Here is a 144179-nt window from a genome sequence, read left to right as displayed (position 1 = left end):
TGCAACGGCAGTTGAATTTTATCTGTGGGCACAGATTAGATTGCAAGGGAATTTCTGAACGAGCACAGCGTTTCTTCACAATGTCTGCACCGACCTCACTGATACACCGGCCTCACAACTCGGTCACTAACGGAAGGAGTTCAAAGAGCGCGCACACAGACCTGGAAACATTTGTTCACCTATGTTCTTACCAGGAACACCAATAACGGCAATGATCATGTAATATATCTTTTTCACACGGTAAAACGTTTCAAGCATGTTGTGTGAGTTTCCGCCTGTCTTCCAGCTGCCCGCGATCTGGCCCAAGAAACTCTGAGCTGATGAATCTCCACTGTCACTCCAGCACACTGACTCTTCAATTCTACACAAGGATGACGTGTCTTCAACAGCAGGGGTAAAAATAAAGATGATGCAATTCAATTAAAATCCCATTATGGAGAGGTTGACACGAAATTGCAACATCTCAAAGATGAAGAAAGGACGATTGGAGAAGTCAATGAATGTTGTTGTGAAACACTCTCCGGCTCGACTCTCGGTTCTATGATTGCGATTGTTGATCTTGTCCATTCCTCGGGTCCACTAATGCGATACGTCATTGGGCTGCTCTGCTTCTCTCCGGGAATTTTCTCGATTGTTGATCACAACAATGGAAATTTAACAACGAAAAAGTTCTTCGTACCTTTTTATAATACAGTGCAGAGTCTTAAACTAAGATAGTGTCCAGGTTTACGATGATACTGAACGGATGCAGATTAATGAAATTAATAAACGCTCTGTAGTGCGACTCACGTCCATCGACAAAAAGCGGGTATTCCCAGTGGCCAAGCTATTCCGTTCCACTTCCCAGTCCTTCTGTGACATGTCGGTCCATGGCCTCATCTTCCACCCTAATGAGTCCACTTTCAGTTCGGATGTGCTACACCTCGTATTCCATCCAGACAGTCTCCAATTCCGTTCCACTTCGCAGTCCTTCTGTGACATGTCGGTCCAGGGCCTCATCTTCCGCCCTGACGAGTCCACTTTCAGTTCGGATGTGCGACACACCGTATTCCATCCAGCAAGGCTCCAATCGGTTTCTCCAGCCAGATATTTTTCTGTTCCTCCTTCCTCCTTGTTTATGTCTCCACTCAGGCCTCTAACCTCAGTTCCTGGCCTGCCTACCTCCGCCCCCGGTAACTCTGCCCCTTTACTGCCTCCTATGGTCAATTTTCTCAGTGAGAGTGATTACCGCGTTACCCATCGCCTACAGTCTGTCACTCTGGGCAAACAGTGGAGTTCGCCCCTCTCCGCCTCTGTCCAGCGACGAAGTTCAATGCAAATTTACTTCCAGTGTTTTCATGTCTGCGTCTCCTCTTCGACTCCCCGTTTCTCACCCACACAAAAGGTCAGGTTTGGCTCGCTCCTTTCAAATTCTGCAACTACCCTTCTGACCGGGGCTCGTTCACTCCCTGTCAAGCGATCCGATCGTATTCCTTCTTCTCCAGCCATTTCCACTCATCAACTCCCAGCCTCTTATTTCATTCCCCTACCTCACCAAAGTGGATTCATCTCTCACATTCTAGCATGCCCGCCTTCTCTTCCTACCACATCTTCCTTTCTCTTGTACCTTTCCCTTTCTTTTCCAGTGCTTATGAAGGGCCCCGGCCCGTAAAGTCGACTGTTCATTCATTTTCACACATTTTGCTTCACCTGCTAAGAAACAAATGTTATTCGACCCCCATCACACACCAGATAATTCCGTGTTTTAACCCGTCCCTCCCTCTATTCAAACATTAATATCCCAGCCTGATACAGACCTTCCCTCCATCTACTCAATGATTATTGCACCATTATTTCAAACCCATTCTGTCCTCCCTCCACACTCCGATTAATATCCCCCGTACCCCTAACAGTCCCTCCCTCTACACAACGATTATTGCACCATTATTTCAAACCCATTCTGACCTTCCTCCTCTCTCCGATTGATATTCCCCCCCAACATTTCCTCCCTCTAAACAACAGATAAAACACAATTATTGCAAACTCATTCTGTCCTCCGATTAATATCCCCGGTACTCCTAACATCCCTTACCTCCATACACCCATTAATCCGCCATTAAGTATCGTTATTCTGTCCTCCGATTAATATCCCCGGTACTCCTAACATCCCTTACCTCCATACACCCATTAATCCGCCATTAAGTATCGTTATTCTGTCCTCCGATTAATATCCCCGGTACTCCTAACATCCCTTACCTCCATACACCCATTAATCCGCCATTAAGTATCGTCATTCTGTCCACCGATTAATATCCCCGGTACTCCTAACATCCCTTACCTCCATACACCCATTAATCCGCCATTAAGTATCGTTATTCTGTCCTCCGATTAATATCCCCGGTACTCCTAACATCCCTTACCTCCATACACCCATTAATCCGCCATTAAGTATAGTTATTCTGTCCTCCGATTAATATCCCCGGTACTCCTAACATCCCTTACCTCCATACACCCATTAATCCGCCATTAAGTATCGTTATTCTGTCCTCCGATTAATATCCCCGGTACTCCTAACATCCCTTACCTCCACACACCCATTAATCCGCCATTAAGTATCGTTATTCTGTCCTCCGATTAATATCCCCGGTACTCCTAACATCCCTTACCTCCATACACCCATTAATCCGCCATTAAGTATCGTTATTCTGTCCTCCGATTAATATCCCCGGTACTCCTAACATCCCTTACCTCCACACACCCATTAATCCGCCATTAAGTATCGTTATTCTGTCCTCCGATTAATATCCCCGGTACTCCTAACATCCCTCACCTCCATACACCCATTAATCCGCCATTAAGTATCGTTATTCTGTCCTCCGATTAATATCCCCGGTACTCCTAACATCCCTTACCTCCATACACCCATTAATCCGCCATTAAGTATCGTTATTCTGTCCTCCGATTAATATCCCCGGTACTCCTAACATACCTTACCTCCATACACCCATTAATTCGCCATTAAGTATCGTTATTCTGTCCTCCGATTAATATCCCCGGTACTCCTAACATCCCTTACCTCCATACACCCATTAATCCGCCATTAAGTATCGTTATTCTGTCCTCCGATTAATATCCCCGGTACTCCTAACATCCCTTACCTCCATACACCCATTAATCCGCCATTAAGTATCGTTATTCTGTCCTCCGATTAATATCCCCGGTACTCCTAACATCCCTTACCTCCATACACCCATTAATCCGCCATTAAGTATCGTTATTCTGTCCTCCGATTAATATCCCCGGTACTCCTAACATCCCTCACCTCCATACACCCATTAGTCCGCCATTAAGTATCGTTATTCTGTCCTCCGATTAATATCCCCGGTACTCCTAACATCCCTCACCTCCATACACCCATTAATCCGCCATTAAGTATCGTTATTCTGTCCTCCGATTAATATCCCCGGTACTCCTAACATCCCTTACCTCCATACACCCATTAATCCGCCATTAAGTATCGTTATTCTGTCCTCCGATTAATATCCCCGGTACTCCTAACATCCCTTACCTCCATACACCCATTAATCCGCCATTAAGTATCGTTATTCTGTCCTCCGATTAATATCCCCGGTACTCCTAACATCCCTTACCTCCATACACCCATTAATCCGCCATTAAGTATCGTTATTCTGTCCTCCGATTAATATCCCCGGTACTCCTAACATCCCTTACCTCCATACACCCATTAATCCGCCATTAAGTATCGTTATTCTGTCCTCCGATTAATATCCCCGGTACTCCTAACATCCCTTACCTCCATACACCCATTAATCCGCCATTAAGTATCGTTATTCTGTCCTCCGATTAATATCCCCGGTACTCCTAACATCCCTTACCTCCATACACCCATTAATCCGCCATTAAGTATCGTTATTCTGTCCTCCGATTAATATCCCCGGTACTCCTAACATCCCTCACCTCCATACACCCATTAATCCGCCATTAAGTATCGTTATTCTGTCCTCCGATTAATATCCCCGGTACTCCTAACATCCCTCACCTCCATACACCCATTAATCCGCCATTAAGTATCGTTATTCTGTCCTCCGATTAATATCCCCGGTACTCCTAACATCCCTTACCTCCATACACCCATTAATCCGCCATTAAGTATCGTTATTCTGTCCTCCGATTAATATCCCCGGTACTCCTAACATCCCTTACCTCCATACACCCATTAATCCGCCATTAAGTATCGTTATTCTGTCCTCCGATTAATATCCCCGGTACTCCTAACATCCCTTACCTCCATACACCCATTAATCCGCCATTAAGTATCGTTATTCTGTCCTCCGATTAATATCCCCGGTACTCCTAACATCCCTCACCTCCACACACCCATTAATCCGCCATTAAGTATCGTTATTCTGTCCTCCGATTAATATCCCCGGTACTCCTAACATCCCTTACCTCCATACACCCATTAATCCGCCATTAAGTATCGTTATTCTGTCCTCCGATTAATATCCCCGGTACTCCTAACATCCCTTACCTCCATACACCCATTAATCCGCCATTAAGTATCGTTATTCTGTCCTCCGATTAATATCCCCGGTACTCCTAACATCCCTTACCTCCATACACCCATTAATCCGCCATTAAGTATCGTTATTCTGTCCTCCGATTAATATCCCCGGTACTCCTAACATCCCTTACCTCCATACACCCATTAATCCGCCATTAAGTATCGTTATTCTGTCCTCCGATTAATATCCCCGGTACTCCTAACATCCCTCACCTCCATACACCCATTGATCCGCCATTAAGTATCGTTATTCTGTCCTCCGATTAATATCCCCGGTACTCCTAATATCCCTCACCTCCATACACCCATTAATCCGCCATTAAGTATCGTTATTCTGTCCTCCGATTAATATCCCCGGTACTCCTAACATCCCTTACCTCCATACACCCATTAATCCGCCATTAAGTATCGTTATTCTGTCCTCCGATTAATATCCCCGGTACTCCTAACATCCCTTACCTCCATACACCCATTAATCCGCCATTAAGTATCGTTATTCTGTCCTCCGATTAATATCCCCGGTACTCCTAACATCCCTTACCTCCACACACCCATTAATCCGCCATTAAGTATCGTTATTCTGTCCTCCGATTAATATCCCCGGTACTCCTAACATCCCTTACCTCCACACACCCATTAATCCGCCATTAAGTATCGTTATTCTGTCCTCCGATTAATATCCCCGGTACTCCTAACATCCCTTACCTCCACACACCCATTAATCCGCCATTAAGTATCGTTATTCTGTCCTCCGATTAATATCCCCGGTACTCCTAACATCCCTTACCTCCATACACCCATTAATCCGCCATTAAGTATCGTTATTCTGTCCTCCGATTAATATCCCCGGTACTCCTAACATCCCTTACCTCCATACACCAATTAATCCGCCATTAAGTATCGTTATTCTGTCCTCCGATTAATATCCCCGGTACTCCTAACATCCCTTACCTCCATACACCCATTAATCCGCCATTAAGTATCGTTATTCTGTCCTCCGATTAATATCCCCGGTACTCCTAACATCCCTCACCTCCATACACCCATTAATCCGAAATTAAGTATCGTTATTCTGTCCTCCGATTAATATCCCCGGTACTCCTAACATCCCTTACCTCCATACACCCATTAATCCGCCATTATGTATCGTTATTCTGTCCTCCGATTAATATCCCCGGTACTCCTAACATCCCTTACCTCCATACACCCATTAATCCGCCATTAAGTATCGTTATTCTGTCCTCCGATTAATATCCCCGGTGCTCCTAACATCCCTTACCTCCACACACCCATTAATCCGCCATTAAGTATCGTTATTCTGTCCTCCGATTAATATCCCCGGTACTCCTAACATCCCTTACCTCCATACACCCATTAATCCGCCATTAAGTATCGTTATTCTGTCCTCCGATTAATATCCCCGGTACTCCTAACATCCCTTACCTCCATACACCCATTAATCCGCCATTAAGTATCGTTATTCTGTCCTCCGATTAATATCCCCGGTACTCCTAACATCCCTCACCTCCATACACCCATTAATTCGCCATTAAGTATCGTTATTCTGTCCTCCGATTAATATCCCCGGTACTCCTAACATCCCTTACCTCCACACACCCATTAATCCGCCATTAAGTATCGTTATTCTGTCCTCCGATTAATATCCCCGGTACTCCTAACATCCCTTACCTCCACACACCCATTAATCCGCCATTAAGTATCGTTATTCTGTCCTCCGATTAATATCCCCGGTACTCCTAACATCCCTTACCTCCACACACCCATTAATCCGCCATTAAGTATCGTTATTCTGTCCTCCGATTAATATCCCCGGTACTCCTAACATCCCTTACCTCCATACACCCATTAATCCGCCATTAAGTATCGTTATTCTGTCCTCCGATTAATATCCCCGGTACTCCTAACATCCCTTACCTCCATACACCCATTAATCCGCCATTAAGTATCGTTATTCTGTCCTCCGATTAATATCCCCGGTACTCCTAACATCCCTTACCTCCACACACCCATTAATCCGCCATTAAGTATCGTTATTCTGTCCTCCGATTAATATCCCCGGTACTCCTAACATCCCTTACCTCCATACACCCATTAATCCGCCATTAAGTATCGTTATTCTGTCCTCCGATTAATATCCCCGGTACTCCTAACATCCCTTACCTCCATACACCCATTAATCCGCCATTAAGTATCGTTATTCTGTCCTCCGATTAATATCCCCGGTACTCCTAACATCCCTTACCTCCATACACCCATTAATCCGCCATTAAGTATCGTTATTCTGTCCTCCGATTAATATCCCCGGTACTCCTAACATCCCTTACCTCCATACACCCATTAATCCGCCATTAAGTATCGTTATTCTGTCCTCCGATTAATATCCCCGGTACTCCTAACATCCCTCACCTCCATACACCCATTAATCCGCCATTAGGTATCGTTATTCTGTCCTCCGATTAATATCCCCGGTACTCCTAACATCCCTTACCTCCACACACCCATTAATCCGCCATTAAGTATCGTTATTCTGTCCTCCGATTAATATCCCCGGTACTCCTAACATCCCTTACCTCCACACACCCATTAATCCGCCATTAAGTATCGTTATTCTGTCCTCCGATTAATATCCCCGGTACTCCTAACATCCCTTACCTCCACACACCCATTAATCCGCCATTAAGTATCGTTATTCTGTCCTCCGATTAATATCCCCGGTACTCCTAACATCCCTTACCTCCATACACCCATTAATCCGCCATTAAGTATCGTTATTCTGTCCTCCGATTAATATCCCCGGTACTCCTAACATCCCTTACCTCCACACACCCATTAATCCGCCATTAAGTATCGTTATTCTGTCCTCCGATTAATATCCCCGGTACTCCTAACATCCCTTACCTCCATACACCCATTAATCCGCCATTAAGTATCGTTATTCTGTCCTCCGATTAATATCCCCGGTACTCCTAACATCCCTTACCTCCATACACCCATTAATCCGCCATTAAGTATCGTTATTCTGTCCTCCGATTAATATCCCCGGTACTCCTAACATCCCTTACCTCCATACACCCATTAATCCGCCATTAAGTATCGTTATTCTGTCCTCCGATTAATATCCCCGGTACTCCTAACATCCCTTACCTCCACACACCCATTAATCCGCCATTAAGTATCGTTATTCTGTCCTCCGATTAATATCCCCGGTACTCCTCACATCCCTTACCTCCATACACCCATTAATCCGCCATTAAGTATCGTTATTCTGTCCTCCGATTAATATCCCCGGTACTCCTAACATCCCTTACCTCCATACACCCATTAATCCGCCATTAAGTATCGTTATTCTGTCCTCCGATTAATATCCCCGGTACTCCTAACATCCCTTACCTCCATACACCCATTAATCCGCCATTAAGTATCGTTATTCTGTCCTCCGATTAATATCCCCGGTACTCCTAACATCCCTTACCTCCATACACCCATTAATCCGCCATTAAGTATCGTTATTCTGTCCTCCGATTAATATCCCCGGTACTCCTAACATCCCTTACCTCCATACACCCATTAATCCGCCATTAAGTATCGTTATTCTGTCCTCCGATTAATATCCCCGGTACTCCTAACATCCCTTACCTCCATACACCCATTAATCCGCCATTAAGTATCGTTATTCTGTCCTCCGATTAATATCCCCGGTACTCCTAACATCCCTTACCTCCATACACCCATTAATCCGCCATTAAGTATCGTTATTCTGTCCTCCGATTAATATCCCCGGTACTCCTAACATCCCTGACCTCCATACACCCATTAATCCGCCATTAAGTATCGTTATTCTGTCCTCCGATTAATATCCCCGGTACTCCTAACATCCCTCACCTCCACACACCCATTAATCCGCCATTAAGTATCGTTATTCTGTCCTCCGATTAATATCCCCGGTACTCCTAACATCCCTTACCTCCATACACCCATTAATCCGCCATTAAGTATCGTTATTCTGTCCTCCGATTAATATCCCCGGTACTCCTAACATCCCTTACCTCCATACACCCATTAATCCGCCATTAAGTATCGTTATTCTGTCCTCCGATTAATATCCCCGGTACTCCTAACATCCCTTACCTCCACACACCCATTAATCCGCCATTAAGTATCGTTATTCTGTCCTCCGATTAATATCCCCGGTACTCCTAACATCCCTCACCTCCACACACCCATTAATCCGCCATTCAGTATCGTTACGCTCGGCTCTCTTTTCGAAAAAAATAATTAATTTCACCATCAATTCCCACCCTCATCTCCCCCCGTGCACCCATTGTGGAAGAAAATTTGAATTGAATTTTGTCGTCAAGCTTCGCTTGTCATGAGGGTGACAGGATAAGACAGATTCTGAATTGCCTGTGCGAGCTAATCATGGGTCATGCGAATATTGAGGTATTGCTGACCTTTGTTCGAGAAACAAAGCGACGTACAGACTGTCTGTCTCAGGCCAGCAAAAGGGTATTATTAACCGTTGTCCGAGTCTGTCTGGCTAATAGTCGAGCAGAGTGCGGACAGGCCGTTCTAATCTTGTGTACTGCGCGGAGATTTTCTCCACTGGCTAATACCGAACACGCGCTTCTTGAAATTGCTGACCACCGGATAGTAAAAATAACGTGTAAGAATTGTAAATATTGCCTATGAAGAATATTGAAATTTATGCAGTTAAAGGATAGTCTTATCAGTAACTGGAGGAGGAAAATATCGAGTCATCTCTGCAGTCGAGACTCACAGATTCTCGGACAAAGGCGCCGATGAATGAGAATACACGGAAGACGGTCGGAAGGTATTTGGTTGGTTTCCCTGCGGTCCCAATCGGAGAAGGTTTCTTTGCAAATGGGAGACAGCAGGTACTCTGTGACCATGTCGTGTGATCTCAGTGGGTTGAGTTGTGGAGCTTGTCTCTATAGCGGATACGTTGATGGCGAAAGATTCAGCACTGGCGAAGTGAAACATAATCTGGGGGTGGAGATCCTACCTGGGATTTAGAGTATATGATGAGCTGTTTTACAAATGGGAAGAAGTGGATAACCGAAACCAGTCTCCGAAGATTAAAGCTAAAAAACAGAACAATTTACGCAGAAGGCAGAGGAGCCCTCATTAGGACCCCGTTCCGTAAAGGCCTCAGACACTGGAATATATCCTCCAATAACAAACCACACTCCTCCCCCACTTAATATGGAACTTCCGGAGAAGACAGAAATGCCAGTTTGGGTGTCCCGGCATTGTGCCCGCCTACAGTATCGGCAACAACAGCTACAGCTGAGGAGGGGCCGACGCATAGCTCACTGTTCCAAGGTCCTTGTGTTATGGTATGGGATGTCCTGATACTTAAAACCTGGAAGCCGACTGAGGTACAACGCGAATAGTGAATCAAACCGGTAGCCTTCCACAACTGGTTGGTCCAGACTTGCCGAAGGTTTAATCCATTGCCTGGAGATTTCTAGACATTTCTCATTGAGTCAATGGAACCTCCTGATCAGGAGTTAGAACAGGATGTCCCAATGCGCCCCAAGGACCACAAGGGGACTGGGCCCTTCCACCGGGGAAGGGTGGGATGGGAGTCCTACTGACGGAATGTATGATTGGCTGAGCAGAGCAAAAGATGCCACTCTCGGAGGACCCGGGGAACTCAGTGACGCCGGAGAAGTAACTAAATGTCAGTAAACGAAGGCGTAGACTATTAGTTTTGTGTCTGTTGTAAATATACTTTGGAATCTAGCGCAGGGATACTCCTGGCAGGAAACAATCCACAGCAAGTGCAAACATTTATTAATTGTCTCAGAGCAGAGGCGGAACGCACTTTTAAACTGACCATTCTGAAGTGGCATTACCGACAGACAACAGAAGTATTAAGTCTTCAGATATAGTCAGAGACCCTATGGAAGAACCACTGTCGGAGTCGGTTGAAATACAGAGAGGGGACATTTTGATTAGAAACATAGAAAGCCTATAGCACAATACGAGCCCTTCGGCCCACATAGCTGTGCCAAACATGTTCTAACTCTAGAAGTTAGCTAGGGTTACCTTTAGCCCTCAATTTTTGTATCAGCCATGTACCTATCTGGGAGCGTTTTGAAAGAACCGATCGTATTCGCCTCCGCCACCGTTGCTGGCAGCCCATTCCACGCACTCAACACTCTCTCCATAAAAAAGTTAGCCCAACTACCTATACTGTATCTACTCCCAGTCACCTTAAAACTGTGTCCTCCTGTGTTAGCATTTTCAGCACCGGGTAAAACCTCTGACTATCCTCACGACCAATGCCTCTTATCATGTTTTACACCTCTATCAGGTCTCCTCTCATCCTCCGTCGCTCCAAGGAGAAAAGGTCGGATTCACTGAGCCTATTTTTCAGAAGGCATGCTCATCAGTCCAGACAACATCCTTGTAAGTCTCCTCTGCACTCTTTCTATGGTCTCCACATCCTTCCTGTAGTGACCAGAACGGAGCACGGTACTCCAAGTGGGGTCTGTCAGGGTCCTATTTAACTACAACATGACCTCTCGGCCCACTAATTCAATCTCATGGTTGATGGAGGACAATGCACCGTGTATCTTCTTAACCACAGAGGCAAACTGCGTAGCAGCTTTCAGTGTCCTATGGACTCGGTCCCAAAGATCCCTCTGATCTTCTCCACTGCCAATAGTAAATTCTGCCATCATATTTAACCTATCAAAATGAACCGCTTCACACTCGTCTGGGTTGAACTCCACCTGCCATTTTTCATCCCAGTTTTCCATCCCATCAATGTCCGGCTGTAGCTTCTGACAGCCGTCCACACTGTCAACAACACCTCCAACCTTTGTGACATCGGCAAATTTACTCACCCATCCCTCCACTTCCTCATCCAGGTCATTTATAAAAATCATGAAGAGCAAGTGTCCCAGAACAGATCCCTGAGGCACACCACTGGTCACCGATTGAATGCAGAATATGACCCGTCTATAAACATTCTTTGCCTTCTGTGGGCAAGCCAGTTCTGGATCCACAAAGCAATGTCCCCTTGGATCCCATTCCTCCTTAACTTCTCAACAAGACATGCACGGGGTACCTTATCGAATGCCTTGCAAAAATCCAGATACACTACATCTACGGCTCTACCTTCATCAACGTGTTTAGTCTCACTGTGTTTAGCGGGGGCGAGGTAGAGGGATAACTGTATGACAGAGCTAGTGTAGAGAGATGAAAGGACTGGGGGTACAGTCTGAGAGAGAGACCGGTGAGGTAGAGAGTGATCGAGGGTTTAGAGAAAGACGAGGGGAAGTCGAGAGATCTGGGGAGAGGAGAGATCTTTGCGAATCGGTATCAGATGGCGTCCTCGAGACGGGAGTGTGAGATGGGGAGGGAAGGAGTGACGGCGGATAGGGAGAGAAATTCGTGCGAGGGAGAGTTGCGAGGGAGAGTTGGGAGGGAGAGACGTAGAATGGGGAGTGAATGGAGGGAGGGAGGGAGAGAGAGAAGGAGGCAGGTTTAGCTACTGTTAGCCGGAGGATTTGGGGAGACTGATGAATACAGAGAGACGGAAATGTATGACTTGAGGAGGGAAATAGACACTGGCGGTTGAGAGAGAGAGAGAGAGAGAGAGAGAGAGAGAGAGAGAGAGAGAGAGAGAGAGAGAGAGAGAGAGAGAGACTGCGAGAAGGTAGGGAGTATGAGTCAGATAATTGTGTCCATCGATGCACTGAGCGTTTAGAGGACTTTCCTCCTTGAGGGGAATTCTGGGATTACAGTGCTTACATTCTATAGTCCCTCTGAAACAACCAACCCGTGCCATCACGCTGACCTCCCCACCCCACCTGCTTGACCCCACTCCTTCACACACTGTATCCGTGATCACTCTTTCCTCATCCGGTCTTCGCGATCTTAATCCCCTGCCGCCCCCTTCCCTGTGACCATACTCGTTGGCTGCTGTTGCAAACACGGAAAGTAGGATGATGTAACGCTTATAGTGAGTCATGTTACAAATGGCACATTGGGCAATTTACAGTGTGGGACCGAACGGAACCCACCCGAGACGAAACACACGGACACTGGAAAACCCGCGCGGAGACGGCGGCTCATACGCGCAGGAGGTCCAATTCGTACACCACGAGCTATCAAACAGCGCATGCGCACCTGACACATTGTCGCAATCGATCTTTCCCCTGCACTTCATCCCATCTCCACGACACCTTCTCTTCCCTCCGACCTGACCCTCTCTCCACCGGCATCACCCTCCCTGCATCCGAACCCTGCGCTTCACGGACAGCCTATCGGCGGGAGGTGAAGGTTGCTCTGGAAGATCAAGCCGGGGACATAACCAGCCTCCTGTCCAGTCTGGGGTTGCAGATGTTGCTCATTACATCCTGCAGTCGACACGGACTGGAGCTCGGGTAAAGTCCTGGAGGCAGCTTCTCCCTTGCCGAGGATCTGGCCTGGGTCGTGGTCGCTTATACCCTGGAACACCCTAACTCCGGTTTCCATCTAACTCTCTTCGATAGGGAGGCCCGCCGTTGCTTAGACTCATTTCCAGGCCCAAAACACTCCGACCTCTTGCGTGAACTTTCTGAGCTACCGCTGGCTGTCTCAGGCGCTAAGGGAGCTGAGGATGTGTGAGGAGAGGGCATGTCACAGGACCGTGTACAGAGAGGCTTTGCACCCCTTACGGGCCCGAGGGGTAGGCGGCGAGTTTCGTGTATTCATCTCGACATCAGCTTCCCCAGAGGTGACGGAGGCTTTTACCGGAGGGAGTGCGGGCATCCAGGCAGCCGGAGGAGTCATGGAAGACTCTTGCTCCCGCTACCCCGGCGGGAGGGAGGATCTGATACCCCCGTCCGAGGCGTTCCGGGTGTTATGTTTGTGAGACCGAAGGTATCGAACAGAGGAGATGAAAGGTTGGAGATTTATCTAAACTCCGTGGGGCTGATGAATGGAGACACCGGCAGCAGGGAAAGTGGGGGTGGGATGGAAAGTCCGGATTCCCGGCACTTGTGGGATTGGCGGTGCCCCTGGGATCAGGACTCCGTGGTCCTGAAGTCAACAAATGTGGAGTGAGAGCGTGTAATGCGGCGGTGGACCTTAAGGGGGAGCTCCTCGATAAAGAGAGAGTTCGTGGTATAGTTTTCAGTTAGCTCGATAATAACTATTTATGGAACAACACAAACAGAAGATTCGTGCAAAATACAATAATTGTGATTCATTCTGTTCCAGCAGTCTCCATTCATAAACAGGGAGCAGACACTAAACCCGCAGTCCTGTGTCAATACCCAAACTATTCCCACAGACGCACGTCTGTCGCAAAGGAATCCCACTGCAGCGCGATTTATACCACAGACTCGTGTCGGTCTCCAAACTAACACCACAGCACTGTTGATTGCCCACAGACCCGTATCAGTCCTCAAACTAACATCACAGCCGTGTTCATTGCCCACAGACCCGTATCAGTCCTCAAACTAACATCACAGCCGTGCTCATTGCCCACAGACCCGTATCAGTCCTCAAACTAACATCACAGCCCTGTTCATTGCCCACAGACCCGTATCAGTCTTCAAACTAATATCACAGCCCTGCGCATTGCCCACATATCCGTATCAGTCCTCAAACTAACACCACAGCCCTGTTCATTGCCCACAGACCCGTATCAGTCCTCAAACTAACACCACAGTCGTGTTCATTGCCCACAGACCCGTACCGATCCTCAAACTAACACCACAGCTCTGCTCATTGCCCACAGACCCGTATCAGTCCTCAAACTAACACCACAGACCTGCTCATTGCCCACAGACGCGTACCAATCCTCAAACTAACTCCACAGCCCTGCTCAATGCCCACAGACGCGTACCAATCCTCAAACTAACACCACAGACCTGCTCATTGCCCACAGACCCGTATCAGTCCTCAAACTAATACCACAGCCCTGCTCATTGCCCTCAGACCCGTACCAGTCCACAAACTAACATACTATCCCACTCTCTTCCCACATCCCGTATTAATGCCCGGACTAATCGCATTGTCAAACTCTCTCCCTACAGCCCTTGTCAGTCCCCGGACTAATCGCACTCTCCACTCTCTCCCCATAGACCCTGTCATTCCCCGGACTAATCACACTGTCCCACTCTCTTCTCAGAGCCCTTGTCAGTACTGGAACTACTCACACTGTTCCACTCTCTCCCCACAGCCCTAGTCTGTTCCTAAATACAATCACACTTTCCCGCTCTCCCCAAAACCGCATTGGTCCCCAATTCTCGTGCCGTTCTGCCCTCTTCTCACATCCCGTGTCAGTCTCCAAACTAATCACAATGTCACACTTCCTCCTCACAGCCCGTGTCAGTCTCCAAACTAATCACAATGTCACACTTCCTCCTCACAGCCCGTGTCAGTCTCCAAACTAATCACAATGTCACACTTCTTCCTCACAGCCCGTGTCAGTCTCCAAACTAATCATAATGTCACACTTCCTCCTCACAGCCCGTGTCAGTCTCCAAACTAATCACAATGTCACACTTCCTCCTCACAGCCCGTGTCAACTGCCCTGTTCTCTTCCCACAGGCCCACGTCCGTCCCCAAACTAACTCCACTGCTCCTCTCCGGCTCCCACAGCCCGTGTCAGTTTCCAAACTGATCACACTGTCCCAATCTCTCCCGACAGACACAGTCCCCAAACTAATTACACTGTCCCAATCTCTCTCGACAGCCCTTGTCAGTTTCCAAACTGATCACACTGTCCCAATCTCTCTCTACAGCCCTTGTCAGTTTCCAAACTGATCACACTGTCCCAATCTCTCCCGACAGACACAGTCCCCAAACTAATTACACTGTCCCAATCTCTCTCTACAGCCCTTGTCAGTTTCCAAACTGATCACACTGTCCCAATCTCTCCCGACAGACACAGTCCCCAAACTAATTACACTGTCCCAATCTCTCCCGATAGACACAGTCCCCAAACTAATTACACTGTCCCAATCTCTCTCGACAGCCCTTGTCAGTTTCCAAACTGATCACACTGTCCCACGACCTCGCCACAGCCCGGGTCAGTACTCGAATCTTACGATCTTTCTATCAGTCTCCTGATTAAAGGTTTCAGAAGCAAGGATCAGACGGTTTCAAATTAGACAGAGTCGAACAGAAGAATGGAAATAAGAGAGTTAGGAAGTTCTTTAGAAAGGTTTAGCAATAAGGATCAAGGAAGGCCCCAATGTGTTTTAGATTTATGTGAAGAAGAGGCTGACCAGAGTAAGGGTAGGACCGGTCAGGGATAGAAGATGAAACATGCACCTGGAATCGGCGAGGTAGGGCAAGTCCTGAATGAAGACTTTACTTCACTATTCACCGGTAAGAGGGATATTGATGTTTCTGAGGGTGTTAAATGGGCTGATGTGCTGCAACATGTCGAGGTGAAGTGCGAGAATGTGCTGGAATTGCTGAAATACATAAGGATAGATAAGTCTACTTGTGTGCTGAGGATATCCCCCAGGTTACTGCGCGAAGCGAAGGAAGAGACTGCAGCTCTCTTGTCGATGATCGTTGCATTATCACTGGCCACAAAGGGAGTGCCAGTGTACAGGAGGGTGGCAAATATTACTTCTTTCCTCAGAATTGGATTGAGGATAACTCTGAAAATGATAGTCCAGTGAGTCTTACTTCAGCGGTGGGAAACCATTGGAGAAGATTCTTAGAGACAGGATTCACAAGAATAGGGAGATGTATATCCTGGTTAGAGAGAGTCTTTGTGAGGGTCAAGTCATGTCTCAGGAGCCCGCTTGAATTCTGTGATGCGACAAAGCAGATGATACAAATAGCCAGGGTGGTATGGTGTTTATGGCGATATTTAGTAAGATATTTAGCCATATAACAATTACAGCAGGGAAACAGGCCTTCTCGGCCCTTCCAGTCCGTGCCGAACACTTGCTCTCACCTCGTCCCACTGGCCCGCACTCAGCCCATAACCCTCCATTCCTTTCCTGTCCATATACTTATCCAATTTTACTTTAAATGACAATACCGAACCTGGCTCTGCCACTTCTACAGGAAGCTCATTCCATACAGCTATCACTCTCTGAGTAAAGAAATTCCCTCTCGTGTTACCTTTAAACTTTTGCCCCCTAACTCTCAAATCATGCCCTCTTGTTTGAATCTCCCCTACACCCAATGGCAAAAAGCCTATCCACGTCAACTCGATCTATCCCCCTCATAATTTTAAATACCTCTATCTTCCGCCTCAACCTTCAACGCTCCAAACAATAAAGACCTAACTTGTTCAACCTTTCCCTGTAACTTAGGTGCTGAAAGCCAGATAACATTGTAGTAAATCTTCTCTGTACTCTCTCTATTTTGCTGACATCTTTCCTATAATTCGGTGTCCAGAATTGTAAACAATACTCCAAATTCGGCCTTAACAATGCCATGTGCAATGTTAACATTACATCACAACTCCTATGCTCAATGCTCCGATTTATGAAGGCCAGCAAACCAAAAGCAATTTGGTAATGTTTGTTTTGGTTGCGTTCTTCATAAAGTCAGTAGCCATGGGCTTCCAGGAATGGTGGCTCTGGATTCAGAATTAGATTTTGCCCATATAAAGCAGAGGATAATTATGCACAGGGTGTTCCTTCCTGGGGGTGGGTGGTCAGTTGTATTCTGCAGAGATCTGTTATGAGACCTCTACTTTATGTGATTGTTATATATGATTTGAATGAGAATGTGGAAGGGTGGAATGTGCAAGGCTGAGAAGTGGCAGATGGAGTTCAGTCTGGGAAGCTGTGGACTGGTTTACCTTGGAAGGATAAATTCCAAGGCAGAATACAGAATTAAAGACGGGACCGTTGAGGGTTGTAATGAAACCAGAAGATAACGTAGAAAGGGAATTAGGAAAGCTTAGAGGGGCCACGAAAAGTCCTTGGTCCGGAACATTGAAGAGAAACCCAAGGCATTATGCACATATATCAGGAGCAAGACGATAACACGCAGCGGGGGCGACCACACAAGGATAAATTGGGAGGGTGGGGTTTGGGGTAAGCAACTGCTTGGGTACAAAGGATGTGGGTAAGGTCCATAACGAGTACTTCACATCAATATTTACCGAAGAGAAGGACGTGGAGGATGCGGAGGTCGGTGCCAAGTGTATTAAAATGCTCAGGTATTTTGAAGTGCAGGAGGAAGTGGTGCCGGGTATCTTAAATAGCAATGTTTGGATTACTCGCTGTTGCCTGATTGGAGCTGGAAGTGAAGAGTTTGCTGAGGCCTTGGCCAATATCTTTGTGTCACCCATAGGTGGGGTCCTGCAGGACTGGTGAGAAGCTTATCTTGTCCCATTATTCAAGAAAGAAACCCGGGATAATCTGGGAAAACGTAAACCGGTAAGTCTCTCGTCCGTAGCACGGAAGGATACTGAGGAGAATTCTGAGAGATAGGATTAATGATTATCTGAAAAACCATAGCCTAATTAGAGAGAGCCAGCATGGCCTTATGGGTAAATTGTGCCTTACTACATTGATTGATTTCGTGACGAGGATGATTGATGGAAACAGAGCTATGGTTGTCATTTCAACATGTTTCGGAAAGGCATTTCACAAGGTCCCCCATGTGAGTCTCATCCAGAAGATTAGGAGCAATGGTGAATTGGCCGCTTTGTATTCAGAACTGTCCCGCCCATTGCAGACAGAGGGTAGTGGGTGAAGGGACCAGTTGTAGCTGGAGCTCTGTGATTAGTGATGCTCCACCGGAATCAGTTCTGCGACCCCTGCCGTTTGTGATGTACATAACCGATCTGGCTGAAAATAAACATGGCTGTTAGCACCGGTGACTGGCGGAGAATACACAGGTCTCTGGAATATCGTTGTGGATCTTTTAAATTGTTTGGAGGAATATAAGTGCAGTGTATTTTATTGAAACACATGTCAGCTGTCACTGTGATTTCCATCACTCAAACCGCCCTCGCTAATATCCCGAAGAGACGCTCCCTTTTTGATCACAGGTCTCTGCAATATCGCTGTGGATCTTTCAAATTGTTTCTTGGAATATAAGCGCAGAGTTTTTTTTATTGTAACACATGTCAGATTTTCATCACTCACACCGCCCGGAATGACTGGAACGAACGGAAGAAAAGAATGAACAAATATCCCCCTTTAACAAAGAAGTGTTCTCCATTCCCCCTGCCAGAACAAACTCCTTCGCTCAATTTCAGAAGCGAATGTGCTCCGTCAAATGTTACAAAATAAATCGACTTCATTATGAACGCCTCCATAAACACTGATACAAAAATGTCCAGTTTAAATAGCTGAGGTCAGTTGCCATGGAACATAATTTGGCAAATTCACGTCATATTTTGTTTTAAAGTAAATAGATTACAATATCCCTTGAGGAGTCAAATTCAAGGCACGGTGACAGAGTGAGTAAAAATAGTTTAACGTAAGTGTTTGTGCAGTTAGTTGTCACTTATGTCCCTGACGTGACAGCCACCCTAATTGCCTCCGTGGAATTGCTCTCACCTCAATAAAAGACTGCATGGCCTTCTGTGGGGAAACTTGTATCTTACTACCTTGATTGATTTTATTGATAACGTGACGAGCATGATTAATGAAGGTTAGAGCTATGGTTCTCATTTCAACATGTTTCGGAAGGGGTTTTCACAAGGTCCCACATGGGATAGCACAGATAATGAGCAATCAATACAAAGAGACCTACTGTAAATCAAATGGGACAGACTTGGCTTGTTTACTCTGGAGAATGAGGGAAAAATATGATTGTTTTTAAGATTAGGAGAGATATAGATAGAGTAGACAGACAGTATCTCGTCTGAGGGGTTAAAAGGTCTAAAACCAGATGGCATGCATTCAGTGTGAGAGGGGGTAAGTTCAAAGGAGAAAGGCGACCTCTGTATGAAAGGCAAGTTCCTTTACGCAGATTTGCTGGTGCCTAGAATGAGCACCTGGGTTTTTGTAGAGACAGGTACATTACAGACTATTAAGAGACTTCCAAACAGGGACAGGAAAGTGAAGAAAATGGAAGGATATGGAAATTGTCGGTGAATAATGCGTTAATATAGATGTCCATTGGATTACTAATTTTCTTGGCCATCTCCTTGGGGCTATGAAAATTGTGGGCCGTGGGGGCTGTTCCTGTGTTGTACTAATCTCACTTCTATATCAGCGTTACATTGAAACCTAGTGGATAAATCTCCTGGTCCTGACAGGATATTCCCTTGAGGGAAGTTAATACAGAAATAGCAGGGGCTCTGACGGAAATAATTCAAACGTCATTGGAGACGGGGGTGGTGCCGAAGGTTTGGCGTAGTGCTCATGGTGCTCCTTTGTTTAAAAAGCGTTCTAAGAATAGGGGAGATTCAAACAAGAGGACATGAGTTGAGAGTTAGGGGGCAAAAAGTTAGGGGTAACACGAGTGGGAACTTCTTTACTCAGAGAGTGGTAGCTCTGTGGAACGAGCTTCCAGTAGAAGTGGTAGAGGCAGGTTCAATTTTGTTATTTATAGAAAAATTGGATAGGTGTATAGACAGGAAAGGAATGGAGGGTTATGGGCTGAATGCAGCTAGGTGGGACTAGGTGAGAGTAAGCATTCGGCACGGACTATAAGGGCCAAGATGGCCTGCTTCCGTGCTGTAATTGTTATATGTTATATAGTGTTATGTACCCCTAGGGCTCATATTTTCTGTGGACAGTCACTTTAAAACGCCGGGATATTTGAGACAGCCTTTTGCACTATTGGACTTCTGCTGACTGCAGAATTGCTGAGCAGCGATTGTTTATACAAGTGGCAGCTTGTTTTGAGTAACCAAGGCCAGATGATTTTCTTACAGACACACAGTTAGAGCCAAGATGGATTCGGCCAATGAAAGACACCGGTGAGTCGGTATCTGATTTAAACATTTAGGAGCCCAGAAGGGGTGAGTTGAGATCGACCATGAGTATTGATAAATGACTCGCACAAGTTTTCTGCAACTAGAACAAGTGTGCAGGAAGGTAAGGGAGGAGAGGAAGGTTTGAAACAGAAGAAACCTAGTGACAAATAGATCACTGTTTGTACTCTCTCTCTAAGTAGCCCTTGAGGGTGAGTTTGTTTCCATTCGGCTACGGAAGTGTGATTAACACTTCGTTAATCTACAGGACTGGGTTCTCTGGTGAGGGGGAAAACCATTATGAATGCCACGTGTAGTTCACTGAAGAAAGGCACCCCTGTGGCAAATCACTGTTGGAGTTATTTCGTATGTCGTGTAACTGGATAAGTGGCTATCACGTTGTGTGATCGGGGTAACCTTGTGGAATCTACCGTGGTGTCGACCCTTACCTGGGTGGTGGTTCCGTTGAAGATGGTCCCCTTTGTGATAAGCTACTGTTGGTGATAATCCCTACACGGATTCTGTTTGAGTATCCTGTGACCACCACTTTTGGATGTCCCGTAGCTGAATTCGGGTTGCTACCACTTGTGTTGAAAGGATATTCGTTGAAGATCACTGTCGGTGATACTTCGTGTGTGGAGTGGAACAACTTTGGAGATTAAGCCTACTGCTATTGTTATTTTGTATTGCTGTCGTGGAAATTGTGGAATATCAGCGTAATTGCCTTGTCACAGCATACGCCTTTTGGATTACAAATCTCTCTCTCTTACCAACAGCAGCAACCTCGTTCATTGAACTGAAGTTTCTCACATGCCATCATAAGACTGGATCATTTCACCTCCTAAGCTTGAAGAAGTTTGGGAACATTACTTACTCACCTATATATACGGATGTACTCCGCTAGCCTGTTTGATTTGTTTGGTTTTATATTACTTTATTTCGTAAATACGAATATAATAGTGTGTGTAACTGAAGATTCAGACTCCAGGTGTGTTCCATTTCTGCTGGTGCTTTTAACCCGTTACGGGGTACATAACACCTGGAAAAATAGAACGCCTAAAGCACAATACAGGCCCTTAAGCCCACAAAGCTGTACTGCACGTGTCCTTACTTTAGAATTTACCGAGGGTTACCCATAGCCCTGTATTCTTCAAAGTTCTATTTATCAATCCAGAAGTCCCATAAACGATTCTATCGTATCCGCCTCCACCACCGCGTTCAACGTACTCACCACTCTTTGCGTAAAAATACCCCTGACATCTCCTCCGTACCTACTTCCAAGCACCTTAAACCTGTGTTCTCTCGTGTTAGACATTTCAGCCCTGGGAAAGACTCTCTGACTACCCACAATATCAAAGCTTCTCATCATCAAATACACCTCTGTTATGTCACCTCTCATTCTTCGTCGCTCCAATGAGAAAAGGCCGAGTCCACTCAATCTATTCTCATAAGGCATGCCCACCCAAACCAGGTAACATCCTTGCAAATATTCTCGGCACCCTTTCTATAGCTTCCACACCCTTCCTGTAGTGAGGCAGCCAGAATTGAGCACAGTACTCCAAGTGGGGTCTGACCGGTGTCCTATATATCTGCAACGCTTTGAGCGTCCGATAGTCTCGGACCTCGAGAACCCACTGATCCTCCACACAGCCAAGAGTCTTACCATTAATACTCTATTCTGCCATCATATTTGACTAACGAAAAATAAACCGCTTCACACGTATCTGGGTTGAACACCATCTGCCACTTCTCAGCCCTGTTTTGCATCCTATCAATATCCCGCTATAACCTCGGACAGCCCTCCACATTATCCGCAACACGTACAACATTTGTGTCATCAGAAAACTTACTTACCCATCCCTCCGCTTCCACTTTCTGGATCTTTGGGACCTCTCCTGGCGCAGGTGTGACATGTACCAAACGGACAGGTTGCACTTAAATCCGAAGGGAACCGATATCATGGCGGGAATGTTTGCTAAGGCTATTGGGGGGAGTTTAATCCAGAATTTCTGCGGCGTGGGAACCCAGCTGAAGTGACGGAGGAATGGGAGGTTGGCTGACAAATAGTGAAAGCTTGGAGACACTGCGAATGAGAGGATAGGCAGGTGATAGAGAAGGAACGCGCATATACCGATGGTTTGAGATGTGTCTATTTTAACGCGAGGAGTATTATGAATAAAGCGGATGAACTTAGAGCGTGGATCAGCACTTTGAGTTATTATGTTGCGGCCATTGCAGAGACTTGGGTGGTGCAGGTGCAGGGATGGCTACTTCAATTACCAGGTTTTAATTGTTTCAGAAAGAATAGGGAGGGAGGCATGAGGCGAGGGCGTAGCATTGCTGATCAGAGATAGTGTCATGGCTGCAGAAAGTGAGGAAGTCATGGAGTAGTTGTCTACGGCGTCTCTGTGAGTGGAAGTTAGGAATAGAAAGAGGTCAATAACTCTATTGGATGTATTTATAGACCATCCAATAGTAATAGGGCCATCGAGGAGCAGTTAGGGAACAGATTCTGGAAAGGAGTAATAATAACAGGTTTGTTGTGGTGGGGGTTCTTAATTTCAAAAATATTGGTTGGCTTCCCCCTAGAGCGAGCGGTTTAGATGGGGTACAGTTTGTTAGGTGTGTTCTGAAAGTTTCATATCTCGATATGGACTTGATCTGATATTCGAAAACGAACCTGATCAGGTGTCAGGTCTCAGTGTGGGAGAGCATTGTGAAGATAGTGATCACAATTCTATCTCTTTTGCTATGGCATTGGAGAGGGTTAGGAACAAACAAGTTAGGGAAGCTTTTAATTGAACGTAAGGGGATATATGAAGCTATCAGGCTGGAACTGGTAAGTATAAATTGCACACTGATGTTCTCAGGGAAACGTACGGAAGAAATGAAGCAAATGTTCAGAGGAAATTTGCGTGGGGTTCTGAGTAGGTACGTTCCAATGAGACATGGAAAGGATGGTAGGGTACAAGATCCGTGATGTACAAAAGCCGTTGTAAATCTAGTCAAGAAGAAAAGAAGAGCTTACGAAAGGTTCCAAAAACTGGATAATGATAGGAATCTAGAAAATTATAAGGAGAGCAGGAAGGAGCTTGAATGAAATTAGGAGAGCTAGAAGGAGCCACAAGAAGGCCTTGGCTGACACGATTAAGTAAAACCCCACGATGCTCTACAGGTATGTGAAGACACCGATGATAACACGTGAAAGAATAGGACCTACCAAGTGTGCAGTGGGAGAGTGTGTATGGAACTGGAGGAAATAGCGGAGGTATTTAATGAATTCTTTACTTCAGCATTCACTATGTAAAAGGATCCTGGCGACTGTAGGAACGACTTGCAGTGGACTGAAAAGGTTGAGCGTGTAGATATTAAGGAAAAGGAAGTGCTGGAGCTTTTCGACAGCATCAAGTTGTTGAAGTCACTGGGGCCGGACGGGATGTACCCAGCCTACTGTGGGAAGCTAGACAAGAGACTACTGAGCCTCTGGCAATGATCTTTGCATCATAAATGAGGATGGGAGAGGTTCTGGAGGCTTGGAAGTTTCCGGATGTTGTTCCCTTATTCAAGAAAGGGAGAGATAGTCCAGGAGACAATGGGCCAGTGAGTCTTACTTCAGTGCTTGGTGAGTTGGTGGAGATGATCCTGAGAGGCAGGTTTTATGAACATTTGGAGAGGCATAATATAATTGGGAATCGGCAGCATGGCTTTGTCAAAGACCATTTTTTGAGGATGTGACTAAACACATTGATGAAGGAAGGAAGAAGATGCAGTGAATATTGATTTTAGCAAGGCATTTGATAAGGTACCCCATGCAAGGCTTATTGAGAAAGTAAGGAGGCATGGGATCCAAGGGGACATTGCTTTGTTGATCCAGAACTGGTTTGCTCACCAAAGACAAAGAGTGGTTGTAGACGGATCGTATTCTACATAGAAGCCCAGTAGTGTTCGACTACTACCAGTGGTGTGCCTCAGGTATCTGTTCTAGGAACCCCTACGCTTTGTGATTTTTATAAATAACCTAGATGGGGAAGTGGCGGGATGGGTTAGCAAATCTGCTGATGACACAATGATTGGGTTGTTGTGGATAGTGTGAAGGACTATCAGAGGTTAAAACGGGACATCGATAGGATGCAAAACTGAGCTGAGAAGTGACACATGCAGTTCAACACAGATAAGTGTGAGGTGGCTCATTTTGGTTGATCAAATATGTTGGCAGAAAATAGCATTAATGGTAAGACTCTTGGCAGTGTGGAGGATCAGAGGGATCTTGGGGTCTGAGTCCAAAGGACACTCAAAGCTGCTATGCAGGTTGACTTTGTAGTTAAGAAGGCATACGGTGTATTGGACTTCGTCAGTCATGGGATTCAGTTTAAGAGCCGAGAGGTAATGTTGCAGCTATATAGGACCCTGGTCAGACGCCTCTTGGAGTACTGAGCTCAGTCCTGGTCGCCTCACTACAGGAAGGACTTGGAAACAATAGAAACGATGGAAAGGAGATTTGCAAGGATGTTGCCTGGATTGGGGAGCATGCCTTATGAGAATAGGTTGAATGAACTCAGCCTTTTCCCCCTGGAACGATAGAGGATGACAGGTGACCTGATAGAGGTGTACAAGATAATGAGACGAAATTAATCGTGTGGATAGTCAGGGGCTTTTTCCCAGGGCTGAAAAGGCTAAGGTGCTTGGAAGCAGGTACAGGGATAACTTTTTTACGCAGAGTGTGGTGAGTGAGTAGAATGGTCTGTCAGCGGCGGTGGTCTTTTAAGAGACTCCTGGATGTCTACATAGAGCTCAGAAAAATAGAGGCTATGGGTAAAGCCTTGGTAGTTTTCAGGTAGGGACATGTTCAGCATAGGTTTGTGGGCACACATTTTGCTGTAGCGTTTCTATATTCTAAGTTCTGTTATATGTTATTGCATCATGACCTTTCCCGGCAGTGTGTCAGGTCTTCGGAATGTATTGAAAATCAAGTTATCAATCTGCATTGCCACCTCCATTAATGTCTGATCTTCCATGTGTTTTCTACATTAGCACTCTCGAGATCCCTGTCACTCATTATGAATATCCCAGCCCTGCTCATCCACGGAATGTAATCAGCAGGGAGTTTATTATTGACCCATGTCTGCCCTTCGCTGTCGATCTGTCAAACTGATCAATTTCATCCCATAACCAATAGCACATGTGCTTATTACTTCACCGAGTGTCTAGACACAGTGAAAACTCTTCTTGTGAGCTATTCAGTTCAGACCACACGTACATCGATGTAGCACGTCAGCGCAAAAAGTAAATAAAACAGATTATACAATGTTTTGATATATTTAAAGTGAAAATGAAGTTTAAAATGTCGAATATGTAAGTACAACGATCTATCTCTCTATTAACAACTCTACCAATTGTCTTTGCTGGTAAAAATGTGATGAATGCAGATGCCCTGTCGGTATGATTCGGGGGTCATGTGCACGTGATTGAATTACTTTGCTTCATACCGGTGCGCCACATGATGGGAGCCGGTTTACCATGTGATAGAGTGCGATCTGATGCACAGACAACATTCCGGAGGAACTCAGCAGGTCAGGCAGCATCTGTGGAAATGAATAAACAGTTAACGTTTCAGGCCGCACTGTAGAAAAGTGGGAGAGTCCCGATGGACGGGGGTTTGGGGAGACAAACTAGAAGGTTGTAGGTGAAGCTATATGATTGAGGTTGGGGCACGAAGTGTAGCTGGACGGTAATAGGTGGAAAAGACAAAGGCCTGGAGACGTAGGAACCTGATCGGAGTGGAGAGTGGATGGGCATCAGCGGGATGTGATCCGCCACAGAGGAGAAGGGTAAAAGGCCAGAGTGGAAAAATTAAGTGGACGGAAATACTGGAAGATGGAGATATCCAACTTCATGCTGTAAGATTGGACGTTACGCAAACGGAATATAAGGTGTCAGACCTCCAGCCTGAGAGGCCCTCATCGTGGCAGAAGAAGAAGAAGATGTGTTGTGACATGTCGAACCGGGAATGGGGATAAGTATTGAAATGGATGGCCACTGATACATTCGGCTTTCTGTTGACGGAGCTGCTGTACTCGACGGAGCGTTAATGAACTTGAAGGAGGGTCTCGGCCAGGACGTGAACTGTGATTTCATTTCCAGAGATGTTGCCTGATCTGTTGAGATCATCCAGCATTTTGTGTGTGTTGCAATTAATATGATTTAATGGTTTGCATGTGTTCATTATCTTTGTAGGCATCGATATTATATTAGTTTAAGAGTTTTCGCTATATTCCTGTATTGTACAATCAACATATACATATTATGCATTAAAACATATTCTTATTGGATGATCTATAAGAAAGACACTTCCCAGGGTCAAACAGAGCAGCCCAATGACAGTACGACATTGGTCTTTGATGGCAAAGTCTATAGAGGCTAGGAATGGACAAGATCAACAATACGAGCTTGAACCCCAGAGCTGAGCATGGGAGTGTTACACAATAACATGCACGGACTTCTCGCACCGTCAGTTCTTCATCTTTCAGATTTTGCAATTTCATGTCAAGTTATGCATTCCTCATCACGATTGGGATTTTACTTAAATTACATCATGTTTATTTTTACCCCAGCTGTTGGAAGACACGTCAGCCCTGTGTAGTATTGAACATTCAGTGTGCTGGAGCGAGTATAAATGAATGACCGTGGAGATTCATCACCTCAGAGTTTCTTCAGCGAGATCGCGGGCAGCTGGAAGAGAGGCTGAATCTCATAGAGCATGCTTGAAACATTTTACATCGTGCGAAAGATATGGTACATGATCATTGCCGTTATCGGTGTTCCTGGTAAGAACAGAGGCGAACTAACATTTGCGGTTCTGTTTGCGTGGTCCTCGGACTCGTTCAGTTACCGATAGTGTTGTGATGCCGGTGTATCGGTGAATGTGGTGCAGACTTTGTGACAAAATTCTGTCCTCATTCAGAAGTTCCCTTGCAGTTTAATCCGCGGTCTCGTCCGAAACTAAATCGGCAGTTGAAACAGATGTAGAGTGAAAGACCAGGGAGATGGATTCATGTTGTAACGCTGCAGTCAAAGTAAACTCCAGTCATTTACTGTGCTCGGCACATTTACGGGTTTGTTGGTGTTATTCGTTTCAATGAAGCAACATGTTTGAATTCAAATTTAAGGGTATCCCTCTCTGTGTTAGTGATTGTTGCAGGTTTGAAGGCGAACGCAGGAAGCGAAACCCTGATGAAATTTCGAGGAAAGCGCTAGATATAATTTCCGTTCTGACGAAGGGTCTCGGCCCGAAACGTCGACAGTGCTTTTGCTTATAGATTCTGCCTGGCCTACTGTGATCCACCATCATTTTGTGTTTGCTGTTTGAATTTCTAGCATCTACAGATTTCTTCTTGTCTGAGATATGATTTCTGATTTGAACTCCGAACTATCGTGAGTCTGGAAAGTTCAATTAAGGGTCTGTGTGGTTTGACAGTACCAGGGTTTGTTTCCACGCCCTATGAATCGTGTAGTGAAGAGGCATTTAAGAGCTAACCCAGCAGTGCCCGTTACAGTTCAGACGGGGTAAGGTTCATGCGACACTCCGCCCAGGAAGAAAAAAAATACTTCGAAGTATTTAGAATAACGCTGCAGTAGTCTGGAGCAACCCCTGAAGGAGGCAGATGCTTTGAAGTATCCATATTGTTATTCGATTGGATGGTTTAAGCATTAACGTGCAAGCTATCTGAAAGTTCAGAAGTCAGGTAAAATCTTCCAAAGCGAAAATTTAAGCTTTCTGACATTGACAAATTCTGAAGGAATTGCAGAATATTAAACAAGCGAGACTGAGGTATGCAGACGGATGAAATAAACCTGCTTTCCGCATCGTGCCTTGGACATGGAGAGAGTCCGAGAGGCCGGGTGTCCACTGTATGGGGAGAGTGTCAGAACATGGGTGACGGGAACGGGACAGTCCTCCACAAACACTGCTCCTCTTCCAGTACCGAGCACCGCACCCGTTCGCCCAGCACGCATCCGTGTGGGCATCTCCGGAAACCGCCTTACACCTTTTAAACCTCCAGAAATGAGTAGCACGAACAGTTTGATAGTTCTGTATTTCCGGATTGGCTGTGCCACGAGACCCACGGAATAGCGGGACACTAACTCACTCATTATTTTTGCTGCTTCCCCAGTGAATTTAGTGGCGATTGTGATCCTGTCCCGTGGCAAATGCGGCATTTCCACCTGCACAACTCGCTACCTGATGGCCATGGCAATGGCGGATCTACTAACCATCTGCTTTGAACTCATATTATGGCGGGTCAGTTATTACTACTTCCCCGGGACCTTACTGGATATCACCCCCGTGTGCAGTGTGATCTCTGCCTTGGGATTTGCAGCCATGGACTGTTCTGTCTGGTTCACCGTCATGTTTACATTTGATCGGTTTGTCGCCATCTGTTGTCAGAAACGGAAAGCAAAGTATTGCACGGGGAAAACTGCGGTTGTGGTTCTGACAACAACCGGCATTCTGTTCTGTTTTAAAAATTTGCCCGACTTCTTTAGATATCGTCCTATGAAAGTGGTTGGCAATATACCCTGGGATTGTATTCCAAAGCCAGGATACTATACGGATCCCGGGTGGGTGGGATATAACTGGTTTTCTACCGTTCTAACGCCATTACTTCCATTCATGTTGATACTACTGTTAAACGCTCTGACAGTCAGACACATTTTAGTGACGAGTCGCGTCCGTAAGGGGCTGAGGTGTCAGAGCAAGTCGGAGAACCGCAGTGACCCGGAGATGGAGAGCAGGAGGAGGTCTGTGATCTTACTTCTCTCCATCTCCGGAAGTTTCATCATCCTGTGGTTGGTGGATGTTACCGAATTCCTTTATTACATAATTGCTGGATTGGATCCAAATAATTACAACGATTCGCAAAACATATTTGAACAGTTCGGATACATGCTGATGATATTAAGTTGCTGCACAAACACATTTATTTATGGGGTAACTCAGTCCAAGTTCAAAGAGCAGTTCATCAGCGCAGCGAAATATCCACTCATGTCAGTTATTCAAATAATTAATAAACAAAATATCTAAGTGTTTCTCAGAAGCTGTGGCCATGTTTTCCATCTTAACACCACAGAAATGGCATGATCGGAGAACGTGGCAGCGGGGAGAATGAATCTGGTTTAGAGCCCGAGAGACACAGCATGGGATCAGACACCTAGGGCTCAGCAACCTGCGACCTCCAACTCGTACCAATGATTAAACTAATCCTTCCTTTTATTTTTATTTTTTTCAACTTATTCCCGGTATCCTCACCGCCACACCCCTTTCAATAATGATAGAGGGTGTTAGGATCTGAAGACATCGGCAGAAATGCATCTCACTCGATTGTCTGTCTTTTGCATAAGAAGGCAATGGGAAGAGAAGGTCAACAGTCCACACGAGCTTACAGAAAACCTTACACTTGTCCTTCGCATTAAATAAACCTGTCCCGGAGAAATCCTCTACACGACAGAACACATGAATTCTGTTCACAATGGAGGAAAATTCGGTACAAATTCTCAACGTCTACTCTGCTAAGTCATCTTACCGCCTGATGTCTGATAAATATCCACCCGAATAATCTGCATGCTGAATTCCCTCTGGATTCACTCCACTACAACCGCACGTCTATTAATATTTTTATTGTTTTCAGCTAAAACCAGTAAAACTTGAAATGCGGAGATGGGCAAGCACACTCGTTTCTCTATTGCTGAGAACTTTGCGACTATTCTCGTGGTGTTTAGTATTTGCATAAAGATAACCTTTTTGGCCGATCTGTTTAATATTGTTCTGTGCTGACTTTGGGATGAAACTAGTTATAGATATTACAATTGGGACAATGTATACATTGTTCTTGTGCCCGAGACTTTCTATTTCCTCTATGAAGTCAGTATATATTTGGTGTTTTTCACTAATTGATTTTTGTAAGTTAGAAACAGAGAATGCATACAAAACCTATAGCAGAGCTGTAGGACAAAGCTGAGCCGAGCACGTCCTTACGTTAGAAATCACCTAGGGTTGCCTTAACCATCTATTATTCTCAGCTCCATGGACTGTTTAGGACTGTCTTAAAAGGCCCTATCATATTTGCTCCCACCATCGCAGTTGGCAGCCTATTCCACGCACTCACCACACTCTGCGTAAAATACTTACCCCGGACATCTCCTCTGTACCTTCTATCAAGCACATTAAAACTGTACTCTCGTGTTAGCCATTCCAGCCTATTCTCATAAGGCATGCTCCCCAATTCAGGCAACATCCTTGTAAATCTCCTGTGCACCCTTTCTATGGTTTCGACATCCTTCCTGCAGTGAGGCTATCAGAACTGAGTACAATACTCCAAGTGGGGTCTGGCCAGAGTCCAATATAGCTGAAACGTTACCTGTGGGCCCCTAAATTCAATTCCACGATTGATGGAGGCCAATTGCACCGCATGTTTTCTTAACCACAGAATCAACCTGCGCAGCAGCTTTGAGTGTCCTATTGAGTGACAAGTTTTTTTTTAATTGAATGTGTTGGGCGTTCATTCTGTACTTTTGATTTTTTTTGTTTGTGTAAGCCACCTGGTCCTGTGTCTCCAAAAGGAGCCAATCTATTTCTGAGAAGTGTTCTCCGACTTTAAGCCAGATGTTGGACACCAGGTCTGCTCCGATCGAGTGGATTCCTCATGTTCATCCACTGGTTAAAGTTTTCTTCAAAGATGATAACATCTTCGTATTCATGGGTTGAGCTTCCATTTCAGTTCAGTGGCGTGTACTTCCTACCGGAATATTCGCACGGAGTGTTGAATCCTGCTTTCCTTGATGAAAATATATCCTTAGAAGGTTTACTGCGAGTGGGAAAGAGGGAATTGAACACCCTGTCTGAGTGTGCGCAGCTCCCTCCAGATTTTGTACCCTGCCGCCCTCCCACAGTGAGCTCACCTTCTCCGTCTTCCCCTTTCTCCACACGCCTCGACATCCTCCCACTCCTCCCTCTGTTCGCTTCGTTTCTCCTCCCACCCTAATGCTCCCCCTCCTTCCTCATCTCCCTCTCTATCATCTCACCCCCGCATTCTCACACTCTATCACTTCCTTTCTCCCATTTCTGTCTACATGAACCACCACCACCCCGACCTTTACAGACTGACTCAGAAATTCTCCCCGCGTTCATTCCAGGATAGCATCTCGTCTATTTAAATGTGCGACGGTGAAAGAGGCACGATTGTCAATAAGATAAATAAATCAGAACTTGCAGGCTTTCAGAGCTAGATTGGGAAGACAGAGCGGCATTGAGAAAATCAGAGAGAAACGTGCTTACAGAGGACAGAGGGACCAGAGAGGCAGGCAGGGTGGTTGTTGGGTGGGTGGATGGGTGAGAGAGAAAAGGGTGAGAGACAGACAGAGAGACAGTGAGAGGTTGAGAGAGCCAGAGAGAGAGAGAGAGAGAGAGAGAGAGAGAGGAAGAGGGTGCATGTATAAGAGAGAGAGAGAGAGAGAGAGAGACAAGCGGAGATTGTGCAAAACATCGGGACCGAGAGACAGAATCGGAGGAAGAGAAGTTGGGGAGAGAAAGACGGATACCGGGGGAGAGGGATAAGGAAAGTAGGAGGGTTGAAGATATGGGAGCAAGAAACTGGGGTGGATAAAAGACTGAAGGAAAGAGAGAGACTGGAAAGAGAGCCGCAGAATGAACTGAGAGAGACTGGGAAGAAAGAGACCGTGGGAGAGAAAGATTGGGGAAGCCAGACTAAGGGGAAAAGTACTGGAGGAGAGAGACTGCGGGGAAAGAAAGCGCGGGGAGAGAGACGGCGGAGGTTGATACTGATGAGACAGAGTGGGCAACAGAGACAGGGGAGAGAGAAACTTGGGAAAGAGAGTCTCCTAGAGTGACTGGTAAAAGCGGGGCTGGGTTAATGACACTGGAGGAGAGTGACAGGTGGAGAGAGAGAGATTGTGGCGAGAGACTGGGGAGAAAGTGTGGAAGAGAGACTATGGGTACTATAGACTGACAGGAAAGAGACTGCGTGCAGAGAGACCAGATGGGAGAAGGAGGAGATAGGGACTGGAGGAGTGAGACTGCGAGGGAAATTGGGGAATGGGGGACATGGGGAATGAAAGATACAGAGTTGAGAGAGGAAGCGAGTGGTTGAGAGAGAGAGAGAGACAATGGAATGAGATAGAATGGCGTAACGAGGGACTGGGGCAGATAGAAACTTGAGAGCGAGGGAGAAAGACGAGGGTGAAAAAAGAAAGACAGGAAGGGACACCGGGGAGCATGAAAGGGGGAAGAAAAGATGGGGCGAGACAGATTCGCTGATGATAAACTGCAGGGAGAGAACGAGAAGTAGGGTGAGAGAAAGTGACGGGTGTGTCTGATGTGTCTCATTTCTTACGACTAGGAACAAAAATTTCATCATAGGCGCATAAGTATGGGGGATGGTGTCACAGAGACGGGGAGGAAGGATCATAGTGAATTAAAGTGAAGGTGATGTAATCGGTGAGAGAGGCTGAAAGAGTGTACGGGGCAGAGAGACATGGAGGGAATGAGAAAAGACAGAGAGAGCTGGAGGAAGAAGGGTGAAGGGTGGGAATCTGGGAGAGAGGGGGAAGGAGGAGGAGAGCGATGGGGACAGAGACCGATGTGGAATACAGAGGAGGAGACCAGGGGAAGGGAGTCGGGAAAATAGAGAAACCTGGTGTGAGGATAGAAATTTGGGATCAGGAGAGATATCGCAGAGAAGAAGGGATTGGTAGAGACCCGAAAGGAGAGAGACCGTGGTGTAGAGGGATAACAAGCTGGTAGCAATACGGGGAGAGGGAAGGATAACTGAGAAATACAGACTGTAGAGAGAGATACAGAGATCCTAGCGAGGGACTGGAGGGAGAGAAAGGACTGGGGGAGGGGGAGTCTCGAAGGAGAGTGTGACGGGGTTAAGGAGTGAGACTAATGGGAGGGTGACGAACCGGTGTTAGAAATTGAATGGGGGGGGGACAGTAACTCGACGGAGAGATGTGGGATATAGAGAGCCGGGAGATTAAAAAAAAAGAACTAGGGGAGGGAAATAGACACTGGGGGTTGAGAGGGAGAGATTAGGGTGAGCTGGATAATTGTGAGTAAGAAAAAAAGACTGAGCACAAGTACAGTGAGGTGTTAGAGTTATTTCCTTTTCGCGGAGCTTTCTAGGAATGCTGCGCCTCCATCTGAAGTCCCTCTGAAACAACCAACCCTCCCCATCTCGCTGACCCCTCACAAACCCGACTGCTTGACGCCATCCTTCCCACAGCGTACACGCAATCTCCCTTTCCGCACCCGGTCTTCGCTACCTTCACCGTCACTTCAGCTCTCTATGATTCCTTCCTTCCTCCCCGTCTCTGTGACACCATCCCCCACCTCCTGTTACGTTTGCGCGTATAATGAAATTTCTGTACCTAGTCGTAAGAAATGAGACATATCAGGCAATTTACAGTGCGGGAGCTGCGGACTGAATCCACCCGCAAAACAGGGCCTTCGAGTACCCGCGCCGAGAGAGCGCCTCATGGCGCAAGATGTCCAATCGGTACTCCTCCCGCTATCAAAATGCTACATTGTCGCAATTGATCTGATAGAGACGTTCATATACTTCCCGTCCACTTCTTCCCAACTTCACGACTCCTTCCCGTTCTTCCCCCGAGCTGAAACACGCTCCGTCTCTCCACCGGAATCACCATCCTTGCAGCCGACCCTGCGCTTCTCGGACGGCATGGTCTCCTTGCCTGTCGGTGGGAGAGCGAATGGAAGGTTGGAGATTGATCTGAAAACTGTGTGACTGATCCATGGAGCCAGCCGCGGCCGGAAAACTGGAAGATGGGGAGGGTAGTCCCGGATTCCCTCCGTCGTGGAGTCGGCGGTGTTCCTGAGCTCACGCATTCCGTGGTCCTGATGTCCTGAGAGCGCGGTAATGCAGCGCTGGGTCACTAGGGGGAGCTCCACGACGGCGAGGAGTGAGTTCGCTGCATGGTCTTAAAATAGCTCGATCGATCACTTTAACTATTTATGGAATCACAAACAGAAGACTTGTGCAAAATATAATAATATTAATATTTTATTGTGATCCACTCTGTTCCAGCAGCCTCCTTTAATAAACAGGGAACGCATACTAATCCCGCTGCACTTTCTCAGTTCCCAACCTAATCTGACAGAACCGTATCATTTTGAAAATAATCTCACTGCACCATTGCCCCACAGACAGCTGTCAGTCTCCAAAGTAATACCACTGTCCTCTGATTGCCCACAGACCCGTTAGAGTCCTCAAATTAATCACACTATCCTGCTCCCACCATAACCTGTGTCAGTCCCCAAACATCACATATAACCATATAACAATTACAGCATGTGAACAGGCCATCTCGTCCCTTCTAGTCCGTATGGACGCTTACATTCACCTAGTCCCACCAACCCGCAGTCAACCCATAACCATCTATTCCATTCCTGTCCATATATCTATCCAATTTTACTTTAAATGACAATAACAAAATTGCCTCTACCACTTCTACTGGAAGCTCATTCCACTCAGCTACCACTCTATGAATAAAGAAATTCCCTCTCGTGTTACCCTTAAACTTTTGCCCCCTAACTCTCAAATCATGTCCTCTTGTTTGAATCACATTGTCCCACTCTCTCCCCACGGCCCGTGTCAGTTCACACAATAAATACAATGTCCGTTTCCGTCTCCACAGGCCGTGTCAATCTCCAAACTAAACACTCTGTCACACTCGCTCCTCAGAGTTCGCGTCAATCGCCGAACTAATCACACTGTCAGAGCCTTTCCCCACAGCCCGTGTCAGTTTCCGAACTAATCACGCTGTGCCACTCTCTTTCCACAGACCGTGTCAGTCCCTAAATTAAATATACTGTCCCACTCTCTCCCAACAGCCCGTGTAAATCCTTAAGTTAATCCCACGGCCCCGTTCTCTTCCCACAGGCCACTGTCAGTATCGAAACTGATTCCACTGCCCCTCTCTCGCCCCATAGTCCGCGTCAGTCTCCGAACTAATCACACTGTCCCCCTCTCTCCCCACTGCACGTGTCGGTCTCCGAACTAATCACGCTGTCCACTACCACACTACAGACTGTGTCATTTCTCGAATCATACGGTTGCACGATCTCCCCATTGCTCTGTTTCAGTTCAGAAAGTAATTCGTTGTAGGAATTGGAACTATGATGCGATGTGGCTGGAAATCTGGAACGGATGTGCTCTGGGAAATGCAGAACGGAAATGTGGAGGTATTTCCTACTGCACTTGCATGTGGTTCTGGATAGGTTTGTGGCTTTGAGGCAGGGAAAGGACAGAAGGGCGATGGAACAACGGTTGACAAGAGATGTGGATCATCTCGTCAAGAAGATGAAAGAGGCTAAACGTGTCGGAAGCAAGACTCCGATAGGACTGTAGAGAGTTGCGAGTTAGCCAGTGACGAACGAAGAATGGAATTATGAGAGCTAGAAAGGTCTTTAGAAGGATTTACAAAGGAGGAACAAGGAAAGCCCCAGGGCATTTTAGATCTATGCGAAGAGACGATGACTAGATTCAATGTAGGAACTGATCTGGGATAGAAGATGACACATGCGTTGGCATCGGGGAAGGTATGGCTGTTCCTGAAAGAACACTTTACTTCACTCTTCACTAATAAGGGGGATCTGGATGTTTCTGAGCGTGTTAAATGGGCTGATGTGCTGCAACATGTCGGGGTGAAGAGAAAGAATGTTCTGGAAATTTTGAAAAAAACATTAGGATAGATAAGTTATCTTGTGTGGTCAGGATATCACTCCTGTTTCTGTGCTGAGTGATCCACCACTCCGGACATGCAAGGCATTGACTTCAAAACTCCTCACCCCTCTGCATACGAAAATAAACCAGATGGTACCGTTTTGTTTCCACTGCAATTATCTGCTTTTATCAAGGTTACATAAAGACTGGAGCAAGAAGGCTGCGAGTGAACGGCTGACGTTTCGGAGCGAAGGCACGCTTTACTAATCGGGGTAAAAAAGAGGCGAGGCTGCGGCGTGACGACAGGCAGTAGAGGGCGAAATGTTTAAAAAGAAGGCCACTATATCCAGCGGGCTGCGTTCGGAGCGGGCAGAAGAGTCATAGGGCTTTGGCTCAACGGGCTTAGGCGGGAATGGGACCAGGCGAGGTAGGTTTACCGGTGTAATCTGTGGAAAGGAGGAAGTATGTGCGTGAGGCTAGTTTTCTGTGCTCGCTGTCAGATGCAGGGCGTCCTGGCGTTTCCCAGCCTCACGGACACCATATCTGAACCAGGTGCGCCGAACTGCAGCTCCTAAGGGACCGCGTTAGGGAACTGGAGTTGCAGCTCGATGACCTTCGTCTGGTCAGGGAGAGCGAGGAGGTGACCGCGAGGAGTTACAGGCAGGTGGTCACACCGGGGCCACGGGTCACAGTCAAGAGGGGGAAAGAGAAGGGTAATATACTAGAGGATACTCCTGCGGCTGTACTTGACAATAACTACCCCCTGTTTGCGTACTGTTCGGGAGGAGTGGAAGCGACAGTGGCCGTGCCTCTGGCGCAGTGTCTAGCCCTGTGGCTCAGAAGGGTAGAGAAAGGAAGAGGAAGGCAGTAGTGATAGGATATTCTATAGTTAGGTGGTCACACGGGCGATTGTTTGGATGCAGGAAAGAAACACGGATGGTAGATTCCAACCCAGATACCAGGGTTCGGGATGTTTCAGACCGCTTTCCAGATATCCTGCAGTGGAATGGAGAACCGCCAGAAGTCGTGGCACACATTGGTACCAATGACACAGGTCGCAAAAGGGAAGAAATCCAGAAGAAAAAAAACTACAGGGAGTAAGGAAGGAAGTTCAGAAGCAGGAACGCAAAGTTAGTAATCTCGGGATTACGGCCTGCGACAGTGAGAATAGGAATAGAATGAAGTGGAGGATAAATGCGCTGCTGAGGGATTGGAGCAGGGTGCAGGGATTCCTATTTCTGGATCATTGGGATCTCTTTTGGGGATGCTGTGACCTGTACAAATAAGACAGGATGTACTTGAATATCAGGGGGAAGAATATAATGTCGTGGAGTTTGCTAAGGCTACTGGGGAGAGATTAAACTCGATTTGTTAGGGGGTGGGAACTGGACTGAAGAGACTGGTGAAGAGAAGGTTGGCTCTCAAATACAGAAAGCTTGTAGACAGTGCGAGAGGGAGGATAGCCAGGTGATAGAGAAGGGACTTGCTCAGACCGAAGGCTTCAGATGCTTCTATTTTAACATAAGGAGTGTTGTGAACAAAGCGGATGAGCTTTAGAGCGTGGATCAGTATTTGGAGATATGATGTGGTAGCCATTCCAGAGAATTGGATGTCTCTAGCACAGGAATAGTTACTTCAAGTGTATGATTTTAGATGTTTCAGAAAGGAAAAGGAGGGAGCCAAAAGTGGTTGGGGCGTGGCACTGTTGATCAGAGATAGTGTCATGGCTGCAGAAAAGATGGACGCCATGGAGGGATTGTCTACCGAGTCTCTGTGGGTGGAGCTTAGTAACAGGAAAGCTATCAATAATTCTACTGGGTGTTTATTATAGGCCGCCCTCTAGTAACAGGGATATCGAGGGATCAGATAGGGAAACGGATCCTGGAAAGGTGTAATAATAGCAGAGTTGTCGTAATTGGAGATTTTAATTTCCCAACTATCGATTGGCATCTCCTCAGAGCAAGGGATTTAGATGGGGCGGAATTTGTGAGGTATGTTCAGGAAGGTTTATTGACACAATATGTAGATAGGCGTACAAGAAGAGAGACTTACTTGATTTGGTATTGGGAAGTGAACCTGGTCAGGTGTCAGATCTCTCAGTGGGAGAGCATTTTGGAGATAGTGTTCATAATCCTGTGTCCTTTACAATAGCATTGGAGAGAGATAGAATCGGACAAGTTAGAAAAGCGTTTAATTGGAGTGAGGGGAATAATGAGTTCATCAGGAACGAAGTTGGAAGCCTAAATTAGGAACAGATGTTCTCAGGGAAAAGAACGGAAGAAATGTGGCAAACGTTCAGGGGATATTTGTGTGGAGTTCTGCATAGAAACGTTCCAATTAGACAGGGAACTTATGGAAGTGTATAGCCGTGGTGTACAAAGGCTGTAATAAATCTAGTCAAGAAGAAAGGAAAAAGATTTCAAAAGTTTCAGAGACCTCGGTAATTTAGAGATCTAGAATATTAGAAGCGAACAGGAAGGAGGTTAAGAAGGAAGCCAAAAGGGGCCATCAGAAGGCCTTGGCGGGTAGGATTAAGGAGAACCCCTAGGCATTTTACAAGTATGTGACGAGCAAGAGGGTAAGATGTGAAAGTATAGAAACTATCAAGTATGACAGCGGGAGAGTGTGCATGGAACCGGAGGAAATAGCAGAGGCACTTAATGAATACGACTTCAGTATTCACTATCGAAAAGGACCTTGTTGATTTTAATGATGACCTGAAGAAGCTTAAAAAACTTGAACATGTGATACTAAGAAAGAAGATGTGCTGGAGCTTTTGGAAAGCATAAAGTTGGATAACTCACCGGGACCGGATGAGATGTACCCCAGACTGATGTGGGAGGCGAGGGAGGAGATTGCTGAGCCTTTGACAATGATCTTTGAATCATCAGTGGGGACAGAAGAGGTTCTGGAGGACTGCAGGGTTGCAGATGTTGTTACTTTATTCAAGAAAATGAGTAGAGATTGGCCAGGAAATTATAGACCAGCGAGTCTTAATTCAGTGATTGTTAAGTTGCTGGAGAAGATCCTGAGAGGCAGGATTTATGAACATTTAGGGAGATGTAATATGTTGGGTAATAGCCAGAATGGCTTTGTCAAGGGCAGGTCGTACCCTACGTGCCTGACTGGATTTTTTGAGGATGTGACTAAACAAATTGATGAAGAAGAGCAGTAGATATAGTGTCTATCTATTTCAGCAAGGCATTTGATGTGGCATCCCATCAAAGGCTTACTGAGAAAGTAAGGGACATGGAATTCAAGGGGACATTACCTTGTGGATCCAGAACTGACTTGCCCACAGAAGGCAAAGAGTAGTTGTACGCGGGTTATATTCTTCATGGAAGTTGGTGACCAGTGACATGCCTCAGGAATCTGTTCTGGGACACTTACTCTTCGTAATTTTTGTAAATTACCGGGATGAGGAAGTGGAGGGATGTGTTAGTAAGTTTGTTGATGACACAAAGGCTGGAGATGTTGTGGATAGTATGGAGGGGTGTCAGAGGTTACAACGAGACATTGATAGAATGCAAAACAGGGCTGAGAAGTGGCAGGTGGAGTTCTACGCAGGTAAGTGTGAAGTGGCTCATTTTGGTAGGTCAAATATGAAGGCAGAATATAGTATTAATGGTAAGACTCTTGGCAGCCTGGTGGATCAGAGGGATCTTTGGCGTCCGAGTTCATAGGACGTTCAAAGCAGCTGCGAATGTTGACTCTGTGGTTAAGAATACATATGGGGTATTGGCCTTCACTCATTGTGAAATAAATTTAGGAGTAGAAAGTTAACGTTGCAGCTATATTGAACCCTGGTCAGACCCCACTTGGAGTAGTGCACTCTGTTCTATTCACCGCACTACTGGAAGGATATGGAAGCCATAGAAAGGGTGCAAAGGAGATTTACAAGGATGTTGCCTGTTTTGGGGAGCATGCCGTATGAAAACAGGTTGAGTGAACACGACCTTTTTCTCCTTAGACAGAAGGAGGATGAGAGGTGACCTGATAGATGTGTAAAAGATGACGAGAGACATTGAACGTGTGGATAGTCAAAGGCTTTTTGCTGGCGCTGAAATGAGCAACAGAAGACGAGAGAGGATTATGGTGCTGGGCAGTATGTGCAGAGGAGATGTCACGGGTAAGTATTTTTTAAGCAGAGAGTGAAGAGTACGTGGAATGGGTTGCCGGCAACGGTGGTGGAGGCATATACGATAGGGTCTTTCAAGAGACATTTGGGTCGGTACATGGGATTTAGAAAAATAAAGGGCTATGGTTAAGCCTGGTGATTTCAAAGGTAGGGACACGTTCAGCACAACTTCTGTGCCGAAAGGCCTGTATTGTACTGTAGGTTTAATAAAGAACCAAACAGTTCGCCTGCACCTCCACCCTCTTTCGTCAAACAGAACTGGGCTTCACAATCAATTTTTTTTTTCATTCCTCTCTTCCCACTTGCATCGGCCTCTGGGTCGCCACGGACGTCTGTATGGTTCCCAGCCCTGCTTGCCTCTTCGTTGGATAGGTCGAACAATCCATGTCCCATGCCTTCCCCGAAAATACTTCTCAACTCCTCCTCCGCCACTTTGACGACAGCACTGTTGGTTCATCATACACCCATGTAGAGCCCGTCAGTTTCAGTAATATTGCCTCTAACTTCAACCCTGTCTTTAAATTCACAGTCTATTTCTGACACCTCATCCCCTTTCTCGATCTCTTTGTCTCCATTTCCTGGACAGACTGTCGAACAACATCGTTGCCAAATCCATCCATTTTCATGCTATCATGGGGGTCCCAACGTGTCTCCTGTAAAAATGCTATTCCCTTTCCTCAGATCCAACGTCTCCTCTATATTTGTTCCCAAGATGTAGCCTTTCTGTCCAGTCATTCAGAGAATCCCTCCTTCATCAAAAAGCGGGTCTTCCCTTCCGCCACCATTGATGCTGCCCTATCACGTTTCTCCATCGTTTCCGAAACATCCCTGTTCACCATGTATTACCTCCTTATTAACAGTGATATAGTTCCTTTAGTCTTTACTTACCACCCAGTGCATCTCTGTATTAGTACGTCGTCTTCCACAACATCCAGCATCTCCAAATGGACCCTAAAACCAAAGATATTCTTACTTCCTCTCTCCGCTTTCGGCATGGATCTCTCCCTCCGTGTTACCCTTGTCCATTTGTTCCTCCCCAGAAATCTCCATCCCGGAGCCTACTGCTGTAAGAGGACAAAATGTTACTCTGGCCATTCACCAGCTCCCTCAACTCCAGTCCGGGCCCTAAAGAGTCTATCTAGGTGATGTAAAGGTTCATCTGCGAATCTGCCGGTGTGTCTATTGTGTGCGCCATATGTACAAAGGGAATGCCAGGAGTAAGTTTATTACGCAGAGAACGGTGAGTGCTTCGAATGGATTGCCGGCGGCGGTGGTGGAGGCGGAAACGATAGGGTCTTTAAAGAGGTTTCTGGATGGCTACATGAAGCTTAGAAAAATAGAGAGCTATAGGTAAAGCGTGGGTAGCTCTAAGGTAGGGACATGTTCGGCACAGGGGCCTGTATTGTGGTATAGCTTTTCTATGTTTCTATGCTTCTATGACTCCGAAATCCCATTGCATCTCAGATTTTTGGGATTTCTCCCCGTTTAGAAAATAGTCTGCACATTTATGCCTACTAGCAAAGTGCATGACCATGCATTTCCCAACATTGTATTTTATTTTCCACTTGCTTGCCCATTCTGCTGATCTGTCTACGTCCTTCTGCATCCTACCTGTTTCCTGAACAATACCTGCCCCTCCACCTATCTTTGTATTATTTACAAACTTGTCAACAAAGCCATCAGTTTCGTCATCTGAATCATTTATATACAGTTTAAAAAGAACTGGTCCCAACAATGACCCCTGCGGAATACCACAAGGCACCGATAGCCAACCAGAAAAAGGATCCTGTTATGCACATAGGTGCCTCCTACCAATCACAAATGCTCTAACCATGTTAGTAATGTTCCTATAATATCATGGGCTTCTAATGTGATAAACAGTCTTCTGTGTGGCACCTTGGCAAAGGCCTTCTGAAAGCCTTAATATACAACAGCTACCACGCCCCCTTTATCTACCCTACTTGTAATCTCCACAAAGAATTTCAACAGGATCGTTAGGCAGGATTGTCCCTGAAGGAAACCATGCTACCTTTCTACTATCTTGTCCTGCGTCACAAAGTACTCCATCACCTCTAACTTAACAATTGAATTTAACATCTTCTATAATTTCTATAATCGTCTATAATTTCCTTTCTAAAGAGTAAACACGAGGAAATCTGCAGATGCTAGAAATTCAAACAACACACACAAAATGCTGGTGGAACACGGCAGGCCAGGCAGCATCTATAGGGAGAAGCGCTGTCGACGTTTCGGGCCGAGACCCTTCGTCAGGCCTGCCATGTTCCACCAGCATTTTGCATAATTACCTTTCTGCTGGTTTCCTCTTTTCTTAGAGTCGAGTGATATTTTACCAGGCCACTGGCACCGTGCCAGAGTCCAATGATTTCTGTAAGATTATCTTTAATGCCACCACAATCTCTAGTACTACCTCTTTCAGAACTCTAGTGTGTAATTTATCTGCTCCTGGTGACTATTGCACCATTAGATCTTCTAGCCTTTTGAGCACCTTCTCTCCTGTAGTAGTAACTGCACCCACTTCTCTTCCTTCACACACTAGAATATCAGACCCACTGCTAGTGTCTCCCACGGTAAAGACTGATGCAACATACTCACTTAGTTCATCAGCTATCAGCTTGAGCCCGTTATTTTTCTCCTGCTTCATTTTCTAGCGCTGCCAAACCAACTCTCATTTATCTTTTATTTTAAACATCTTAGAAAAGAAGATTTACTATCCTCTTTGATATTATTTCCTAGCTTGCTTTCGTATTTCATCTTTTCCCTTCTAATGATTTTAGTTGTTCTCTGTAGGTTGAAAATAAACACTTCGCAATCCTTTACCTTCCCACTAATTTTTGCTTCGTTATATACCCTCTCTTTTGATTTTACAAAAGATTTGATTTCCCTTGTCAGCTGTGGTTATACTATTTTTCCATTTGAGGATTTCTTTTCCTTTGGAATACACGTGTCTTGCACCTCCTTCATTTTTCACAGAATCGCACGCCATTGCTGCTCTGGTGGCATCCCTGCCAGAAGCTCTTTCCAATTTATTTCCTCTCTCATACCACTGTAATTTCCCTCACTCCACTGAAATATTGCTACATCAGACTTTTCTTCCTCCCTATCAAATTTCTATCATGGTCCTGTCCGAAATCCGCATTCCTGTTCACGGTCCGGTCCGTTGACTCCAGACTCCAGGCCCTTCGACTGTCCCTCATTTCGGCTTTCACTCAAGCACCACCACCTGATGAGCATCTGGTTGACTGTGAATATAAATAGCTCGGGGATTGAGGGTAGCGGGGGATCAATGATGTCTTTACAAAGGTACCAATGAATATAGGTAGGTCTCTGTTTGTGGATGATGGGGCCTTGTGGAAAACAGGAAGGAACACGGAGCATATAATCAGGAAATTACAAGAGCAATTGATGAAGTGGTAGAGTGGGGTTATGATTGGGGATGTAGATCTTCAGTGGAAAAATCTCAAACTGTATTTTTCACTAGGAGAAGAATTGAAGTAGGGAAGAAGTTAAGGATGTATGGGATTGAATTAGAAATGGTTAGATCATTTAAATTTCTGGGAGTTATATTTGAGTCACAATTAACGCGGGCAGACCATATCAGGAAAGTTGAGGAGAAATGTAAAAAAGTAATAAACGTGATGAGATGTTTGACTGGTAGGGAATGGGGAGCAAGTTGTTCAGCATTAAAGAGAATGTATGTGGCTTTAGTAAGATCTGTGATGGATTATGGAAGTGTAGCATATGGACCAGCAGCTCGGTCTCTTATAAGGAAATTGGATGTGATTCAGGCTCAGGTCTTGAGAGTGTGCAGTGGGACTTTTAAAACAGCACCAGTATCAGCCCTGCAGGTAGAAATGGGAATAATGCCTTTGGAATTAGCAAGGATGGAATTGATGGCAAACTACTCGGTTAATTTGCAGGGACAAAATGTTCCTCACCCTGCTAAAGGAGTGTTGCAGGAGTCCTGGGAAAATAGGAGGTTTCAGTGGGAAAAGTTTAGTCGGGTAGGGAGTAATATTGCTAGAACATGTGGAGTGTTTGATCTAAGGATAAGTCCTTCAGTAATGTATCAGGTTGTAGCTCCATGGAAGCTGGTATGGCCTGACGTAGACTGGCATGTGTTGTAGTTAAAAAGGAAAGGAAAGTATAAAACTGATTTGGTAATTGCATTTAACTGCCATGTGATGAAAAAGTATAGTGATTATACTCAGGTCTATACCGATGGTGCCAAGGAACCTGAGACAGCAGTGACAGGGTGTGGGGTGGCTATACCAGCAAAAGCAATTGCAATCAGCAGAAGAACATCTGATAAGTTAGCGGTGTATACAGTGGAGATGATGGCAGAGTTGGCTGCGTTACGTTGGGTGGAGAAAGCTAAACCAGTCAAAGCGTTGATATGCTCAGATTCATCTTCAGTAGTAGCAAGTTTAAGATCTTCTCACTCAAACAGCCGGCAAGATGTACTTCATGAAGTCCTTCAGTCAGTCACAAGAGTTGCAAATCAGGGAGGTCAGGTAAAATTTCTATGGGTTCCAGCTCATGTAGGGGTGAAGTGCAATGAAAGGGTGGATGAGTTGGCAAAGAGGGCAAGAAAGAAAGAAAATATAGAAATGCACATTATTATCAGTAAAGCAGAATTTAAGTGTATAATCTGTGAATAAATTAACCAAATGTGGCAAGAAAGATAGGACAGGGAGGGGAAAGGGAGGCATTTACATCAAATACAACAAAGTGTTGCAGGTACTAGGGTAGGAAGTAGATACAGAAGAGAGGAAATTGTGCGGAATTGTGCGGACCAGTTTAAGGTTGGGGCACTGTGCACTAAACCAAACATTGAAATTGATAGGGAAACACCAGACAGGACGGTGTGAGGAAAGTCAGGAAGTGGATTCAGTAGAGCATGTAGTTCTGAGTTGCAGGAAGTATGGGATACAGAGAGAGACGATGAGAATTAATCTGAATTTGGGGTGCAGGAATTCACAGGGTTTTGTTTTATAGGATATGATGGATAAACAGAAATAGGGTACTAGGATGGGGAGGATAAAGTGTAGGTTAGGGTATGTGTATGTGTGCGATTGGGTGAAGGGATTTAGAATGTGAGTCCATCGCATACTCTGGAGCAGAAGGAGGCGGGAATGCACCATTAAGCTGGGTGCCAACCGCCGTAATACGATAGAGAGAGAGAGAGAGAGAGAGAGAGAGAGAGAGAGCGAGCGCGTAGCGGGGGCTCGTCCCATCAGTCTCCGCTTGGAGTAACCCACCGGTGAAAGGCGAGTACACCCCGAGATTGTGTGATGGGATGGTGTGGAGGGAGGTTCAGTCTTTGTCTGATCCTGGGATTGTGTGATGAGACGGTGTGGAGGGAGCTGTACTCTGTTTGACTCCGGGAGGGTGTGATGGGACGGTCTGGATGGACCTTCAGTCTCTATATGAACCCGTGAGTATGCGGTCGGTCGCTGTTGAGCGATACTGACTCTGTGTCTGACCCTGAGATTGTATGACAGGCAGGTTTGGCGGGAGCCTCCCTTTGTGTCTGTCCCTGTGTGCGTGTGATGGGACGATGCGTGGGCAGCTTCAGTCTGTGTCAGATCCCAAGATTATCTGATGGGACTGTGTGTACGAAACGTCTTTCTGTGTCTGACCACGGGAGAGTGTCATGGGCGGTATGGAGAGAGCTTTACATTGTTTTGATCACGTGATTGTGCTGTGGCAAGAGGCAGAGAGAGTTTGACCCTGGGAGTGTGTGATGGGAAGGTGCGTTGGGAGCTTCACCGCTGCTCTATTGTCCATGCCTCTCCTGTTCGGGGCCTTTGTGGACGCAGGTCAGATTTAATACAATATATGGGCTTTTGTCGTTTTGTCTGCGAGAGCGAGAAGGGTGCGCGGATCTGGGCAGCGACCGAGTTCCTGGGCACCAGACTGTGAGACCGACCTACCTCAGCCTGCAGTTTGAGGCACTATGGACCACTGTTTCTTTGCACTGTTCCGCGGAGCAGCAGTAACCTCAGACCCGTTTCTCTCCTCGAATAAAACTCAAGACCGACACCAAGAAAGGAATTTACATCGGTTTAATGATTGCATCGTGGCAAATGTAAATTCAACAACGTCTGACCTCCATGAATATATGTTGCTCATTATTTTTTTAAACAAAACTATAAAAGTTTATTTGCGCAACGTATACAGAAGACAGGGAGTACACTCAGATTAAAATATGATTACTACCGTCCATTAAACAGTCAGATGCCTGCGGGCCACCGCTCCCGATGATCCCCCAATGTACCTATTGCGATCGGATACTCCCTGTCCAAAGACAGCCGGTCACGAACGTATCGTCGGAAGAGGGGCAAGCAGGCAGATCAGGTAGAATCCTCCATTTTCTGACTGCGAGATCGGTAAATGAGTATCACTGCCAGGCACAGGAGCAAGCGCACCAGGAGCTCCTCCTAGGGTCCCACCCCGTTGTGTACTGGGTGTCCGTATATGAGGAGCGCCGAGCTAAGATGCTGCCAGAACCTAAGCAGTAGTCCCATCAGATACTCAAAGAGGGGCTGCAACCTCCCTGTCAGTCACACATAATTGACTGACCGGCGACAACGAGTGACCGGTTGAATAATCAGTCCCGTTTCTCACCGTCATTCTGGTCGGGGGACCGATGAGTATAAAATCACACTTCACGGAGGTGTCCGAGATCGCTGCAGATCCAGGGTCACTGCCGAGGGATTTGTCAATTTAACATCATTATATCGGCTACACTGTGGAATGTACCGTTTTCAGCCCGAAGTGAGCATAAGGATTCTCTCCCTGGATAATCCATCCCAGGAACACTGAGGTCCCAGACTGTGTAAGTCCCTGGCGCTTCACTTGGAGGAGCTCCCGAAACCAGTCACCAGGAGATAGCAGCGCCGCTGGGCAGGACACGTAATTACGCCAGACCTCTTGTGACGTCACAGGACACTCGGCTGGAGCGTGGTCCGTTGGAAACATTGGTTATTAAATAGGGAAGGCAGCTCTTAAAAGGGAGTACGGGGAAATTCGGCAAAAAATGTCCCAATTCCGTGGGCGCGAATGTTCACACGGATACTCTCAGACCGGGTCTGGTTTCATCCAAAGAACTCAGTTCCTTCCTCCCGGTCTCACTGAACTTATTCACAATCAGCCTGAAACAGATGGGAGAATAAAGATGAAATAAACAGATTACACAATAGTGTCAGTAACAGGGGACCGGGGTTAATGTTTCAACGACACGCACAGACAACTATCACCAGAATACCCGCGGATCCGCTAATATTTTATCAATTGAACATTCACACAAACACTCACTCGATCCGCTGCAGATTCGGGAGGGTCTGTATGAGGCGGCGAAGAGCAGTCACAGATTGGTCTGTGAGAAAATTGTAACTTAAGTACAGCCCCGTCAGTGATGGGTTTGTACTGAACGCGAAGACAAGGTGGTCGACACCAGCGCTTGTGAGACAGACACGGCACAAACTGGAGATGAGAGAAAGTGAGAGTGAAGGACACAGAGAGACAGGAGACGGTACAAATCCCCAGTGTTTATCTGTAACACAATTACTGATCACATTAATGTTCAGTGTCAGATAGCCAGTGACTGTAAACACAATCTCCCACAGTCTGGTACTTACCACAGTTTCTGTATTTTACACTCTGACTTCCTCAGAGCCGCAGACACCAGTTTCACCCCTGAATCTCCCAGTATATTATCTCTCAGATCCAGTACCGTCAGTGATGAGTTTGTACTGAGAGCGGAGGCGAGGTCCTCGGCACCAGAATCTGTGAGACCGACGTCAATCAACCTGCAAATACAAGACAGGGGGTAACGCGCAAGTACACAGGAGACGGTACAAATCCCCAGTGTTTATCAGTAACACAGTTTCTGATCACATTAATGTTCAGTGTCAGACATCTAGTGACTGTAAACACAATCTCCCACAATATGGTACTTACTCCAGTTTCTGTATTTTACCCTTCCACTTCTTCAGAGCCACAGACACCAGTTTCACTCCTGAATCTCCCAATATATTATCACTCAGGTTCAGCTCTGCCAGTGATCGGTTTGTACTGAGAGCGGAGGCGAGATACACGGCACCCGAATCTGTGAGACCGACACGGGTCAACTTGGAGATGAGAGAGAGTGAGGGTGGACGCAGAGAAACAGGAGACGGTACAAATCCCCAATGTTTATCAGTGACACAATTACTGATCACATTAATGTTCAGTGACAGACACCCAGTGACTGTAAACACTATCTCCCACAGTCCAGTACTTACCGTAGTTTCTGTATTTCACACCCCGGGTTCTTCAGAGCCGCAGACACCAGTTTCACTCCTGAATCTCCCAGCTTATTGTGACCAAGGCTAAGCACAAACAGAAAAAATGATGAACAAAGTGATTCAAACCGTGGGTCTGAGGGAATTTCTCTCACTCGGATATTTCAGGAAACATTAAACCCTCCAGAAAATCACTGATCAGAGTTCCCATCACTGTCAATGTCCGTCACTGCCCAGCTCAAGGGGATTCACCGAATGTCAGTAATTTAGTCAGTCAATGTGACCCTGCAAACTCCACATATTCTGTCTCATACTCTGAATGATAGAAAAGTGTTCCAGACGTGAAAAGGTGTGGAAGGAGCCCGGGTCAAAAGTGGGAGAGAGTGCCACAGTGAGGAAGATTTGTGAATGGGAAAGTGTCAGTGAGACCCACCTGAGAAAAAGGGATAGGCAGAAAGAATCTGCAGGAGGAAGTGGAATGGGGTGTAGAAGGAAGAAGGAGAGATGGCACAGAATGTATGGGAAATGGGGAGCAGAGAGATCCCCATGAGAAAATGGGATGGGGATGAGCGGTCCCACAGGAGGATATCAATGGGAAAAAAAGAATCTGGCAGACGAGGGGATGGCCTAAAGACATGGCACAGGCGGTGTGGGTTTTCAATGAAGCCCACAATCGGGACAGGTGATGCGCCTATGGTTGTGGGCAGGGGTGGAAAATCTCACAATGTTATTTCTTTCTTTCTCACTGGGACAGTGTGATGACGGTCTCTTGTCTCTCACCTGGAAGGTGGTGTGAATCTCTGACCCACCTGCTGCAGTCAGTATCGGTCTGGGTGTCAGTAACAGTGAGAAGGAACATTGTCAATGGACGTGTCACAGGCAGCGAGAAACACGGACATTCCTGTGATTTACTCCCATTAAACCAATGGCCGTTGTTCACTGATCTGATGAAGTCTCCAACATCCCTTCACAAGGAACCACAGAACCCTCCCGTCCTTGGGGAATTACTGACCGATACCCTGGGCATTTGTCACAATTCTTCTCAATCTGATTTACTACAGTTTTACCCAAATCCCTATGGAACAGTTTCACAGATCAGAGTAAAAGATAAATCAAGTTACCTCAAATCCTGGCACTTGTGCAGCCCGGGTCCCAGCCGCTGTATTCCTTCACACTGAATGTGGCAGTTCCCCAGGTCGAGGTGTTTTATTGTATCACAGAGTCCGATGACCTGAGACAGGACCGCGCAGTCAATCGGGGTCAGTGTCATTCCACTGAATGAAAGTGTTTCCACAGATCCCAGTGCGGCCTGAGCCAGTCCACGATTCTGAGACTCAAGCAGATTGTACAATGTGTTCAGGAGGCTCCTTTTACCAGCTTCACTCTTCGTGTTTCCACTCTGGCGTTTAACCTCCTCCTTCACCCAGTCAATAACCCGGCAGGTTGTTTGATGAGGAAATGGACCCAGAAACTCCTCCAGGCCCGCAACGGTCATTGGGGAGGAGAGACCAGCAACAAAACGGAGAAATAACTCAAACCGCCCATCTGTCGTGTTGTGGGCTTCAGTGAGGAATTTCAAGATATCCCCGGGATGTGGATTCAGGAATTGTGCGACTGCAGCTACAAACTCTTGGATGGTGAGGTGTGGGAATGTGTACACCACGCTCCGGTCATAATTCTCTCTTTCCAAAAGCTCTATGAGGAACCCGGACAGGAACTGGGAAGGCTGCAGTTTGTAGTTGATCAAATCCCCATCTGTAAACACAATTTTCCTCTCGAACACTCCTCTGAAGGCCATCTGACCAACCCTGAGTAACACATCACGGGGGTTCTCAATCTCACGGCCGTGATTTCTCAGGATGTTGTAAATATAGTAAGAGTACAGTTGGGTGATGGTCTTGGGAACTTGTTGCGGGTCCCTGACTGTTTGTGTGAAGAAGGTGCCCAGTGCCAGAGCGAGGATCCAGCAGTAGGAGGGGTTGTAGCTCATGGTGTACAGGATCTCGTTCTGCTTCACGTGTTTGAAGACAGCTTCTGCCACCGTCTGATCTTCAAAATGCCTGTGGAAATATTTCTCCTGTTCCTCACCAACAAATCCCAGGATTTCAGCACAGAGATTTATCTCCGACTTTTTCAATAATTGTAACGTAGTGGGGCGTGTTGTCACCAGCACCGAACACCCTGGGAGCAGCCTGTGCTGGGTTAAACCGACCACAATATCAGACACCTTACACCAGGATTCAGGATCTATGCATGTGTGCTGAGGATCTGTATCTCTCTGACAGTCAGCAAAACCAATTATGTCATTGAATTCATCCAAACCATCGAATATAAACAGCAATCCCTCTGGGTTCTTCAAGACCTCCCTCAGGATATTCCGGAAGTAAGGATACTGATCAAGAATCAATTCCCTCAGGTTTATTCGACAGTTGATAGAGTTTAAATACCGGAATTTAAAACTGAAGACGAACTTGAATTGTTTGTATATTTTCCCTGTGGCCCAGTCATAAACAATCTTTTGTACCATTGTTGTTTTCCCGATCCCAGCGACTCCGGTTACTGCTGCCGAAATCCCAGATTTTGATTTACTCCTGGAAAAGCTGCTCTGGAACAACTGATCGAACCGGAATTTTTCTGTGCAGTCCTCATGGTCTCTGCCTCTTGCCAGCAGCTCATGTTCCACCAGTCTCCGATTTCCAACAGTAGAAATGACCGTGAGCTCAGCGTATCGATCAACCAGCTGGAAAACCTTCACCTTCTCCCTCATCAGGATCGTGTTCACTCTCAGTGTTTCAGTTTGTGCCCGCAGAGTCTCCTTGTGTTTCTGTTGAACATCTTCCATGGGAACAGACAGTGGACAAACTGTTAGATGCCTCAACTCAGAACTCAATATTTAAGCACATAAGTGTTAGCTCAAAGCTATTGCATTAATTGGATTCATCAATGGATGTTCGTGCAGTAAAGTAAATTCAATTAACAGACTGCCGACTGGACAGAGTGACTTAGTCCAGATAAAAACCAGATCATCACATTTTCATATTAACTGTGCTGTGAAGGTGAGTATTTCCCTGGTAGTTTACTGACCCCCAACTGTCCGGTACTGGACATCCTCCCATTAATGCCAGAGATGTCATTGTTCCTGTGGAAGAACTTTGAAAGTCCAGTATTGACGTGGCGTATGGAGATAGAGAAGAGTGTAGTGGGTATTCAAACAAAGGAGCAGATCGGGAATCACAGCTATCCCTCCCCTCTCCCCGTCATTGATTCAAGTACTGTCTTTGATCAGTATGTCCACTGTGTGGGATGTGATGGGGGGGGGGGAGAAAATGTCATTGTCTTTTCAGGAGATTGAGACAGTCAGCATTTTGACATTAAAAAGCAAACAATCCCCCCCCCCCCATCATCACAGATGCTGATCAGCTCACTGAGTTCTTCCAGAAAATAGTTGAGCCGACTACACAATTTGGATAGCGGAGGATGAGAGGTGACCTGATAGAGGTGTGTAAGATGATGAGAGGCATTGATCGTGTGGATAGTCAGAGGCTTTTTCCCCAGGGCAGAAATGGTTGCCACAAAAGGACACAGGTTGAAGGTGCTGGGGAGTCGGTACAGAGGAGATGTCAGGGTTAAGTTTTTATTTTACTCAGAGAGTGGTGAGTGCAAGGAATGAGCTGCCGGCAACGGTGGTGGAGGCTGATACGATAGGGTCCTTTAAAATACTTTCAGATAGTACATGGAGCTTAGAAAGATGGAGAGCTATGGGTAAGCCGAGTAATTTCTAAGGTGCGGGCATGTTCCGCGCAAATCTGTGGGTCGAAGTGCTTGTATTGTGCTCTGGCTTTACTATGTTCCTATTTTTTCTGTGTTTCTATGGTCTATGACTTTAAATACAAGTTTGGAGACCACGGCGATTTCAAATCGGGTGCTGCAGAAAGCAACTGAGACCGGGAAGTTTCGTTAGCAGGTGGTTCAGGTTTTCAGCTGCTCCAGGACCTGCATGGAACATAGAACAGCACGGGAATGCGAACCTCTGCCAATAACGTTTTAGTGCCAGACTGATGGCACATTAAACTCTGCCTTCCTCAATTTAGCTGCAGACCTGTCCGTATTCACAGCCATATTACAACAGAATTTGTGTTCACTGCTCCCAACGGCTCTCCCAGGCAATATGGGGAGTGCTCAAGGTTAAGACAGATGCGATCATCCCCAGTAGAGATAGAGGATTTGATATGCAGGTAAATTCTGGAAAGATGCAATAGCAGCTAGTTTACTGCAGAAGGTAATTTTAACATTCCATGTGTTGCTGATGACCCAGCATATTCTGTCCCGTCTTTCCTTACTGCAAGTGTATTTCAGGAATCATCTCCGATGGTGGGATGTGTTCTGGGAATAATGTGTGTAATATCTGAACTAATGAAGAGGCCATATTGCAGCTGGTATCTCTACTGGGGATGATCGCATCTGCCTTAACCTTGAGCACTCCCCATATTGCCTTAGTGCTTGAACTCGCCAGAATTTCCTCTCAGTGCAGCTGCCAAATTTCCAAGATCAGTAAATAATGCTCCCCAATCACTTTAACCTCGCCCTCAAATCTGAAATATCAGAACTCTAGAAAATTGGGCTGCCAATTCCGTCTCTCTCAATCAAATAAGATCAACAAATTTTACTACCAAAACTGCACACAATACTGCAGATTCGGCCTCACCGATGCCTTATACAACCTCACCATAACATTCCAACTCTTATACTTAATACGTTGATTTATAAAGGCCAATGTGCCTAAAGCTCTTTTTACGAACCTATCTACCTGTTGAAATTGCTGGGGCCATGGCAGATATATTTAAAAACGTCAGTATCTATGGGTGATGTGCCGGTGGATTGGAGGATAGCTCATGTTGTTCCGTTGTTTAAAAAAGGTTCTAAAATTAAACCGGGAAATTATAAACCGGTAAATTTGCGGTCGGTAGTAGGTAAATTATTGGAAGGAGTATTTGCATAGGCAGGAGCTTATAAGGGAGATTCAACATGTTAGGTCATGCCTACCAAATCTATTCGAGTTTTTCGAGGAGTTCACAAGGAATGTGGATGAAGGGAAGGCAGTGGATGTTGTCTACATGGGCTTCAGTAAAGCCTTTGACAAGGTCCCGCATGGGAGGTTAGTTAGGAAGATTCAGTCGGTAGGAGTACATGGAGAGGTAGTAAATTGGATTACACCTTGGCTTAATGCGAGATGCCAGAATGTGGTAGAGGAGGATTGCTTCTCTGCGTGGAGGCCTGTGACTAGTGGTATGCCACAGGGATCAGTACTGGGTCCATTGTGACTTATCATCTATATCAATGATCTATATGATAATGTAAATTGGATCAGCAATTTTGCTGATGATACAAAGATTGGAGGTGTAGTGGACAGTGAGGAAGGTTTTCGAAGCCTTCAGTGGGATTTCGACCAGCTAGAAAGATGGGCTGAGAAACGGCAATTGGAGTTTAATACAGACGAGTGTCAGGCAAGGCACTTTGGAGGGACAAATCATAGTGGAACATACAAGGTAAATGGTCGGGCACTGAGTAGTGCAGTAGAACAGAGAGATGTGGGAATACAGATACAAAGTTCACTAAAAGTGTCGTCTCAGGTAGATTGGGTCATAAAGAGAGCTTTTGGAACGTTGGACTTTATAAATCAAAGTATTGAGTATAAGAGTTGCAATGTTATGGTGAAGTTGTGTAAGGCATTAGTGAGGCCGAACTTGGAGTACTGTGTGCGGTTACGATCAGCAAAATACAGGAAGGATATTACTAAGGTTGAAGGAATACAGAGAAGGTTTACAAGGATGTTGCTGGGACGTGTGAAACTGAGTTAAAGAGAAAGGATCAATAGGTTAGGACTTTATTTCCTGGAGCGTAGACAAATGAAGGGAGATTTGACAGAGGTGTATGAAATTATGATGGGTACAGATAGAGTGAATGCAAGCGGGCTTTTTCCACTGAAAGCTAGGGAATAAAACCAGAGGACATGGGTTAAGAGTGAAGGGGGAAAAGTTTAAAGGGAACATGGGGAGGGGGCTTCTTCACACAGAGAGTGTTAGGAGTGTGGAATGAGCTACCAGTTAAAGTGGTAAATTTGGGCTCACTTTTAACATTTAAGAAAAGCTTGGACAGGTACATGGATGAGAGGGGTATGAAGCGAGATGGTCTAGGTGCAGGTCAGTGGGACTAGGCAGAGAAATGGTTCGGTACAACCAAGAAGGGCCAATGTGCTGTAATGTTCTATGTTTCTATGGTTCTAACATCACACTTCCATGTGCTGATAAACACTCAAAATCCCACTACCTAACCCACAGCTCTTTCCGCTGAACTAACTAGTTCAGACCAAACAATTCCATCATGTTAGTTTTCCTGCCATTGCCGGCCTTACAATAAGTTTTATTAGAATAACCTGTATCTACTAGGCAGGAGATAATGTATCTGGACAAGTGCTTGGAGTGGCGGTGGAGAGCATTGTGTCTCTGTTATGGAAAGGAATGGCGATGCCCTGAATTGAGGACCTGAATTAGGAGAAGGCAGATGTCAATGTAATACATGGTCTGGATGAGGTGTAGGGACAGTTAGTTGCAGCTAAACTACAGATGAGAACAGATTTATATAAGGATGTCGGAAACATGCCAAGTGTGTACAGGAATTCACTGAGATTGCAGAGCCTTTCAGGAGTGTGCAGGATCACAATATGTCAGGACCCTGCCAGGGGTGTGTGGTGTCTCATAGTGTGTCAGGACGCTGTCGGTTGTATGTGGGATCTCACACTGACTCAGTACCCTACTAGGGATGTGTGTGATCTCAGGAACCTGCCGGGGGTTTGTGTGGTCGCAAGAGTGTTCGGAACCAGCCAGGTATGTGTGATCTGATAGTGTCTTAGGACCCTGTCAGGATGTGTGGGGTCTCACAGTGTCTCAGGACCGTACTAGGGGTGTGGGGGTCTCATGGTGTGTCCGGATCAATTCAGGGGTGTGTTGGGTCACGAAGACAGTCAAGACCCTGCCAGAGGTGTGTGGGGGTCTCACAGTGTTTAGGGTGCTGAAAAAATACACGGAGTTACAAAGGAAGGAAGCTGATAGGTAGGACTGCAAGTGTAGTAATCTCCTAATTCCTACCTGTGCCACCCGACAGTAAGGACAGGTAAACAGTGAGGTATGCATGTCTGAAGAATTGGAGCTGGAAGGAGGGAATCAGATTTCTGAATAATCGGGACAAAAGGGACGTGTTGCACTTAAATTCCGGGAGTGTCAATATTCTTGAAGGCAGATTTACTGAAGCTATTGAAGCAGTATAAACTGATATGGCAGGGGGATTGGAACCAGAATGATAGAGCTGGGGATCAGCCATCAGCTTTACAAGTAGCTGATAGGTGTAACATGAATGGAAGGAAGGACAATCGCATGACTGGCTACAAATGCAGTCAGAGCAAAGAATGAAATTGTATCAACGTTGCAAATTTCAAAAGGACAAAGGATGCAGAATGGAAGGTGCAGTATATAAATGTACGTAGCATTCAGTATAAGGTGGATGAACTTGTTGCACAATTAGAAATCGGTCGGTATGAGATGAAAGGCATTACTGAGTCGTAGGTGAAAGAAGACGACAGTTGGGAGCTTAACGTCAAAAGCTATACTTTCGATCGAAAGGGCCGGCAGGAAGGCTTATAAGGGCTCTGTTGGTAAGTGATAGAATTAAGTCTTTGAAAAGAAGTATTATAGGGTCGGAGAATGTTGATTTTATAGTTGTTGTTAAGAAGTTGCAATAGTTAAGAAAATATTAATGGAAACTTAAATCGGCCTTCAAATATTATCCACACTGGAAAGGCATGCTATAGGGTAATGACAAAATTGCAATGGGGTCTTAAATATGCAAGAGGATTGTGAAACTCAGGTTGGTATTGGATGACAAGAGAGGTAATTTGTTGCACGCCTACGAGATGGCTTTAGAGCAGCTAGTGATTGACACTGCTCTGGAAAGTCTGTCTTCGAGTTGGTACTGTGTAATTAGCCAGATGCTATTAGGAAGCTTAACGTGAAGGAACCCTGAGGAAGCAGTGATCATAATATGATTGAATTCATAGTGCAATTTGAGACCGAGAAGCATAGCTGACTTGTATCTGTATAGCAATGGAATTACAGAGACATGAGAGAGGAGCTTGCAGCGGAGGATTGAAGAAGGATACTTGCGCGGAGCAGAGACGGCGGGAGTTTCTGGGAATAGTTCACAGGGCGCAGGATATGTATGTCCCACAGAGGAATAAGTTCTCAAATGGCAAGGGTAGACAACCGTGGCTAACAAAGGATGTTAAGGACTGCTAAAAGGCTGGGGAAGGGCATATGCTAGCAAAAGTGAGTAAAAGTCGGGTAATTGGCAAGCTTTTAAAATTTAACAAGGCAACTTAAAAACAGCTGTAATAAGTGATCAAGGCTATAGAAAGGAAATTATATTCTGGTTAGATTAACCTCAGTGATTGGCCAAGTGTTGGAGGCTCTTATTAAGGATGAGGTACTTGGAGCCTAATGATAAAATAAGTCAAAGTCAGTGTGAAACCTTGCCAAGGGAAATCTTGCCTGAAAAATCTGTTAAGAGTTAAGAGTTGTTATAGGAATTAGCAAGAAAGGTGGGAAAAAAAGAGGCCATGGATTTCATTTACTTGGATTTTGAAAAGACGTTTGATAAAGTGCCATACAAGAGGCTGCCTACCAAGATAAAATTGGAAGAAAGGGAAAAAATTGGCAGATAGAATACAGTGCTGTAAAATATATGATAATGCATTTTTGGTAAAAAAGAACAACAGAGCCGACATTTATCAAAATGTGGAGAAGGTTCAAACACAAGAGGTGCAGCCTCGTGTAGGACTCTCGGAAGATTAATTTACAGGTTGAGTCTGTGGTAAGGAAGGCAAGTGCAAACGCAATGTGTCAGAATCCTGGAGGGAGTGTGTGCTGTCTCACAGTGTGTCAGCAATCTGACAGCGGGGTCTCAGAGAGTGTCAGGACCCTGTCAGCAGTGTGTGGGGTTTGAAAGTGTGTCAAAACCCTGTTACGGTGTGGGTGTCTGACAGTGTGTCAGGATCCTGTCAGGGGTGTGTGGGATCTCCCTGTGTGTCAGGACCCTGCTGAGAATGTGTGGGTTCTCCATTCAACAGATTTCGGCGAGATGGGGAGCGTGGGAAAACGATGTTTGTTGAAATACAACACGAGTGAATCTGCAGATGCTGGAAATAAATAAAAACACAACATGCTGACAGAACTCAGCGGGCCAGACAGCATCCATGGGAGAAGGTAGTGACGACGTTTCGGGCTGAAGCCCTTCATCAGGAGTCAAAGAACCCTCTCTTCTGTTAAATGTAGCGTTCTGTGATCCAACTCCTTCTGTGATTATGAAGCCTCACAATCTCTTGATCCAATCCTCGGGCTCCACTTTCACCGACACATTGTATTTACGGATGCAGTGAGCTTCTTATACAGACGTTCAGAATTTACATAATCTCAATATTAATTATGATTGTTTTCAGTCCTCTGCACCTTCCTTGCCACAATCCACAACCCTCGGTTTCCCTGTCCTAATTCCCATCTCTCATCCTTCCACAGTGTCCATCACACAACACCGGCAGACAGGAATTTCAGCTTCTGTGTACTGAGCTGTGGAATCTGTCCCCCAGTCTCACCCTCTCTAACACTGTAGCAGTGTTTGCACTAGGGAGTGTAGATGTGAACACAGCGGGTTCATCTGCTGCTCTGTGGTTGAACAGACCAGTTGGGATGTTCCCTGCTTTTCTAATTAAAGTGATGCTATTATTACTATTCTGTGACTGGAACTTCAGTGGACGCCCAACTCTGAGAAAATATAATTTGCGGGAACTGGGGGAGTTTGGAAAATGGTTCAGGGTGAGGCTGTTCAGGAGGGGCAGTGCCTGGCAAGGGAAGGTTTTCACTATTTGCTGTGAAGAAATATAAGTTTATTTTCCATTCTCCAGATCGCCCCTTCTCCACTCACTCCGGTGGGGATCTGCAGTTGCAGGCCCCAGAGCGGTGTGACCACTTTCCTCAAACTCGCCAGCTCTCTGCCTCTTTCCACAAAATGTCCTTTGAAAACTCTCCCTCTAGCAAACACGTTTCCCTGTGTCTCACTGTGTTCTCTGTCTCAGTTCCAATATTTACCTGGTCAGATCCTTGGGGCTCAAAAACTGAACCGCCCGACGCAAATTACAACTGTTGGTGGAAACAGAGGCCAAGTTTCAACTTGATGAACTCCGCCTCAGCCTCATCTGGGCCACTGCGTACCGTTCTGATCACCCCACTACCGGAGGGATGTTGAGGCTTTAGAGAGGGAGCAGAAGAAGTTCACCGGGATTCTGCCTGGTTTAGAGGGCATGTGCTATCATGAGAGGCTGGATAAAATTAGCTTGTTTTCTCTGGATCATCGGAGGACGAGGGGGGCTCTGACACAGGTTTACAAGATTATGAGAGGAATAGATCGAGTGGATAGAGAAAATCGGTTTGTCACGGTTGAAATGTCTATTACCAGAGGGAATTCATTGAACGTGAGAGAGTATATAAATGAAGGGGGATGTGAGGGATAGTTTTTTTTTAATCAGTGTCATAGATGCCTGGAAAGCACTGCCTGCTAATTCTTTGAAGTTTTCAAGAGACGTTTGGACAGGCCTATGGATGGAAGGAAGATGGAGGCACATGGACATGGTGCAGGAAGGAAAGACTAGAGTTTGAGTGCATTTGATTTACATCTTAGCTGATTCGGTACAATATTATTTGCCTAATGGCCTATTCCAGTGTATAACCCTTCAATGTTCGATGCATGTTCACTTACCTTTCAGCTCACTGAGAACGTTAAGTAAATCTTGAGCGGGGTTTGATCGATGGGAGGGATCACAGCCTGTATGAATTTGAAGAAATTGAGGGAATAATGTGTAAAATTGTTAAGTGTTCTGTGTTTCAATCCAAATTTAAATTAATCTCTGATATCATCTCACCATATCCCTGTATTTCCTTCAGTATTTTGTCGAACTTTGGGACTGCATTCCGCATTTTGACAAAGGTTTCCCACATCACCCTCCGGGCGCGGGAGCCTTTCTCCATCACCAGGCTCAGGAGGAGTTTAGAACTGTCCGCCCGCTCTCCCTTATCAGCGAGATCAGTGATTTTCTGTGAAGAGTAACGGTGAACATATTGGGGACTGACATCACACAGAGAATAAGAAGTAAATGATGTGCTCTGTAACGGGATCACACTGGGCCGTCACCCTTTTCACCCTTTTCTATCACTGGTTCAGATTCACATGTTTGAGGTTGTATGAACAGTATTTATGTCCTCGCTGTTCTTTTATCTAATTTCATATGCGATGAGACAGATTTCCGACACGTGATGCGCGAGAAGTCAAACCCATTCTCCCTTCCACTCACCCGATGTTCCTCTCCGCTGAACTGATTCTCGACCGTTAACGCCTGGCTCACTTCGTGTACCCCTCCTTCCATCGCCTGCTCCAGCCTGTCCCCGTAGAAGTTCGTCAGCTGCAGCAGCTGGAAATCGTTCCAGCTTGCCAAGAGCTCGGTGATCACTGAACTCGGACCTGTGAAGGAAAATGGGGAGGATTAAGGAAATTACTGAGGCCTGACACCATATCGGGCAGTAACTTTCTCTCTGGTAGCTGAAGATGGTGCGCAGCAGGTCACAAAACATATTCTGAAGTATCTGGGGCAATGGGCGCGGTCCCGGAATGTGTGGTTGGTGGGGTGTGGATTGTGGGGTGTTGGGATGTATAGTTACATCTGCTGAAAGAAGATCTTTCTTGTCCCCGAGAATAAACGTCGACTCTGGAAAGGACACTGCTTATTCCTAAGAATACAGAGACCATTGGACATAACTATCTTCGTACTGCCCATTAGAACTGCTTTGCTCTGGTCAGATTCCGGTGCTCTGCCTGCCTATTCAATCCCTTCCTTGGCAAATCTCTGGGATATTTCACAAAATGTTGGAGGAACTCAGCGGGTCAGGCAGCATCCATGGAGGAGAATAAGCAATTGATATTTCGGGCCAAGGTCATTCATTGGGACTGGAAATGAGGGGACAGAAATTCTAGATTTTGCCACATTACATTCTATTCCTTGTGGTCATGATCTGAAACGTCAACTGTTTATTCCTCACCATGGATGCTTCCTGACCTGTTAAGTTCTGTCAGTATTCAGTGTGTCTTTGTGTTACTTGAAACTTCTAGCATCTGCAGAATGACTTGTGTTCTGGAATACCTCACTGTGTTAATGTGCATCACAGACTGCTAATAAGAACAGCATGTAGACAGTAATTGTACTCCTAAGTTCGCGCAGAGATGTTTCTCTCTCTCTCATCTCTCAGATCAGTCCCTTCACAAATAGTTTGTAAATTGCCGATATTAAATTAAACCCAGACACAGAGTCAAGGCAATATTTATAAATTAAAATAATTCGCCAGCATACCCGTGACCTTTCCCGATATCGTTCTGTTACTCTTGAAAGGGAGCAGTGGAAGACCAGGAAATTATAGACCAGTGAGTCTTACCTCAGTGGTTCATAATTTATAAATATATAACCATATAACAATTACAGCACGGAAACAGGCCATCCCGGCCTTTCTAGTCCGTGCCGAACGCTTAATCTCACCTAAACGGCGCTCAGCCCGTAACCCTCCAATCCTTTCCTGTCCATATACCTATCTAATTTTACTTTAAATGACAATACCGAACCAGCATCTACCACTTCGACTGGAAGCTCGTTCCAGTCAGCTACCACTCTCTGAGTAAAGAAATTCCTCCTCCTGTTACCCTCAAGCTTTTGCCCCCTAAATCTTAACTCATGTTCTCTTGTTCGAATCCCCCTAATCTCGACGGAAAAAAAAGCTTATCCACGTCAACTCTATCTATCTCACTCTTAATTTTAAATGCCTCTATCAAGTTCTCCCTCAACCTTCTACGCTCCAAAGAATAAAGACCTAACTTGTTCAACCTTTCCCTGTAACTTAGGTGCTGAATCCTAGGTAACATTCTAGTAAATGTTCTCAGCACTCTCTCTACTTTGTTGATATAATTCCTATAATTCGGTGACCGCAACTGTACACAATACTCCAAATTCGGCCTTACCAATGACTTGTACAATTTTAACATTACATCCAAACTCCTATATTCAATGCTCTGATTTATAAAGGCCAGCATACAAAAAGCTTTCTTCAACACCCTATCCACATGAGATTCCACCTTAAGGGAACAATTCATTATTATTCCTAGATCACTCTGTTCTGCTGAATTCTTCAATGCTCTACCATTTAATATGTATGTCCTATTTGGATTATTCCTACCAAAATGTAGCACCTCACACTTATCAGCATTAAACTCCATCTGCCATCGTTCAGCCTACGCTTCTAACTGGCCTAAATCTCTCTGAAAGCTTTGAAAACCTACTTCATTATCCACAACGCCACCGACCTTTGTATCATCTGCATACTTACTGGTACAATTTATCACCCCATCATCCAGATCATTAATGTATATGACAAACAACTTTGGACCCAATACAGACCACTGTGGCACACCAGTATTCACCTGCCTCCAACCTGACAAACCATTATCCAGAGCTACTCTCTGATATCTCCCATCCAGCCACGGTTGAATCCATTTTACTACTTCAATATTAATACCTAACGATTGAACCTTCCTAACTACCCTTCCGTTCGGAACCATGTTACAGGTCTCACTGGTCCATATAGTCAACATCCGCTGTTTTACCCTGGTCAACTTTCCTCGTAACCTCTTCAAAAATTCAGGTAGTTTGTCAAACTTGACCATCCACGCACAAATCCATGTTGACTGTTCCTAATCAGCACTGTCTATCCAAATAATTATATATAGCATCTCTAATAATATTTTCCATTAATTTACCCACCACTGACGTCAAACTGACAGGACTGTAATTGCAAGGTTTACTCTTAAAACCCTTCTTAAACAATGGAACCACATGAGCAATACGCCAATCCTCTGGCACCGTCTCCGTTTCTAATGACATTTGAAATATTTCTGTCAGAGCCCCTGCTATTTCTACACTAACTTCCCTCAAGGTGCTAGGGATTATCCTGTCAGGATCTGGAGATTTATCCACTTTTATATTCCTTAAAAGCACCAGTACTTCCTCCTCTTTAATAATTATAGTTTCCATAACTTTCCTACTTGTTTCCTTTACTTTATACAATTCAATATCCTGCTCCTCAGTGAATACGAAGAAAATATTTTTTTCAAAATATATCCCATCTCTTTCGGCTCCTCACATAGCTGCCCACTCTGATTCTCTAAGGGACCAATGTTATACCTCACTATCCTGTTGTTATTAATATAACTGTAGAAACCCTTTGGATTTATTTTCACCTTATTTGCCAAAGCAACCTCGTATCTTCTTTTAGCTTTTCTAATCTCTTTCATAGGATTCTTCTTACATTCTTTATAATCCTCGAACACCTCACTTACTCCATGCTGCTGATGTTAATTGTAGATATCTCTCTTTTTACTAAACAAACTTCTAATATGCCTTGAAACCATGTCTCTCTCAAATTTTAACCTTTCCTTTTAACCAAACAGGAACATAAGGATTCTGTACCCTCAAAATTTCAACTTTAAAAGACCTCCAGTTTTCTTTTACATCCTTCCCACAAAACAAATTGTCCCAGTCCACTCCTTTTAAATCCTTTCTCGTCTCCTCAAAGTTGGCCTTTCTCCAATCAAGGATCTCAACCCTGGGTCTATTCCTATCCTTCTCCATTATTATATTGAAACTAATGGTATTGTGATCACTGGACACGAAGTTCTCCCCAATACATACCTCCGTCACCGGACCTATTTCATTCCCTCACAGGAGATCCAACACTGCCCCTTCACTAGTCGGTATCTCTATGTATTGCTGCAAAAAAAAACTATCCTGCGTACTTTTTAGAAACTCCAACCCGGTCTATGTGTGGAAAATTAAGATCTCCGACAATCACCGCCCTGTGCCTACTACAAATATCTGCTACCTCTTGCAAATTTGCTCCTCCGATTCTCGCTCCCCATTAGGTGGTCTATAATGCACCCCTATAAGTGTTACTAGACCTTTCCCATTCCTCAATTCCATCTAAATAGCCTCCCTAGACGACCCTCTCATCTATCCCATCGGAGCACTGCTGTAATATTTTCTCTGACAAGCAACGCAACACCTCCCCCACCGCCTTGTCCCTCCGATTCTATCACACCTGAAGCAACGAAATCCAGGAATATTTAGTTCCCAATCAAACCCCTCCTGCAACCATGTTTCACTAATAGCTACAACATCATATTTCCAGATATAATTCCATGCTCTCTCATCCACCTTTCTTACAATGCTCCTAGCATTAATATAAATGCATTTAAGAAATTCCCCACTTCTTCCGCTCTGTTTATCTCTAACAGTACAAAGAACGTTACTGTCTTCTTATTTTCGCTTCTCCCGTACATCTTTTCCCAAACGCCGGTTCCCCTCCCCCCATCTGATCTAGCTTAAATCCACTGGAGCCTCCCTAGAAAACCTACCTGCAAGAATATTTGTTCCTCTCCAGTTCAGATGTAAATCGTCCCGGCGGAACAGGTTCCACCTTCCCTGGAAAATTGCCCAATTATCTATAAATCTTATAAATATTATCTATAAATCTGAAGCCCTCCCTCCTTCAACATGTCTTCAGCCACGAGTTGATCTGCACTATCTTACTATTTCTAAACCCACCTGCACGTGACACTGGTAGCAATCCTGAGATTGCTATCCTGAAATCGATAGAGAAGATCCTCAGAGGAAGATTTATGGAAATTTGGAAATTAGTCAGCATGGCTTTGTCAAGGGCACGTTGTGCCTTATGAGTCTGATTGTACTTTTTGAGTATGTGTCTGAATACATTGATGAAGGAAGAGCTGTACATGTAGTGTTTATGCATTTCAGCAAGGCATTTGATAAGGTAACCCATGCAAGTCTTATTGAGAAACTAAGGCGGCATGGGATCCAAGGGGACATTGCCTTGTGGATCCAGAACTGGCTTGCCCACAGAAGGCAAAGTGTGGCTGCAGAGGGGTCATACACTGCATGGAGTTTGGTGAATACTGGAGTGCCGTAGGAATCTGTTCTGGGAAACTTACTCTACGTGATTTTTATAAATGACCTGGATGAGGAAATGGAGAGATGACTTAGTAAGTTTGCTGATGACACTAAGGTTGGAAGTGCTCTGGATAGTGTGGAGGGCTGACAGAGGTTAGAGAGGAGCATTGATAGGATGCAAAACTGGGCTCAGAAGTGGCAGATGGAGTTCAACCCAGATAAGTGTTCAGTGGTTCATTTTGGTAAGTCGAATATGATGGCAAAATATAGTATTAATGATAAAACTCTTGGCAGTCTGGAGGATCGGAGGGATCTTGGGGTCCGAGTCCATAGGACGCTCAAAGCAGCTGCGAAGGTTGACTCTGTGGTTAAGAAGGCATATGGTGCATTGGCCTTCATCAATCGTGGAACTGAGTTTAGGCGCAGAGAGGTAATGTGGCAGCTATGTAGGACCCTGGTCAGACCCCACTTGGTGTACTGTGTTCAGCTCTGGTCGACTCACTACAGGAAGGATGTGGAAGCCATAGGAATGATGCAGAGGAGATTTACAAAGATGTTGCCTGGATTGTGGAGCATGCCTTATGAGAATAGTTTGAGTGAACTCGGCCTTTTCACCTTGGCGCGACGGAGGATGAGAGGTGAGTTGACCTGATAGAGGTGTATAAGATGATGAGAGGCATTGATCGTGTGGGTAGTCAGAGGCCTTTTCCCAGGGCAGAAATGGTTGCCACAAGAGGGCACAGGTGTAAGGTGCTTGGGAGTAGGTGCAGAGGAGATATCAGGGCCATTATTTGTACGCAGAGTGTGGTGAGTACATGGAATGGGCTGCCGGCAATAGTGGTGGAGGAGAATACGAAAGGGCCTTTTAAGAGAATTTTGGATAGGTACATGGAGCTTCAAAATAGAGGGCTACGGTAGTCCTAGTAATAGCTAGTGTAGGGTCAGTTTCACCACAACTATAGGTTTTCTAAGTTTCTATGTATTTCGGAGTGGTCTCAGCGAGTTGGCTCAGAGATGACCATGACAAACTGGATTCATTCATCTCCCCAGCTACCAGGGTGGACAATCGTCCAATAGAACGCCATAGTCTTTCTCCTCCTGCCATTCCCACCGCCCCGGCAGAGGAACTCATGCTGCTGGGACGGAACCGCCTTTCTCCCGCTGAGCGGCTCCGGAGACTGAGAGCAGGTGAGTGTCTACATTGCAGCCAGTCCGGCCATTTCCGTGCTACCTATCCCCTTCGGCCCATGAAACTCGCCCCTCTCTTCCTAGGACCTTTCGCGATTGAGCGTATTATAAACCCCATGTCAGTTCGACTCAAACTGCCCAGACCTATGCACATCCATCCTACATTCCATGTTTACCAATTGAAACCGGTCTCTGTCTGCCCTTTGTACCCTCCTGCCCAACACCCTCCATCCGGGCGGATCATTGACGACCACCCACCATACACCGTCTGGCGAATACTGCATGTGGGCCGCCGAGGAAGGGGCATCCGGTACCTGTTCGATTGGGAGGGATACAGCTGGAGCAACGTTTCTGGATTGCCTTCTCCTTCATCTTGTTTGTAGTGAGCTGCTGAAGATGTTCTATCGGTCAGTTGTGGAGAGCGCCCTCTTCTTTGTGGTGGCGTGCTGGGGAGGCAGCATTAAGCAGAGGGACGCCTCACGTCTTAATCAGCTGGTAAGGAAGGCGGGCTCTGTCGTGGGCACAGAACTGGAGAGTATGACATCGGTGGCAGAGAAGAGGGCGCTGAGTAGGCGACGGTCAATCATGGAAAACCCTGAACATCCTCTGCACAGCACCATCCAGAGACAGAGAAGCAGCTTCAGCAGCAGGTTGCTGTCAATGCAATGCTCCTCAGACAGGATGAAGAGATCATTACTCCCCAACGCCATTCGGCTCGACAATTCAACCACCAGGGGCAAGACATGTTAAAGTGCCGGGGTTAGGACTGAGATTAAGTTACCACTCAATGCACTTTAGTAAACTATTTAAGAACTTTTTAAAAGCTATTTATTAATGATTTTTGGGAGGGTGATTTTAGATGCATTTATTTATACTGAGTTAAATACTGTATATAATTAGTTTTGCTACAATATGTGTATGGGACACTGGAAAAATGTTGAATTGCCCCTTGGGGATGAATAAAGTATCTATCTATCTATCTATCTATCTATCTATCTATCTATCTATCTATCTATCTATCTATCTATCTATCTATCTATCTTGGACCCTTCCCTCATTCGTGATTTCCATCCGGCCCATCTGAACAAGCCTGCTGGTTCGCATGGAGGATCCCGTTGAGGGCGGAGGCATTGTCCTGGTCCCGATCGTTAATCCCCTATTCTGCTCCTAATCCCCTTTGATTATGCCTTAATTCCGATTGTTAATTTCCCATTTACTGCTAATTCGTTTTGATGACAGAACACCTGGTCTCCACCAAGAACTGCAGTACAAGAACCTCGGCGTCACAACCACTAGTCTCCAGTCCGTTGGTCTTTTTTCCTATGATGTAACTACGTTCCCTGACCGCTTAGAACCGTTTGTTCTGTCTAGCTCCTTTTTCCGGGTTTACCTCTCAGACTCCACTTCTCTGAGTCAAGGCTCCGCGTCAGGATTTCGTGTCAAGGCTCTAAATCAAGGCTCCATGTCAAGGCTCCATATCAGAGCTCTATTTGCTGTTCGGCGTTTACACCCGTGTAAGAATTTAGACTCAATCTCCGGCCCGTGTCCTGTCCTTGGGTTCGCTCCCTACACTCTTGTAACACTTGGTTTAGTTAAAATTCACCGCTATATTCTCAACAGAAGTTTCTGAATCTGCCGATTATTTCAAATATTCTGAGTTACTTAATGAATACTTTGCTTCAGTATTCACCACGAAATGTGGGGATGACTTACAGTGGACTGAAATCTTGAGTGTATAGCCATTAGGAAAGAGGATGCACTAGAACTTTGGAAAGGTATTAAATTAGATAACCGCCGGGACGAGATATAGCCCAAGCTATTGAGAGAAGCGAGTAGGGAGATTGCTGAGCCTCTGGCGATGATCATTGCATCATCAATAAGGACGGGAGAGGTTCCATCGGATTGGAAGGTTGCAAACATTGTTCCCCTGTTCAAGAAATGGAGTAGAGATAACACAGTAAACTAAAGATCAATGAGACTTACTTCAGTGATAAGCAAAATATTGGAGAAGATACCGAGAGAGCATTTGGAGAGACATAATCTGTTTCGGGATAGCCAGCATGGCTTTGTGAAGGGCCAGTCATGCCTGATGAACCTGACCGAATTTTTGAGGATGTAACAAAACACGTTGATGAAGAGCGTTGATGTAGAGTATATGGATCTCAGCAAGGCATTTGATAAAGTACCCCATGTAAGGATTATTGAGAAAGTAAGGAGGCATGGGATCCAAGGTGGAAGTTCTAAGCCGTTTCTAGAGTAGGTTACATGGTCATCATAACATTGTGGAACTCTAATATGCTGGAGATTTAATGTGGCTTTTTAACACTGATCAACATAAAAATAATTTTGTGTTCAAAGTAAAAACAGCTCTCTTGAAATGTCATCGGAATTAATAACATATATAAAACACAAAATATTTGATTGCATCGGCATTCATCCTATTTTAACATGAGACACAAAATCAGCACTGGGGCAGCCAATTGGCTTTAGATCTCACATAATTAGTTTAATGGATATCTGTTTTTGGAGTCCTATATATAGTCTAGGTGTTGTAATTGATTGTAGTAAAAATTCAGCTGTATCTGGAAGGCCCAGCTTTCGGTGAGTCAGTATCCTGGCAGAAAATACACCCTAAAGACAAAGGAACACTCAAAGCAACTCCATGAAAAGGTTAGAAGATCGATAAAAGAACATTAACAAGTCAGTAAGTCTCCCTTGGAGTACAGTTAAGTTAATCATGGAGAAATGGAAAGAAAATGACACAGCTGTAAATCTGCCCAGAGCAGATGTTCTCAAAACCTGAGTGCCCGTGCAAGGGCACCAGTGAGGCAGGCCACCAACAGACCTATGACAATGGAGGACTAACAAGCGTCAGTCCCTGAAATGGTGGAGACTGCACAGGCAAGAACTGTTCCTGGGTGCTTCACAAGTCGCAGCTTTATGGGAGAGTGTCAAAGAGAAAGGCACTGTTAAAAACAAAAAAAAAAACTCACATTAAATCTCAGCTAGAGTTTGCCAGAAGGCATATGGGAGTCTCTGAAGTCAAGGAGGAGTAGGTTTTAAGGTCTGATAAAAGCAAAATTGAGATTTCTTGACATCAGACTAAATGCTATATTTGAGGGAGGTTAACGGGGTCAGGTCGTGTTCCTTGAGTGGGTTATATGTACAAATTTGGTGCTGAAAATTATGGACGTTGGCTGTTCACCACTGATTTATGCTATCATATCACTATTCCAGACACTGTAGTGAGTTCTGAACCTGTATCCTGCCCAACGTTGATAGAACTGCAGAGTTACGGCAATGCTACCATATCGGCTATTTAAAACTCCACACAGTTCTCTCCTCCTTTCAGCTGCCAGTTTAATTCTTTGACGTGCGATTCTCCCTGGTTCTGCTGTGCAAGGGATTGTATGGGATATCAGGAAGGGGTAGCGCCTCTGGTGGGGAACATGTCGCGTCCTTTTCAGAGAGGTTTGTCCACCTTTGATCCCCACTCTCATTTGTGGTTACCCGCAGCTGTTTGCTTGCGACAGCGGCCACACCCCGGACAACGGGTTCGACAAGCCGGCTAAACCAGGTGAGGGTAGCCGACGGGTATCAAACCCTCGGTGAGATAGGGAGTTGTCTATCCCAGCATGTGAAGGCAGACTCCGGCGGACAGAGCGGACGAGACCAATGGCAGGTCCAACGGTCAAGAAGGCGATCTCTTCAAGCGTCGTGGAACAAGACACAGAAGTTGTCCTGGTCATGCACTGCGCCCAGTCCCATCTCCAGCCGTCTCGACTCTTGTGCTGCCACCGGAACCAGATGGGAATTGGGAAGAGAGTTTGAGGCTGACGTTGTGCAACTCTCCCTCACTTAAATCCAAATTAGGCCCTAGTCTCGACACCATCATCAAATAGTGTCGAGGTCTTCATCGACGACGATGGAAGAGCAGAAGTGTACCCAGGTATCAAAATGGTTGCCAGTCTTCGGATGAAATTTGCCTGATGTTTCTCAACATAAGTAGAACTGTATCAACAGTAAAGGCAAAATTGCGTATTTTAAATCTAACCTGTCAGAAAACGTGTCCACCACTTCCTCAGCCCCTTTCAAGCCCCTTTAAGACCATCCAGCACTGTCTGTTGCAGACTCGGATTCTGCCCTCCGGATAGTGGACCATTGGTCCCCATAAAGGATTTGCTTAAGAAGTTCGGCGGGTAGAGGCAAAGAATATCGTTTGACTTAAGGGTAAGTTTCCTCCTTTTTATTGCACAATCAGAGAGTGAGGATGCCAACACAGTGGAATACACTTCTTGTGGGATGTGAGAATGAAAGACCTCCAGTGTCTTTGCCGACTACATCTGCAAGAAGTTCATCCAGCTGTAGCTTCTGCCAGAGAACATTGCGAAACTGGAGCAGGAGCTGGATGGACTCTGGAATATTTGGGATGCTGAGGATTTGATTGACAGGTAATAAGGACGGGTAGTTATACCTAAGGTGCAGAACACAGTTAATTGTGTAATAGTCAGTAGGGACTAAGCAGATAGTAGACAGTGCAGGGTATCCCTGTCCCCGTTCCTCTCAATAGCATGTATACTGATTCGGATACGGTCGGGAGGATGGCTCAGCAGAGGTGTCTGCCACTGCCTGGCTCTGTGAGGCAGAAGAGACGATGGCAAAGCAGGCAGGCAGTAGTGATAGGGTAGAACAGCATCCCCGATTGTCAGGTTTCCTCCAAGATGCCAGAGACAAGGCCATCTCATATCGAGTCTGTAACATTTTTAACTGGGAGGGTGAGCAGCCTCAGGTATCCGTACACTTCAGTACCGATGAAATAGGTAGGAAGGTAACAAGGTCCTGCAAAGAGTGTTTGGGGACTTGGGTGCTAATTAAATGGCAGGATGACATGACTACCAGGTTTGTTATCTCAGGGAGGTTACCTGTCCCTAGTGCTACCGAGACCAGAAAAAAGGAAGATAACACAGTTTAAAATGTAGCTACCGAGTTGTTTGAGGAGGTATGACCAGATTTGTCGATCATTGGCTCTCTTCCAGGGAAGCTGAGATCTGTATAGACATAGCAGTCTGCACTTTAATTTCACGATGGACGGACTAATATCATTGCGGGGAGGTTTACTATCAGCACTCAGAGGCTTTTTAACTAGAGTTGCAGGGAATGGGAACCACTGGACAGATGGTACGATTACTGGATAATGGGCAGATAGTGGAGGAGCTGCACGGAAAATATGCCAGGCCTGTACATAAATTCATGAATGGAAATTGATTGCAATTGCGTCTATATTAGTGCAGGGAATATTGTTCATAAGGCCTATAAGCTTAGCATATGGATCATAATGTAGCGATTGGTGAGATTTGGTTGAGGGAGAGGCAGGACTGGCAGCTTAATAACCCAGATTTCGGTTCTGGTTGCCTGCTATAGGGAATATATCAATAAGATTGATATAGCGCAGAGAAAAATATACAGCAATGTGCCTGAGTTACAGGACTTCGGTTAGAGGGAATGTTTGAACAGTTTAGGATTTTAGGTTAGGGCGGCATTGTAGCATAGCGGTTAGCAAAGTGTCTTTATGCAGTAGCGACCTGCGTTTAAATCCCGCAGCTGGTTAAGTAGCCTATACGTTCTCCCTGTGTTTCCGGTATCCTACCGAATTCCAAACATGTTTGGGCTAGTAGCTTAATTGATTACTTGCATATATTAGGTGGCGCGAACATATCCTGACGTGTTGTATGAAGGATGGGATGGGGTGTGGTGTACACTGTCTGTCAAGTCCACTGGCTCCTGCTCATCGATTTGTCCGGCTACTTTTGATGTGAAGCTTCTAATTAAACATGTCTGCCCTTTGATAAACCTGCTCAAACTGTATGCTATCGTTTCATGAATGTCAGAATCAGTTCTTATGAAGTATTTGACAAGGTACTCAATGGTTTATTTGAAACTATTTTGCAATCTACCAACATGCTTCAGGTTCAAAGCTTCCAGACACTTCCGGAACATCTATGTCAAAGGGAAACCCATTATGAGAATTGGCTCCACTTGTGCATAGCTTTTGAATCTTTGTGTTCATTTTCACTCCATTTTGTGGCATGATCACACTCCTCATGCGGTAGGTTTTCTGATAGAATTTTACTGTGTGCTCCTCCCATTTCGTTTGCTTTGCTATCTGTAAACTTCAAATCCATGTTGAAGCGGAATGAAACACGGAGCTGATGCTGGTTAAGAACTATTAGAAACTGACGCTAGGGAAGATTTATTTGACTACAGTTTCCTGGTCCAATTAAGTGGCAAAATGTCCCAAATAAATGAAATAAATCGCAGATATTTTCTCGATCTGAGTTGTTTTCTTAGGGAGGTGTCTTAAATAAGCGTCCGGCCTATTAATTGATGGCCCAATTAAAGGATTCGACTGCCTTATTAAAGTAATCAATCCCACCCTAGAGTCACATAAATGTTTATTACAACCAGAGATGTTGATCGATTTAAATGATACTTCTTTATTTGTGGATCACGTGCTCCTTTACACAATGGAAACAAAAAAAATGGTAAAGTATGAAAAAGTTAAAATTTAATAAGTGAAATGTTGAACAGTATTCATCCCGCTTTGCCCAGTACTTAGCTGACACTTCTCATGCTGTAATTACAGCCAACATCCGTTTCGGATAAATCCCTTTTAGCTTTGCAAAATATGACTGAGCAGGGTATGCTCATATTTCCTTGCAAGGTTGTTCAACTTGTGCCAGGTTTGTTGTGAAGAGGCTCTGCCTATGGGGTCGATATTTCTCTGCGTGAACGCATGGGCTTCCGGTTTTCTTCCACACTCCAAAGACGTTTGGGCTGATAGGTTAGTTCGACGTATGCGTATAATTGGCGGCATGGATTTTTACCCCGTGCTCGATGTAGGAACGGATGGAGAAATACGTTGTATGACATGCCCACTGACTCACGCTCATCTACCTCAACAGCTACATTTTATAAAAATGTCCAGCAGAGTAATCAAACGTGTCTGTCCTTTTATAATCTGCTGACATAGTAAGCTGTCTTCTCACCAATTTCAGAATTAGGCAGTGTTCTTATGTAATATTTTACATGATACTCAATGGTTAATTTGAAACTGCTTGAAATTTACTAACCTGCTCTATTTCCAAAGCTTTCAGACGATTCCAAAACATCTGTGCTGAAAGCAGCCTCTTCATGTAAAATGGGTTCTGCCTCTGGATCTCCATTATATTGAGTACGTTCGATACAATCTCTTCGTTCACTGTCACTCGATTCTGTGGCACGATCAGCTACTCTGTCCTTGCAGCAGCGTTCCAGCAGAGCTCCGCAGCATGAAAGTATGCCACCCATGTCAGTTGCGTTGCTCCCTGCAAAATGCAAACCCAGGTTAAAGATAATGAAGCAGCAGTCTCCTGTCCCAATTAAGTGGTACAGTGTCCCAAATAAATGATAGAAATTCCGACTTTCAAACAATGTCCCAAATAAGCGGCTTCCTCAATTGACCAGATTCGACTTTGAAACGGTATTCAGCCCCCGATCCTTGGGTCACATAAATTAATATTACAACCATGGATTTTGATCCATGGATTGTATTTGTGAATCACATGCTCCCTTTTTGTTCAACAGCTGAGCCCAAAATCAGGAGAGCATGCCTTACGAGAACAGTTTGAGTGAACTTAGTATTTTCTCCTTGGACAGATGGAGGACGAGAGATGACCTGATAGAGGTCTATAAGATGCTGAGACGCATTGATCATGTGGGTAGACAGAGGCTTTTTCGCAGGGCTGAAATGGTTGCGACAAGAGGACACGGGTTTTAGGTGCTGGTGAGTAGGCACAGAGGAGATGTCAGGAGTAAGCTTTTTACACAGAGAGTGGTGAGTGGTGTAATGGGCTGCCGGAAACAGGGGTGGAGGCGGATACGATAGGGTCTTTTAAGAGACTTTTGGATAGGTACATGAACCTTAGAAAAATAGAGAGCTGTCGGCAAGCCTAGAAATTTCTAATGTAGGGACATGCTCGGCACAAATTTGTGGGCCGAAGGGCCTGTATTGTGCTGCAGATTTTCTATGTTTCTATGTTTCTAAATGATCAAAAAACAAAAAAAAAATCAAAAACTGCAAGGTAAGCAGTTTAAAACTATAGACCTGTCTTTGCTCCGTAATTATTTGAATCACCTCTAGCAGCTGTTAACGGAACAAAGACAGGTCTATAGTTTTAAACTGCTTACCTTGCAGTTTTTGATTTTTTTTTTGTTTTTTTACAGTGGCCTGGGCCACTCCAAGACATCAGTTTTCTCTATTTGAAGCAACTCCATTTTTGTCCTGGCGATATCCTTTGGGTCGTTGTACAGCTGAAAGACGATCTTCCTCTCCAGCTTAAGCTGACTGTCAGAGACCAACAAGTTTTAGCCACGATTTATTTATATTTAGCAGCATTCTTCCTTCCCCCAATCCTGAACAGATTTCCAGATCCCTGCTGCTGAAAAGCATCCCGATAATATGCTGAAACTTCCACACGGTTTCACAGTAGGGATGATATTACCTGGCAGATGCGTAATTAGTCTCACTTTAGTCTCATCCAAACACAAGATTTTCTTAAACATCGTTGCAATATCTTCTAAGTGAGGCTGTGTAAAGTCATTGCGTGCCAGAATATGCACTTTTGTTATCGGTACATGTGGTGTACAGTATATCCAATACTGCGCATCTCTAAACATTTCAACAAAAAACAAACTCCTAGAAGTAAGACAAGAATGATGGGAGACATAACCGTCTGATATTGTTCAATTCATAAACTTTGGATGAATGATTAAGATGATTTTAATTTGGAGTGGCGATAAACACAGATTTGGAAGAGTATGAATCCTGACATTGCCAGACAGTAAATAGGAGATGTGTACTTCTCCTAGCATTTGCGTAAAAGCAGCTACCGTTTAGTGATATCCGCATTGAAGGTTTAAAAGAGCAGAATTTCTAGCCAATTTTCTGTATCTCTTAATCAGACTAACTCACTTTTCTCTTAGTCGGAATGACGATCGATTTTTGAGGCATCACTTCGCGGCAGTTTGTCTGATTCGAAGAGCGAACAATCAGCAACAGGCAGAGTATCGTAAGAGCTATATTTCATTCAAAACTGCGTCGAATATTTAATAAGGAAAGTTTTGCGGCAGTTTTATCTGAGTTGTGCAATCGACGTCAGGGAGTGCTTTTAAATATTTAGCTTTCAATCGAGTTTTTAACGGAAGAGCTTCTCGGCAGTTTCTCTTTGTTGAGGAGAGACGAATCAGCAAAAAATATTCATTAGAAAGAGTCAATAAAATAAGACAGATACAAGCGGGACGTCCATTCTTCGAGCGGCCGTTCTTCAGAGCGTGACAGACTTGAGAGTGGCTTTGTTGAGATAAGGTATGCGTGAGGTAAATTGTCTTGTAAGTTACTTCCTCGGCTTTTATTTGTTCATTCCTCGTCTATGACTTCATAGTATCGTGAGAATGGCTACGTGGGAATTGTTCCGCAATGTTCGCGAGATGTGGGAATTCTGGGAGACATCTAGTCTCCCAGATAAACACATGTATCCCGTGAACTGAGCTGCAGCTCCCGAGAGAAAGCTGCATGATGAATCTCGACATACTGGAGAGGATGATAGATAGGAGCATCCGGTAGGTAGATACACCTAAGTTCCAGCCGACGGATAATTGGGTGACTTTTGGGAGACAGAGTGAACGCTCAGCTAGTGCTGAGAACACACACGTGGCCGTTCCCCTCAATAATAAGTATAGAACTTTAGTTACCATTGAGGGGGACCACCTATCAGTGGGAACTACAGTGACCGGGTGTATGGTACTGCGTCCGGTGCTGTGACTCAGAAAAGTAGGGAGATGAGAAGTAGACCAGTGATGATAGGAGATTCCTTAGTTAGAAGAACAGAGACGTTGTTCGTTAGACGCGCTGGAGACATCCGGATGTTATGATGCATCCCTGGTGCCAGGATCGTGTCCATGGCACTCCGAAGGGTGACGGTGAAGTGCCAGAGGCCTTGGTATATTTTGACGCCAGTGACATCGGTAGACAATGTGAGTAAGGGTTTCAGGGAGCGATGTGGAATGCTGAGAAACAGGTCTCCCTGGATCTGCACCTGTGTCACGTACGGGTGCTGGTAAGAAAGGGATAATTTGGCACGTGAATGCGTGATGGAAGAACTGATGCAGGGGCTGGTGGTTCTCATTTATGGATGACTAGGAGCTCTCCTGGGGAAGGTAAGACATTTTAAAAAATGGGCTTCACTTGAACCCCTTGGGGTCTAACTGTTTGCCGACGTGTCGTTTATAGTTGTTCCAGTGGGTTTAAACTAATTTGGCAGAGAAATGGGAACCAGCACGATAGTGCTGAATACGAGTTAGATGGACAACGTATAGTGAGACTCATAGCAAGGAGAGGCTGATGACAGAGTAAAACGGCAGTCAACGTGATGTGTTGTAAACAAAACGCGGAAACAACCGAAAAATGTGAACTGCCGTAGAAAAGGTGTCATACTTTAATGCGTGCAGCATACAAAATGGAGATTGATACATTTATAGATCAGTTACAGACTGGTAGATACGATGTTTCTGTCATAGGGGGAAATGGAATAGACCCAAATGCAGGACGCAGGCACTGAAGTACTGGGGCAGGAAAGGAACAACTAAAGGATAGAATAAGATGGGTAAATCGTGACGTGCATGAGGGACGTGGCATTCAAAGGTGATCCTGGGATACAGAGCTTTTTCAGAGAAGGCAGGAGGGTCCCAGAGTTCAGACAAGGTAGGAGGAAGTCGGTTCCCGGAGTTCAGGCAAGACAAGGCGGATCCCGGAGTTCATGCTGACGCAGGATCCTGGAGTTCATGGCCAGACAGGGTCTTGGAGTTCATGGCCAGGCAGAGTCTTGGAGTTCATGGCCAGGCAGAGTCTTGGAGTTCATGGCCAGACAGGGTATTAGAGTTCATGACCAGGCAGGATCCTGGAGATCATGGGCAGGCAGGATCCTGGAGATCATGGGCAGGCAGGATCCTGGAGTTCATGGCCAGGCAGGGTCTTGCAGTTCAAGGCCATGCAGGGTCCTGGAGTTCATGGCCAGGCAGGGTCTTGGAGTTCATGGCCAGACAGGGTCTTGGAGTTCATGGCCAGGCAGGGTCCTGGAGTTCATGGCCAGGCAGGGTCTTGCAGTTCAAGGCCATGCAGGGTCCTGGAGTTCATGGCCAGGCAGGGTCTTGGAGTTCATGGCCAGACAGGGTCTTGGAGTTCATGGCCAGGCAGGGTCCTGGAGTTCATGGCCAGGCAGGGTCTTGGAGTTCATGGCCAGACAGGGTCTTGGAGTTCATGGCCAGGCAGGATTCTGGAGTTCATTGCCAGGCTGGGTATTGGAGTTCATGGCCAGGCAGAGTCTTGGAGTTCATTTCCAGACAGAGTCTTGGAGTTCATGAACAGACAGGGTCGTGGAGTTCATGGCCAGGCAGGACCCTGTAGTTCATGGCAAGGCAGGGTCTTGGAGTTCATTTCCAGACAGAGTCTTAGAGTTCATGAACAGACAGGGTCTTGGAGTTCATGGCCAGGCAGGACCCTGGAGTTCATGGCAAGGCAGGGTCTTGGCTAGGCTAGAGGATGGATCTTTCGGACAAGGAATGCAGTGAACAGAGCCTCTGGCGGGCTGCATAACTCCTGGGCAGAGCTGCCTCCCAGGCAGGAACACGGGACTGGGCAAGACGCGGGAAACCTGAGCAGGTGCGGGGCACATCTCGTCGGAAGCGAGGGGTAGGAATGAGGCAAAGTCCTCCGCCAGGCAACGGTAACCTGGCCTGTCTTAAGTAGGGGACTCGGCCCAGGGTAACTCTGGAACTGACTCACAGAGCTAGTTGATTAGCGGTGAGTGCACCAAGCCGGGGCGAACAGGATGAACAGAACGAATCCAGGCGAAAAGCGCAAGCAGGGCAGCCATGATGAACGGGTAGAACGGGATAGACAGGCAAACAGCGCGATAGCGCCAGCAAGGAAAACCGGACGGAACAGCTGGACCAGAGCGTACAAGAGAAGCAGGACAAGACAAACAGAACGACCCCCCAACTGGACTTTGTTCCGGAGCCCCTTATCTACACCTGCCAGCCGATGGGCATCAGGTGCGCCTCCTTGAGTCCAAAAAGGCACGACGATCCACAGGTGTGACTTATTGGATCAAGATTCAAAGGAGGGACGGCCACAAGACTCGGAGTCCGGAGTCGGCGGACCAGATCAAGTCCTGGACTGCGGGCTCCGGACCGGACCAGAACAGTTTCAGGGTTCACTGAATCGTGGTTGAAAGGAGATGTTGCTGGGAGCTCAATGTCCAGGGATACACATTGTATCGAAAGGATAGCCAGGAAGGCAAAGGGGACGGTGTGGTTCTGTTGGTAGCAAAACAAATGGAGTCATTATGAAGAGGTGACCTCGGGTCGGAAGGTGTTGAGTCTTTGTGGATAGAACTAAGGAACTGCAAGCGTAACAAAATCCCCTTATTGGAGTAATATACTATTTAAGATGTGGTCTTTGCAAGTTTCAACGGGAGATAGAAAACTTCTGCCAAAATATCAGTGTTACAATAGCCATGGGCTATATCAATATGCAGGTAGATTGGAAAAATCAGGTTGGTGTGAGATTCCAAAATGGATAATTCCGATAAAGCCTACGAGATGGCTTTTTTGAGCAGCTGACGGCTGAGCCCACTAAGGAATGAATTAATCTGTATTGGACGTTGTGCAATGAACCAGAGTTGTTTATAAAGCTTAAGGTAAAATAACCCTTAGGGGAAAGTGTTTATTCTATGATTGAATTCACCCTAAAATTAGAAGAAAAAAAGTGAAAGTCAGATGTATCAGTTTTACAATGGAGTAACGGAAATTACAGAGGCATAGAAGAGGAGTTGGCCAGAATTGATTGGAAAATAACAACAGCATGCATGCAGTCAGTTCAGCAATGGTTGGAATTTATGTAGGCAATTCGGAAACGTCCTGATACATACGTCCAAAGAAGAAGAATTAGTCTTAGTGACAAGATAGCACAACCATGGCTTACAATGGCTAATCAAAACCGCCATAAATGCCATATAGGACAGTTAATGCTGCAAAAATTACTAGCAAGCCGAAGCAAAGGAAACTTTTTAAACCAATAGAAGATAACTAAAATGTCATAAAGAAAGTAAAGATGAAGTACAAAAGTAAGTTAGCCAATAATACTAGAGGATACCAAAAGTTTCTTCAGATACATAAAGTGTAAAATCCAGGCGAAAGTGGATATCGGACCACTGGAAAACGATGCTGGAGATGTAGTAATGGGGACAAGGGAATGGCCGACGAGCTCAATGTTTTTGCAACACCGTAGAAGACACTAGCCGTATGGTCGTTGCTCCAGCTGTTAAGGGACATGAAATGTGTGACGTTACCATTACTAGAGAGAAGGTTCTTGGGAAAACTAGAAGGCAGACAAGTTACATAACCAGATAATGTACACACCAGGTTTATGAAGGAGATGGCTGAAGTGATTGTGTGCGCATTATCAATAATCTTGCAAGAATTACATGTTTTCTGAATGGTTCCTGAAGATCGGAAAATTGCAAAAACCTCTCCGATCTCAAGGAGGAAGTGATGCAGAACAAAGGAAATTAGAGACTCGTTAGTCTCATCTCGCTGGTTCGGAAGATGTTGGAATTGATTGTTAAGGATATGATTTCGGGGTACGTGGATGCAGTTAATAAAATTGGCCATAGCAACCAGGGCTTTTCAAGGGGAATCAATCGATATTATGTTCTTGGATTTTCAGAAGAACTTTGATAAGGTGCCACACCTGACGGTGTTTAACAAGCTATGGTATTGTATGAAATATTCGAGCATGGGTAAAAGAGTATCTACTTGGCAAGAGACAAAGAGTGGAAGTATAATGGGGCTTTTCTTCCTGTCTGACGGTGACTTGAGGTTATCGACAGGGGTGCCTCTTGGGACCGCTTATTTTTAATTTAAATGGCAATGATTTGAATGATGGAATTGAGGGCCTTATTTAACTCTTTGCAGAAGACATGAAGATAGGAGGAGGGACAGGTCGTTTTGAGGAATTTGAGGAGCTACAGTAGACCTTAGACATTAGGAATGTGCAAAGAAGGGGTAAATGTAATACAGTATCGAGAAGTAAGCAGCTTGGTAGAAGAAATGAAAATGTTGCCTATTTTCTAAATGAGGAGAAAATACAATACACCGAGGCGCAAAGGGCCTTGGGACTTCGTCTGTAAGACTCCCTACAGGTTAACTTGCATTTTCTGTCTGTGGTAGACCGAGCACGGAAAAGTTACAGCGGAAGTGTGGAAAAGATGCGCGCTATGGTGACTGGGCATTCGGTAGATAGAGCATAGAAATATAGACAACCTGCAGTACAATACAGGCCCTTCGACCCGCAAAGTTGTCCAAAAGCTTAAAAATTAACAGGCTTACCCATAGCCCTCTATTTTTCTAGATATGGGAACGGAAATTAGGATCTATAGATGAGAACAAGATTCCGGGATGTCATGTTGCTTCTCGCGAGCCAGGGTCCGGGAAATCCCGGATACAGTCTCAGCATTCTAAACTGCGAGGGCAAACAGCCAGAACTCGTGGTCCATTTCGGTACCAGTGATGGCGTAGGAGGAGTGACAAGGTTCGGCAAAGAGAGTTCAGGGCGTTAGGTGATGAGTTAAAGGGAGGAACTCCAGCGTTGTAATCTCAGGATTGCTATCAGTGCAACGTGGTATTCAGGCCGGAAGAAAGCTTGTGACTTATGGTTTGGCGAAGGAGGGAGGGCATAAAATTTTGGATCTTTGTGTTTTCTTACAGGGACGTTGGAACCCGAGCAGAAGAGATTGGTTACACATTAACTGGAGTGGAAGTCATATTTTCATCTTCAACAGTGCGGTTTAAACCAGACTTGCAGGGAGATGGGAACCAGAGTGTCAGAGCAGTTCGGGAAGACGTTGTGGAGGAAGATGTTGTGAACAACTCAAGCAAAGTCAGAAACAACAGAAAGTTGAGCATCGTGCGACTCATTTCCAGAGTTGCGTATATTTCAACGCAAGAAGTATCGTACAACAAGCGGATGAGCTCAGGGCATGGATTAACACCCGGAATTATGATCTTCCTGCCATTGTTGCAGGAGTGGTTGGACTGGCAGCTCAATAGTCGGGGGTTCTGTTGTTGTAGACACGAGACAGTGGAGGGGATGAAAGATGGATCCGTCATAGAAACATAGAAAACCTACAGCATAATACAGGCCCTTCGTTTTTGTGCCAAACATGTCCCTATCTTAGAAATTACTAGTGTTACCCACAGCCCTCCATTTGTCTAAGCTGCATGTAGTATCCAAGAGCCTCTTAAAAGATCCTATTGCATCCGCCTCCACCACCGTTGCTGGCAGCCCATTCCACGCACTCACCACTCTCTGAATAAAACACTTACCCTTGACATCTCCTTTGTACCTACTTCCCAGCACTTTGAACCTGTGTCCTCTTGTGGCAACCATTTCAACCTTGGGAAAAATCCAATGACTATCCACACGATCAATGCTTCTCTTCATCTTGTACACCTCTATCAGGTCGTTTCTCATCCTCCGTCGCTCCAAGGAGAAAAGGCCGAGTTTACTCAACCTTCTCACAAGGCATGCTCCCCAATCCAATAATAATGAGATTATTATGACGTGACACGGCCAAGCAAGGAAATATCTAAACTGACCAAAAGTTATTCGGAAGATAAAAGATATTAAAGTGAACAAACGTTGTGTGGGAATGTGAGCGACTTTACAGAGCTGGGCGGCTAACAGCACAATACCAGTAATGGAGTGATTGCAACTGGATCTCACAGGTGCATAACTGTTACTTTTATGCACATTCTGTCTCACTCCAATTAGTGCCTACCTTCCTTTGTACAGGTATGTAATGTCTAAAGCACCAGTGTTTGAGTGAATGAGACTCAACAAGTTTTCTCCTGACTGAATCAATGGAATCTCCGAGTCAGAAGGGTTTTCTCCAATTTATGTTCTCAGTCCTCCAGCTGTTTAACTTCTTGTTGTTCCCTCGTCTACATTCGTGGTTTTGGGGTTTTCTTCCAATAAAGCTCTCACCACAGGTCTCACTTTAATCAGAGAGATAATAAAGCACCTTAACAATACAAAGGACGAACAAAATATTTCTGTTCTATGTTCCTAAAGACGAAACTGATAGAAATTTAAATGTGGAAGACAAATATTATAATCCCAGTGAACAAATCTATTAATATCCATTTCATTTCACAAACCTCCACCACCCCCCCCCCCAGCACCATCCTTCCCAACTCTACTGAGCACATGTTAACAGCAATGAAATGCTCTTCGTCCATGAAGCCCAAGTCCTGACATTATTATTGTGAACCTCGTTAGCAAAAGCTGTACAGAACATATTTCCAGGAATGACAGGTAAATTGGTACCTGCATAATTTACTGATAAAAGCTGAGGTTTCATTTCTGCTCTTCTAACTATCACAAAATGACGGCCTATCCACAGACCTATCTCCAAGAGATTTAAATGTTTCCAGAGTGAAAGTAATAAATTGAAACAGAAATTACTAAAAAAGCTCAGCAGGTAAGGAACAGCTGTGGGAAGAGGAACAGATCTAACCATTCGGCAATCAGAGATTCCCCACAAGCACTGTTTATCTGCCCGAAACCTCTCCCTCATTGCGGGAGGAGTTCCATCCAGATCCACCTGTAGAAGCGCAATCTATCCGAAAGACAAACTCTGCAAGTTCCATATTCCTGGAGTCCCTATACCAGCATTATAACCCATGGTCCTAAACTCCCAGGACTCTGTGCTGACGGTAATATGCTATAATGTCTCAACTATTTCCAGTTCAAGCCCAAGACTCCTCCATTAACCCGTGACGAAACTGAAAACTGATGACACTTTTCTGGACAGGAATCGGGCTTGAATCCCGGGTACGGGAACAAAGTGTGTACAGATACATTTCAACTTGTTTACACAGTTATATTGAGCACATTTGTTCATTATTTTATTGTGGAGTGGGATTCTTCCCAGGTAAATTAGCCGGCATATTTCCGGTAGTGTAACAGGAGGAAAATGTCTTTAATGTAAAATAGTAAACTTGGAACTCAGTTGAGATCTTTCATTTCTTCTGATGCACAACTATTCACTGAGTGCAAGTTGTCTGTGACATCCTGAGCAGATTTGCAGAGATTCAATCCCAACATTCATTAGTTTTCTATTCATTCCAACACAGGCATCATATATTCCATACAGTAAATGATCAAGGCATTTACTGAGGGGCAGTGACCAGAGAGAGATGAAAATCTTCAACACCCCTTGAACCTGTTACACCTGCGACTGATGAAGTGGATCACCAGAACGAACCAGAAAAGTAAACAGCAGACCAAACCTCAAATCATCTGAGTTTCATTATGAACACAATGAACACTGGGAACTCAACTCTTTGGTAATGGGGCAGCTAAAATTCCAGTTGTGGTTTCAACCATGTCTCGAGGTGCATTCAGTAAATCCGCTGATTGCTTCAGTTCTACGGAACTTTCAGCAAGTGTAGAGCTGGCTGAAAATCAAAATTTTAATTGCAGGATACGCCCTGTCTGCCCTAATTATCGGTAATGGGTTATTATACAATACATTGCAATACAATATTATAAAATACAATGATATCCATGAATTTTCTTTCTTTCCTGAATTAAATGTCAATAATTCTATCAAATTAATGTACTTTCGAGAAGCGGAAAACTTTTGTTGACAATACAGGCGAAATTCCAAACAGATTGTTGGATGGAGGAGAAGGGTCCTATTTACAACTGAATGGACTGTGAGGCTGTGCCCTCAGATCCTGGACTCCCCTGATGATGAAAACATCTTCTTCCCGTCCGCGTATCCAGGCATACAAGGTTTTCCTATAGCGCCAACTCACCTCCTTAGAGAACAGGCCCAGATCCAGCAAATGTTCCTCATGCATAAAGCTTTTCGTTCCAGAAAACCTTCTTGAGAACTTTGTAAACAAAAACTACAATGAACACATTTCCAGGACTAACAGACCTTTTGCTAGCAAGAAAATTTATTTATCATACCCGATGGTTCCTTACTGCCCCATTCACTGTCACAAAAGAACTCCTGAACATCTAGGTATGGAGCCGAATGGGATGGGGGAGATCGACAATGACTTTCCTTTACATCTATTTACATGGGAGACAGATACACAGATTATTGAAATGAAGAAAGGTTAGTCAAGTCCTAGAAGGTGTACAGATTGCAGAACAGCAGCTTGCTGTCTAGAGGTAAATTTAAATGGATAAATCACAAAGGCCGGACAACGTGTTCGCTCTTAGCCTCTGAGGCGCTAGTGCTGAAACTGTTCGAGCGCTTGCACTGACATTCAAAATGACCAAGACTGTGAGGACAGCTAGTTTTGCTTATATATGTTAGAAAGGCTCGAAATATTAGAACGGATATTATAGGGACGTGAGCCTGCCATCCGTCTTGTGTTTGTCGTTGTAAGATATTTAAGAAACGGAATGTATAGGATTTCGGACGACTGGCCGAGGATTAGACAAACTGGCAGGTCATATCTAATCAAGTTATTGAGATTTTGAGGAACTTATAATAAGATTGATGATGGGAAAGTGGGTGTCATTGCCTACATTGACATTTACAGGGCGATTGACAAAGTTCTGCATGGGAGGCTAGTCCGAAAGGGAAAGATCATTGGAACTCAGGATGAAGCAAGTGGAGAAAACAGAGACTGCTTGCAGATCGTTGACTGTCCAAATGGAGGCATGAGTTTCGCGAGGTACTGCAGGGAAATCGACTGGAAGTTTGGCATTGATATTAATGATTTAGATGACAGTTGAAAATGTGGCAAACTGGAGCAGCAAATATGTGGATTATACCGAGATAGGATGTAGCAGGCAGTGAGCAAGGCTGCCAAAGGTGCATTGTGCTCTGGACCAGCTGGGAAGTCAGGTTACAAAATAGTAGAGGGAATTTAATACCGACAACAGCGAATTGTTGGAATTTAGCAAGATAAACCAGGGTATGACTGACACTGTGAATGGGAAATATTTTCCGTGTATGACAAAATAAACTGACATTGCTATACAGATTCACAGTCTTTGAAAATGGTCCCACAGTTAGCTGTATTAACAAGCTACAAATGAAAGGCACACTCAAACGATAAGGAACCGAAAATAAACGAAAGGGGAAATGCCTGATTTCACATCATCTGCTGTGAGTTTCATTATGACAATGATTAATACTGCAATAAATTTGTAACTGTGAAACTAATATTGTAATGGCTGATTTCCATTAAATCGCTGGTAGTTCTTGCTACAACATCTGAGTCCTGAATGACTCATTGCGACAAGAGGTGCAAAGCGTTACTTGACAATGAAAGGAACGATTAGAAGAAACATTACTGATACAAATCATTCAGCTGGTGGTATATAGGATAGGCAGAGGTTGAACAAGATGGTTGATACATATCATTGAGGTGGCGGGATATAGGCTGGACTGAGGTTCAACACGATGGTAGGTATATATCGTTCAGGTGGCGGGATACAGGCTGGACAGCGGTTGAGCAAAATGCCCGATATATATTATTGAGCTGGTGCGATGCAGGCTGGACTGAGGTTGAACGGGATGTTTGATATATGTCATTGACATGACAAAAAAAAAAAGGATAGAGCCTGAACAAAATAAGCTGAATTGCCAAGGTGATAGAAGGGATCAAGGACACTCACAGATGGTCCTCCAGCAATACAACAGATACTAAATTTATAATACCTTTTATTACATACAAATATTCTCAAATGAGAGAGATGGAACAAACAATAGGGACTTTGTCATGTGACCTTTGACCCTCAGCAAATTTCATCAACCTGCCGTAGACAGTATCCCCAACAGGATACCTTAAGTGTTCGGACGGCTCCTGCTTTACTCGTGACTTCAAGGAGCTGCCGAGACCTGTGGACGGCTGAGGGCATCAGGAAAACCAGACTACCTGCCGGTGACTGTGTCTGAACTTTCAGTTGTATCAGCAAAGCAGGCAGCATAGCCTTACAATCCTGGATATTCTCGCTTTCCATCTGGGGTGAAGAATAAACACTGAAAAACACAAACCACCAGATTCAAGGACGCCATCCATTCTGCTGTTATAAGCAAATTGAATGGTCCCCAACTAGATAAGATGCATTTTAACCTCACAATGTAACTTGCTATGATCTTGCACCATATGCCTACTTGCTCTTCAGTTTCTCTGAAACAATAATACTTTGTTACACACTGTTATTGTTTTACCTTATATCACCTTAATTTACTGTTGTGTTCTTTTGATCTGTATGATGGTATGCAAAACAAGATTTTCATTGCACATCGGTACATGCGAATAACAAACAGATTTCCAATTTTAATTGTGTGGAGATAATGGACAAGCTGGGCTCAAAATTAAAAAAAAAATGTCAACAGGCACAAAGAGTCTTGGCAGTGCTTGTGCAAGTTCCTTACAAGTTAATATATAGGTTTATTTGTAGTAAAGAGGGCAAATGCGATCTCTGCATTCGTTTCAAGAGAACTGTAATATAAAAGAAGTCATGTACAGTTGAGAGTTTATAAATTCCTGATGATGCAACGCTTGGAGTATCCTTAGCAGGTTTCGGCCCCTAACATGAGAAAGGATGTGTTAAAAATTGAGTGATTTAGAAGAAGTTTCAGGAAACTGATTCCGAGTCTAATTCAAAAAGAATGTGTTCCTGTGATGTACTATTCTACGTTCTCTGATATGTTCTATCTCCATTCGACCATACGATATAGGAGCCGAATTAGGCCATTTGGCCCATCGTGTCCACTGTACAGTTTCATCATGACAGATCCAAGTTTCTTCTCATTCCCAATCTCCTGCCTTTTCACCATACCCTTTCATGCTCTGACCAACCAGGCATCAATCAACCTCTGTCTTAAATATACACAAAGATTTGGCCACCACAGCTGTCTGTGGCAAAATAAAACTTCCACGGATTCAACATACCATGGTAAAATAAATTCCAGCACACTCCGTTCTAATAGGGCGCCTCTCTTTTCTGAGGTACTGTCACCTGCTTGTAGATTATCCCACCAGAGGAAACACAGAATAGAGGGAGTACAGAAAAGATTTACTGGAATGTTACCTGGGTTTCAGCACCGAAGTTACAGGGAAAGTTTGAACAAGTTAGTTCTTTTTTCTTTGGATCGTAGAAGATTGAGGGAGGACTTGATAGAGGTATTTATAATAATGAGGGGGATAGATTCAGTTGACCCGGATAGGCTTTTTCGATTGAGAGTAGGGGAGATTCAAACAAGCGAACATGATTTGAGAGTTAGGGGCAAACGTTTAAGGATAACACGAGGGGGAATTTCTTTACTCAGAGAGTGGTAGCTGTGTGGAATTAGTTTCCAGTAGAAGTGGTAGAGGCACGATCGGTATAGTCATTTGAAGTAAATCTAGCTAAGTATATGGACAGGAAAGGAATGGAGGGTTATGGGCTCAGTGCGGGCCAGTGGGACTAGGTGAGAGTAAGAGTCGGCACGGACTAGAAAGGCCGAGTTGGCCTGCTTCCGTGCTGTAGTTGTTATATGGTTATATATGGTTATCATCTCCACAGCAAGTCTATCAAGGCTTTTCACCACTCGACGGGTTTTAAAAAGGTCACCCTTCATTCTTCTGAATTCCGGTGAATACTGGCTCAGAACTATCAAACGTGCTTCATATGACAAGACATTCAATCGTGGAATCATTTTTGTGAATAACCTTTGAATCTTATATATTTTCAGCACATTCATTTCGAAGATAAGAGGCCCAAACATACTCACAATACTCCAAGTGCGGCACAAAGACCCCCAAGTACCTTTGCATCTCAGTTTATTTTTGTATGTAGAAAATAGCTATCCCTTTCATTTCGTCTACCAAGATGAATGACCATATACTTCTCGTATATTGTATTCTACTTCTTTGCCGAGTGTCCTAATCTGTCTATGAACTTCTGTACCTTTTCTAATTCATCAAAACAAAGGCCCCTCCGCCTATTTTCATACGGTCTGCAATCTTTACAACAAAGACATCAATTCCATCGCCCAAATCTTTAACATATGACGTAGATATAATCAGTCCCAACACACACTCCTGAGGAACACCACTAGTCACTGGAAGCCATTCAGAAAAGGTTCATGCTGTTCCTACGCTTAGCTCCCTCCCAATTAACCACTGTTTTATCCATGTCAGATTTTTTTCTCGCAATACTGTGATCTCGTAGCTCGTTAAACAGCTTTATGTCTGACAACATAACAAAGATCTTCTGAAAAGCCAAATACACAGCATCAACCTATTCTCCTTTCTATATTATGGTTGTTATTTCTGCAAAGAACTCCATCAGATTTGTCAGGCAAGATTTTCCCTTGAGGGAATCATGCCGACTACGGCCTATTTTATGTCTGGTCTCCAAGTACCCTTAATAACAGACTCCGATATCTTTTCAAATACTGAGATCAGACAAACTGGCACCATTCCTTTCTCCAAGAGTGAAGTGACATTTGCAATTTTCCAGTCTTCTGGAACCATTAGAGAAGCTAGTAATTCTTGAAAGGAGGTTATTAACGTCTCACGATCTCTTCAGCGACCGGTTTTAGAATTCTGGGGACACGCCATCTAGTCCAGGTGACATATCTAAGTTCAGACCTTTCAGTTTCCCAAGAAATCTCTCTCCAGTTATGGTAACTTCACACACCTGATGCCCCCTGACAGCTGGAACTACCAATATACTACCACTGTCTTCCTCCATGAAGACGGGTGCAAAATACTTATTCAGTTCGGCCCCCATTCCTTGTCCCATTTACTATATCCCCAGTTTGCAGCGTTCCGATATCCAGTCGTGTCTCTCTTTTACACTTTATGCATCTGAAGAAACGTTTAGGAACCTCTTTAGTATTATTGGCTCGATTACTTTGGTATTCAAACTTTACATTTTTAATAACTTTTCTTGTCTTCTGTTTGTGTTTGCAACCTTGCCAACCCTCCAGCTTCCCACAAATTGCTGCTCTGTAATTTCCCATCATTTCCAATCAATTCTGGCCAATTTCCCTTCTCATACCTCTGTAATTCCCTATATACCACTGTAATGCTGGTACTTCTGTAATACCGAGACGTCTGTCTTTACCTTCTCCTTCTGCAGTTTCTGTTTGGTTTCCACTATCTGACCGAAGGGAACAGTGAGAGGGACTTTCCAAACACTGATTGAACACTAACCCCCGGTCCATGTTTACTGCTGCAAACACGGAACAGCCCACTAACTCACAGCCACTCACTGTGAGGGAAGGAAGGGCAACTTATTCCCTTCTTTGTTTCCAAAGGGACTCCAGAACCAAACATGTGAGCACAGAGCATTAACACTAACGCATTACCTCATACGCCTGAGCAGCGTGTACGAGGGGTCTTTTATACGTGTCAAAACCTTTGTGATATACCAGAGGTTCGCACATTTTTTCCCTTGCCTCACACAGCAGAGTGTAATCAGAATTCCCGCAACCCGTGCTTATCTGTCCGAGACGTCTGCTTTATCGCGGAGGGAGGAATGCCCAGTGCCGTCTGTAGAAGCAACAAGATGGTCCAACACCCCCAGGACTCCTTTCTGCCGCTAATGTGCTGCAGCGTCTCAGCTATACACAGTTCGAAAAAATAACACTCCTCCACCTACACATTCTACATGACAGAATTGTAACCTGAGGAACCGTTGTCTGGACGGGGATCGGGTTGACCTCTGCGCCATGTTTCACAAAATGGCCCCGGATACATTATACCTTGTCTCCACAGATAAATTCGGCATATTGTTGATCATTTTATTGTTGAGTGGGATCTACACCAAATCAGTTAGCCGCCACGTTTCCCGTAGTGGAGCAGGAACAAAATATTATAATACTAAATGGTAAATATAGCCCTGGAAACAGAGTATAAGGGTTTTTTTCTTTCCTTTTGATGTACAGATATTAACTGATTGCAAAATGATTGTGACATTCTAGAAAGATTTGCATAAATACAATCCCAACGTTGATTAGTCATCATATATTCCATACAGTAAATGCTCAAAGCATCCTCTAATCCACACTGGATCCTGAGGCCACTGAATCTCCACTAAAGGGCTGTGACTACAGAGTGTTAAAAAGCTCCAACACTCTTTGTAGTTCTGGTGGGCTGTTTCCCTGGTGACTGAGGAAAAGCCCCACCAGTATTAAACGAAAAATGAAGTGACGTTCTAAACCACATATGCTCTGAATTTCCTTATGACCACAATGAATACTGAACACTTAGCCAATTTGGTGAAAATACCAGTTGCTGTTTCGACCCTTCCGAGGTGCATCCAGTCAATCTGCTGCTAGTTCCAGCTCTACACGTCTAAAGAGAAGCTGTTTCAAATTAAAAGACTTTGTTGAATACGATCAATCTGCTTCAAATGCCGATAATTTGTTATTTACAAAACACATTATATTGTGTTGATATTCCTGACGTTTCCGTCTTTGCTTAGTTAAGCGATGAAAAAGTTTATCAAATTTCTGTACATTTGAATTACGTAAACCTGCATTTGACAATACAATCAAGTTCGACCCCTGCTACTGGATAGAATGATGGAGGATAAGGTTGCTAGATAGAACTAAATAGATTGTGAGGTTTTCTTCCTAGTTCCTGGACCACTACTGATGAAAACAGCTTCGACGGTCCATTCTGCCATGTACTTAAGAGACAGAGAAAGAGTCGATAGAAATGAGGAAACGTTCGTCAAGTCATGTACATAAACATATACTGTTTACAGAACAGGCGCTTGCTCTCTTGAAGTGAAATTGAACGTTTAAATCTCCAGGGCCTGACAACGTGTTTCCTCTGAGCATTTGCGACGCCAGTGAGACGCTCAATTTAGATTCATTCTCTAACAGCGCAGAAACAGGTCTTTCAACCCATTCGTGCTATTCCCTACAATATCCAATCCACTTTCACCCCCGTGTAATTTCCCCTGGAATCTTTCAAACAGTAAAGCCTCGCTTTATTCACACTCCTTGTCTCTTACATATCAACTACTGCGTAATCCATGCTAGAATTTCTCCTGTCATAACCCGGGTTTGTAGCTTGTAGCTCTTACCCTACTAGGTGGTGCAGCATTCAATTAAACGTCTTGTCGTTCTAGCTAACAACACCGATTCCTGGAAAACTCAGTGAGATAGAATGTGCAAGATAACACTTCACAATGAGTCAAATGTTACAGGTAACTTTACTGATATACTGTACATCATTGAGGTGGGTACACACGGGCTGGAGAGAGGTTGCACAAGATGTGAGTGAATGAGGAGATGGAGCCATGTGAGTGAGGGATCAAGGACAGTCACTGGTGGTTATTCAGCGATACACGGGCACTGAATAAAACGTTAGAAAAAGATACTAAAATGACAAGCCTAGATCAAACAACAATAACTTTGGCTTAGGCACATTGCCCCTCCCCAGACCTTATCAAAACGCCATATAAAGTGTCCCATCGCGGCACATAACGCCTTCATAAGGCTACCATCTACCCTTGACTGCAAGGAACTGCAGGAAACTGTGGGCACCGCTGAGGACATAACGGGAACCAGACTCCCCTCCCTGGACTGTGACTGCACTTCCCATTGCATCCGTAAAGCAGGCAGTATCAAAGATCCTCATAACCCTCGCTATTCTCTCTTCTCAGCCGGATGGAAGATGTTAAAATAACATTGAAAACACATAGCACCAGACTCCAGGAAACCATTCAGGCTGCTGTTGTAAGCACATTGAATGTTCCCCGGTGATAAGTTGGACTCTTGATCCCACAGTCTAACTCGATGTACACTGTACACTTCTGACAAGCCCAGATAACTGGAAAAAGCTTATTTCTTGCATTTAATGGGGTTATAAAACAGAAAACACTGACTGCGCTTCGGCAAGTCGGAACAGTGGCATGGATTCAACAAAAATAAATACAACGATGGCCACCCAGAACGAGAGGCCGTGAGAGATCTGGATCTCACTGCGTTGTCTGAGCGGGGGAAAGATGGATCTACTCAGACAGACGGAGCAGTGTCCCGAAAGTGCGATTACTCGGGTTAACCTTCTCTGTCTGCAAGAACACAACAGGTGGAAGGGCCGCTTCCCGCGCCCTGGAATGATGTAAAATCATTGTAGACACTGGCTATCGATCCAGGTGAAGTTTGGACCCGATACGGGACCGGGTGAGGAAGGTAATGTTCCCGGGATAAACCTCAGTGGATGAGTGCGGTCTCGGTATCACCACCCCATCTCGCTCCCAGGACCAGGGCAAGAGGGGCTGAGCGGCGGCTCATCTCAGTCGGTATGTTGTGAAGGTCCCACAAGTCAGACCGACCCCGGCAGGTTCTGTCCAGCAAGCGCAGAGAGGCCGCCAGATCGGGGAAGTTAACTGGGTGCATTACCTTGCATCAGACGTCCACACTGGGGACCAGCCTCAGTACTCACCGATGAGAACTTGTTTTCACGCCCGGACAGTGAACCCTCCCCCGGATTCCCGACTCTGGGGGTGATGGTCGTCTCCTAATCCGGATCCTACAAACGACCCGCCGCCGCCGCCGACCCGCTTCAACACAGAACTGAAGGGAAGTCTGGACTGTAATCTATATCATCAGAGCTGGGGGCGGAGCCTCGGAAACAAGGCAGATCTGCGGTAAAATGGGAGCGGGGAAAGGACTCTCGTGACTTAAACATACATGTACGTCCGTGAAATTTCGCAAGATTTTGCAATTTTCTCGGTCAGCTGAGATTCTAACAACAAAACTTTCTTAAGAATACAGCATGCGAATACATCACAGATCTTGTAGGTAAGTTTAGATATACTGTTACGTATTCAGGCAACAATAAATGTATGAGTTCGGCAAGGGTTTTTATAACAAACAACACGTTTATTAAACACAGAAAACAAACCCCCCAAAAGTAAACAAACACCAACGTAACCGGAAATCAACTGCTGTGCGGCAGCTCAAACGGTTCTTAAAGCGATATTGCAAAAACAGTTCTTTAAAGTGGTATTGCCAAAAGTTCGAAATGCTCACAGTCCATTTAAAAGGAGAGACTTTATAAGACGATTTAAATTCTCTTTCACGTCGCTTTGCTTCGATCCCCGGCGTCGAACCTTTCCCACGAAGAGTTTACGAAACGGAACGGCTTAAAGGCACTGAACTTTCCTTCCACACTATCCTCAATCCTTTCTGTTATTCCCAGGGATTAACACGAGAATAGTCAACGAAATCCTTCCCAATAAGGATCAAACAAAGGCCGAACCCGTTTCACCGTAGAAATCGATTCTCCTCGATCTTTAACTCCCGAACTCCGATCTTCACTCTCCACTGATTCTCAACCTAGCAGAATTGTAAAGAACCTGCTGGCAATGACCTTTTAAACTTTAGGCATTAGATAAAACTTCATCTTTCAACTAAACTGCGTTATCACAGTAAATCACGCAGTAGCATGAAGTCAACTTGGCAAATCCAGCCACGAACTGCCCGTCCTCACAGGGTGGGGTCTTCCTTTTATAACCTGAAAAAAAACCTGTCACTTGATCTCTGCTGGCGGGAAAATGACGTCAATCCACCATCACAAGACCATTACCTCAAGTCCAGTATAGCTTCAACCCCAGTCACGTGACAAAGGTACCACTGTCATGTACCACAAGTACGTAACAATACAAACATGACAGATTGTACCGCAGTCGACTGAGCACACATCCTTCAGGTGTGCCTGTGTTAACTCTCAGCGAGCAAGAAGTAGTTTTTACTGATCTGTATTGACTGTGAACTCCCGCCGAGGGAACTGCGGATCCGTTTGCAGAGAGAGGAGCGGAGCCCGTCTGAATCTTGTTGATTCGTACTGAGCGGATGATGGTGTGAAACGCCGAGTTCCATCGGGAACAGCAGCCTGAGGTGTTGTTGCTGTTTGTGTGGGGTTGTTTCGGAGTGGAGAGCCGGTGGGAGTGTATCACTGAGACTGGAATCCCCGTCAAGCAATGATTAAATCCGACCAGTGTCTATTTTTAGAATCATCGGTCCGTCCGTGATTTTGAAACTCCTGCAACCCTTCGATATTTCCAACAACTACTCTGTTTGTTCCTGTCTCCTCTACTCAGTTAAATTGTCGGCATGTTTTGTTTCTCTGTTCCTGCTAGTTCTGTTCTCCTCAAATCTGTCTGTCCTTAACCATTCATGATCCCACGTAACAAACCTGCAGAAAACAAGGGAGCGGATTGCGTGCAACGGGAGGGGGGGGGAGATGCGCAAGTCCGCACAGAAAATGCACAGACACCTTTATGACCCCTGGGACACGAGGAGCCTGTGGCGAGGACACACACCAGAACGGATTGCAAGTGGCCTCCATTCCTCACAGGCTGAATGCTTCCTGTGCACAATTTAACCAATTCAATGTCGTGCCGCTGAGGTGAGGCCTCCTCCCTTCCAGAGGAACAGACACTCAGTCTGGCCGGAGCCGAGGTGAGGAGGACGCTACCCAGGGGAAACCCACGCAAACCCGCAGAGCCGGACAATTTACCCGGGCAGGGGCAAAGGGACCATACTTCCCGGGTAACAGAAGTCACCCCTCCACCCCACCACTCCCCAGGGACGGATTAACCTAGTAGCAGAAGTAGCAGATGCGACCCGCCCTCACTAAATGCTTGCAAGCTGCAGCCTGGTGAAATCGGCATCTCACCGTATTCTCACCACTGTCAGAGTGAGTTTTGGGTCGACGATTCATTTACACTTAAGTAAATGACTTCAGCCATCTGTTTTTGACAAAGTACTGTGGATTGAGTTCCTGCATTTCCGACAAACTGTGAACGCAGTTTCATTCTGATATTAAAGTCGTGCACTTTGTTTTGGGGAACTTCCTTTGATTCTGAGAGCAAACTGAGACTGACAGTGCCAGCTCCCGGTAGCAACCCGTTCTCAAACACACTCTCAGCCAATCAGCGAGTACTGCTGGGAGAATCATGCTCTCATTGGCTGAGTGGTGTCAGTGGGCGGGACGATGTGCGTTCGAAGCGGTCTGCGGAGAGGCCGGAGATTGGGAGCTGCACTTCGGTTGAAGGCTGCAATACCGGACGGGGTCTAGTTGCGCATCTATTTGTCACTCATGGTTACCAACTGCGGTGGAGAATGCTCATTTTCAAAACAGAAAAGCATTAAAAATGAACTAAGGAGCACCATGGGTCAAAACAGATTGAACAATCTCACACCAATGAGTATTGAACATGAACTTCTGCGTGAAATAGACATTTCCAGTAAGATCGACAAACTTGCTCATGCCAAATCTAGAAAATCTAACTTTTAAATTGTAGTTTTGTTACTTTTGACATTTGAAATTGATACCTGCATGTAAGTAATACTATTACTGAATTGCGGGACATTTGTCGTATTATCTGGCTGTATAGCAAATGAAAAAAATTCAATTACTTTACTGTGCAAGTAAATAATTTATGTTTTAATACGTATGTGCATGTTTTTAAATTTAGGGCACCTTTGTAGCATATGCTACAGGACCCGCACTAGCTTAATCCCGCCCCGCCGCTGCTCCTCTGGGTTGTAGAAACATAAAAGCATAGAAAACCTAAATAAAATGCAGGCCCTTCGGCCCACAGTGCTGTGCCGAACATGACACTACATTAGAATTACCTCGGTTTTACCCACAGCCATCTACATTTCTAAGCTCCGTGTCGCCATCCCGGAGTTAAAAGATTCCACCACCGCGGTCGGCAGCCCATTCCACTCACTCACCGCTCTCTGTGTAAAAAAAAACACATACCGCTGACATCTCCTCTGTACCTACTTCCAAACACCTAAAAATAGGCTCTCTTGTGCTAGCCATTTTAGCCCTGGGAGAAAAAGCCTTTGACTATCCACACGAACAATAGCCATATAACAATTACAGCACGGAAACAGGCCATCTCGGCCTCCTAGTCCGTGCCAAACGCTTACTCTCACCTAGTCCCACCAACAGGCACTTAGCCCATAACCCTCTATTCCTCTCCTGTCCATATACCTATCCAATTTTAAATGACAATATGCAACCTGCCTTTACCACTTCTACTGGAAGCTATCGTTCCACACAGCTACCACTCTCTGAGTAAAGAAGTTCCCCCTCGTGTTACTCCTAAACTTTTGCCCCCGAATTCTCAACTCGTCCTCTTGTTTGAATCTCCTCTACACTCAATGGAAAAAGCCTATCCACGTCAAATCTGTCTAACCCCTCATAATTTTAAATACCTCTATCAAGTTCCCCCTCAATCTTCTACGCTCCAAAGAATAAAGACCTAACATGTTCAGCCTTTCCCTGTAACTTAGGTGCTGAAACCCAGGTAACATTCTGGTAAATCTTCTCTGTACTCTCTTTATTTTGTTGACATATTTTCTATAATTCGGTGACCAGAACTGTAAACAGTTCTCCAAATTAAGCCTGACCAGTGCCTTGTACAATTTTAACATTACATCCCAACTCCTATACTCAATGCTGTGATTTCTAAAGGCCAGAATACCAAAAGCTTTCTTCATCAACCTATCCACATGAGATTCTACCTTCAGGGAACTGCACCATTATTCCTAGGTCATTCTTCTACAGCATTCCTCAATAACTGTCAATATCTTGTACGCCTCTATCCGTTCGCCTCTCATCCTCGGTTATCCGGACTCTGTACTCAGTCCGCCGCTATCCAACCTGCTGTCTGATGTCAACACTGCCAGATTCAGCTCAATCAACATCATCAGGTTCTGTGATGATATTGCAGTGGTCGGTATCATCAGCAACAATGGTGAATCAGCACACGGAGAGGAGGTTGAGAGGTTTGTCAAATGGTGCGAGAACAACTGCACGAGTGTCAGCGTGGAGACGAGAAAGCGAAGCGATGTTGGGGGACCAAGAAGGCAGAGATCGACCACTTTCCATTGATCATCAATGGTTCTGCTCTGGAGAGGGTGGAGAGGATGATGTTCTTTGGTGTGCACATAACAAACGATCTAACCTGGACCCACAACACCTCCACACAAGTCAAGAGGCCACAGCAGCGTATACTGGAGCACCATGGAGAGCGTCATGTCCGGCGCCATCTTTGTATGGTACGGAAGCTGCAAGGCATCGAACCACAAGACAATACAGGGGAGAGTAAAAACATCCGAGAGGTTGATCGGTGTCTCACTCGGCCCTGTTTGTGACACTTTCCGAGAGCGTTGCAGACGAAGGGGCCAAAGCATTGTTGACAATCCCTACCAGCCAACCCATGATCTCTTTGACACACGGCGGTCAGGATGAAGGTGCATGCATATTAGCACTAGGAATGCCGGGTAATAACTTCTTCCCTCGGGTTGAGAGACTAATGAATATCCCACCACCACTGAGGTCTCGTCACTTGACAGCGAGCTGGTTACTAAATGTTTACTGTTTCCCAGTGCTGGGCTTTACTGCACGCACTTTGTATTCCATTAACCGGATTATAGTACAATATATTGGTTTTTCTGTTGTGTGTGATATAGGATTTTTGGTTGCACCAGGGTCCTGAGGAAGGTTCTATCGCTTGCGTGGAGAAATTTGGTCAGCTGGGCTGGGTGAATTCGTTTGCGGGAGTATAGCTTCCGTGTTTGTGTTGCGTAATGTCTGGATCAGTATAAAACCCTGATGGCGCCCTCTAACGTCGACAAAATACTACGTCGTACTGCCCACTGGCCTTCAGCGGTACACCACGAGGCCACGTGACTATAGTGTTTTTTTTTCCCTCAGCTTGTTCAGAACAATACCAAATAATTAAATGTTTACAAACCACACCCGTTAGAATCAACCATAAGGATTGTAAGCGAGGGCGTTTCTCTCCGGAGGGACTGCTCTCCATGTCACGTAAATAAAGAGTCTCCTAACGAGAACCCAGGTCCCAGTCTTGTGTGGAAAGGAAAATCCCTGACAATCTGGCGGCGAGGATTGGATCCCTGTGTACGGGATCCAGCTGAACCCCGACAGAGTAATTGGCCCCTCGGACAGGAATCTCATCCCTGCCTGTAAGACTTCCCTGAGAGACGGGAATCAAGATCAGGACCAGGGCGAGGCGGGAGTAAGGCCGCCCCTGACCGGCCGGTGCCCAGTTCCTGAGCTCTGGTAAGAACAAGAATGAAACTGGGAGAGGAGATCAGACCTAATTGACGATATATTTCTGTTAAATTTAAGGGGAACCTGGTATCTGTATATCTTAATCAGCTGATTACGAAGCACAGTTAGCATAGGAAATAGAACGTAGAATACTAATAACTGGAATAAACGATGATAGAAATACATGTTAAAATGGGAAACGAGGCCAGTAAGTCTTGGTCAAGCGAACTAGAAAAGAACAAAGGACGCCCCGGTGAACGGCACCCTGCTGATCCGAACACGGAGACCCCAGTGAATAAGGACACGGAGGGGAAGATTGCAAAATATAAGAACACAGAACAATTATTGTGGGACACGTTAACTCCATCGGGTTCGTCCGCCTATAAGGTTTGGTTGAAAACAGGGGACAACAGGTACCCAGCTACCTTTTCTAGTGATTTACGTGTTGGATCAGGTAGATTGGCCCAATGGAGTCTCTTTCGGTTTGGTAAAATTCGGATATCGGAAGGAAGAATCTGAGAATGGGCGTGGGGATCCTAATTGGGAACTGACTTACATGGTTTTCTGAATGGGAAGAGGTGGAAAGCGGCACCGGCGCCCAAAGGTAAAGACCAAGAAATGGGAGAATAATAGTCCAATGGCAGATTCTAACGTCAGTCCGAAGCCCCATTGGGAGGTCTGTAAACTCAGCTGGCGCCTCCGCCGCCCTATGACTCCCCATAAATAGTATCGAGATTATAGAAATGGCAGCGGGATTGCCACAATAAAGACCCCAGAACGGATAGCTAGCCCAGGGTGTGACGGAACCAGATGTTCGCTGGCCTGGTATGGAACCCTGCCCCCTTGCCCTATTCTTCCGGAGCCTACGGGCGGGAACGGACGCTCTGTTCACAGAAGGTCGAGTTTCCACCAGGCAGGGGAGAGGGACCTCTCAAATCCCATGGATAATAGTGGATGATACCCCTAATTTAAAACCCTGGACCACGGCTGACGTTCGCAGTCCGATCAGCGACGCCCCGGATCCACTAAAAACCTGTAGCTTTTCATAATTAGCTCACTCGGAACTGTCAAATGTTTAACCCGCTGCCTGGAGATTTACGGGCGCTCCTCCGTATCATATACGGAACTTCCTGGACTGGGAGGAGACCAACTTCTCGCTGCCAAGACTACTCCCGAGAGAGACTGGCCAGCGTCAGTCGGAGAGGAAGCCCGACGGGCTATGGAAAGGAGGGTACGCGAACTTAAAGCCCCTATCCTTGCCACAGGGATTAACACAAAAATATCAACATCACACAATAAAAAAAAACAAATTCAAGAGAACTAAAGCAGAAAATGTCAACAGAAACCAGGAACTATCCAAAACATTCCAGGAACCTGCAAAATTTTTATTCAATCTGATTACTCACGCAGGCGCCATCTAGTGGCGCGCATCGTTCACCAAAATCTCTCTTTAAAATAAAATTCACGAAAGATACCAGACTTTATTCTAAATACATTTCTGAACAATTTTAGGGTCAGAGTCCTACAATTATTTTACGACCAATGCATTAATAGAGATAGTGCGATACATCATACACGTCCGGATATAATCGTAAGTCCCTTGGAAGATGATAAGATGATATTGATATTGTTGATAAGGAAATGACATTGAACGACTATTTTGTGCCGGTCTGCAAGGTGCAGGACACGTCTAATATGCCAATCTGGGATGTTATGAACGAAATCGGAGGTGAGGACCTCGATAAAATCATTGTCACTAAAGAGAGAGTGATGTGAAAACGAGGGCCTGAAGGTAGCTAAGTCCCTTGGTCCTGAAGCGATGCATCCCAGGGTGTTGTAGGAATTGTCGGAGGTTATAGTAGACGCGTTGGTAATCATTTATCAAAACTCTCTAAACTCTGGGCAGGTCCCGGCGGATTGGAGGACAACAAATGTCACGCCACTTCTTAAAAAAGGCTGTAGGTAAAAGACGGGCAATTATAGGCCAGTCAGCTTAACCTCTGTAGTGAGGTTAATGCTTGAAACTGTCATTAATTTAGAAATAGCGAAACATTTAGAAAGGAGTGGTTCGATTAGACAGACGCAGCATGGATTCAGAAAGGACAGTTCCTGTTTGACAAATTTACTGGAGTTCTTTGAGGACATAATGAGTGCAGTGGATAGAGGGGAAGTCTTGGATGTCGTATACTTGGATTTCCAGAAGCCGTTCGATAAGGTGTCCCACAAGAGACTTATAAATGAGATTCGGATGCGTAGAGTCGGAGGAAGTATATTGTCATGGATAGCGGATTGGCTAACCAACAGAAGGCAGAGAGTTGGTATAAATCGGTGTTTCTCCGGTTGGGACTCTGTGGTGAGTGGGGTGCCGCGGTGGTCGGAGCTGGGACCGCAGCTGTTTACCATTTACATTGATGACTTGGAAGAGGGGACTGAACGTAGCGTAGCAAAATTTGCTGATGAGACTAAACTGAGTGGAAAAGCAAGTTGTACAGAGGATGTGGAGAGTCTACAGATGGATATAGACATGTCAAGTGAGTGGGCCAAGATCTGGCAGATGGAATACAAAGTGCTAAATGCGAGATAATCCACTTTGGAAGAAATAATAGAAGAACAGATATTTATTTAATGGTGAAAGTTTGCAGCATGCTGTTGTGTAAAGGGACTTGGGAGTGCCTGTCCATGAATCGCAAAATGTGGGCTTGCAGGTACAACATGTAATTAAGAAGGCAAATGGAACATTGGCCTCTATCGCTAGAGGGATTGAATTCAAGAGCAGGGGGGTGCTGCTGTAAATATACAGGGTACTGGCGAGACTGCTCCTGGAGTAATGTGTGCAGTTCTGGTCTCCATACTTGAGGAAGGATATACTGGCTTTAGAGGCGGTGCAGAGGAGGTACACAGGGTTGAAACCAGGGATGAAGAGATTAACCTATGAGGAGAAATTGAGTTGCTTGGGACTATACTCACTGAAGTTCAGATAACGAGAGGGGAATTATAGAAACATGCAAAATTTTGAAAAGGATAGATAAGATAGAAGCAAAGAGTTTACATTGGTACATGAGACTAGATCTAGGGGACATTGTCTCAACATTCAGGGGAGAAGATTTAAGACAGAGATGAGGCGAAACTGTTTTCCCCAGAATATGGTGAATCTGTGGAATTCTTTGCCCAGGGAAGCATGTTTCTTCACTAAATATATTTATGAAACAGTTAGATAGATTTTGACATTGTAGGGGAATTAAGGCAGGTGATGGAGCTGAGTTTACACGCAGATCAGCTATGAACTTATTGAATGGCGGTACAGGCTCGATGGTCCGGATGGCCAAAGCCTGCTCCTATTTCTTATGTTCTGACAACACAGTCGCATATCTTCTCTGAACTCTTTTAACTTTAACCGAGCCTTTTCAAACGTTGTGGCTAAAACCATACTTTGTACTGTAAACACAGTATCAGCAACGACTTATACAGCGGCCCCACAGTAGTTAACACAAGTCTTTACAGTTCTTACGACCCGGTTTCAATTCCGGCCGCTGCCTGTAAGAGTTTGCAGGTTCTCACAGTGATCGCATATCGCATCCGGGCCCTCCAGTTGCACCACCGCTCCCGCCGTCCCCCCAACCACACATGCACACAGGTTTAAGATGGACAGGTGGGCAGTTTAATTGGTCATTATAAATTGTCCTGTAATAAGACTCGGATTAAATCGGGGGACTTAATGGGCCAGCGCGACTCGCTGTATCTCAATTAAAATAAAATAATGTCCCAACTCCTGCACTCAGTACCCTAACTGTTGAAGGATGGCTTGGGAAAGACCTCTTCACCAGCCGGTGTCACCGCATTGAGCGAATTGGGCACTTAACCTTCTCGGCCCCTCTGTTCTCTTGCAATCTCAGACCATTAACTGCTTGTTGCAACATTCAGAATGAAACTGAAGAGCACTAGGAAAACCAATGTACCAGAAGTTTGATGTTACCCGCATCCTTCAGGAATATGCCGAATAAACATGGTGAAGAGAAATCCAGAAGAACTATGGATAAAAGTAAGGTGCATTATACAAGAGGTGCCAACAAAAAGTATTGCAAACAGGAAGAAGACCAGGAAAACAAAATGACTTTCCGTGGAGGTTGAGCAGCGAAGAGAAGTGAAGGCCAATGAAGGTTGCAATAAATACATCCAACTGAACACAAGGTTCGAGACGATAGGAAGGAGAGAAAAAGAAACTTACTTAAAGGAACGATGCAAATAAGCTGAAGAAGCCAACAATTTTTTTTAAATAGATCTATTCAAGAATATTAGACAAATCGAAGGACCATTTAATGCAAAAATGAGTATCGTAAAAGACAAGAAAGAGAAGGACCTTACGGAAGCAGAAGACATCAAAAAGTGATAACTGACCATTTAGAAATAAATGATACGTTTAGAGAATTTTCCTCTAAAATTTTTAGCTCTGATTCTCCGAAAGATAATACTGTAATGAATAATTTCTTAGATCAATTAAATATCCCTACATTTTCTGATGATAACCGAGAACACCTATTCAACTATCCACCTATTTCTAAATAGGAAATTGCCGAGGCAGTATGTTCATTGCACTCTGAGAAGGCTCCGGGTCCTGACTGTTTTTCTGGAGAATTTTATAAGGCTGTTTGCACATTGCTTACATCTCATTTATAGTTAGTCCTCTCGGACTCCTTTAAATTGGGTAGTTTACCACAATCTTTTTATGAAGATTCTATTTCGCTTATTCTTAAAAAGAATAAGAACCCAACCAAATGTGCGTCATAGAGACCTATCTCCGTACTTAATGTTGACACAAATATCCTATTCAAAGTTCTGGCTCGTACGATTGAAAATATTTTACCATCTGTTATATTTGACGATAAGAATGGATTTATTAAAAATCTATATTTCCATTTTAATATTCGTCGTTTATGAATGTTATTTATTCACCTTCTAAAGACACATTGGAATGTGTGATATCCTTAGACGCTGAGAAAGCCTTCGATCGGGTTGAATGGAATTATTCATTTAAAACCTTAGGAAAATTTAATTTTGGGTCCGATTTTATTCAAAGGATTAAATTATTTATCTCCCTCTGCTTGGGTCCTTACTAACTCTCAGAATTCCAAACCATTTAAACTTCAACATGGAACTAGACAAGGTTGTTCCTTGAGCCCTTTGAATCTTGATCTGGCTTTAAAACTCTCAGCTATTGCTTTCAGAGAATCCAATGATATCACTGGCATTTTAAGGAGAGGTATCACTCACGATGTTTCTCTTTATGCTGAAGACCTTTTCCTTTATATTTCTAATGTTGAGACTTCATTACCTTCCATACTTTTCTGCTCTTTTAGTCAGTTTTCAGGATATAAACTAAATTTTCGTAAGACTGAGCTTTTCCCTTTGAATAATTTGGTAGAAATTGATACTAACAGTCCCTTTAGTATTGCAAGAAATCAATTCACTTATTTCGGCGTAGCATTTACTAAGAATCTTACTTAGAGGGGTTTTTTTTTACCTTGCTGAATTATGTAAAAAGGGTACTCTCAAAATGGTTGCCCCTTTCAGTATCGTTGATTGGCCGAATTAATTCTACTAAATTGAATAACTTGTCTAAATGTTCATGCTTTTGAAGCCTTAGCTGTTTTTATTCCTAAATCTTTATTTTTTTTATCCTCTTGATATTATCATATCTTCATGTATATGGAGAAGTAAATATTTTCGACTAAATAAAGTTCATTTTCTAAAAATTAAAAAAGAATGGAGGTTTAGCTTTACCAAATATTACGTTTAATTACTGGGCAATCAATATGCAGAATCTTACGTTTTGGTTATATTATATTAACCGAGAGAACAGGCTGGTTTGGGTTTATTTAGAAGCTGACTCTGTTAATACATTTTCTATCATCTCTCTTCTCGGATTCTCAATTCCATTATTTTTAAGTAAACTAACTGATAGTTTTGTAGTTAAACATACTTTGAGGTGTTGGATACAATATTTTGGTTTGTTGAGATTTTCTCTTTCAAGTCCCATTTTTATAACTATTTTTAAATCTTCTATGACTGTTGTAATGTTGAAAGTTTGCGATAGACTGGGTATTAAATGCTTCCAGGATTTATTTGTTGGAGCATGTCTCTTTTCGTTTGAGCAGTTGTCAGCTAAATATAACTTACCAAAAACCCACATTTTTCAACATTTACAGATTAGTGACTTTCTGCGATCTCAATTACATACATTTCCTGAAAGTCCTGATACGAATTTATTACGTGTAATGTTTAATTTGAAACCTTTTCATAATGGATCAATATCTAATATTTATGGTTTGTTGTTGGGAACGAAAGACTTTGCTATAGACAAAATTAAACATCTCAGGGAACAAGATTTACAGATTATAATTTCTGAGGAAACTTGAAATGAAATTTTAAAATTGGTTAATACCTCATCGTTTTGTGCCCGTCACTCCCTCTTACAATTTAATGTGGTCCATAGAGCCCACATGACAAAAGATAAGCTGCCTCGTTTCAATTCGTATATATCTACCCATTGTGACAGAATTGTGTCACAATGGAGAGGCTTCATTAATTCATCTGTTCTGGACACGCCCGAGTCTTGTAAAATACTGGAAGAAAGTATTTCAAACCTTTTCTGTACTTTTTAAAGTAAATTATAAACCAAACCATTTGAAAAGATATTATCTTGGAGACACCCGATTTGCACATTTTGGCTTTTATTTCTCTTATAGCGAGGAGGGCGTTGTTACTAAGTTGGATAGATGTTGCTCTGCCTACTCATGCTCAATGTCATGTTTAAATTTACAGAAGATTTGGTGTTCAATTTCTGAATCAAGACAAGACTTTCTCACATTGTGGGGAACTTTTTAAAATTATTATCAAAATCTTTGATTTGTTATCGAGTACAGATGTTGGCTAATAATATGTTTTACTATATGATAAGGATTTTTTTTTCCTTTTTCCTTTCTTTACCAAACAGCTATTTTGGTAGTGGGTTTAGATATTTTTTGATTATAAAATTATATCTTTTCAATATTAACATTCAATTTAATTTACTTGAGTATGGGGTAATGAGACTGTAAGCGTGATTCTAATATATTGTAATTGACATATGATATATATCCTCCTGTACTCTGTATTCTCTTTTGTAAGAAATCAATAAAAATATTTTAAAAAATAGAGATGGCAGGAAAACACCAAATTGTACAGGAGATATCCCAACAGCGAAGACACCTGCAATGACTCCCTCATCGCCTCGAGCCAGACATTCTGGAAGTGTAGTCAAATGGGCGATGGAAAACATTGTCAATAATAAGGCTGCAGGATGTGACAGGAGTCCAGTTGAATTGTTTAAAATTTTAAAGGGTGATGGTATAAGAGTGTTGCATGAAATTTGACCTTAGATCTGGCAAACCTAATAATGCCCTTTAGACTGGGGGGTGGGGGGGGAGTTTTTTATCCCAATTCCCAAGAACGGAAATATAAAGGAATGTTCAAATTACCGAATAATTTCACTAATTTCACTAATTTCACATGATAGCAAGATAATGCTAAAGATAATGCAAGCAGGCCTCCAGCAATATATGGAACGAGAACTGCCGGATGTGCAAGCTGGTTTTAGAACAGGCAGAGGCACCAGAGACCAAATTGCAAACATACGCTGTATAATAGAGAAATCGAGAGAATTCCAGGAAGGTACTTATCTATGTTTTAATTACTACTCTAAAACCTTTGACATTGTGGACCATAATAAACTGTGGCAAGTCCTTAATGATATAGGGATAACTAAACATCTGATCTTATGAGAAACTTGTATGAAGATCAAGAAGCAACAGTTAGAACTGACCACGGAACAACAATCTGGTTCAAGAGTGGGAAAAGAGAGCGATAACGCTGCATACTGTCACCCTGTGTATTTAATCTATATGCTGAACACATCACGAGGAGCAGTGTCCCGAGGGTGCGATTACTCTGTTTAACCCTCCGTCTGCAAGGACACAATGTACCGAACGTCCGCTTCCAGTGTGCTGGAAATATGTAAAACAATTATCGACCCCAGACATCGATCCAGGTGAAGACTAGATCTACTACCGGGCTGAGTGATGGAGGTAAAGTTCCCCAGGTACAACTTAACGGATGGGCTTAGTCCTGACATCGCTCCTGGGACCAGAACACCAGGGGCTGAGCGGCAGTTCATGTCAGACGGTTTTGTGTGAAGGTCCCATAACCAGAACGACCACAACAGGTTGTATCCAGGAAGTGGGACGAGGCCGCCAGTTCGAGGAAATTTATGGGACTCACTTCCTAACATCAGGTTCCCCCCTGCCCCAGTAGTCACCGATGGGAAATTGTCAGTCGCGTTCACCCCGAGTGACCAGCCTCAATACTGACCGATGAGAACTTGATCAATTTGTCCCGCAGACAGTGATCGGTTCACTGGCTCCCAGTCGACGATCCCCTTCAACAGAGAACGGAAAGAAAACCCCAGCCCATCCGGAGACTGTGAGAGTGGGGGCGGGGCCTCGGAAGTGAAAACCTCAGATGCTGCAGATCTGCATTTGAAATGAGAGCGAGAACCTGGATTATGTGACGGGTGGAGGGTCTCCCGTCTGAACTGGCGACTACGTTCCTAGCCCCTCACACACTGCCCGACCGACCTGCCGCATTTTACACGTTATTTCATATTTACACCAGTTACATTTTTAATTTTTCCCTCTGTATCTTCCCGTCCCCATTGCTCCACCTCCCGGTTCTCAGAGTTACGGGCTCGATTCCCATCCCGGTCCGACGTAAAATTCCCACCCGAACAGGAATTGTGCAGGTTTCATTGGAATCACACTATTTTCTATCCACATCCATCCGGAGCACTTAACCTTCTCGGCCCCTCTGTTCTCTTGCAATCTCAGACCATTAACTGCTTGTTGCAACATTCAGAATGAAACTGAAGAGCACTAGGAAAACCAATGTACCAGAAGTTTGATGTTACCCGCATCCTTCAGGAATATGCCGAATAAACATGGTGAAGAGAAATCCAGAAGAACTATGGATAAAAGTAAGGTGCATTATACAAGAGGTGCCAACAAAAAGTATTGCAAACAGGAAGAAGACCAGGAAAACAAAATGACTTTCCGTGGAGGTTGAGCAGCGAAGAGAAGTGAAGGCCAATGAAGGTTGCAATAAATACATCCAACTGAACACAAGGTTCGAGACGATAGGAAGGAGAGAAAAAGAAACTTACTTAAAGGAACGATGCAAATAAGCTGAAGAAGCCAACAATTTTTTTTAAATAGATCTATTCAAGAATATTAGACAAATCGAAGGACCATTTAATGCAAAAATGAGTATCGTAAAAGACAAGAAAGAGAAGGACCTTACGGAAGCAGAAGACATCAAAAAGTGATAACTGACCATTTAGAAATAAATGATACGTTTAGAGAATTTTCCTCTAAAATTTTTAGCTCTGATTCTCCGAAAGATAATACTGTAATGAATAATTTCTTAGATCAATTAAATATCCCTACATTTTCTGATGATAACCGAGAACACCTATTCAACTATCCACCTATTTCTAAATAGGAAATTGCCGAGGCAGTATGTTCATTGCACTCTGAGAAGGCTCCGGGTCCTGACTGTTTTTCTGGAGAATTTTATAAGGCTGTTTGCACATTGCTTACATCTCATTTATAGTTAGTCCTCTCGGACTCCTTTAAATTGGGTAGTTTACCACAATCTTTTTATGAAGATTCTATTTCGCTTATTCTTAAAAAGAATAAGAACCCAACCAAATGTGCGTCATAGAGACCTATCTCCGTACTTAATGTTGACACAAATATCCTATTCAAAGTTCTGGCTCGTACGATTGAAAATATTTTACCATCTGTTATATTTGACGATAAGAATGGATTTATTAAAAATCTATATTTCCATTTTAATATTCGTCGTTTATGAATGTTATTTATTCACCTTCTAAAGACACATTGGAATGTGTGATATCCTTAGACGCTGAGAAAGCCTTCGATCGGGTTGAATGGAATTATTCATTTAAAACCTTAGGAAAATTTAATTTTGGGTCCGATTTTATTCAAAGGATTAAATTATTTATCTCCCTCTGCTTGGGTCCTTACTAACTCTCAGAATTCCAAACCATTTAAACTTCAACATGGAACTAGACAAGGTTGTTCCTTGAGCCCTTTGAATCTTGATCTGGCTTTAAAACTCTCAGCTATTGCTTTCAGAGAATCCAATGATATCACTGGCATTTTAAGGAGAGGTATCACTCACGATGTTTCTCTTTATGCTGAAGACCTTTTCCTTTATATTTCTAATGTTGAGACTTCATTACCTTCCATACTTTTCTGCTCTTTTAGTCAGTTTTCAGGATATAAACTAAATTTTCGTAAGACTGAGCTTTTCCCTTTGAATAATTTGGTAGAAATTGATACTAACAGTCCCTTTAGTATTGCAAGAAATCAATTCACTTATTTCGGCGTAGCATTTACTAAGAATCTTACTTAGAGGGGTTTTTTTTTACCTTGCTGAATTATGTAAAAAGGGTACTCTCAAAATGGTTGCCCCTTTCAGTATCGTTGATTGGCCGAATTAATTCTACTAAATTGAATAACTTGTCTAAATGTTCATGCTTTTGAAGCCTTAGCTGTTTTTATTCCTAAATCTTTATTTTTTTTATCCTCTTGATATTATCATATCTTCATGTATATGGAGAAGTAAATATTTTCGACTAAATAAAGTTCATTTTCTAAAAATTAAAAAAGAATGGAGGTTTAGCTTTACCAAATATTACGTTTAATTACTGGGCAATCAATATGCAGAATCTTACGTTTTGGTTATATTATATTAACCGAGAGAACAGGCTGGTTTGGGTTTATTTAGAAGCTGACTCTGTTAATACATTTTCTATCATCTCTCTTCTCGGATTCTCAATTCCATTATTTTTAAGTAAACTAACTGATAGTTTTGTAGTTAAACATACTTTGAGGTGTTGGATACAATATTTTGGTTTGTTGAGATTTTCTCTTTCAAGTCCCATTTTTATAACTATTTTTAAATCTTCTATGACTGTTGTAATGTTGAAAGTTTGCGATAGACTGGGTATTAAATGCTTCCAGGATTTATTTGTTGGAGCATGTCTCTTTTCGTTTGAGCAGTTGTCAGCTAAATATAACTTACCAAAAACCCACATTTTTCAACATTTACAGATTAGTGACTTTCTGCGATCTCAATTACATACATTTCCTGAAAGTCCTGATACGAATTTATTACGTGTAATGTTTAATTTGAAACCTTTTCATAATGGATCAATATCTAATATTTATGGTTTGTTGTTGGGAACGAAAGACTTTGCTATAGACAAAATTAAACATCTCAGGGAACAAGATTTACAGATTATAATTTCTGAGGAAACTTGAAATGAAATTTTAAAATTGGTTAATACCTCATCGTTTTGTGCCCGTCACTCCCTCTTACAATTTAATGTGGTCCATAGAGCCCACATGACAAAAGATAAGCTGCCTCGTTTCAATTCGTATATATCTACCCATTGTGACAGAATTGTGTCACAATGGAGAGGCTTCATTAATTCATCTGTTCTGGACACGCCCGAGTCTTGTAAAATACTGGAAGAAAGTATTTCAAACCTTTTCTGTACTTTTTAAAGTAAATTATAAACCAAACCATTTGACTGTCTTATTCAGTATTGTTGGAGAAAAGATATTATCTTGGAGACACCCGATTTGCACATTTTGGCTTTTATTTCTCTTATAGCGAGGAGGGCGTTGTTACTAAGTTGGATAGATGTTGCTCTGCCTACTCATGCTCAATGTCATGTTTAAATTTACAGAAGATTTGGTGTTCAATTTCTGAATCAAGACAAGACTTTCTCACATTGTGGGGAACTTTTTAAAATTATTATCAAAATCTTTGATTTGTTATCGAGTACAGATGTTGGCTAATAATATGTTTTACTATATGATAAGGATTTTTTTTTCCTTTTTCCTTTCTTTACCAAACAGCTATTTTGGTAGTGGGTTTAGATATTTTTTGATTATAAAATTATATCTTTTCAATATTAACATTCAATTTAATTTACTTGAGTATGGGGTAATGAGACTGTAAGCGTGATTCTAATATATTGTAATTGACATATGATATATATCCTCCTGTACTCTGTATTCTCTTTTGTAAGAAATCAATAAAAATATTTTAAAAAATAGAGATGGCAGGAAAACACCAAATTGTACAGGAGATATCCCAACAGCGAAGACACCTGCAATGACTCCCTCATCGCCTCGAGCCAGACATTCTGGAAGTGTAGTCAAATGGGCGATGGAAAACATTGTCAATAATAAGGCTGCAGGATGTGACAGGAGTCCAGTTGAATTGTTTAAAATTTTAAAGGGTGATGGTATAAGAGTGTTGCATGAAATTTGACCTTAGATCTGGCAAACCTAATAATGCCCTTTAGACTGGGGGGTGGGGGGGGAGTTTTTTATCCCAATTCCCAAGAACGGAAATATAAAGGAATGTTCAAATTACCGAATAATTTCACTAATTTCACTAATTTCACATGATAGCAAGATAATGCTAAAGATAATGCAAGCAGGCCTCCAGCAATATATGGAACGAGAACTGCCGGATGTGCAAGCTGGTTTTAGAACAGGCAGAGGCACCAGAGACCAAATTGCAAACATACGCTGTATAATAGAGAAATCGAGAGAATTCCAGGAAGGTACTTATCTATGTTTTAATTACTACTCTAAAACCTTTGACATTGTGGACCATAATAAACTGTGGCAAGTCCTTAATGATATAGGGATAACTAAACATCTGATCTTATGAGAAACTTGTATGAAGATCAAGAAGCAACAGTTAGAACTGACCACGGAACAACAATCTGGTTCAAGAGTGGGAAAAGAGAGCGATAACGCTGCATACTGTCACCCTGTGTATTTAATCTATATGCTGAACACATCACGAGGAGCAGTGTCCCGAGGGTGCGATTACTCTGTTTAACCCTCCGTCTGCAAGGACACAATGTACCGAACGTCCGCTTCCAGTGTGCTGGAAATATGTAAAACAATTATCGACCCCAGACATCGATCCAGGTGAAGACTAGATCTACTACCGGGCTGAGTGATGGAGGTAAAGTTCCCCAGGTACAACTTAACGGATGGGCTTAGTCCTGACATCGCTCCTGGGACCAGAACACCAGGGGCTGAGCGGCAGTTCATGTCAGACGGTTTTGTGTGAAGGTCCCATAACCAGAACGACCACAACAGGTTGTATCCAGGAAGTGGGACGAGGCCGCCAGTTCGAGGAAATTTATGGGACTCACTTCCTAACATCAGGTTCCCCCCTGCCCCAGTAGTCACCGATGGGAAATTGTCAGTCGCGTTCACCCCGAGTGACCAGCCTCAATACTGACCGATGAGAACTTGATCAATTTGTCCCGCAGACAGTGATCGGTTCACTGGCTCCCAGTCGACGATCCCCTTCAACAGAGAACGGAAAGAAAACCCCAGCCCATCCGGAGACTGTGAGAGTGGGGGCGGGGCCTCGGAAGTGAAAACCTCAGATGCTGCAGATCTGCATTTGAAATGAGAGCGAGAACCTGGATTATGTGACGGGTGGAGGGTCTCCCGTCTGAACTGGCGACTACGTTCCTAGCCCCTCACACACTGCCCGACCGACCTGCCGCATTTTACACGTTATTTCATATTTACACCAGTTACATTTTTAATTTTTCCCTCTGTATCTTCCCGTCCCCATTGCTCCACCTCCCGGTTCTCAGAGTTACGGGCTCGATTCCCATCCCGGTCCGACGTAAAATTCCCACCCGAACAGGAATTGTGCAGGTTTCATTGGAATCACACTATTTTCTATCCACATCCATCCGGAGCTTCACTGGACAAGAACACTGAAGCATCAAGTGAGAATCCGCTGGAGGTGGTCATTTAGCCCCTCAAACCATCAACAAGATGATGGCTGCTCTCCCATCTCAGGCAAATGTTTCTGCCCGATCCTCATTTCCTTGATCCCTTCAGTCTCCACACATTTGCCAGTCTCTGTTTTACGTGAGGATGATCATTGAGTCTTCACCGCCCTCTGTGGTGGGGTTTTTCAGACATTCACCACCCTCAGAGTGGAGGCATTTCCTCTCATCTCAGTCCATCCCCTTTTTCAGAGACTGGGCCAGATGGACTGCATCCCAGCTCACTAGGTTTTTTAATCCTCCATGGAATTAATTTCCATCTTCTGCAGCCCCGTGTTGTCCCAACCACTCACCTTCCACTCATGTCATTATTTCCACCTTCCCACCTCCCCCTCACCTGGATCCACCTCTCACTCCCCAGCTCTTGCCCCATCCCCACCCCTCACCTCTTTTCTCTGACTATTTCCCGTCCACTCTCAGTCCAGAGGGAGGGTCTCGGCCCGAAATGTTGACGGTCCATTTCCCTCCACAGATGCTGCCCGACCCACTGAGTTCCTCCGGCAGTTTGTTCTTTGGTCTGTATAACCCGTGTTAGTATGGGGAGCGGGATTTTACACCATATTCCAGGTACAATCTCAACAAAGTCCAAATAATCGTTAAAGTCATTTTCACTCTTATACCTAATAACTCTTACAATAAATACAATGTCAAGACAAGTCACTTTTATTGTCATTGCGACCATAACTGCTGGTACAGTACATAGTAAAAATGAGACAACGTTTTTCAGGACCATGGTGTTAATTACAAAAACTAGACTGAACTACGTAAAAAAACAACACATAGCAGAAAAAAAAACAAACACAACAACGACACCAGACTACAGACCTACACAGGACTGCATAAAGTGCACAAAAACAGTGCAGGCATTACAATAAATAATAAACAGGACAATAGGGCAAGGTGTCACTCCAGGTGCTGGCTATTGAGGAGTCTGATAGCTTGGGGGAAGAAACTGTTACATAGTCTGGTCATGAGAGCCTGAATGCTTCGGAGCCTTTTCCCACACCTTCTACCCAATGTACCTTCTACCTCCCTCCCTACCCACTGCACCTCAGTCCCTCACCATTAAACACACAGTTTTTGTTTCTCCTACAGAACTGGGTGATCTCACACTGGGCTCCAGCTGACCTGTTGCTCCCACTCACTCCTTTTGCCTCCGTCTGCCTGAAACCTCTCGACAAAAGACACAGAACATTGAACAGTACAGTACCTGAACATGCCCTTCGGCCCAAAATGTTTTGCTCAGCTAATTAAATTAGGAATCAAATGGCCAAATAATCCCTTCTGCTGACATAATGTCCACAGCTTCCTCACATCCAGGTGCTGATTTAAATATCTCTTAATATTGTGTCTGCCAGAACCATCACCCCGGGCAGCACATCATAGCAACCCTCCACTCTGTCTGGTAAAAACACTTGTACCTCACATCTCCTTTCAAACTAGCCGCTCTCACATCAAATACATGGCCTTTTGTATTAGACATTTACAACCAGGATAAAAAAATATTGTCTGTCTTCTCTATCTATGCCTCTCATAATTTTATACACCTCCATCATCTCACCCTAGCCTATATCACTCCAGAGAAAACAACCCAAGTTGTTATAGCTCATGCCCTCGAATCCAGGCAATATCCTGGTAAGCCTTTTCTGCACGCTCTCCAGGGACATTGACATCCTCCCTGGAATGAGGCAGCCAGAAATGTATGAAATACTCCAGATGTGGCCAAACTCACGTTTCATGAAGCTGCAACATAACTTCCTGAATTTTGAATGCTATATCATGACTAATAAAGGCAAGCATGTCATTTGCCTTCTTAACCAGCCTGTCAATCTGTGTAGCCACTTTCAGGGGGCGATGAACTTGGGACTCCAAGATCCCTCTGTTCATCGACACTGTTAAGGTCTTGTACTTGACACTGTAGTATCTCTATCATTGGCCTAGCGAGCTGCCAAGATGATCATCACTAATCAAATCTCACAGAGATTTCTCAGGTCCTGTTGAATTTATTGCCAAGTGCACAAGTACGGGAAGGTACAGGTACAAAGAGACACCGATTTGTGGCAGCATCACAGGCAAGTACATTCAGATAACACACGGAACACAAATTATACGATTCTCTGTCAGTAACAATCCGTAAATATAAGTTTTATATCATTAACAATATGGAAACAAAAATGTATCAATAATCATAAATATACATTCTCTGTCATTAACATTATACAAATATACATTTTTTCCAAGAGCTGACTTGGAAATGTTTAATTTGGTCCCTCAGCCAAATTGTTGACACAGTTTGGGAACAACTGAGCTCCAAGCACTGGTCGCTAAAACACCAAATGGGACATCCTGTAGGGCCAAGAAGGGTCTGGTTATTCTTTCTCTTTAAACACAGGACCAGGAACAGGCCACTTGGCCCATCATGTCCATCCTGTAATTTAATAATACCCAACACCAGTCCATCCTTGCTCCCATCACCAATCCAATCTACTTTGCCCAGACCATTAGCCCCACTTGCAGGTCAACAGTCTGCCAGCAATTGTCCCCCAAAGTGGTGAATATCTCTGCTCGCCACCACCATGGCCTCAGACATTTCCACAGACGAGCCCCCTTGTCCCTTGTGTCATTGCTTCACACCAATGGGAAGAGAGTAATTCCTCTGTTGACTGTGGGGTGGGGTGGGTGGGTCAGACCATTGTTACCTGAGCCAGTAAAGTTCAACTGTTTCTGCGCCAGTGTGATGTAAGGAATTGCACACGCGATGTCAGATCCCAATGTGGGGAACCCACACATGACATCAGGTATGTGGGGGCGCAGAGTGACAGCACATGTGGGTGAGAACTTGTTTTCAAAAGTTGTTTACTGGACATTTTTAATGATTTCCTGGGGATAATGAAGAAAGCATAACAGATGTCATCGCTGAACCCAGTGTTGTGTGAGGAAAAGTCCCCTGCCACATGCCCGGATTTGCCATGTTGTTGACGGAGTGGGCAGCATGGCCATTTTCTTGAATTGGGTCACAAAACCCCAAATGTTTCTGGGGAGGACTTTCCAGGGTGATCTGGTTTGGGTGGTTCAGCCAGTGCAGTAATCTACTGTTTACTATTTTCATAAACAATGGCTTGACTGATGTAAACCGGATTCGGCTGCAGTGTAAACACAGGAGTCTTTGTCTCCTGGTAAACCAAACACCCTGACAATGAGAACCACAGATACCCCTTCCTGTAAGTCAGTGTATCATTCAAACAGCTGTTTGCTGAGAGGAATGGTCATTGAAGTTCTCCCAGATATAGTTGAATAGAGTTGAAGTGGAGTTCAGGGGTGTCACATTAAAAGGACAGGTCAGCCAGACCCTCTGTTTGGTCCATCTGACTAACCTTCCTGAACATTGTGTTTGTGACAGAGCCCCAGAGTCTGGGAACAGCTGAATGGCAGGAAGCAGGGGGTGATGCTGAGGGCAAACACGAGGAAATCTACAGATGCTGGAAATTCAAACACACACAAAAGGCTGGTAGAACACAGCAGGCCAGGCAACATCTATAAGGAGAAGCACTGTGGACGTTTCAGCCCGAGACCCTTCATCTCCTGTCCTGACGAATGGTCTCGGCCTGAAACGTTGACAGTGCTTCTCCTTTTTGATGCTGACTGGCCTGCTGTCTTCCACCAGCATTTTGTGTGTGTTGTTGAGAAAAGCTCAAGCAAGTTTGCAGCAAGTAATTTCAAAGTATTTTTTATTTGGAAAGATATTAAGTATAAACTCTCCCCTTCGTTTCCATCTCCCCACTCAGAAGTGACCAAAAGCTGCTTCACAGGATGGAAGACCTTGAAATGAACAAACACTGAGGGAATGTGAGTGAATTTAAAGAGCTGGGATACTGACAGCACATCACCAGAGCTGGAGTGATTGCAACTGTTCTGACAGAGGCATAACTGGTACTTTTGGGCACATTCGGTCTCACTACAACTATATCCTACCTTCCTTTGTACAGGTATGTAATGTCTAAAGGACCAGTGTTTGAGTAAAGGAGACTCACCAAACTTTCTCCTGACTGAATTACTGGAGTCTCCGAGTCAGATGGGTTCTCTCCAGTTGATGATCTCCGTCCTCGGGCTGGTTCACTTGTTGCTGTTCCCTCGTCTTCAGTCGTGGTTTGCTTCCAGTTGTGGGCTTTTCTTCCAATAAATCTCTCACCACAGGTCTAACTTTAACATGAAAGATAATGAAGTATGTTAACAATACAAAGGAGGTCAAAACATTTCTGCTCACTGAAATCTAAAGATTGAAGACAAATATAATGATCTGAATGTTCCTAAATAAAAACTCACTGAAAGACATAAGTCACAGGAACCGAATGAGGTGATTTTATCCATCGAGTCTGCTCCACCATTCAACCATGGCTGATTTTATTCCAAAACAATATTCCTGCCTTCCTCCTGTAACCCTGAAGCTCAACTCAAGTCAAGTCATTTTTATTGTCATTTCGACCACAACTGCTGGCACTGTACATAGCAAAAATGAGACAACGTTTTTCCAGAACATGGTGTTACAGGACACAGTACAAAATCTAGATGGAACTACGTAAAAAAAACAACACAAAGAGAAAAAAAAAACACACACAAACAACAACTACACTAGACTACAGACCTACACAGGACTGCATAAAGTGCAGGCATTACAATAAATAATAAACAGGGCAATAGGACAGTAAGGTGTCAGTCCAGGCTCTGGGTATTGAGGAGTCTGATAGCTTGGGGGAAGAAACTGTTACATAGTCTGGTCATGAGAGCCCAAATGCTTCGGTGCCCTTTCCCAGATGGCAGGAGGGAGAAGAGTTTGTATGAGGGGTGTGTCGGGTCCGTCATAATGCTGCTTGCTTTGTGGATGCAGCGTGTAGTGTAAATGTCCGTTACGGTGGGAAGAGAGACCCCAATGATCTTCTCAGCTGACCTCATTATCCGCTGGAGGGTCTTGCGATCCAAGATGGTGCAATTTCGAACCAGGCAATGATGCAGCTGCTCCAATACTCTCAATACAACTAGAATGTGATGAGGATGGGGGGTGGGAGATGGACATTCCTCAGTCTTCACAGAAAGTAGAGACGCTGATGTGTTTTCTTTGCTAGGGAGCTGGTGTTGAGGGACCAGGTGAGATTCTCCGCCAGGTGAACACCAAGAAATTTGGTGCTCTTTATGATCTCTACTGAGGAGCTGTTGATGTTCAGTGGAGAGTGGTTGCTCCATGTCCTCCTGAAGTCAACAACCATCTTTTTTGTTTTGTTCGTATTCAGAGACAGGTTGCTGGCTCTGCACCAGTCCGTTAACCGCTGCACCTCCTCTCTGTAAGCTGACTCATCGTTCTTGCTAATGAGACCCACCATGGTCCTGTCACTGGCGAACTTGGTGATGTGGTTCGAGCTGTGTGTTGCAGCACAGTCGTGGGTCAGCAGAGTGAACAGCAGTGGACTGAGAAGGCAACCCTGGGGAGCCCCTGTGCTCAGTGTGCTGGTGTTGTAGATGCTGCTCCCGATCCGGACTGACTGAGGTCTCCCAGTCAGGAAGTCTAGGATCCAGTTGCAGAGGGAGGTGTTCAGACCCAGTAGTCACAGCTTTCCAATCAGTTTCTGGGGGATGATTGTGTTGAATGTTGAACTGAAGTCTATGAACAGCGTCCGAACGCATGTGTCTTTTTTGTCCAGGTTGGTTAGGGCCAGGTGGAGGCTGGTTGCAATGGCGTCATCTGTTCAGCAGTTGGTACGGTATGCAAGCTGCAGGGGGTCCAGTGAGGGGGGCAGCAGGGTCTTGATATGCCTCATGACGAGCCTCTCAAAACACTTCATGATGATGGATGTAAGTGCAACAGGGCGGTAGTAATTTAGTCAGGACGCTGAAGACATCTTCGGCATGGGAACGATGGTGGCGGCCTTGAAGCAAGTTGGAACGGTGGCGCCGCTCAGGGAGATGTTGAAGATGTCAGTGAGAACATCTGCTAGCTGGTCTGCACATCCTCTGAGCATCCTCATTCTCTCCTCAGATTATCACTCATTGCCTCCAAAGGAACCCCAAAAACAAACAACTGAGACCAGACCAGAAACACTCTGTCAACACCTGATGAGCCCGAGCAGCCCGATCTCCAGATCCACTTCACCAAGGCCACAATCTGTGATCGGGTCACACAGCTGAACGTGTCACTTACCGACCCCAGAATCCTCACACATCGTCCCCACATCAGGGATTCCCCCACAACCAATGTCCAGCAACCCGAGACTTCTGATTCATTATGGAAGGAGGAACATTCAGCCCCAGCTACAGAAGTACTGACCTGGTCAAATCCCAAATACTGACTATTCCATCTTCCCGGAGTCTACACCCCAGGTATACAGTCCAAACACCAATTTTCAGAGGACTCCCTTACTGCCGGTAACATGTGTCCGCCATTCAGAGTTCAAAGGCTGACACTCCTGCATCAACCGATGGCAGAATGGGAACCTGATAAACCTCTGACTGGGCCAGATATCGTGCTGGAAAACCTGGGCGCGGGTCACCAGCAGGCAGGGATACGCTTCACATTGTCTCCACCAGCTAAACTGAAAGCATTTTATCATTATCCGATTGTTAAATGAGAATTTGCCCAGTACAATTTGCCGTCGCATTTCCTGTTGGCTAACAGGAACAACAGGCTTTTCATTTCAAATTGAAATTAAATGCTGGAAACTCGGTACATCAGATTGGATCTATGGAAAGAGAAACTGTGGAAGACTCACTATCAGAATTGACGCTGCCCGATCTGCTGAACGGTTTCAGCATTTTCTCTTTTGACTTTAAATGATGCACAACTATTGACTGATTACAAGATGTTTGTGACGGCCTGAACGAAGTTGCACAAATTTAAGTCCCACATTCATTAGTTTTCTCTGCATTCCAACACAGGGTTAATGCATTCGACACAGTGAATGCTCACAACATCCTCCCCACCCACTATCAGTCTGTTACATCTGCTCCCGAGGCCACTAACTCTCAATGAGAGGAAGTGACCAGAGAGCGATAAAACTGTGCTCCACTCCCTGCAGATCCTGTGGCTGTTCCTGGCAACAGGGAATTTGCCTCTCCAAACATGACCAAAACAGGAAATATCGGACTCAACTTTAAATACTGGGAGTTTCCGTCTGGCAAAGATTAACACAGCGGCCGTTTGGTAACTTTGAAACTAAAATTGTAGTGACTGCCTTTATCCTCCCTCACTCTGCATTAAATAAATCCTCTGGCAGTTCCAGGTAACAAACACTGATTTCAGAAATAACTCCGTGAGGCAAAAGACTTCACAATGAAGGCAACGGTAGAAGAGAGATTGTCGACATTTATCATCGAGGTGGTGGGATACAGGCCGGACAGAGGTTGAACAAGATGGGCAGGGATTAAGCAGATGGAACGGGGGGGGGGGGGGAGCAGGGATCAAGGACGATCACTGATGGCCCTCCGGCAATACACAGATACAGCATTAACAGTACACACTACTATGTGCTAAAATGACAAAGATAGAGCAACAGGAACTTTGGCATTTACCCTTCTCCCTGAACCAACTTTTATCAACACATCGTAGAAAATATCCCCAGGTTCGAGGTGAAGGTCTCACAACCCGGACAGACCCCGGTAGGTTTTGTTCAGGAAGCGGGGTGAGACCGCGAGTTCGGGGAAGTTACTGGGACTCACTGCCCAGCATCGGTCGGGACCGAACTCAATACTCACCGCATGGATCTTGTCGGTCCCGCTCCGCAGAGAATGATCCGACCGGCCCCCCCGGCTCGCCGCCCGAGGGGGCGAGGACCCTCTCCCGATCCGGATCCCGTGGACAACCCACCGCTCCAGACCCGCTTCAACACAAAGAAAAAAAATCACTGCCCAGCCCGGGAATGTGAGCATGCGCAGTGTGCTTATTGCTTCATCAGAGCGTGGGCGGGGCCTCGGAGACAAATCCGCAGATGCTGCCGATTCAAGTCAAGTCACTCTTATTGTCATTTCGACCATAACTGCTGGTACAGTACACAGTAAAAATGAGACAACGTGTTTTTTTTTCCAAGACCATGGTGTTACATGACAGAGTACAAAAACTGGACTGAACCACATAAAAAATAACACAGAAAAGAAAAAAAAACTACACCAGACCACAGACCTCCCCAGGACTGCATAAAGTGCACAAAACAGTGCAGGCATTTCAATAAATAATAAGCAAGACAATAGGGCAGTAAGGTGAATGTCCAGGCTCTGTGTATTGAGGAGTCCGATAGCTTGCGGGAAGAAACAGTTACATAGTCTGGTTGTGAGAGCCCGAATGCTTCAGTGCCTTTTCCCAGAGGGAAGGAGGGAGAAGTGATTGTATGCGGGGTGCGTGGGGTCCTTCATGATGCTGTTTGCTTTGCGGATGCCGCGTGTTGGGTAAATGTCCGTGATGGCGGGAAGAGAGGCCCCGATGATCATCTCAGCTGACCTCACTATCTGTTGCAGGGTCTTGCTATCCGAGATGTTGCAATTTCCGAACCAGGCAGTGATGCAGCTGCTCAGGATGCTCTCAATACAACCCCTGTAGAATGTGATGAGGATGGGGGGGGGGGGGAGATGGACTTTCCACGGCCTTTGCAGAAAGTAAAGACGCTGCTGGGCTTTCTTTGCTATGGAGCTGCTGTTGAGGGACCAGGTGAGATTCTCCGCCAGGTGAACACCAAGAAATCTGGTGCTCTTAAAGATCTCCAGCGAGGAGCCGTCGATGTTCAGCGGGGAGTGGTCGCTCCGTATCTTCCTGAAGTCAACAACCATCTCTTTTGTTTTGTTCAAATTCAGAGACAGGTTGTTGGCTCTGCACCAGACCGTTAGCCACTGCACCTCCTCTCTGTAAGCTGACTCGTCGTTCTTGCTGATGAGACACACCACGGTTGTGTCATTGGCGAACTTGATGATGTGGTTCGAGCTGTGAGTTGCAGCACAGTCGTGGGTCAGTAGAGTGAACAACAGTGGACTGAGCACGCAATCCTGGGGAGCCCCCGTGCTCAGTGTGATGGTGTTGGAGCGGCTGATCCCGATCCGGATTGACTTAGGTCTCCCAGTCAGGAAGTCTAGTGGACTGAACCATAAGAGAAAGAGAGAGACTGGAAAAGCTGATCGCTTCAGTTAGTCGCAGCTGAGGCTTGGAACTCTCCTATGCCCACAAGAGTGGGTTGATCATCGGTACACGGAACCACAACGAATGTGTGTGGCTGTCACTTCGCATAATCCATAGGAGTGGCGTTTGGAATACATTGTGTTAACCCTTGCCTGGGTATGTTGTGTGGTAACCCCTGGAAGACGGTATTCCGTGACAGGTCACTTTCGCTGTAAACTGGTATGTGGACGGATTCAACGAATAAGAACATCGTCGACGGTTATTTTGATGTAACGGTCTTTTCTATACGTTTCATTCTGGATTACAAATATCTCTCTATTTGTTGTGTGCTAATCCGTCCACATACAAGTTTTTATATATTTTTCAAAATATACCTATCTTTTTAACTAAAAAAATTTCGATCAAATTGACTCACTTATTTCTTCCTTTATTTGGAACAATAAGAGACCAAGAATTAATAAGTATCATTTACACAAATCTGAAGAAGATGGTGGACTTGCACTTCCTAATTTAAGAGTATTATTGGGCTGTGAACATTAGACAATTCTGTTTTTGGTTATATTGTCTTGATAAGAACCAAAATCCATTATGGGTTGATTTGGAATTAAAAGCAGTTAAATAATTTCATTTAACTTCAATATTAGGAGCTCCATTACTTTTACATCTCTCTAAAATTCCAAATTTAAATCTTTACCCGGTTATTAAACAATCCCTACGGATTTGGGTTCAGTTTCGTTTCTTTAAAAAATTTAAACAAATTAAGATGACTAGTTTTTTACATCGAAATTTCTTATTTATACCTTCAACAACTGACCCCATTTTTCTCCGATGGAAAAATAAAGGGATCCATTCTTTTACAGATTTATTTTGTGATGGTCCATTATGATCTTTGAAGAGTTCATTAACAAATTTTCTCTCGCTCATACACATTTTTTTGCAATATGTTCAGTTTAGACTTTTTTACAACAATATTTACCTAAGATTCCATGTTTACAAGAATCTGATTTGTTGGATACAATTTTGAAAGTGAATCCCTTCGTGAAAGGTTCCATTGGCAGAATTTATAATTTATTTTTGTTACAAAACGAGAACCTATCACTAAAGATTAAACAAGATTGGGAGAGAGAACTTATTATGACCTTTGTTAATGAAGATTGGCTTCGAGTTTTGAAAAACATAAATTCTTCTTCTATATGTGCCAACCATTGTTTAAGTCAATGTAAAACTAGTCATCGTTATTATTTAACAAAGGAGAGACTATCTAAAATATTTCCTAGTATAGACAATTGCTGAGATAGATGTAGAACTGAAGTAGCTACTTTGTCACATATGTTCTGGTCATGTTCTTCATTAAAATAGTTCTGGAAATCTTTATTTTCTACAAGTTCTACAGCTCAGAAAATAAATTTACAACCTAATAGATTGACTGGTCTATTTGGAATAGTTCCACATCATATTCAGGGTATTTCATCTTCAGATCAACATGTAATTGCATTTGTTACACTACTGACAAGAAGGGCTACTTTATTAAAATGGAAAGATATTTCTTCCCCTACATTAATTGAATCGTTTTCTCAAGGAATGTTATGTCTTAGTTTGGAAAAAATAGAAGTAAAACCTTTGATCCTCGATTCGAATTTGAGAGTTCTTTTGCCAAATATCATAATTTGAATCATGCTATATGGTTTCCTTCCATTATTTTATAAATATGAAATGACGGTTGATAGACAATAGACAATAGATGCAGAAGTAGACCATTCGGCCCCTCGAGTCTGCACCGCCATTCTGAGATCATGGCTGATCATTCACTATCAATACCCAGTCCCTGCCTTGTCCCCACATCCCTTGATTCCCCTATCCATCAGATATCTATCCAGCTCCTTCTTGAAAGCATCCAGAGAATTGGCCTCCACCGTCTTCCGAGGCAGTGCATTCCACACCTCCACAACTCTCTGGGAGAAGAAGCTCTTCCTCAACTCTGTTTTAAATAACTGACCTCTTAGTCTCAATCCATGCCCTCTGGTACTGGACTCTCCCAACATCTGGAACATATTTCCTGCCTCAATCCTATCAAATCCTTTAATTATCTTAAACGTTTCAATCAGATCCCCTCTCAATCTCCTCAATTCCAGCGTGTACAAGCCCAATTTCTCTGCGTAAGACAGCCCTGCCATCCCAGGAATCAACCTAGTGAATCTACGCTGCACTTCCTCAATTGCCAGAATGTCCTTCCTTAAACCTGGAGACCAAAACTGTACACAATATTCCAGGTGTGGTCTCACCAGGGCCCTGTACAAATGCAAAAGAACATCCTTGCTCTTGTATTCAATTCCCCTTGTAACAAAGGCCAACATTCCATTTGCCCTCTTCACTGCCTGTTGCACTTGCTCATTCACCTTCATTGACTGGTGAACTAGGACTCCTAGGTCTCTTTGCATTTCTCCCTTACCTAACTCGACACCGTTCAGACAATACTCTGCCCTCTTGTTCCAGCTTCCAAAGTGGATAACTTCACATTTATTCACATTGAATGACATCTGCCAAGTATCTGCCCACTCACTCAGCCTATCCAAGTCTCCCTGTATTCTCCTAACGTCCTCTTCGCATGTCACACTGCCACCCAGTTTAGTATCGTCAGCAAACTTGCTGATATGGTTTTCAATTTGATCGAAATTTTTTTAGCTAAAAAGATAGGTATATTTTGAAAAATATATAAAAATCTAGGTAAAATCATTTTCACAGCATGAATACGACCTATTAAAGAAAAAGTAAGTGGATTCCATCTAGAAAATTGTTTCATGAAGTCCATTAAAGGAACTATATTCGCTTTATAGAGATCTTTATATTTTTTAGTAACTATAATACCTAAATATCTAAATGTATTAACAGTTCTAAAAGGAATATCATTATATACACTAACAGGGAAATTTAATGGAAAAATACTCTTTTATTCAAGTTAAGTTTAAATCCAGAAAATTTAGCGAAATCTTTAAGTGTTTCCAACAGATTAGGAATTGATTCCTCAAAATTTGAAATAAAAACCAAAAGATCATCTACATAAAGAGAAATCTTATGTATGGTTCCATTCATAGAGATACCAAGAATACTTTTAGCTTCACGTAGTGTTATAGCTAGAGGCTCCAATACAAGATTAAATAATAAAGGGGTTAATGGACATCCCTGTCTAGTGCCACGAGAAAGTGAGAAAAAAAGAAGACCTGCAGTTATTAGGAATGACAAGCTCGATGGCGGCTTCCTGTCTGTGTTTAAAAGCCAAATGAATGATAAAATGGACTCGGCCTCACAATGTAACTCGACGTGACCCGGCACCATATGTCTGTCTGCACTGCACTTTCTCTGCAGCCATAATGCTTTGTTACAGTTATTGTTCTGTCGTATATCAACTCAGTGAACTGTTGTAATGTATCGATCTGTGTGGATGGTCCGTCAGGCAAGATTTTCACTGTAGCTCAGTACGTGATGATAATAAACGAATTCCCCATTTTAATTGTGTGGAAATATTAGACAGACTGAGCTTCTGCTCTGGAACCACAGAAGGAAACTGAACTGTTGTCATTTCTGTGGAAAGGAAATAAATGGAAAAGGATTCAATCTCTCATTACGATCTGCGGTAACTGGGATCAGGTGACCGGTGGTGGGTCTCCCAGATCAATATCAGAATCAGGTTTAATAGCACCGGCATTTGTCATGAAATTCGTTGTCTCTGCGGCAGCAATAGAACCTAATTCATAACTATAGATTTTAACAATTATGATTTAATATAAGAATATAAATATTACATAGTTAAATTATATAAATAGTACAAAATGAAAAAAAAACGATGTAATAAACTATTTTAATTGTGTGGAACTTTTTGACTGACCGGGTTGTTGCTTTAGAAGTAGTGGAGTGAAGCTTAACTGAACTGTACACATTTATGAGAAGCTCAGAGAAATAGAAAAGGCTAAATTCTCACATAAGTGGGTCAGACACCCAGAAACATCGGCTGTACTTCAGCAGGTAAAAACAGTGGAATGAAACATGCTGCAAATATTGCAGAAAAAAGCATACTGTCCACCACAACGAGAGGACGTGACAGATCCGGATCTCACTGCCGTGACTGAACGGGGAAACATGAAGCTGCACGTCACGTAGAGCAGTGACCCGCAGATGCTGCAGATCTGCAGAGAAACGTGAACAGGAAACGGGATCACGTGACCGCTTTGGTCTCCCACCGCAAGCAGACACTCCGGCTGCCCAATACTCTGTGGAAAGAGGCAAACTTGCCGCTCAGATCTCCTCTCACCTTAAATGTATTAGACATTTCAACCCCAAGGAAAAATATGTCGTCTGTCCACTCGATCTATTCCTCTCGTAATCTTGTAAATGTCCATCCACTCTCACCCCAGCCTGCGCCGCTCTGGAGAAAACAACACAAGTTTGTCCAGCCTCTCGTTCTCGCTCATGCCCTCTAATCCAGGCAGTGTCCTGGTAAACCTCTTCTGCGCCCTCTCCAAAGCCCCGACATCCTTCCGAGAATGGGGGCGACCAGAACTGTATGAAACACTCCAGATGTGGTCTAATCGAGTTTTATAAAACTGTGTTACGAGCTGTAACGTTTTAGAACCGAACCAGCAGCAATAGAGTTCACACTGGAGTCTGGTTTTGATGTTAAAACCACTCTCTTTATTAGTATCTATTTATAATATAGTAACTTAACGAAATAAAGGAAAGTTAGCAGTGTTATGTGAATATATGTGTAAATATAATTCCCAGACTATCGAGCCTGAGGGAACAAAGCTTAGAGTCTTACAGGGTGAAAAGGCCGTTACTTCAAAATACCGTTGACGAAGATCTTATCCGCTGAATCCGTCCACATACGATTAACGAAAATGACCTGTCACAGGAATACCGTCTTCCCGGGGTTACCACACAACATACCCAGGCAAGGATTAACACAAGACATTCCAAAAACCACTCCTATGGATTATACGAAGTGACAGCCACACACATTCGTTGTGGTTCCGTGTACCGATGATCAACCCACTCTTGTGCCATAGGAGAGTTCCAAGCCTCAGCTGCGACTAACTGAAGCGATCAGCTTTTCCAGTCTCTCTCTCACTCTTTAGACTGGCCGACTGCCTGTCTGCAGATCGCTCTCTCTCTCTCTCTCTCTCTCTCTCTCTCTCTCTCTTATGGTTCAGTCCACAGTCAGCGCTGTCAGCCTGTGACTGACGTCATAGTCCCGCCTCCTCACGCCGGCGCTCTTAAAGAAACAGTCACAGTACGACCGCAGGCTCGTAACAGCCGCAACAAAACTTCCCGACTTTTGAACTCAATGCTTCATCTAATAAAGACAACCATGCCATTTGCCTTCTTAACCACCCGATCAATCTGTGCAGTCTCTTTCAGGGAGCGATGAACTTGGAGTCTAAGATCCCACTGATCATCAACACTGTTCAGGGATTTGCATTTAACAGTGTACTGTCGCATACATTCGACCTACCGAGCTGCCAAGATGATCATCACTAATCAAATCTCACTGAGATTTCTCAGGTCCTGTTTAATTTATTACCAAGTGCACAAATACGGGAAGGTACAGGTACAGAGAAACACTGTCTTGTGGCAGCATCACAGGCAAGTACATTCAGATAACACACGGAACACAAGTTATACGATTCTCTGTCATTAACAATCTATAAATATGTTTTATGTCATTAACAATGTATAAAATACATTGTGTCATGATCACTATTAAAATGTGCATTTTGTGTCAATAACAGACTTGGAAATGTTGAATGTGCTCCCTGTCTCCATTCCTCCTGTAATCCACAACCAGCTCCTGTGTTTTTGTCACAATGAGGGAGAGGTTGTTTTCTTGACACCACCGTGCCGGAGTGATGACTTCTTCTTCGTAAGTTGTCTCGTTGTTATTTGGGATTCGGCCAATCAATGTAGTGCCTTCAGCAAATCTAATTAGCAGATTGGATCCCGCCACTGCAGCCCCACAGTGCACTATGTACTGATTGCAAAGCTACGAGATTGCATGTGAATAGCCTCCCCTCCCCCAACTCCACTCTTTCTGCCTCACCAGCAGATTGGGACATCTCACATCTCGTTGCCTCTCCAGGACATTAAACTGTGAACAACTGTGGTCAGGGACTGATCTCTGGGGTACTCCAAACGCTACCTCCTTCCAGTCTGAAAACGACCCACTCATCCAGACACACACTACCGGCAGTTTATCGATCTCCAACGAAAAAGCCTAATCACCTACTCCTGAGGGTCAATACCATTACTGACTCTGTTTACCACCGTCAAATGCCGGGAGGGACATAATAATCAGAAAGTCTCTACTCACAGCCGTGTAAATACAATGTGATCTCAGTGTGTGTGTGGCGCATGCTCAGAATGCGAAGGAGACAGACAAACTGAGCCAAGTCACAGACTGATGAAGGGGAGGAATGATCCATTTTGACACAGAGAGGGAAGCAGAGAGTTTGATGTTGACCCTGATTCCGGAACTGTGGCCAGTTAGAAGATGAAATCTTGTTCCTCTAAATTGTTTTGAGATGTGACAGTGTTTTAATCAGAAGGCACCATGGAGACTAAAATTATTTCAGTTGAAATGTTGTCCTTCACCCACTGACGTGCTTTGTAAACTTTTAACAGTGTAGAAAATTAAAAGGATTTGTGTATGGGAATCTCGAACACAACAGCACGTCAGTTCCGCTCTGTCTGTCAGTTCACCAGCGCTTGAACACAAAGTACACTGCAGATGCTGTGGGGAAAGCAACACGTACAAGACGCTGGAGGAACTCAGCAGGTCGGGCAGCATCCGTGTAAATGAGCAGTCAACGTTTCGGGTCAAGACCGAAGACCGAGATCTACAGCTTTGCACTGGGAAGTGGCCGTTCACCTGCTCCGTGTGTGCGAAGAGACTCATTCAGTTAACCCACCTTGTGATGCTCCGGTGAGTTCACAATAAATAGAGGCCACATTTCTGTCCGGAGTGAGCAAAGAGTTTTACTCAATCATCCCAGATGCTGCAACACCAGCAACTTCACATCAGGGAGGAAGTTCAAATCAGCTCCGTGTTAAATGTTTAACCATCACGGTGACTGAAGGCAGCTGCAGGTTCATAAGGGACTGTTACTGTCAGATTCTGCAGTTCTTGCGGCTGCTCATCGCACCGAGGACTGAACCCTGGTCACTGAGCATTGGAGGAGTCCGTTCTGCTGATGTTAGCCTTAAACTAGACTGGTGTTTAATATTGTGGATCTGTGAAAGATAAATCAGTTTGTATCAAATCCCGTGTCTCACTGGAGAGGCCACTCGGCCCATCTTGTCCCTGCCCATGTTTCTGTTCCATATCGGTATATGAAAATATATCCCTGCCGTTCCCCTCTTGCTCTCCCTGACATGACAGGTTGCAACTGGTCACCACTCTATGAGATAGGAGATTTGTTACGTACCCCGTAACTGGGTATTTAAACAGCAGAGAAAGAAGAATCTGTTGGAGTCTGGTGGTACCAAACTAAAGGTGTTTATTAATAAAAATAAGCAAAACCATATCAATAATGCGAATATACATATAAAACAAGTTAGCAGTAATAAACCTAAAAGTGTAGGAATAATAACAAGCAATAATAAAGAAGCTCTATCGATGTCTAGGGGTAAATGAATTGTCATAGAAAAGTATATAGTTCAGTTCTGTTCATGAGTGCTGATGTAGTTATGGTTGTTGTATAGTAATCATTGGAGAGAGAGAGAGAGAGAGAATGAATTATGGTTTATCTGCAAGCTTTTTTACACTTTTACAAGGACACTGTCAGCTTCTGTGTTCTTCCAGAGAGAGAAGGGAGGAACTGTTTGATGGACAGCTGGGGCTCAGCACGGTGAGATAAGTAGGAGGTCCGCTGACAGACCTCCAGACACATGGTTTTGGACACTGAATGAGCTTTGTTGTGTCCACAGAAAAAGGTGGGTTTTGGAGGATCGATCAGGAGCATCGATCAGTGGCTCTCGCAGTGTGAAAAGGCTGTGACCAGTGGGGAGTTATTCGTGTGTCCATCCCTCGCCTGGGTTAATAACTCCACCACTGAAGAACGGTCCCGTTTGTAGTGTCACAGTCGGTGACATCCAAAGGATTTCGGAGGACGACGGGACTATCGACGGCGTCAGCTTACCTGAAGACACAAACCTCTCCTTCTCTCTCTCTCCATCACTACCCGACTCAATCCCACGAACTGAACCGAACTTCACTCATCACCGTCAGACGGTCTCCATTCACCCCGAGGCGTGAAGAAGCTTGGCTTTCCTATTTCCACACACACACACACACACACACACACACACACACACACACACACACACACACACACACACACACTCACACACACACACACACACACACACACTCACACACACACACACTCACACACAGTCTCTCTCACACACACACACACACACACACACACACTCACACACACACACACACACACACACACACTCTCTCTCTCACACACACACACTCACACACACACACACACACTCACACACACTCTCTCTCTCTCACACACTCTCTCTCTCACACACACACACACACACACACACACTCACACACACACACTCACACACACACACTCACACACACACACACACACACACACACACTCTCTCTCTCACACACACACACTCACACACACACACACACACTCACACACACTCTCTCTCTCTCACACACTCTCTCTCTCACACACACACACACACACACACACACTCACACACACACACTCACACACACACACTCACACACACACACACACACACACACACACTCTCTCTCTCACACACACACACTCACACACACACACACACACTCACACACACTCTCTCTCTCTCACACACTCTCTCTCTCACACACACACACACACACACACACTCACACACACACACTCACACACACTCTCTCTCTCTCACACACACACACACACACACACACACACACACTCACACACACACACACACACACACACACACTCACACACACGCACACACACACACACACACACACACACACACACACACACACACACACACACACACACACACACACACACACACACACACACACACATATAATCATTGCTAACCTGGTTGATATATCTGCATTTATATTGCTGTATCGCGTAGTTACTAATAAACAGCATTAGTTTACAGCAATACCAGACTCCACGGTGTTTTCTATTTCTGCTGGTTCTTTGACCCGTCACGGGGTACCTAACAGTATCTACTCCAAATATGAAAGATTAAAGGAAATAAACAGAAGTTAACAGTGTAATGCGGATATATAGCTCCCAAACTATCAAGCTTGAGAAACAATGCTTAAAGTCTTCAGATGGTAAAGTTGAAAAGTTCAGTAATCCACGGAATAAGCGAGTGAGAGGAGAGATTTGTAAATCCACACGAACATGTAGAGAGAAGGCCATTACGAAGAATTCCACACACATTCCACGCTGGGTAAACGAAATCACAGTCGCCGAAGATCTTATCCGTCGATTAGCTCCGAAATCCACTTAGAAATATCACCAGGTGACAGTGACAGGAATATCGTCTTCAAGTGGTTCCCACAGAACACCCCGATTCCAGGTAAGGGCCAACAAAAGTGATACCACCGGATACTCCAGCAAATCCACACATATTGATGATACGAAGTGACAGTCACACATCCATTGTGCACTGCGTGCCGATGATCAGATCAACCGTACCTTTTGGGCATGGAAGAGTTGCAGCTGAACACGCTGAAGTTCCAACAGCTTCTCTCCCTCTCCCGCTCCCTCAGGCTGCTGCAGCTTGTGTCTGACGTCACAGCCCCGCCTCACTCAGGCACTTAAAGTGACACTCACAGTAAACGGTCTCGTAACACAATGCACCTCTGAAGTTTGACAGCAGACTAGCGAGTGAATCTTCGATGGTGCAGAGTCAGAAACAAAAGAGTTGCCAGCTTGATTCAGGGGCTCCAGAGAGAAATGGGGTCCAGAGGAGGAGGACGAATAAGACCAGCAGGATGTGGTTAAAAGTGAAAGATTAGAAGTATTTGGAAACTGGTTGGTCGAAAAAAAAAGGTGGTTAATTTCTGCAAAACACAGGTGGAAATCAACAGATCAGGCAGAAATTTTGGAGAGGAATAAATAGAAAACTTTTAGGCAGAGCACCTTCCGCATCCCTGGCCTGTGTACTCCGCTGCTTAGTTGCTCTCTGAATTGTTTTGTGTGTGTGCGTCTCTGTATTTCCAGCAACTGCAGAATCTCCTGTGTTTTATATCTGCATTTTACTTTGGCATTAGATATACGTTGATATTGAGTATATTGCTTATGGGAGCCGCTTTCTGCGTTAAAACAGCTGCAGATTTTTTCTATACCCATAAAAAAAATGAGATATGGACATTGAACTGGTGCTTGCAGAAATGTTTAATGGCACCGTGATTACCCATAGGGCCATGCGTTAAGAATTTCGGCGGCGCTGAAGCGCCGATGAACTGCGCAGGCGTCAGGCTGAGGCCGTCCCTGAGTTTCACGCATGCGCGCAGTACACCGAAGCCTTTGAAAATGTCGGTTCCAGGTAAGAGTGATTCTCCGTGTTTTTATCTTAAACACCGATTTCGGGATAATTCCTCTGAATTTCGGACACCGTGACCAGCAACCCCGGGACAGTCCTGCTCTCTTCCCTCTCTCTCAGCCCCACGATCCGTACACGGACCCCGGGGAGCTCCCGGCTGATGAGGGAATGGGAACCGATGGATCTCTCAGACAGAGCTGAGCTCCAGCTATCTAAATGCAAGGATTAGGAACTCGGAGAAAGGGAACAAAATCTTTTACGTCACCAGTTGAGAAAATCGGCATTAGGACACTTTTCCGCAGATGCTACTTGGCCTGCTGAACTCCTCCAGTATTTTGTATGTGTTGCTTCCTCTACCTCCTCTTGCTCTGGACTATTCTACCGGTGAGAACATGTTTTGTCCCATTCTCTCTGGGTACGTAATGATATCAAACACCTTTGCCCTGGGCAACAAGTAGCTTTCACATCACAAATGTGCCAGACTCCAATGAGACAGAGTACTGCCCTTCCCTTCATATTCATTGGGATTTCATTCACTGAGTTCACCACCGTCAGTCATTGGGGGAGGATTCAGGGGGAATATTTATGTCGAATACAGAAACTAGTAATGCCTGTTTGCATTTTGGTGATTGAAAAGTTACTGGAGTATTTGCAAATGGGAAGAAGTGGAGTGATATTTGGAAATCTGACTTTTTAAAGCGTAATTTAGCAAGGAAATCGCATATGGACAATGTGCAAAAGCTTTGGTGAGAAAATCCTCCATTTCCTGTTACAGGCCTGCTATATCGGTTGTGTGAGAGTGCAGATGATCTCAATCAAACCCAGAGGAGATCAAAGTTCCTATTGACAGTGATTTGCCAGCTGTGAACATGAATACCTCTCTATATAAAATTCACTGTGCACATCTTGTCACTGGGTAAAAAATGCACAGTGCAAAATATATCTGCACACTGGTTATTACAAATTAGAGGGGAGATTATTACAAATTAGAGGGGTAGTGGAGGGAAGGAGGGGAGACCTCCAGTGTCCCTGATGCCCTCACCTACAAGATGTGCAGCTTGTAACCCAGCACTTCAATGAGCTGCAACTTGAAATGGGTGAATTCCAGGTCATCCAGCAGTTGGAGGAGGTGATAGATATGACACGAAGAGAGGTGAGTTATACCCAAGGTGCAGGACACAGGAAACTCGGTGAGAGTCAGGAAGGGGAATGAGGTTAAATAGCCATCGCAGAGTACTGCAGTAGCCATCCCCCACAACAACAGGTGGACCACTTTAGAAGCTGTTGGGGGGAATTACCTGGCAGAGGAAAGTCAAAAGGCTGATAGGGGATTCGTTAGTTATAGGAACAGAACAAGAGGGGACGAATATCCTAGTGGTAAGGCTTGCTAGTGGTAGTGAGCAGGGGAGGGGGTGATGTGGTTAAAATAAGTTGTAGGGGGAATGGGAGCCAGAATGACAGAACAGATAGTGGAGAGGGTGAATTGAATTGACTTTATTAGATACATACCTCATAAACATGAGGAGTAGAAATATTTACCTTATATCTCCATCTAAATGTGCAATGTGTAATTTATAGTAATTTATAATAGCTAGATTGTGCATTGGACAGTCAATATAACATTAAAATGCAAATGTATCAGTGTGAATTAATCAGTCTGATGGCCTGGTGGAAGATGATGTCCCGGGGACTGTTGCTCCTTTGGCTGTGGTACCGTTTCTTGGATGGTAGCAGCAGGAGCAGTTTGTGGTTGGGGTGAATTGGGCCTGTTGCTCCCTGATATTCGTTGGGCCCTTTTTACACACCTGGCCATGTAAATGTACTGAATCGTGGAAAGTAGATTGTGCAATGTATAATTTCCTTGTTTATATTTAGAGACATTTTTTGGTGTATAAAATGATGAGGGGTATTGAGCGTGTGAGTGGCCAGAGGAGTGTTTTTTCCCCCAGGGTTGAAATGGTTAATGCCACTTTTCCACACTCCCATAGACCCTTTGTCCATCTCCTGAGTAAATTGAGTTTGAAAAATATTTAAGATCTCCCCCATCTGCTTTGTTTCCACACGTGGATTGCCATTCCGGTCTTCCAGAGGACCAACTTTGTGCCTTGCAATCCTTTTGCTCTTAATCTATCTCTAGAATCCCTGAGGATTATCCTTCACCTTTTCTGTGACGGCAACCTCATGCCATCTTTTAGCCATCCGGATTTATTTCTTATGTGTCCTCTTGCATTTCTTATACTCCATAAGAAACTGACTGCCTATCCCTGTTATGCAATTCCATTTTGCGCTTTACCAGGGTCTGAATATCTCTTGCAATCCGAGTTTCCCTACAGTTTCAATCTTTACCTTTTATTCTGACATACCTGCTTTGTACTTTCAAATTTTCGCTCTGAAGGCCTCCCATTTAGCAAGCACACCTTTGCCATAAAGCAGCCTGTCCCAGTCCACAGTTGCCAGATCCTAGTGTTGATTCCATGTCCTGAACACATCCACCTTTCCGACGCTGCTCCTTGTATTGAAATATACAGGGCTCAGCATATTCACTGCACCATGCTCAACTTTTTCATTCCTGACTTTGTCTGAGGCCTGAACAACATCTGTCTCCACAACCCCACCACTATCTGTTCTGTTATTCAGACTCCCATTCCCCCTGCAACTTTAGTTTAACCCTCTTTACCCCCACCTCCCACCATGCAGATCTATCACCCCTTTGGCTTTCCTCTCCCAGATCAATAAAAAGGAGGTGCATACCAGGTACAGGCAGATAGGAACAAATGGGGTACTTATGAAATACAGGAAATTCAAGTGAACACTTATGGAAGAAATAAAGGCATGAGGTTTCCCCAGCAGACAAGGTCAAGGAGAATCCTCAGGGATTCTGCAGATATGTTAAGAGCAAAAAGATTGCAAGGGAAAAAAATAATTCTCTGGAAGATCAGAATGGTAATCCATATGAAGGGATAACATAGACTTGGGGAGATTTTTTTTGCATCCGTATTTACTCAAGAGATGGACACCGAGTCTATAGAAGTGAGGCAAAGCCGCATCAACTTCATGGACCCTGTACAGATTACAGAGGTGGAGGGGTTTGCTGTCTTGAGGCAAATTAGTGTGGATCAATCCCCAGGGCCTGACAAGTTGTTCACTAGGACCCTACGGAAGACAAGTGCAGAAGTTATTGGGGCCTTAGCACAGATATTTAAATCATCCTTAGTGACAGGTGAGGTACTGGAGGATTGGAGGACAGACAATGTTGTTCTGCTGTTCAAGAAAGGCTGTAAAAATGAACTAGGAAATTATACGTGGGTGGGCTTGACATCAGAACTGGGAAAGTTATTGGAATGTGGGTGCAGGATCCAGGTATATACTGTAAGTATTTGGATAGGTGTGGACTGATCAAGGATAGACAGCATGGCTCTAGCCAATCTTTCAGAGTCTCTCGAGGAAGTTATCAGGGAAGTGGATGAAGGCAAGGCAGTGGATGTTGTCTACATGGACTTTAGCAAGGCACTTGACAAAGTCTCATATGGGAGGTTGGTCAAGAAGGTTCAGTCACTCAGCATTCGAGATTAGACAGTAAATTGGATGAGACACAGTCTTTGGGAGAAGTCAGAGTGTGGTAGCAGATGGTTGCCTCTCTGACCGGAGGCCTGTGGCTAGTGGTTACCACAGGGATCAGTGCTGGATCTGTTGTTGTTTGTCATCTATATCAGTAATCTGGATGATAGTGTGGTTAACTGAATCAGCAAATTTGTGGATGACAACAAGACTGGGGTTCAGTGGAGTGCAAGAAGACTATCATGGCTTGCAGTGCGATCTGGACCAGGTGGGAAAATGGTTTTAGAAATGGAAAATGGAATTTAATGCAGTCCAGTGTGAGTTGTTGCACTACCAAGGGAGATCTTTCAGAGTGAATGGTCGGGCACAGAGGAGTGTTGTAGATGAAAGGGACCAGGGAATACAAGTCCTTAATTCACTGGAAGTGGTATCACAGGTAGATAGGGATGGAAAGAATGATTTCAGCCCATTGCCCTTCATGAACCAAAGTACTGATAACAATAGATGGATGTTCGGTTGACTTCTAGAAGACATTGGTGAGGCCTAATTTGGAGTATTGTGTACAGTTTTGGTCACCTACCTACAGGAAAGTTGTAAAAGAAGTTCAGAGATTTCAGAGAAAATTCACAAGGATGTTGCCATGTCTGGAGGATTTGGGTTAAAGAAAATATTGAACAAATCCGGACTTTATTCCTTGGAATGCAGATGATTGAGGGGAGATTTGATTGTGATAGAGAGGCACAGATAGTGTTAATGCAAGCTGGCTTGTTCCATGAAGATTGAGTGGGACAACAACCAGAGGCCATGGGTTCAGGGTGAAAGGTGAAATGTTAAGGGGAACATGAGGGGAAACTTCTTCACATAGACGGTTATCCGGCTGTGGAATGAGCAGCCAGCACAAGTGGTGCATGTGAGCTCGATTTCAACATTTAAGAGGTTTGTGTTGGTACCTGGATGGCAGAGGTGTGGGAGTGGGCTGTTTAAATAGTTCAGCACAAACTAGATGGCCCAAAGGGCCTGTTTCCATGTTGAAATTTTCTATGATTGTGACAAGAACCTGAAATAATACAAAAATTCACTCTAACCCCTTTTGACAGCTGTGTGAACCAACCAGTCATATCAGCAGGAATTTTTATGTGGCGTTAAAACTGTGACACTTTAAGTTAATAATACATAAAAGAAGATCCCAGCTGCAAGTCAAGAAAAACTATTTGCGTGCGAGTGTTTCAGTTACTGAGGGGCCAGGAACCCATGCAGCTCAGTGGGAACAGGGAATAATACCAACGGAGATAGTCAAACTGAGCCAGGGCACAGATTGGAGACGGCAGAAATGCCCCATTCTTATAGAGACAGGAAGCGAATCAGAGAATTAATGGTCATTCCAGATACCAGCACTCTGACCAGTCAGGAGATGATTTCTCTGTCCAGCTTGGGTAGAACCTCACTGTAACAGTGTGATACCAGATCAAGCCTTGGCAACTCAAGTAATCTCATCAGAAATGTTGTCCTACACCCATTGATGGAGTTTGTAAATCTTTTTACAGGTTAAAAATGAGAAGGAATTCGTCTTCAGGAAGCTCAAACACGGCACAACAGTTTTGATGTCTCTGCCTAGATATTTAAGAAGTGGAGCAAGGGATCCAATTGACCACCCTTCCTGCTCAGACTGTGGGGAGGGATTCACTCAGTCATTTGACCAACTGGCACGCCTGTAATTTACACAGGAGAAAGGCCTTTCACCTGCTCAGACAGTGGGAATGGATTCACCCGGTCATCGCAACTGAAGGTACATCAGCAAGTTCACACTGGACAAGGCCATTCACCTGTTCTGTGTGTGAGAAGGGATTCAGTCGGTCTTCCCACCTGTGGACACACCAATCAGTTCACACCACACCGGGCAGAGGCTGGTCAACTGCTGAATTTCTGGGAAAAGGATTCACTCAGTCATCTGACCTGATGGCTCACCAGCGAGTTCACACTGGGGAGAAGCCGTTCACCTGCTCAGAGTGTGGGAAAGGATTTACACAGTCATCTACCCTACTGGTACATCAGCGAGTTCACACTGGAGAGAAGCCGTTCACCTGCTCAGTCTGTGAGAAGGGATTCACTCAGTTAGCTACCCTACAGAGACACCAGCGAGTTCGCCCGGCGGAGAAGCCATTCACCTGTTCAGAATGTGGGAAGAGATTTACTCAGTCATCCCACCTACAGAGTCATCAGCGAGTTCACACTGGGGAGAAGCCGTTCACCTGCTCAGTCTGTGAGAAGGGATTCACTCAGTTAGCTACCCTACAGAGACACCAGCGAGTTCACACTGGGGAGAAGCTGTTCACCTGCTCAGTCTGTGAGAAGGGATTCACTCAGTTAGCTACCCTACAGAGTCACCAGCGAGTTCACACTGGGGAGAAGCCGTTCACCTGTTCAGAATGTGGGAAGAGATTTAATCAGTCATCTAACCTACTGGTACATCAGCGAGTTCACACTGGGGAGAAGCCGTTCACCTGCTCAGTCTGTGAGAAGGGATTCACTCAGTTAGCTACCCTACAGAGACACCAGCGAGTTCACACTGGGGAGAAGCTGTTCACCTGCTCAGTCTGTGAGAAGGGATTCACTCAGTTAGCTACCCTACAGAGTCACCAGCGAGTTCACACTGGGGAGAAGCCGTTCACCTGTTCAGAATGTGGGAAGAGATTTAATCAGTCATCTAACCTACTGGTACATCAGCGAGTTCACACTGGGGAGAAGCCGTTCACCTGCTCAGAGTGTGGGAAAGGATTTACACAGTCATCTGCCCTACTGGTACATCAGCGAGTTCACACTGGGGAGAAGCCGTTCACCTGTTCAGTCTGTGAGAAGGGATTCACTCAGTTAGCTACCCTACTGAAACACCAGCGAGTTCACACTGGGGAGAAGCCGTTCACCTGCTCAGTCTGTGGGAAGGGATTCTCTGACTCTTCCACCCTTCTGATTCATCAGCGAGTTCACACTGGGGAGAGGCCGTTCAGCTGCTCCGAATGTGGGAAGGGATTCACTCAGTCATCCCACCTACGGAGTCACCAGCGAGTTCACTCCGAGGCGAAGCCATTCACCTGCTCAATTTGTGGAAAGGGATTCACTCAGTCATCTACCCTGCTGGTACATCAGCAAGTTCACACTGGGGAGAAGCCGTTCACCTGCTCAGTCTGAGGGAAGGGATTCACTAATTTATCCAGCCTTCAGAGACATCAGCGAGTTCACACTAGAGAAAGGCCATTCACCTGCTGAGAATGTGGGAAAGGATTCACTCAGTCATCCCACCTACTGGCACACCATCAGTTCACAATGGGGAGTGGCCATTGTTATGAATCTCTAGGTTTTGTTTGCTGTGGAGAGAGAGAGAGAGAGAGAGAGATTAAGAAGGCAAATGTGTCTGACTTGCAGCTTGTTTACATCGCGTGCAGCTTGTTTAGTTTTAACCGAGGACACAGACACTCAGAGACAGATAGAGACAAAGGAGGAAAAATGGAAGAATTGAAACCAGGGAACTAGTGGCCAAGGGTCACTGTTTGGAACCTTCCTTCGCCCACAAGGGTGGACAAATTATCGATTCACCATACATCGAATGTGTGGTTGTCACCTCATTTGATCCATAGCAGAGGATCTGATTTGGGGTATCCTGTGGAGACCACTTATGTGTTAACCCTTGCCTGGCTGTGGTGTGGTAGTTCACTTGAAGATGATACCCCTTATGACAAGTCACTTCGGGTGATAATTAGTATGTGGATTTGGAAGGATGACAGATAAAATCTACAGCGACTGTTGGTCTCGTTTTACCACCATGGAACCTGTGGAATATGACATAATGGCCTTCTCTCAACATTTACCCTGGATTACAAATATCTCTCTCTCATCACTTATTCTGTAGTTGAACTGAACTTTCATACTTTACCATCTCAAGACTCCAAGCCTTGTTTCCCCCGAGCTCAATAGTTTGGGAGTTTTATTTCTACAGATTTATACACATAACACTCATGAGGAAATCTGTAGATGCTGGAAATTCAAACAACACACACAAAATGCTTGTGGAACCTAGCAAGCGAGGCAGTATCTATAAGGAGAAGAAATGTCGATGTTTCAGGCTGAGACCCTTCGTCAGGATTAACTGAAAGGAAAGATACAAAGAGATTTGAAAGTAGTGGGGGGAGGGTGAAATGCGAAATGATAGGAGACAGGAGTTGGTGGGATGAAGCTAAGAACTGGAAAGGTGATTGGCGAACGTGATACAGAGCTGGAGATGGGAAAGAATCATTGGACAGGAGGCCTCAGGAGAAAGTAAGGTGCGGGGGAAGCACCAGAGAGACATGGAAAACAGGCAAACAATTAAATATGTCAGTGATGGGGTAAGAAGTGGAAGAGGGGCATTAACGGAAGTTAGAGAAGTCAATGTTCATCCCATCAGGTTGGAGGCTACCCAGCTGGTATATAAGGTGTTATTCCTCCAACCTGTGTTTGGATTAATTTTGACAGTAGAGGAGGCCATGGATAGACATATCAGAATGGGAATGGGATGTGGAAATAAAATGTATGGCCACTGGGAGTAGTCTGTTGCTGCTGGTTCTTTTTTAAAGCGTTATGGTTTGTAACAAAATGGGGCCTGCGTCTGGGATATGAACAAATTTAAGGATTGATTTAATATCGATTTCATTGGATAAATCCCTTTTGATTTATTTGTGTGTGGAAAATCTGCAGCAATGGATGTTGATAGATATCTGGAAGTGTGAACCTCTCAGGCATTAGAAGACACCAGAAGGATTGAGTTATTGAGTATTGCTAAAGTGTTAATATTTGCTAAGGTGAAATTGACAATGAGGAGGGCACAGATGCAGAGGATAATAGCTGAACATTATGTATCTGAGGGGGTGTTTAAAGTGGAGGAGTTGGAGGTGTTTCCTGAACGTAAACCTAGTGAGCTTGAGCTCCAGTACAAGTGAGAAAAATTAAAGATGGAGGCAGAGGCAATTTCAGGCTGGAGAGACAGAAAAGCAGTAAGAAAATACTCTTACTAAGTGTAATTAAGGGGAAGGCTGAGCAAGCCTATTCTGCTTTGACAGCGCTGAAGCAGCTTATTATTTATTTATTTATGCTTCCCCAATCATCGCCACTGGGCTATAAATGTGCAGGAGCTGTGTGTGGTTCAGTGCTTTGCTCAAGGACACACAAGCTGCCTTGGCTGAGGCTCAAACTCATGACTTTCAGATTGCTAGTTCAACACCTTAACCACATGGTCACGCACCACATATTATGACATAGTGAAACAGGCTGTGCTCAAAGCTTATGAGTTGGTCCCAGAAGCAGACAGGCAAAAGTTTAGAAATTTGAAGAAAACTGTGAACCAGACATACAGAATTTGCTTACGAGAAATTTGTGTGTTTTGACCGCTGGTGCACATCTGAACATGTAAATGATAATTTTAACAGCTTGAAAGAGTTGGTTTTAATTGAAGAATTCAGAAGGTGTGTCCCTGATGACAGAAAGATGTATTTAGATGGAAATGGTGCTGCCACTATGGAGGAATCTGCTGGATTAGCAGATCAGTTTGCTTTAACTCATAAAGTTATGTTTACCCTGAATAAGAGTTTCCAAAAGGTACTTGTCAAGTTGTGGGTAAACCTAAAGAGCTCACCCCAGTGGCCTGTACCTGCATTCAGTGAACCCTTTTTCCAAAGTTATAGTGGATTGTGTTGGCCCATTGCCAAAGACCAAAGCTGGCCATCAGTATCTGCTAACTATTTTGTGTACCACATCCAGATTCCCAGAGGCAATACCTCTCATACATATTAAAGCTAAAACTGTGGCGAAGGCTCTCACCAAGATTTTCACATTATTCGATTTGCCTAAAGAAATCCAGTCTGATCAAGGATGTAATTTTACATTTGGATTATTCCAGCAGGTAGAACTGGGAGCAAAACAAATTGCATCACCTGCATACCATACAGAATCACAAGGGGCTTGAGAAAGATTTCATTCTACCCTCAAAACAATGATTAAGACATATTGTGTTGAAAATGGAAAAGACTGGGATGAAGGAATACATTTGCTTTTGTCCACAGAAAGAGAGTCAGTACAGGAATCACTGGGCTTTACTCCATTTGAACTTGTATTTGGTCGCCGAGTGACCTTTGACCTTGTTAAAAGAAACAGTGGATTGATGTTAACTCGTTAGACTATATTTTGAAGTTCAAAAATAAACTACACCAAACCTGTAATCCAATGAGACAAAACTTAAAGATTTCTCAAAACAAAATGAAGTGTTGGTTTGATAACAGGGCTCGCGAAAGAAAATACCAGGTGGGAGATAAGGTACTTGCCTTATGTTGACGAATCCACTTCAGGCGAAATTCAATAGACCATATGAAATAGTCTCCCAAATTAATGATGTGAATTATGTTATTAAAACACCCAACTGACGGTGAACTAACACAGGTGGTACACATAAATATGATAAAACCTTTTTTGAACAAGTAGGTACCATCTGTGTGTGTTGTTGTCAAAACAAATGAAACTGGCAACCCTGAGAATGAAACAATTGACTTGTCTGAGACTTTTTACAAGCCAAACATGGTCCCAGTTAGGCTAATGAACTCGGTTGTTCCAGAAAACATTGCTAACAGGTTGTCTCATCTGCAGCCAAAGCAACAACAACTTGCTTGTCCGAGAAAATCTTATGGCGGTGCTTTGGAAGGATAGATTAGAGAGCTCTTCTAGGGAGACCATTTGGGTGGAATTGAAGAATGGGAAAGGTGCAGTAACACTGATAGGAGTGTATTATAGGCCACCTAATGGGGCGCGTGAGTTGGAAGAGCACATGTGTAAGGAGATAGCAGATATTTGTAGTAAACACAATGTGGTGATTGTGGAAGATTTTAATTTTCCACACGTAGACTGGGAAGCTCATTCTGTAAAAGGGCTGGATGGTTTAGAGTTTGTGAAATGTGTGCAGGATAGTTTTTTGCAACAATACATAGAAGTACTGACTAGAGATGGGGCAGTGTTGGATCTCCTGTTAGGGAATGCGATAGGTCAGCTGACAGATGTATGTGTTGGGGAGCACTTCGGGTCCATTGATCACAATAGCATTAGCTTCAATATAATTATGGAGAAGGACAGAACTGGACCTAGAGTTGAGATTTTTGATTGGAGAAAGCCTAACTGAGGGGATGCGAAGGGATTTAGAGAGAGTGGATTGGGTCAAGTTGTTTTATGGGAAGGATGTAATAGAGAAATGGAGGTCATTTAAGGGTGAAATTATGAGGGTACAGAATCTTTATGTACCTGTTAGGGTGAAAGGAAAGGTTAAAGGTTTGAAAGCACCAAGGTCTTCAAGGGATATTAGAAACTTGGTTCGGAAAAAGAGGGATGTCTACAATAGATATAGGCAGCATGGAGTAAAGGAATTGCTCGAGGAATATAAAGAATGTAAAAGGAATCTTAAGAAAGAGATTAGAAAAGCTAAAAGAAGATACAAGGTTGGTTTGGCAAATAAGGTGAAAGTAAATCTGAAAGGTTTCTACAGTTATATTAAAAGCAAGAGGATAGTGAGGGATAAAATTGACCCCTTAGAGAATCAGAGTGGTCAGCTATGTGTGGAACCGAAGGAGATGGGAGAGATTTTGAATGATTTCTTCTCTTCGGTATTCACTAAGGAGAAGGATATTGAATTGTCTAAGGTGTGGGAAACAAGTAAGGAAGTTATGGAACCTATGACCATTAAAGAGGTGGAGGTACCGGCGCTTTTAAGAAATTTAAAAGTGGATAGATCTCCGGGTCCTGACAGGATATTCCCCAGGACCTAGAGGGAAGTTTGTGTAGAAATAGCAGGAGCTCTGACGGAGATCTTTAATATGTCATTAGAAACGGGGATTGTGCCGGAGGATTGGCGTATTGCTCATGTGGTTCCATTGTTTAAAAAGGGTTCTAGAAGGAAGCCTAGCAATTATAGACCTGTCAGTTTGACATCAGTGGTGGGTAAATTAATGGAAAGTATTCTTAGAGATAGTATTTATAATTATCTGGATAGACGGGATCTGATTAGAAGTAGCCAGCATGGATTTGTGCGTGGAAGGTCATGTTTGACAAACCTTATTGAATTTTTTGAAGAAGTTACGAGGGTAAGGCAGTGGATGTAGTCTATATGGACTTCAGCAAAGCCTTTGACAAAGTTCCACATGGAAGGTTAGTTAAGAATGTTCAGTCGTTAGGTATTAATGCTGGAGTAATAAAATGGATTCAACAGTGGCTAGATGGGAGATGCCAGAGAGTAGTGGTGGATAATTGTTTATCGGGATGGAGGCCGGTGACTAGCGGGGTGCCTCAGGGATCTGTTTTGGGCCCAATGTTGTTTGTGATATACATAAATGATCTGGATGATGGGGTGGTAAATTGGATTAGTAAGTATGCCGATGATACTAAGGTAGGAGGTGTTGTGGATAATGAGGTGGATTTTCAAAGCTTGCAGGGAAATTTATGCCGGTTAGAAGAATGGGCTGATCGTTGGCAGATGGAGTTTAATGCTGAGAAGTGAGAGATTCTACATTTTGGCAGG

At 44.5% G+C, this 144179-nt stretch overlaps 1 protein-coding gene across 4 annotated transcripts; it reads right to left on the bottom strand.

Moving 5' to 3' along the window:
- Nucleotides 1-46429: 46429 nt before the first annotated feature.
- On the bottom strand, nucleotides 46430-120177 carry LOC132389677 (NACHT, LRR and PYD domains-containing protein 3-like). Of its 4 annotated transcripts, none has more exons than XM_059962227.1 (12): nucleotides 120013-120177; nucleotides 116304-116472; nucleotides 95798-95905; nucleotides 73145-73378; nucleotides 60117-60283; nucleotides 59688-59859; nucleotides 59525-59590; nucleotides 49786-51499; nucleotides 48665-48751; nucleotides 48020-48190; nucleotides 47697-47864; nucleotides 46430-47533 (listed from the first exon to the last, which is right to left on the bottom strand). In XM_059962227.1, exons 4-12 carry the CDS (start codon nucleotides 73359-73361, stop codon nucleotides 47446-47448), a joined length of 2850 nt encoding a protein of 949 aa, XP_059818210.1. In that variant the 5' UTR covers nucleotides 73362-73378; nucleotides 95798-95905; nucleotides 116304-116472; nucleotides 120013-120177; the 3' UTR covers nucleotides 46430-47445. The 4 variants fall into 4 exon arrangements, with proteins under 4 accessions (XP_059818210.1, XP_059818211.1, XP_059818209.1 ...); XM_059962228.1 differs by lacking the exon at nucleotides 95798-95905 and adding an exon at nucleotides 92598-92797; XM_059962226.1 differs by lacking the exon at nucleotides 95798-95905.
- Between the last annotated feature and the right edge of the window lie 24002 nt (nucleotides 120178-144179).

This window comes from Hypanus sabinus, unplaced genomic scaffold (assembly GCF_030144855.1).
Source record: "Hypanus sabinus isolate sHypSab1 unplaced genomic scaffold, sHypSab1.hap1 scaffold_623, whole genome shotgun sequence".
Lineage (NCBI taxonomy): Eukaryota > Metazoa > Chordata > Chondrichthyes > Myliobatiformes > Dasyatidae > Hypanus > Hypanus sabinus.
This window is presented reverse-complemented; position numbering and strand designations above follow the sequence as displayed.

Bases quoted from the DNA above. Each gene is read 5' to 3' on its own strand.
- LOC132389677 (XM_059962227.1), bottom strand. From the start codon at position 73,361: ATGGGTGGCATACTTTCATGCTGCGGAGCTCTGCTGGAACGCTGCTGC. The intron at 60,284-73,144 runs GTTAGTAAATTT...TTTCCTTCACAG, and splicing joins AAGCTTTGGAAATAGAGCAG to GTCCGAGTTCAGTGATCACC. The intron at 59,591-59,687 runs GTGAGATGATAT...AAATTCATACAG, and splicing joins GAAGGAAATACAGGGATATG to GCTGTGATCCCTCCCATCGA.